Source organism: Sebastes umbrosus, chromosome 12 (assembly GCF_015220745.1).
Source record: "Sebastes umbrosus isolate fSebUmb1 chromosome 12, fSebUmb1.pri, whole genome shotgun sequence".
Lineage (NCBI taxonomy): Eukaryota > Metazoa > Chordata > Actinopteri > Perciformes > Sebastidae > Sebastes > Sebastes umbrosus.
Window position 1 is genome coordinate 30,155,722 of NC_051280.1, and position 101,523 is coordinate 30,257,244.

General features: G+C 40.8%; 6 protein-coding genes and 1 long non-coding RNA gene across 8 annotated transcripts in view; 1 reads left to right on the forward strand and 6 right to left on the reverse strand.

The window, feature by feature from the left end:
- Positions 1-431: 431 nt before the first annotated feature.
- LOC119498229 (myosin-7) lies at positions 432-13,201 on the reverse strand. Its single transcript, XM_037786875.1, has 37 exons — positions 13,001-13,201; positions 12,774-12,917; positions 12,519-12,675; positions 12,399-12,426; positions 12,204-12,312; positions 11,962-12,054; positions 11,808-11,871; positions 11,170-11,268; positions 10,966-11,069; positions 10,716-10,854; positions 9,271-9,389; positions 9,043-9,192; positions 8,765-8,935; positions 8,304-8,613; positions 8,070-8,140; positions 7,495-7,700; positions 7,252-7,375; positions 7,033-7,169; positions 6,219-6,474; positions 5,889-6,131; positions 5,622-5,798; positions 5,399-5,544; positions 5,223-5,313; positions 4,709-5,098; positions 4,471-4,597; positions 4,082-4,200; positions 3,808-4,004; positions 3,544-3,727; positions 3,291-3,456; positions 3,087-3,211; positions 2,679-2,987; positions 2,388-2,591; positions 2,011-2,307; positions 1,785-1,889; positions 1,600-1,695; positions 1,045-1,179; positions 432-542 (listed from the first exon to the last, which is right to left on the reverse strand). Exons 1-37 carry the CDS (start codon positions 13,199-13,201, stop codon positions 522-524), a joined length of 5,814 nt encoding a protein of 1,937 aa, XP_037642803.1. The 3' UTR covers positions 432-521.
- A 7,955-nt stretch (positions 13,202-21,156) lies between these two features.
- On the reverse strand, positions 21,157-33,035 carry LOC119498228 (myosin-7-like). The gene is made up of 37 exons (XM_037786874.1): positions 32,835-33,035; positions 32,599-32,742; positions 32,334-32,490; positions 32,212-32,239; positions 32,018-32,126; positions 31,832-31,924; positions 31,684-31,747; positions 31,497-31,595; positions 31,286-31,389; positions 31,035-31,173; positions 30,401-30,519; positions 30,160-30,309; positions 29,901-30,071; positions 29,492-29,801; positions 29,167-29,237; positions 28,044-28,249; positions 27,530-27,653; positions 27,126-27,262; positions 26,649-26,904; positions 26,313-26,555; positions 25,577-25,753; positions 25,316-25,461; positions 25,143-25,233; positions 24,648-25,037; positions 24,388-24,514; positions 24,198-24,316; positions 23,924-24,120; positions 23,660-23,843; positions 23,407-23,572; positions 23,203-23,327; positions 22,797-23,105; positions 22,505-22,708; positions 22,121-22,417; positions 21,926-22,030; positions 21,724-21,819; positions 21,483-21,617; positions 21,157-21,275 (listed from the first exon to the last, which is right to left on the reverse strand). The coding sequence occupies exons 1-37, from the start codon at positions 33,033-33,035 to the stop codon at positions 21,255-21,257; spliced, it is 5,814 nt and encodes a 1,937-aa protein (XP_037642802.1). The 3' UTR covers positions 21,157-21,254.
- A 7,173-nt stretch (positions 33,036-40,208) lies between these two features.
- On the reverse strand, positions 40,209-79,778 carry LOC119499245. Its single transcript, XM_037788512.1, has 74 exons — positions 79,578-79,778; positions 78,978-79,121; positions 77,460-77,616; positions 77,334-77,361; positions 77,095-77,230; positions 75,760-75,852; positions 75,576-75,639; positions 75,389-75,487; positions 75,122-75,225; positions 74,331-74,469; positions 74,114-74,232; positions 73,502-73,651; positions 73,244-73,414; positions 72,848-73,157; positions 72,687-72,763; positions 72,382-72,587; positions 71,364-71,487; positions 71,137-71,273; positions 70,775-71,030; positions 70,454-70,696; positions 70,196-70,372; positions 69,956-70,101; positions 69,780-69,870; positions 69,304-69,693; positions 68,479-68,605; positions 68,274-68,392; positions 67,988-68,185; positions 67,541-67,717; positions 67,239-67,404; positions 67,030-67,154; positions 66,618-66,926; positions 66,325-66,528; positions 65,929-66,225; positions 65,731-65,835; positions 64,930-65,025; positions 64,705-64,839; positions 56,423-56,461; positions 56,039-56,248; positions 55,688-55,831; positions 55,409-55,565; positions 55,283-55,310; positions 53,776-53,881; positions 53,592-53,684; positions 53,448-53,511; positions 53,262-53,360; positions 53,042-53,145; positions 52,600-52,738; positions 52,378-52,496; positions 52,136-52,285; positions 51,822-51,992; positions 51,410-51,719; positions 51,242-51,309; positions 50,901-51,106; positions 50,656-50,779; positions 49,146-49,282; positions 48,783-49,038; positions 48,158-48,400; positions 47,880-48,056; positions 47,621-47,766; positions 47,408-47,498; positions 46,934-47,323; positions 46,709-46,835; positions 46,443-46,561; positions 46,147-46,343; positions 45,732-45,915; positions 45,359-45,524; positions 45,151-45,275; positions 44,758-45,066; positions 44,461-44,664; positions 44,037-44,333; positions 43,071-43,175; positions 42,836-42,931; positions 42,464-42,598; positions 40,209-40,329 (listed from the first exon to the last, which is right to left on the reverse strand). Exons 1-74 carry the CDS (start codon positions 79,776-79,778, stop codon positions 40,309-40,311), a joined length of 11,676 nt encoding a protein of 3,891 aa, XP_037644440.1. The 3' UTR covers positions 40,209-40,308.
- On the reverse strand, positions 64,334-67,160 carry LOC119498230 (myosin-7-like). The gene is made up of 8 exons (XM_037786876.1): positions 67,030-67,160; positions 66,618-66,926; positions 66,325-66,528; positions 65,929-66,225; positions 65,731-65,835; positions 64,930-65,025; positions 64,705-64,839; positions 64,334-64,490 (listed from the first exon to the last, which is right to left on the reverse strand). Exons 2-8 carry the CDS (start codon positions 66,855-66,857, stop codon positions 64,467-64,469), a joined length of 1,101 nt encoding a protein of 366 aa, XP_037642804.1. The 5' UTR covers positions 66,858-66,926; positions 67,030-67,160; the 3' UTR covers positions 64,334-64,466.
- A 6,839-nt stretch (positions 79,779-86,617) lies between the features above and the next one.
- LOC119498235 lies at positions 86,618-91,168 on the reverse strand. Its single transcript, XR_005209094.1, has 3 exons — positions 90,104-91,168; positions 88,963-89,027; positions 86,618-86,929 (listed from the first exon to the last, which is right to left on the reverse strand). It is a non-coding gene; the product is annotated as an uncharacterized LOC119498235 (long non-coding RNA).
- Positions 91,169-91,256: 88 nt separating this feature from the next.
- fitm1l (fat storage inducing transmembrane protein 1, like) lies at positions 91,257-94,131 on the forward strand. Its single transcript, XM_037786881.1, has 2 exons — positions 91,257-92,545; positions 92,722-94,131. The coding sequence occupies exons 1-2, from the start codon at positions 92,367-92,369 to the stop codon at positions 93,398-93,400; spliced, it is 858 nt and encodes a 285-aa protein (XP_037642809.1). The 5' UTR covers positions 91,257-92,366; the 3' UTR covers positions 93,401-94,131.
- Positions 94,132-94,869: 738 nt separating this feature from the next.
- trnau1apb (tRNA selenocysteine 1 associated protein 1b) overlaps positions 94,870-101,523 on the reverse strand; it is a 7,425-nt gene continuing 771 nt past the window's right edge. The window contains exons 2-9 of one of the 2 annotated variants that reach the window (XM_037786879.1): positions 100,591-100,688; positions 99,782-99,881; positions 98,909-98,961; positions 98,323-98,451; positions 97,705-97,821; positions 97,110-97,410; positions 96,747-96,789; positions 94,870-96,001 (exon numbers count right to left, since the gene is read on the reverse strand). In XM_037786879.1, the coding sequence (XP_037642807.1) occupies positions 95,865-96,001; positions 96,747-96,789; positions 97,110-97,410; positions 97,705-97,821; positions 98,323-98,451; positions 98,909-98,961; positions 99,782-99,881; positions 100,591-100,688 (978 nt within the window). In that variant the 3' untranslated portion in view covers positions 94,870-95,864. Of the gene's footprint in view, positions 96,002-96,746; positions 96,793-97,109; positions 97,411-97,704; positions 97,822-98,322; positions 98,452-98,908; positions 98,962-99,781; positions 99,882-100,590; positions 100,689-101,523 lie in introns of both variants that reach the window. The other variant, XM_037786878.1, reaches the window with a different exon arrangement.

Genomic DNA, 101,523 nt, shown 5'->3' on the forward strand with positions numbered 1-101,523 from the left:
AGATCGCCCATCCTGCTTTTAACTGGTATGTGGAAGATACATACAACCAGGTCATAATGCAGTTTGTACTGTATACAAAAGTCTACTTGATCTGCCTGAACATCCATCAGTATGTCGTACATATAATAACTAAAATCCACATTTATTAGGCCAATACATTTTCACAGAGAAAATGCTTGTTGGAGTTGTTGTGCAATGATGTGTGTAGCTACAATTCTATATTTTACATACAGGTTATAATTGTGACATAGATACAGTTTAAATAGTGAAATGCATTTTAATTATGTAATTGTAATGGCCATAGCTAAATGTGTACCTGTTGCAAACATGCTATATTACCCCAGTTAACTTAAATGTCACCAGTATCCTAAGATTTTGCTCCAATGTACTGATATATGCTGACGTTATAAAACAAAAGCCGAGGCACAGTATGAGATGCAGATTCATTTTATTCTACTGAACAACAGACATGCTTAGGGAGACATCAGGTGCCTCAGAAACAAGAATTCATTCCATGAGCTTCACTCCTCGTCGTGTCCTTTCTGAAATAAGAGGGAAAAAAACAAGTAAACAGTTATTATTGTTTGTTATTGTTGGTTATTTTTTTAAATGCATTATAATTTGTGAAGCAGTGGCACAATCAAAACCTTTAAATGTGGTAGATTCACTATCCTATATATTAGGGTGCGAAAAAAAATCCCATATTTCCCTATGTAACTCAATTTTTTTTTTTTCTTTTTAATGGTTTTGAAATTGATTTTATAATGCCAGAAATTGCTTCATTTGAGACTATGCAAAGGTAAAAGGAAGTTTCTCATAAACAGTACCTCAGTGTTTTCTCTGTAATCCCATTCTTCTGATGGGATGAAATATAATATACTGTACTTTATATTATATAATTCTATATTTTAATCATAATACCTCATCCAGATTGCAGCAGCATTAATGCTGTAATTACTGTAATCGTAATTGGGCCCAAAAAGGGCACATGCAGTGTGCCCAACACAAAAAAAGGATGACGATAACTGACAATCAATAACTGACCTTTGACCCCACATCACGACTCTTTGCGCGAAGCTTGTTGACCTGAGACTCGGCGATGTCGGCTCTCTCTTCGGCTTCATCAAGGTCATGTTGAATCTTGCGAAACTTGCCAAGATTATTGTTGGCCTGTTCCTCCTGTAGAACACACAACACAATAACCTCATCAGTGCCTCACATACAGTATATTTCTGCACTAATAACGTGGCTTATGTAATGAAACATACTTCTAAAGGCATGAAACCAGCTGACACCACTGGCAATTGTTTTTACTTACATTTCATACAAAATAAAAATCAAATTTTTTGTGTAAAATTGTTTAATAATCTTCATTGACAGGATGTTTGTACTGGACTGTGCAAATTATTATGTTATGAAGTCATTTCATTGAAGCTTGAAGTTATTTTTGTCCATATTACCCAGCTCTACCACATATCTTTCACTGTATTGAGCTGTAAATGAACCATGGTATTGAATATGCACACACATACTGTGGCTTGGACCGTTTTCATGCTTTGTATCCTACATTAGTTTCTCTAAAATACTAAGAGTACTTACAGCTTCCTCTGTAGTTCTCTTGTAGGATTTGACCTTTAGCTGCAACTTGTCTACCAGATCTTGCAGACGGGCAAGATTCTTACGATCCTCTTCTGTCTGAAAACAGAAAAGAACAAAAAATTGTAATTCTGACTGGAAATTACAATCTCAGTGTTCCACAATTTCGCAAATGAATTGAAACTTGCCTGATAGGTCAACTCTTTGATTCGTCTCTCATATTTTCGTATTCCCTTGACACAATCACTGGACTTTCTTTGTTCAGCCTCTACTTCACTTTCCAGTTCTCTGATCTGTTGAGGGAATTTTTTATATTTAATATTTTTGTGTAGGTGTTTCAGATGTTTAATATTGTTAGATTTTGATGATGTAGGGATTTCATTAGATTGTTCATTTGAAATAATTGACACTTACCCTGGCCTCGAGCTTTTGCACCTGCTTCTTGCCTCCCTTCAAGGCGATCTGTTCAGCTTCATCCAGACGGTGCTGCAGGTCTTTGATGGTTTGCTCCATATTCTTCTTCATACGCTCAAGGTGAGCGCTGGTGTCCTGCTCTTTCTTCAGCTCCTCTGCCATCATGGCAGCATCAGTAATGGCCTTCTTGGCCTTCTCTTCAGCATTTCGACACTCCTGCACTGCATCTTCTACTTCTGTCTGAAGCTGGGATGCATCGACTTCCAGCTTCTTCTTTTGGTTTAGCAAACTGGTGTTCTGTTTGAATGCAAAATCTGATTATAGAATTCTTCATTAAATTGACAATAGAAAAGACTTGTGCAATGACTGTATCTCACCTGTGAGTGCAGTAGCTGCACCCTTTCACTAACGTCCATCAGTTCTTGCTCAGCAAGTTTGCGAGCTCTCTCAGTTTGCTCCAGAGCAGCTCTGAGCTCCTCCACTTCAGCCTGAAGCAGGTTGCTGCGTCTCTCAACCATGGCATTGTTTTCCTTCAGTTCATCATTGGCTCGAAGAGCGTCATCAAGCTGGAGCTGAGCATCCTGGAAGATGAAATCCCAAAGAATTTCAGTTTGAGTTATTTGCGTGACAGCAATTGGATCATGTTTTTTTCTTCAGTTCATTCATACCTTCAGATGTGCATGAACAGCCTTGAGTTGTTTCTGAGCCTCCGCTGCCTGCCTGTTGGCCTGGCTTAGCTGGATCTCCATCTCATTGAGGTCTCCCTCCATCTTCTTCTTCAAACGGAGAGCCTCATTCCTGCTGCGAGTCTCGGCCTCGAGAGAGCTCTGAAGAGTATCCACCATTCGCTGTTGGTTTCTCTTTGCTTGCTCCATCTCTTCATCTTTCTCAGCTATTTTACGCTCCATCTCTGCCTTAATCTGGTTGAACTCGAGCTGGGCTCTGAGAATCTTCCCTTCCTCATGCTCCAGTGAGGCCTATCACAAAATATATAGAATGAAAATTAAATATGTGACAAGTTGTTACCCATTACCAAAAAATGTTGATGAGGTCCACCGTTAAAACATTCAACATACCTCTGCTTCCTCCAGGGCTGTTTGTATCTCAGACTTCTCTTGTTCCACCTGTTTTCGAATCTTCTCAAGCTCATGAATACTCTTTCCATTCTCACCAATTTGCTCAGTGAGGTCAGCTATTTCCTCTGAGAAACAAAATGTAAAATGAAGTTTGGTCATTAGAACAAATTCTGCCATAGAGGCGTAAGCTGGTGTTGCCCTTACCATGCAGGTTCTTGTTCTCTCTCTTCATGGTCTCCAGGTGTTCAAGAGATTCTTCGTAGGAGTTCTTCAGTTTGAAGAGCTCAGTGCTCAGAGACCTGGCTTCCTTCTGAGAGCTCTCCAGCTCCATTTGAGACTCTTCGTACTTCTGTTTCCATTCTGCCAAGACCTGAAATATGTATGTAAAGGTCAATGATACTCTAATTCTTCATCTAAAAGAGCAAAAGTACCATACTGTTTGTATTTTAAATTCAACCTTGTCAAAGTTTCTTTGCTTCTTGTCCAGAGCAGCAGCAGCAGCATTAGACCTCTCCACATCCACCATGAGATCTTCAATCTCATTCTGCAGCCTGTGTTTGGTCTTCTCCAGAGACGAACATTTAGCATTCACTGCTTCAACGGTCTCCTCAGCGTCCTGCAGACGCTGGGCCAGCTTCTTTCTGCATTATGATAGAATTTATTCAAGGTTAATTGCTTTCAAACTTTGCTGAGTTGTTCGGTGAAAATACATTTTACTCACTTAGCCTCCTCCAGTTCCTCGGTTCTCTGGATGGCATCAGTTTCGTACTTAGTTCTCCACTGAGCCACCTCCGAGTTCGCCTTTGACATGCCGCGCTGCAATTCAGCCTTGGCCTCCTGCTCCTCCTCATACTGCTCCCTGAGCAGGTCACAGTCATGACGAGCAGCCTGCACTGCATGGGCAAAAGCGTTCTTGGCCTGAAATGAAAGCATATATTAGTGCATCTTCATGTTCCACCATTTGTACCAAGTTCCCACTGGTATTTGGTTGCTACCTTGACTTCTTCCTCTAGTTGTCTTTTAAGGTCTTCAATTTGTTGAGTGTAGGACATTTTTCCTCTGGTTAGTTGAGACACCAGGGATTCCTTTTCCTCAAGCCGCCTTGCAAGTTCACCTAATTTTGATAGAAGAATAAAATGAGTACTTTATAATATCCCATCCTTCGTTCCTACTCTCACCTATGGTCATGAGGGCTGGGTTATGATCGAAAGAACTAGATCGCGGGTACGAGCGGCCAAAATGGTAGGAGGCCACAGGGAGAGTCAGAGTTGGTTAATGTGGGGTTTGGGGTCCCCTGCTGGAGCTGTTGCCCGACCCCGGATAAGCGGTTGGAAATGAGATGAGATAATATCCCAAACAAAACCAATTTAAATCAAATGCATACCATTCTCAGTTTGAAGCTTTGCTTTCTGCAATGAGAAGTCATTGATTGTGCGCTGTCCCTCTTCTGCCTTTGTTTTGTATTCATTCATCTGGTCTTCCAATGTTCTGCACATTTTCTCCAAATTATTCTGGAAACAAAAACAATAACAATGGCACATAACCTACTTCAAACGGAACTAACAAATTATAATGTTAATAAACCAATGAGTAGAAAAACGGAATACATAAAAGTATTTTACCTTAGACTTCACAATATGTTCCATATTGGAGACCACATCATCCAGCTCCAGTCTGAGCTCACTCTTCTCCTTCTCCAGTTTCTGCTTGACCCTCTGCAGGTTGTCGATCTGCTCTCCCAGATCAGCCACACTGTCGGCTTGTTTCTTCCTGAGTGTGGCAGCAGTGGCTTCATGCTGCAGAGTGGCCTCTTCGAGGTCTCTGCGGAGTTTCTGGAACTCAGCCTCCCTCTTCTTGTTCATCTCAATCTGGACGGATGTTGCTCCACCAGCTTCCTCCAGCCTCTCACTGATCTCCTCCAGCTCTCTGGCCAAGTCCGCTCTCTGCTTCTCCACCTTGGCTCGGGCAGCTCGCTCTGCCTCCAGCTCTTCCTCCAGCTCCTCAATGCGCGCCTAGACCAAAATGAAAGCAAACTCTTCAATGGAATTGTTTTGCTCTTATGACTAATTGTGTTCTAAAAATGTCCTATTCATGCACCAGCTTACCCAACTTTCTTTATCCTATTTAAATTATTACCTGTAACTCCTTCAATTTTTTCTGGAGCTGGGCACTCATTGCCTGTTCGTCCTCAATTTTGCCAGTGAGTTGGCTGATTTCAAAATCTTTCCTGTGGATACAAATTTAATTAAATTTACCAGCTGACACATAGTTTAAAATCTATTTGTGTTTTACAAGTGCTCTTTTCATATTACTTTTTCAGCTTCTCTTCGATTTGCTGCTTGTCATTTTCCAGGTCCATGACACTCTCGAGAGCCAACTTTAGGTCTCCCTCAAGCTTCCGCCTTATTCTCTCAAGGTCCATACGCACTTTCTTCTCTTGCTCTAGAGACCCTTCAAGCTGTGGGCCGTAATACATAATTTCTTATTCATTATTTCATGTTACATACAAATCCACCTGATCTTGTCAATTCTTACATCGTCCACTTGCTGCTCCAGCTTAGCCTTGGCCTTGGTCAGAGTGTTGACTTTGTCTTCTTCACTCTGCAGATCATCCAGTGTTTGCTGGTGAGCTTCCTGTAAGGCTTTCTTTTCCTTGGTCAACTTGGCAATGATTTCATCCTGAGCAGCCATCTCTTCGACCAGGTTCTTCACCTACGGCCAGAGGACATTTTTATCAAGGACTTAAACACAAATGTTAATTGGAACACAGAATAGTTTCACAGTAATTAGTGTTAGTGGTACCTTGTTCTCAGTGGCGTGCTTCTCTTTCTCCACTTTAGCCAGAGTTAACTCTAAGTCATCAATGTCTTTCTTCAGCTCGGAGCACTCATCCTCCAGCTTCCTCTTCTTAGCAGTCAGTTCAGCATTCATCTCCTCCTCATCCTCCAGCCTCTCAGTCACTTCTTTGATTTTTGCCTCCAGCTGAATCTTGCTCTTGATCAGCCCCTCGCATCTTTCTTCAGCATCACCCAGATTATCCTGCTCCTGTTATTATTTAAAAAAGGCACAGCGTTAGACACCGTCAGACTTGATTTTAATATTATTTGTGATGCTGACAGGTTTTAAACGTACGGATTGAACTTGGAGCTGCAGGTCGTTCTTCTCTTGGAGAAGAGAGACCATTTTCTCTTCAAGTTCCTTCTTGCGGGCCTCAGATTTTGCGTAAGCCTCTTTTAGTTTGGCAAACTCTTCCTTCATGTTGGCCATCTCCTTCTCATTCTCTGCTGATTTCAACAGAGGTTTGATCTTGAAGTACATCTTCATCCAGGGCCAATTCTTGACCCCCATGAAGGCACGGATGTTCCACTGGATCACAAGTAGTGAATCCCTGTGGATAATAGATCATTGTCTTTATAGCTGTTTCTAGCAGGGAAAATCCAAGGTTGTTCTTTCTTTTTTTTTTAAATTCGGTATGATGGTTGACAGTGTGGTCTAGTTGTGCCTTTTGGGGGTTGGAAGTAGAGGGTACCCAAAATTTTGGCCAAAAACAGATTTTTTTTTCCGACTTCAATTTTGTCTCCGAAAAAAAACAAAAAAACCTTTGGCCCTACTTAGTAGGGGTCAAGCAGTGAGCGGGGGTATATGTGAGCCATGCTCACTTTTGCTTTGTTTCAATGGAAGTACTGTTTGGCTTGTGTATGTAAGGCAGAATATTTTTGAGGTACTGCTTTTTGTCAAAAGGATATTGTTCATGGCTTCAGTTTGAAAGGTTTTTCGTGGAATTTTTCCCTTATTGAATTAGGGGTCGAAGGATCGAGGGCGTTGTATTCTGTACAGATTGTAAAGCCCCTTGAGGCAAACTTTTGACGAGTGATATTGGGATATATATGAATATGAAACTGACCTGACTTGACTAACAGAGTTTGGCCATGCTGTGAACAGTTACCTGCGTTCAACAATCTTCTGGAATTCAATTCTTGCCAGAAGACCTCGTGCCCGGGATTGGATGCCAGTGATGATTATTGCTAGTCGGTCGTCTCGCATCTCCTCTAGCAGACCCAGCAGTCCAGCTTTGAAGAACACCTTTTTTTATAGGGCCAAATTAGATATAGCAAGTAGTAACATATCCGTTATGCAAAATGCATTTTCTAAATATACTACTGACCTTGGTGTGTCCCAGTCTGTACTGGCTGTGGTCAATATCCAGAGAACCCAACAGTTTCTCGGCAGCCTTCTTGTTGTCGATGAACTGTCCCTCAGGAATGGCATTAGGGTTCAAAATACGGTATCTTCAAATCCAACAAATACAAATTTTACATGTTGTGAAAATATATTAAAAACATCACAACAATTCCAACACGACAATCATTGGTAGTTTTAAATATGGGTTTGTCCATCTCATGCAAACCTCTGTTTGAAATCTCCATAGAGGATCCTGTTGGGGAAGCCCTTTCTGCAGATCCTGATGCCTTCCAGTACACCGTTACAGCGCAGCTGGTGCATCACCAGAGGGTTCTCCATGGCCCCGGGAGTCTTGGTCTCATTGGGGATGAGGCAGCGTACAAAGTGAGGGTGAGTAGACCTCAAGTTGGTCATCAGCTTGTTCAGGTTCTCCTGCAAGTGTTTTTTTAACATGTAACTTTTAATACATTTGTGTTTTCATTGTGTTTGACACAATTACTTTAAAACGATTGTATTGTAAATTGAAATATGTGCCCAAATTATTTAATTTGTTATGTTATCAGAGCTCAGAAAGTAATTGTGTCATAGTCTTGGGATGTGTACACAGTACTGCTTTACTACTACTGCTAAATTATTAGCCTGAAGAAGTTTTCTGTCTTGGTTAGTTTAGACCCTCTTTTCATCTTTGCTGATTTACAATAGTATTGCACCTACATATGTGCATAATTACACTTCTTCTAGCTTAGGCCTATAACCACTATTTGAAAAATGTGAATGAAAAAAAAAACATGAATCTCTTACCCTGTGCAAAGCTGATACAGTTTGGAAGGATGAACCTTTCTTCTTGCTACCTTTGCCCTTCCCACCAGAATCTGCAAATTAAAATAAAAGAATTAAAATCATTCTGTCAAAATTTACCGGATAGAAAACTGTACAAAAATTGTACAGTAATTGAATCTATACCAATATGTAAGAATAGATAAAATCTTAAGGGTTCTCGCTGTGACAAATGCAGTACATTCAATTGATTCCTACCTGTATCTGATCCCGCATAATTTGCAAAGAGGACGGATAACAGCTTGAGACTAGACTTCTGGTAGAGCCCAACCACGGTCTCATTCAGGGGATCCTTGTTCTTCACCAGCCAGTTGTTGATATTATAATCAACAGTTCCAGCATAGTGAACCAGGGAGAAATGGGCCTCTGGTCTTCCTTTGATAATTCTGGGCTTCTGGAAGTTGGCGGATTTCCCCAGATGGTTGTCATAGAGCTTAGCTTTAAAGGTGGCATCAGAGGCTTTGGGGAACATGCACTCCTCTTCAAGGATGGACATGATACCCATGGGCTGAGGAGAGTATAACGTAGAAAGTAAGATAGATTTTCTAATTTTTGGCAAGACAGGCAAAATAAGTACATTTTAGGCTTCAGGAAAGAACATACTGGAATAACTCTGGGGTCATGCAACTATTTTTGCTGTTTTGCCTAAATAAACTCACCTTTTCAATCAGGTCAATGCAGGCCTGCAAGTCCATTCCAAAATCTATGAAAGTCCATTCAATGCCCTCTTTCTTGTACTCTTCCTGCTCCAGCACAAACATGTGGTGGTTGAAGAACTGTTGCAGTTTTTCATTGGTGAAGTTGATGCACAGCTGCTCAAAGGTGTTGAACTGTAATAACATGGATAGTAAGCAGAAATGAACTCCAGCGTGAAAATGTTAATCAAACATTAAACGTTACTAATGTTTATTATCTTTGGATTCCATTCCCAACTCACATCGAAGATCTCAAACCCAGCAATGTCCAGTACGCCGATGAAGTACTGGCGGGGCTGCTTGGTGTCCAGGGATTGGTTGATTCTTATCACCATCCACAGAAACATCTTCTCATACACTGATTTAGACAGTGCACTAGTAGCATAGTACACCTTAAGGGAACAAATAATCAGTAATATGTTTAAAATTTAATTTATTATTAAATCAAAAGGTTCCCTTCAAGTCATTACCTGATTGACATTTTGTCCCTTGGTGACCCACTCGTTTCCTACTTTGACTCTTGGGTGACAGAGACCCTTGATGAGGTCGGCGGAGTTCAGGCCCATCAGATATGCAATTTTGTCAGCAACTGAGAAAGTAGGGAGATACATAAGTCTCTGCCTCTTTAACGTGACACTGGGCATGCTCTTTCAGCTCCTCTTTCTCTTTAAGGTTCTTTGACACACAAATGTGGTCAAACATGTCAAGGTTGATACTCTCCCTATTCCAAGGGATTCTTTTTTACATCACAAGCTAGCTTAGTGCAGCTTTAAAGTAACTTCAGATTGAGTTGGTGTAGTGGCTCAGCACGGTCTTCCAACTGTCCTCACAATGTTACTCTCATGCATTTGCATTTGTTTAAGTCTTTAGTCTCAATGCAACAAAAGCAAAATGACAGGAAAAAAACCCTCAATACTGAAAGCAAAAAAGGATTGCTTCTTGACTATTATTTTGTCTACCCAATTTTATCAATGAGGGTAGGCTAAGTAACAGAAACATCTTTCTGTACAATGTAATAAAGTTCAACAGTACCACCAACTACATTCTCCAGAATTACCATAAAGTTGAATCAACACCTCTCTTAAACCGTTTCAACAAAAACTTTCATTGTAATCTTCATAAAGGTAGGATTTATTGCAAGAGTGTTGTATTAGACTGCATTAGTTTGAGCTAAGTGTACCTAATAAACTCGAGTGTGTCTGTAAAAGCATAGACAACGGAAAAGTTTTATTTCATCAAATTATTGTGTCAAGAACTGTTAAGAATGCTGGATATATGCTGCCCCAAATCTATAATAATAATGAAAGTAGAGTGGTGCGGTATGAGTCCTAAAACCCGGAAATGAGTTAGCATTTTAGCACTTCCAGTTCTTTCGTCTGGAAGTTGATGGGTTTTTTGAATGGGTTTTTAGTTAGATACCTGAAATAAGGGCTGTGGTTAACACAAGCTGAAGAGATTTTTTTGCTCTACAATATAAATACGTCAGTAAATACCCCACTTTTGAATTTTGAAGCTTTTACATGTCTTAAAAAGGCGGTTGCTAACAAGTGGCTCAATGAGACTACAATACGTCCTCACGCCGACTCGTCCGCCTTTACAGGCTCGTTGTGTATACTCAGGCGACCGCCTGAGTTCGTTTATAGCCTAACGTTAGCTTTTTACTTCTGGCGATGCATTCACACTTCAAAAATCATAAAAGTGGTGTCAAGATTATCTTGCCGGACAAAACGTTTAAGTATCAAAAGTTTGTTTGCCACAGAGCTTATTTTCTGCAATAGTCCAAAACCCAATGGAAGAATCCCTTTGGGTTTTTGTCGAGGGAACCTGGGTGATTCTAACTTCCGGGTTGGCCTACAAAACTACGTGATCCCCGCACCACTCTATACTCATCTACATTATGACAAATCTCTCTCACCTTCAGTGCCATCAGCCTCCGCCTGCTCCTCTCGCTGCTTCTGCTTAAACTTAATGTTACCAAAGTGCATGATGGAACCAGTCAGCTTGTAAATACTGTTCTTCTCTTCTTGAGTAAAGCCCAGCACATCAAAGGCTTCCTGAATGAAATTAAAAAAAAATTATAATAATTCTGGTAATTTCTTATTTTGTTCAAAATTGATGTTTGATTAAGAAATGTTGCGCTGTTGTGAATCAAAAATTCAGCTCACATCAGTGGCCATCAGCTCGTCAGCATCATTGATAGAGGCTACTGTTGTCTCTCCTTGGGAGATGAAGGCGTAGTCATAGGGGTTGTTGGTGATGAGCATCATGTCTAAAGAAATATATTAAAAAAATAGAAAATAGTTATTTATGATACAATGCGTGATACATTATAGTACTAACCATACATCACATGTATATTGTACACTTACCCAGAAGTTCAGGCTTCTTCTGAGACAAGACCTGGTAGAAAATGTGGTAGTCCCTCTCAGCTTTGAGCTGATAGGTCACACGAGACTTTTCCAGAAGGTCTGTCAGAGGTATAATATATTACGTTATGTTATTGTGTTCCAGTATAAAATAATTTGCTGTTGGTGTAGGTTTAGCTTTAATTACTGGCATCATACCACTCCTTGATGCAATAATACAAATTCAACAGGTTAGTACACAAATAACACATTTTCTAAAACAAAATCCCACAATTTAATGTGGTCAAACATTATCTAATTACTTTTTATACATTTTTTTTGGTTCGGTGGTTACAGCAATAAGCTCCTTGGTTCAGATTTGCATCTGCATGTTCCCCCTTTATCATTGTGGCTTTCTTGGATCGTACTGATGTCCTATATGGAGATTAGGCAACTGGAGACTCCACATTGCCTATAGGTTTGAGTGCGAGTGTAAATTTGTGTGTTCCTACAGCATGTGTGTTAGCCCCTTTGATAGACTGGAATCCTGTCCATGGTGTACCCTGCCTCTCGCATGCAGGCATTGGCTCCAGCACCATGCATCCCTGCAAAGAATAGGTGCCCTAGAAAACCGATGTATGGATGGATTTAGTCTCACTTACAAGTCTCGATGTCGGCAGAGGCCAGCTTTCCCCGGTTGTCAAAATGAATTCTGATGAATTTGCCCTAAGAGGAAAAGAAGTATATGTCTAATATGAAACATTTGCCACGTCAGTGATAATCAAGTAGCCTCACTGCAGTCACACAGACACTTACAAATCTGGAGGAGTTGTCATTCCTGATGGTCTTGGCATTCCCAAAGGCCTCCAAAGCAGGGTTAGCCTGAATGATTTGATCCTCCAGGGTACCCTGATTTTGTCAAATAAAGATACAAACTTCAGGTGTACTGCCAAATTTGGAAAAGCTTTTTGACTTACTAACTTACTTAAACTTTCCGACTTACCATTGACTTACCATTTTAGTTGTATCATGTTAAGAAATAAGTATGTAATACAAACCTTCTTCTCAGCAGCTTGATCTTTCTTCAAACTCGGGGAAGCAGCGATGCTGGCAAAGTACTGAATGACACGCTTGGTGTTGACAGTCTTTCCAGCACCGGATTCTCCGCTGAGTGGAAGAGAGACAGAACGTTTTAGTCCGAGACCCTATGACCTTTAACTACTGAAGAGATTTTTTTTGGCTGTGTGACTTACGTGATAAGGATAGACTGGTTTTCTCTGTCTGTCAGCAAGACAGATTTTCAAATTATTAGTAATAAATGGACATCAGAGGTGAATATTTAAAGAAATTGAAGGTTAAAATAGATTATTTACCTGACAGCATGTACTGGTAGCCATTGTCAGAGATGGAGAAGATATGAGGAGGAGCTTCAGTCCTCTTCTTTCCTCTATAGGCACCAACCACCTCTTGGTTGTAGACTGGCAGTGCCTTGTAGGGGTTGACAGTCACACAGAAGAGCCCAGAGTAGGTCTGTCATAGTAAGAGAGGGAAGGACGATCAGATGCTGAGACGTTTTATTAACGGAAACGAACGGGAAAAGAAAGTTTCAGATTAGGCAATTTTCTTACGTAAATCATCCATGCTGCATAACGCTCTTTGAGGTTAAACAGCACAGCGGGCTCATGGAGGAAGGTGAACATCGCCATGTCTTCAATTTTATCAAACTTTGGCGGGTTCTGAGGGTGCACATCACACTCCTTCACCGTCACAGTCTGCAGAAAGCGATAACAGTGTTAACAAAGGTCAAGACTTGTAATAGTATACATTTGAACTGAATGTGATATGATGTACATACCTTTCCAAATTCAGTCTGAACAGTGACTGTGTCACCGTCACGACTAGTTACGGAAGCCTTGACATACTCGACCACAGGGTCAGGAACGAAGCACTCCTTCTTCATGTCAAATTGACGAGTTTGGGCTTCTAGACGCTCCTTATCTGACTTCCTAAGAAAAGAAGCAGCGGCCCCGAACTCTGCCATGAGGAGGTCGCCCATCTTTCAACCTTTTAAGAATAAAACATCTTTGTCATTTTCTTTGCACACACATGTATGACCCTTTGATCATTCACATAAGATCCAAGGAAGACGAGACAATCGACATAGTTAAAAAATGTATTCAACATGCCTGGAAAATGTACAAATGTACAACAGCAATATTTACAATCATTGGACCTCGTGCAAGGACACACTCGTACGAGCCCATAGTACAAAAAAAAGTAAGAGAAAGTTAAGACAAGAATATGAAAATGTTCCTGAGATTCAGCAAAAGCCCCTAACTTTAGATAACTGTATAAATGACCCGCGTTAACATGATAATTGCCACCTGTGCGTTGATGAGCATGCGTTCATGAGAATTTTAAATTAGCTTAATTAACAGCTCAATGATACCATATAAGGCTACCCGTCCTGCCCCATTCCAATCGGCTATATCAGCACAGCAACACGCTCTCAAGGGCCTGACGCACCAAGGCATCCAAAAGAAGTAGCAAAGTCAGCCATGACCGCCTGGTTACGTTTCCTGTTGACTTTATTATATATAGAGACAAATTAACCTTCAATTAGTGCATCATTTAAGTCGTTTTTGCAGTTTGAGATGTTCATATTAACATTGTTATACAATGGCATCAATGGCCAATTACAATGAATGATAATATTGTTAGGCTATATGAATACATTTAGATTTATAATGTAATTCAAATTGCAGAGTCAAACAGGATAATGTCAACATAATTATGAAGTGTAATTAATATATGATTTTCAAACTCAAAATTGCTTCAAAGTAATGAAATATCCGATACATTAGTGAAAAACATAGGTTTGGATAAAATCAGACTAATAGCACATGACTCTTACGACAGGTCTGGAACACACAAATTGTGTTTCGTGTCTATGAGGAAATTCAAAATACGAGAAAGTTGGTAAGTTTTCTTAAATCACTCATACAAGCCACTTAAGAACGAATGTGTTCGTACGAGTGGTTCTTTCACGAGGCCTATTGTCTTGGTAACATACCTGTATTATTTCAAACCTTTTATGGACTTGGACTTATATAGCGCTTTTCTAGTCTTCCGACCACTCAAAGCGCTTTACACTACATGTCAGCATTCACCCATTCACACACTGATATCAGAGGCTGCTAAGGTGCCAACTTTGCCCATCAGGATATAATCTAAATACTCATTCACACACCGATGGCTATGCCTTCGGGAGCAATTTGGGGTTAAGTGTCTTGCTCAAGGACACATCGACATGTGACCCGGAGCAGCCGGGGATCGAACCACCGACCTTCCGATTGGTGGACAACCTGCTCTACCCTCTGAGCCACAGCCGCCCTTTATCTTTTACATTTTTTCTTTTAATACATGGCTGCACCTCTAACATTAGAGTTATAGAGTCATACAGAGGTCTTTTACATGTGGGATAATTATATACAATAACCCCGAAATGGCAGAATCAGAAAAGGCATTAATTTGTTGCTGACATATGAAAGTAACAACAGATAATAAGAAAAATCAGGTTAACTGTTGTACTCCATAATAAAAAATATTGCACTTAAAATGTAGCTGTGAATTTTACCTGAGGTGTTTCACTCCGCAGGAAATTGGGATCTGTGGTATTTATATTTAGTAGACAGAAGAAAACCAAATGTCACATTACTTCATTATTTAATTTAATTAAGACAAATCAAGTGACAAGTTAAAAAAAAAAAAAAAAAAAGTCACAGTAACACATACTGTAAGTCTTCTCACCCAAAATGTACCACTAACCTCTCAGTGCAAAAACTGTCTATATATAGCTGGGAGTAGTTATTAACATCTTAAACAAACGACAGTAGCATCCACTCAAGTTTCTCACTTGAGTGGATGTTTTTCTTACCTTTGACCGTCACCCTTTGTCAAGTGAAACGATGGATCCAGTGGCTGACACCAGGCTGCCTCTCCCATTAATAAAGGTTGTTAGTTAACCAAATATGGGGGTGCATATCAGAGAAATGGAATCCAGGTTGCCTATTAAAAAAAACAATCTCCAAATTGGGGGTAGAGCCCAGGGCTGCTATTTGTTGCTCTCACCTTGTGGACAACAGACTAAATACGTTAGACATGACATGACAAAGGAAGGGGAAGGCAGGAGGTGGGGGAGCAGGGGACAAGCTGCAGTCTATCAAGTCATTCTCTTTTGTCTCGTTAATATGAAGCCGTTATGGTTATAATAATCAACGTCAGAGTAGCTTATAAAATAGATAATGATAAAATGAATAAAAATTAAGTTAATGCTGGACATTTCATTATTTAAAGTTTCAGTGCTTGTTGGTTATACTATATAAATCAATGCTTGAATTTTAAGGGCATGATTATTGTGAAGGGAGTAGAAAATCTCTCGGTGATCTCGTGGTGATAATCTAAAATTAATCCTGATTCAATGAATTATTCGTCTGGTTCAATACATCATAGGACCTACTATACTGTATGCCCCAAACCAGCACTAAGTATTGTCATTTGTTGCTTAGAAGATAGATCCACTGTCATTAAAGACACGTTTTATCATAGAGTGTACCTCTATACTCGAACCAAATAAAGCAGGCAAGCAGGATTTGTGGGACATCAAACATCTCGAGATCTAAAGTTCAACAATAATCTGTTAAGTGATAGGGTGTGAAATACATTTCAAGAGGGAGAATAAAGAACTGCAGCTGTTGTCGACAGATAGGCAAGACAAAGCCAAGGTCACAGCTGTGAGATCCCTGTTTCATCACTCATCACTGTTCACAGATGTACAGTATGCCTGTCTAACTTGGCATCGTTTCCTTTTTCTTTACCAGCGATAGAAATGTTCAGACGCTATGCAATCCAACTCATGTTCACATGAAATTTAAGTTACTGTAGATGACCTTTTGAGATACACTTTTCAATGACCTGGACCAGGGCTGGCAAGGACATGGGCTTATGGAGTCAAAAGCCCAAGTGCTTGTGAGACAATTGTAGTAGTTTTTAAAAGTAGTTAAAAACCATAAATCTATAGGAACTCTCACTCTGACAATGCCGATACAGATACCATCTGCAATACCCACAGTCCCTTCAGTTCACGCACTAATCAATGCAACTGGTTGTGGCAAGAGAATTGCAATTGTTCTCTTCTATCAATCTTTTGTAGGTAGTATCCAACATTATGGTTTATGTCTTTGCATTACATGTAATTAGCAAATAGTGCATAAAACTCCACCAAAAAAAAAAAAAAAAAGGTAGCAAGTAGGAAAGCAGGATAATTGTATTACCATTTGTAATTGTACAGTATGTGATGTGTAATTGATGGATATGTCAGAGGTTTGTTAACACAGAATTAACCGTGATCTCATGATATCGCAAGAATATTGCAAGGTTTACCTGACTTATATATATATATAGAGAGATATAGTGTGTTCTAATGTTATCATCACTCTACTGAACATTAGTAGAAAAAATGTTGAGGATACTACAGAAGTCAGAACAGGGAATGCGATCGATACAGTTTTTTACAATGTGAAAAAGATTGGTTGCATCATTGCATCATAAGAATCAGGCTAACGAGACATAAAGTTTATAAGTTTATTAGAAATTTAAGTAGCTTAAATAGTAATTTTACTTTAATTATTTTGGCATTGGAAAAAACATTATTTTATTGCTGTAAATTTAGTAATTGCCATATGTACTAGCATTAAACAACCATCAGGATAAAGGCCCTTTCACAATTAAATACGAAATGAAAAATGTTCACGTTCAAACCTTCCACAACATGGCCCACACGAATATTTGCATGGAATCCATTGATTCATACATTGCTTTGACTATACTGCTATACTATACTATACTATAATACTTTACTACTACACTATAATAAAGCCACATTCAACTTTACAAACTAGAGATGGGCATGTTATTCAAAGTGTGCAAGACTGTGTAGAAAAGTTGCAATGTGGTCACATTTCCTATGAAGCATATTATTGTAAAGAGTGTAAATGCTGAGCTGCATTGCACTGGTTTTCATCATTCATGACCGGACTGAATCATATGTAGCCTATGTGATTATTATTATGTGATACGTGGCCCTTTGATACAAGGCTTAATAGTCCGTTTATAATGTTCAGCTTATACAACACGTTCTCATCCCAACTCGTCACATATTGCTGCTTTGTCACGCCCTTTGCTTCATTTTAGGTTTTGTTATCAAAACCACTATAGTTGCCCTTGGAGTGACTTTAGGTTTAGGCAAAAAAACATGGTTGGAGTGAAAATGAAACTGAACGTCGTGAATACGGAACACAAATGAACAGCTGATTGAAAATATCTTAAGAGTGACAAAAAGTTAGATGTGCACATTCTAGGTTTTGCAGATGATGTTCTCTTTTATTTCTATGTGTAATATAAATGTATCATAAAAGTTTTGGGGGTTTTTTTCGTAATGAAGTCAGTGACTGTGCCTGGGAAGTCTTAGGGTATCTTTAGGGTGTATAATTATTCTCATGATATATATAAAAGGCTCACTTTTTTGTATTTTACCTGGATTTTGAGGAGCAGATCAGTTCAAGATCTTTTAAAAGATGTCAAAAAGTGTTTCTAATGGCACAAATTAGCTGTTGTGTTTTTAATTATAATTAAAGATTTAAAGAAATTAAAGACAGAACACAAAAAACAATAAATATTTCAACTGCAGGGTTTGCACTGGAAATTGTATTATTTTAAATCTCAGATTTGTCTTATTTTTCTCACCGTATACAGATACAGACAAATTCCAGTCATTTATTTTTTCGAAAATAATAAAAACCTACATTCGCAAACATATGTTTGTGCACTGAAACAAATTCATATTGTTGTGACCTATACTCCGGGCTTCTATCCAAAAGTTGCCCGCTGCGAGTGCCCTTGGCCTGCTTCTGTTGACACGGCATTGTTTTCTTCTCTCTATCCTTGAGCACAAAGATAACTTGTGAAATTCCTGCTGGCTGCCTTTGGGGGCTTGGTGTTTCAGAGGACAGTTTGGGGACAGCTTGTGACGCAGGTAGTCGAGACAGGTTTTTATTTTTTGATCAGCAGCAACAGGTGATGAGCCCACGAGAAACCAATTATGTACTGTATGTACTATATGTAATGTAATATTAGATACTACATTGTTTGTATACTAGAATATGCTAAATGAGTCTGTATTCAGACCAAATTTTAGAAATTATACGTAACAACTCAAGTGTGTACAATGAGGCACCTGAAACTACCATGAATAATGGCAGCCGGGAGCTTTCTGAAACATGTCATATGATTTTATTGGACTGACATGGAATTTAAAAGCAGGTACTGTATTGTGAAACTCTCCGGTACAGATGAAATCATACAAAGCACGCTGGCCGGTAATGCAACCGAAACCTCAGCTGTCTTCTTTCCTATCACGTCACATCTCACTAGGTCTTTGTCCCTGCTTGCCTTCAATCTAGAAATCTCATCTCCTTTACTTATCCCTCGATCTATTCCAGGCTTTAGCAGAACACTCTGCCGTCCATTAAAGGTCTCATTCCCAGCTGTCCGCAGTCCTTGTGTCTCTGACTTTTACATCACGTGAACGCATAAGGGGAAGGTGTGAGGCATCTTGCTTCACTTAAGTTTGAAACCAGAGCCGGCAAATGCTATTGTTAGTATTTGTTCTTTGTTGTTGTGAAAGGTCACCTTTAAGGGGGTGTTGAGCTCTGGTGGAGGCAAGGAGTTGATGGTTCTCTCGCCTTGTCTTCTTCCCACTTATTCAGACTGTGGACCTCTGTGTGGACTCAAATCCAGAGTACTGCTCGTATTCCGATGAGACAATGACCAGGACGTGGCAAAATAATGGAAAGGTACTGTTGACCATTTAAAGCTTGTACTGTCTACTTTTTAAGGATGCTAATCTGTTGGGAAATCTGCTAAATTGGAAAACTGATAAAGAGTTAATTTTGCCACAATATACTTTTACTATCAATGTTGTATTTTGACTGATGAAATGTTGTTGCTTGAATTCACTAGATCTCTCTTGGGGTACTCTACCCCCGAATACGACGAGTCAAGATTATCTGATGTCAGTCAAGATGTCCGTAAATGGCCGTCCCTGGTGTGGCTTTGAAAAGAAGATGTTTGTTTCCAGAGAAAGACTGACATCCACTACTGATATGAAGGTTAGAAGTTTTAACTTTCCTAGTTTAGATCTTTTGCCTGTAAAGATTACAGACTAAAATGAGACAAACATTATGAGTTACATTTATGTAAAAAGCAATGATGTCCAATTTTGTGGAAGAAGCAAATTTTAAATGGCTAGATGGTTATTTTTTGAGTTGCAATTACCTTGCAGAACAGTAATACAATGATAGAACATTTCATTTACCACTAGGTTGCACTACAGCAGCTTTTATAATACAATTGATGAGGTTCTTGTTTTATTATGTTATATATCCATTGTAGCGTAGGGGATTAGTCTTTTTTGCTGTGGCATTTATGTACGTACTAGCTACCCAGATCCTCCTCTAATGTTCCACGTTTGATAAAGTGCTACTCAAAATGCAATGTTTCCTGTGCAGTGGACAGTTCTCCCTAGAAAAGCGGTTGTGATCTGGTTATTTGCCAAGTAGTGAACCAATCAAGTAAATTCTGTCAAAATACTTTATTATTTGGTGGACCCATGTTTAATATTGAGAATGTGGAATTTCTTCTCAGTTGTGCCAGCAAAATCTTCTGTATAACTCTGCCTGTAGTCAGCTTTTTCAGTGAGGGATTGAGGCATTAACATCCTGCAGTCTTATCACCTTGACACTTCTTGGGAAATACTGTATTTGTGTTTATTTTGAATTAGCAATGTTGCAAGAAAAACTATGTTGTAATGCTTGAATTCCAAAGAAAAGGTAAAACCATAAACCCCTTAGTAATGATTTACCAGCTGTGTAGTATTATCAGCATTAAAATAGCACAATAAGTGTTATTACTACTCTGTAACGGGTCATTATTGTCCTTTAGCAAGACCCCTTTACCAAACTAAAAAAATATAACGTGTGAGCGCACTCTGCTGATCATGATGCTGAATGACTTTTGCAACGTCAGATGAATGAGGTTGGGAAAAGTCCAGTATATTTACTGGCTAATGATAGGAGATGGAGTAAGTGAAAATGGAATAGTTTATGTTCCCTCCTACAAGACAAATACTTGGAAACCACAAATCTTCTTTTTTGTTCTTTTATTTTTAAAGACCCACATAATGAAGCAAGCCTGAGTGAACCTCGTATTATATTGTCTTCACAAAGACAATTTAATTTAAAAGCAACAGAAGTTGTAGTCAGTAATGTATACGCCCTTTTTCAGTTTTCAGGATAATGTTTTCTTCAGCAGAATTGATTTTTCCTGAAGGGACAGTCTAATTATTTGAATAAAACCTTTACAGGTTTCACGTTTTTGGGGTTTTTGGTATTTTTTGGCCAACTACAATTTGTCAGTGTCCAATGAAATCACAACATACGAAATTTACTTTTTTGTCTGTTTTATACATAATATTTAACACACACATACACACTACGGTAGTTCGAATTATTGAATTGATGGGATATAACAATTCACTTAGGAGTCATAGGTCTGTCGATTTAGAATCCCAATCGACCTAGAGGAATATGAGTGGCATAAAAATATTTTGCATATTGGACAAAAAGATTGGACTACGTAGCTGAAGGAAAATACATTTCCTGAAATGCAATTCAGCAGTAAAAGTTACATTTTGAAATACAACACACATTTTTGACTTTCTTTGTCATAGCACGTTTCACTTATTTATTCTTTGTTTATTATACTGATGTGATTATTATATTTCTCAATTTATTTATAGTTTGTTTTTATTTATTTTATTAATTGTAGAAATACGTTTACTTCCCTATAATTATGAACCACTATAGCCTTTGTCAATGAAAAGTCAAGAAACTGTTTAAGATGCAAATTATATTTATTCTACTGAACAAAAGACATGCTTAGGGAGACACCAGGCAACAGGTGCCTCAGAAATTATCATTTTTGAGGAAACTTCACTCTTCATCAAGTCCTCTCTGAAACAAAAGAAAGAAAATACATGATACATTTTTTTTTTTATTAACTACTATTACTTCAACCCTTGTGTCATAATGGATTGAACCAGCATCCCCATGTTAGTCACCCTTAAGGCCCCTCAGAAGAGTAAAAGAATAATAACCAATGCCCAATGACTTTTCACTGCTAGACAAAAAAATGTTCTGTGAGAATATGTGTATACCGACCTTTGACCCCAAATCCCGACTCTTGGCACGTAGCTTGTTGACCTGAGACTCGGCAATGTCGGCTCGCTCTTCAGCTTCATCAAGCTCATGTTGAAGCTTACGAAACTTGGTAAGGTTATTGTTGGCCTGTTCCTCCTGTAGAACAGACACCACCACATAAGTTAATCTATTATATCTTCTGAGATATGTTTAGTTTCACTGCTAAGATACAAGTTTTGCATATAAATTTCATTGCACTTACAGAATCTTCAGAAACCTTCTTATAGCTTTTGACCTTAAGCTGCAGCTTGTCCACCAAATCTTGAAGACGTACGAGATTTTTACGGTCTTCTTCTGTCTAAATTGTGCAAAAACGGCATAAAATAAGATGTACAGTATGTATATTTTTATTCTGAATTTAATTTTCATACGATAAACGGACGTAGGTCCAGATTCATAGTTACCTGATAGGTAAGCTCCTTGAGACGTCTTTCATACTTTTTTGCTCCCTTTGCGGCCTCACTGGCCTTTTTTTGTTCACTATCCACCTCATTTTCAAGTTCCTTGACCTGCATGATGTAGTCGCAACAAAAGTAAGCCAACACATCTGCTATTTATTTTACATAATTAAATGATGCAAAGAGCCAACTTATACTCACCCTGGCCTCGAGCTTCTGCACCTGCTTCTTGCCCCCCTTCAAGGCGATCTGTTCAGCTTCATCCAGACGGTGCTGCAGGTCTTTGATGGTTTGCTCCATGTTTTTCTTCATACGCTCCAGGTGAGCGCTGGTGTCCTGCTCTTTCTTCAGCTCTTCCGCCATCATGGCGGCATCAGTAATGGCCTTCTTCGCCTTCTCTTCGGCATTTCTGCACTCCTGCACCGCATCTTCTACTTCTGTCTGAAGCTGGGATGCATCGACCTCCAGCTTCTTCTTATGATTTATCAGGCTAGTGTTCTAGTTTACATAAATAGTAGAATTTGCATCGGGACAGTGAATGTAAAACAAACATGCTAAGACGTATTGATAATCACTGTATCTCACCTGTGAGTGCAGTAGCTGCACCCTTTCAGTAACGTCAAGCAACTCTTGCTCAGCAAGTTTGCGAGCTCTCTCAGATTGCTCCAGAGCAGCCCTGAGCTCCTCTACTTCGGCCTGAAGCAGGTTGTTGCGTCTCTCAACCATGGCATTGTTTTCCCTCAGATCATCATTGGCTCGAAGAGATTCATCAAGCTGGAGCTGAGCATCCTGGAAGATGAAATCCCAAAGAATTTTGAGTTAGTTTAAGTTATTTGTGTTACAGCAATTGCATATTTCTTCTCCAGTTCATTCATACCTTCAGATGTGCATTAACAGCCCTAAGTTGTTTCTGAGCCTCCGCTGCCTGCCTGTTGGCCTGGCTTAGCTGGATCTCCATCTCATTGAGGTCTCCCTCCATCTTCTTCTTCAAACGGAGAGCCTCATTCCTGCTGCGAGTCTCGGCCTCGAGAGAGCTCTGAAGAGAATCCACAATTCGCAGTTGGTTTCTCTTTGCTTGCTCCATCTCTTCATCTTTCTCGGCCAGCTTGCGCTCCATCTCTGCCTTAATCTGGTTGAACTCGAGCTGGGCTCTGAGAATCTTCCCTTCCTCATGCTCCAGTGTGGCCTATCACGAAATATAGAATGCAAATTATAGATATGACTAGTTATTACCCATTACCAAAATATGTTGATGAGGTCCACCGTTAAAACATTCAACATACCTCTGCTTCCTCCAGGGCTGTTTGTATCTCAGACTTCTCTTGTTCCACCTGTTTTCGAATCTTCTCAAGCTCATGAATACTCTTTGCATTCTCACTAATTTGCTCAGTGAGGTCAGATATTTCCTCTGGGGAAAAAAAATTATAATTAAGTTTGGTCATTAGAACAAAATCTGCAATAGAGGTGTAAGCTGGTGTTAACTTTACCCTGCAGGTTCTTGTTCTCTCTCTTCATGGTCTCCAGATGTTCAAGAGATTCTTCGTAGGAGTTCTTCAGTTTGAAGAGCTCAGTGCTCAGAGACCTGGCTTCCTTCTGAGAGCTCTCCAGCTCTGTTTGGGACTCTTCATACTTCTGTTTCCATTCTGCCAAGACCTGAAATATGTATGTAAAGGTCAATGATACTCTAATTCTTCATCTAAAAGAGCAAAAGTACCATACTGTTTGTATTTTAAATCCAACCTTGTCAAAGTTTCTTTGCTTCTTGTCCAGAGCAGCAGCAGCAGCATTAGACCTCTCCACATCCACCATGAGATCTTCAATCTCATTCTGCAGCCTGTGTTTGGTCTTCTCCAGAGACGAACATTTAGCATTCACTGCTTCAACGGTCTCCTCAGCGTCCTGCAGACGCTGGGCCAGCTTCTTTCTGCATTATGATAGAATTTATTCAGGGTTAATTGCTTTCAAACTTTGCTGAGTTGTTCGGTGAAAATACATTTTACTCACTTAGCCTCCTCCAGTTCCTCGGTTCTCTGGATGGCATCAGTTTCGTACTTAGTTCTCCACTGAGCCACCTCCGAGTTCGCCTTTGACATGCCGCGCTGCAATTCAGCCTTGGCCTCCTGCTCCTCCTCATACTGCTCCCTGAGCAGGTCACAGTCATGACGAGCAGCCTGCACTGCATGGGCAAAAGCGTTCTTGGCCTGAAATGAAAGCATATATTAGTGCATCTTCATGTTCCACCATTTGTACCAAGTTCCCACTGGTATTTGGTTTCTACCTTGCTTTCCTCCTCTAGTTGTCTTTTAAGGTCTTCAATTTGTTGAGTGTAGGACATTTTTCCTCTGGTTAGTTGAGACACCAGGGATTCCTTTTCCTCAAGCCGCCTTGCAAGTTCACCTAATTTTGATAGAAGAATAAAATTAGTACTTAATAATATCCCAAACACACTGTTCAAATCAAATGCATACCATTCTCAGTTTGAAGCTTTGCTTTCTGCAATGAGAAGTCATTGATGGTGCGCTGTCCCTCGTCTGCTTTTGTTTTGTATTCATTCATCTGGTCTTCCAGAGTTCTGCACATTTTCTCCAAATTATTCTGGAAACAAAAACATTAACCATAGCACATAACTTCATAACTTCAAAAGGAATGAAAGGTGTCTTGGACTAACAAAATAAAAATGTAATCAACCTATGAGTAGAGAAGCATATCATACATAAAAGTATTTTACCTTAGACTTCACAATATGTTCCATATTGGAGACCACATCATCCAGCTCCAGTCTGAGCTCACTCTTCTCCTTTTCCAGTTTCTGCTTGACTCTCTGCAGGTTGTCGATCTGCTCTCCCAGATCAGCCACACTGTCAGCTTGTTTCTTCCTGAGTGTGGCAGCAGTGGCTTCATGCTGCAGAGTGGCCTCTTCGAGGTCTCTGCGGAGTTTCTGGAACTCAGCCTCCCTCTTCTTGTTCATCTCAATCTGGACGGATGTTGCTCCACCAGCTTCCTCCAGCCTCTCACTGATCTCCTCCAGCTCTCTGGCCAAGTCTGCTCTCTGCTTCTCGACCTTGGATCGGGCAGCTCGCTCTGCCTCCAGCTCTTCCTCCAGCTCCTCAATGCGGGCCTAGACCAAAATGAAAGTTAGTTTTTGCTTTGAATGGCTATGAATTGTGGCAATATCACATCCTTGCGCCAGTAAATTAACGATCTTCTCCTTATGTAACATTACCTGCAACTCCTTCAATTTTTTCAGAAGCTGGGCACTCATTGCTTGCTCGTCTTCTATTTTGCCAGTCAGTTGGCTGATTTCAAAATCTTTCCTGTGGATAAAAAATGATGTAAAATGTACCAGCTGACACAAAGTTTTAAATCTATTCATGTTTTGACACATATTCATATTACTTTTTCAGCCTCTCTTCAAGTTGCTGCTTGTCATTTTCCAGGTCCATGACACTCTCTAGATTTAACTTCAGGTCTCCCTCAAGCTTCCGCTTTGCTCTCTCCAGATCCATGCGTATTTTCTTTTCTTGCTCAAGGGATCCTTCGAGCTGTGGTGGGTGATAATTACAGCCTTTCAGTTTAATTTTTTCATAATATTCTTTTTTTTAATTTATTTATTTATTTTTAAAACATTCCACCACACTCTTATTACTATGTTCTTACATCATCCACTTGCTGCTCCAGCTTAGCCTTGGCCTTGGTCAGAACGTTGACTTTGTCTTCTTCACTCTGCAGATCATCCAGTGTTTGCTGTTGAGCTTCCTGTAAGGCTTTCTTTTCCTTGGTCAACTTGGCAATGATTTCATCCTGAGCAGACATCTCTTCGACCAGGTTCTTCACCTGTTGCAAGTCAAGTTTAGATTTTTAGTCAAAATTCCTAGACCCACGGCATCAGCGTTCTGTGTGCCAAGTTTTATCAACCGAAGTAATAATTTGGATGGAACATTTGCCATTTTAGATCAAGGACAATCAGAGCAGCTCTATACCCTTTCCACACAAAATTAGCGAGTATTTACAGTTTTTTTAAACACAGGAAAACCCACTAAAACTAGGCGATAGACCCCTTATCTTATCTTATTCAGTCTCTCAAGCCAGAGTTGGTGATTGTGGGAACAGTGGAAAGACTAATAAGATGGTTTTGATAAATTTAATTTTGTTTGTTGAATGAAGTGTGCTTTATGACGATCAGAGAGGTAAAATTACTGTTTTCTGACTGGAGTCTGGTGGCTTTGAAGAGAGCATATCAATTGCATGTTTTAATGGATGCAGATTGTAACTTTTCCCACTGAAGACAAAAGCAGATGTTATTGGGTGCTAGTGTTTTCTTTTTGTTTTTTTGTCCAGTAGGAAAGGGGCTCTAGAGACATTGTCTGTAGAATATTTTTATGTTGTGTATTACCTTGTTCTCAGTGGCGTGCTTCTCTTTCTCCACTTTAGCCAGAGTTAACTCTAAGTCATCGATGTCTTTCTTTAACTCAGAGCACTCATCCTCCAGCTTCCTCTTCTTAGCAGTCAGTTCAGCATTCATCTCCTCCTCATCCTCCAGCCTCTCAGTCAGCTCTTTGATTTTTGCCTCCAGCTGAATCTTGCTCTTGATCAGCCCCTCGCATCTTTCTTCAGCATCACCCAGATTATCCTGCTCCTGTTATTATTTAAAAAAGGCACAGCGTTAGACACCAACAGACTTGATTTTGATTTTAATATTATTTGTAATGCTGACAGATTTTAAACGTACGGATTGAACTTGGAGCTGCAGGTCGTTCTTCTCTTGGAGAAGAGAGACCATTTTCTCTTCAAGTTCCTTCTTGCGGGCCTCAGATTTTGCGTAAGCCTCTTTTAGTTTGGCAAACTCTTCCTTCATGTTGGCCATCTCCTTCTCACTCTCTGCTGATCTCAACAGAGGTTTAATCTTGAAGTACATCTTCATCCAGGGCCAATTCTTGACCACCATGAAGGCACGGATGTTCCATTGGATCACAAGTAGTGAATCCCTGTGGACATTGATTCATAAAGATATTGTAATGTTGTGGAGCAACACAAGTAATTATTTCCAGGACACAAAGTCTGTATCTTGTCTGTGCTCCCAAGATACAATAGTTTGTCAGAATATAGTGAGATTGTGAGAAAAAGGTATATCTTAATTGTCACCTTGAATCTTTTTTTTCATTTTATTTGGATATTCAGCATATTTCAATTAATTTCATGCACGTACCTGCGTTCTACAATCTTCTGGAATTCAATTCTTGCCAGAACACCTCGTGCCCTTGCCTGGAGCCTGGTGATGATTAGAGTTAAGCGGTCATCTCGCATCTCCTCCAGCAGACCAAGCAGGCCAGCTTTGAAGAACACCTGATTTTTGCAAACAGATTAGATCAGCTGCGTCAAGTACAAGAGACGCCCACGTTTAGGGCATATGTGTGTGTTGAAGGACGATAGCTCATGCCCCGCTCAATATGTTATTACATAGATAGTAATAATGTGAATGATAGCAGGTGTAGCTAAACAAAGTGATCTTCCACGTTTGTCTGCAGTTAAAGAATTGTGGTCAATAGAAAACCACAAAAAATATATATATACTACTGTATATACGCAAAAATGTATGTAAAAAATACTTACCTTGGTGTGCCCTAGTTTGTACTGGTTATGGTCTATATCCAAGGAGCCCAAAAGCTTCTCTGCAGCTTTTTTGTTATCGATGAACTGTCCCTCAGGGATAGCATTTGGGTTCAAAATGCGGTATCTGGGTAATGAAGATAAAAGATCATTTCAGTTTTATTTCATTTTATGTAAAATAATAAATAGTACTACTAAAATATGCCCAACTAAATAACTATCACTGGTAGATAGTAGAATATGTCACCGAGTGACAAATTAAAAGAAAAAAAAGTTAAGTAGAGAGGCATAACGACCAAATTGAACACCCATTGGAGATATTTGGAGCACGGTGTTAAACAGTGCTCATCATCAAAACACTAAATGAGGGAATATCTTATGATAGAATGGTGTCCATGCCTCCCATCAGAGTGGCAGGCACTTCGAGAATCTCAAGGCACCTTGAAACTGCCGTGAAGACTTGATGTTGTTTTTTTTTCTTTAGTTTGTCACCCATTTGTATATATCTGACAGATACCTCTGTTTGAAATCTCCATAGAGGATCCTGTTGGGGAAGCCCTTTCTGCAGATCCTGATGCCTTCCAGCACACCGTTACAGCGCAGCTGGTGCATCACCAGAGGGTTCTCCATGGCCCCAGGAGTCTTGGTCTCATTGGGGATGATGCAGCGTACAAAGTGAGGGTGAGTAGACCTCAAGTTGGTCATCAGCTTGTTCAGGTTCTCCTAGGGAGGTAATGAGTGTTTAACACCCAGTTTAGGTGATTATTGTGACACATATCTCTCAGTTCTCTATCGTGTCGAGACCATCTCTCCACCCTACATATTCCATTGCCTCATTAACGTTATGGTTTGCTTATAGCATTGGGTTTAAATCCAAAATATTGCCAAATAGGTGCTTTTTGCTTTTCGCTTTGACACCAAATCCTCCGCCATCGTCTTGTCTATCTACAAACCTAACTACCTTGGGCAACCAGTCTCTAAGACTACGCTCTGGCAGGGGTGCGTGTACATTCCAGACAGGACCTCGCTACCTCATGGGCATACTGGCAGGGTGCCCCACTATCTGAGATTTGTACGGAGGCCTCTTGGTCGACTCCGTAATGACCTTTATCAGGTTCTACTGCATGAACATGGCAGCCGGCACCCCATTAACTGAGCGTGTGCTGGGCTCAATGCAGTAGGACGTGGCCCGACATGCCTATGGGACCAGGGCTCTTACGAGAAAGGACCTTTGCTCAGAGTGATGTCTCTATCTTTTTTTTATCAAAGCTAGCCTTGCTCCTGGGTCTGCATATCTACATATGGAATACGTAGGGTGGATAGATAGTCTTGACACGATAGAGAACGGAAGGTTCTTCGAGTGGAAAGGCTATCTCTCCAGCTAAAAGCTGCTCCAAAATGCGTTCCAATCAAGGTTAACCGGAGAGGCCATTCATGCGTGGTGCTTATATAATCATGTGTTGCTAACTAGTGCATGGCCACCGCCAGGTGATCTGTCTTAAAGAGTATCCACGTCCGCTGCCCCTGTGGGTGTCAGTTCCCGTACATGTGGAATATGTAAAGACATAGTCTCTCCACTTGGAGAACCTGGGTCATTGCTTCATTACACATGAAGTAGCCATTCAGACATATTTACTAACCCTGTGCAAAGCTGATACAGTTTGGAAGGATGAACCTTTCTTCTTGCTACCTTTGCCCTTCCCACCAGAATCTGCAAATTAAAATAAAATAATTAAAATCATTCTGTCAAAATTTAGTGTACAGAAAACTGTACGAAAATTGTACAGTAATTGAATCTATACCAATATGTTAATAATTGTTAACCTTTACTGTAAAGTTTTAATTCATTTACATTAATCTCATTTCCACATACCTGCATCAGCTCCTGCATAACCAGCAAAAAGAATAGATAAAAGCTTAATGGTTCTCGCTGTGACAAATGCAGTACATTCAATTGATTCCTACCTGTATCTGATCCCGCATAATTTGCAAAGAGGACAGATAACAGCTTGAGACTAGACTTCTGGTAGAGCCCAACCACGGTCTCATTCAGGGGATCCTTGTCCTTCACCAGCCAGTTGTTGATATTATAATCAACAGTTCCAGCATAGTGAACCAGGGAGAAATGGGCCTCTGGTCTTCCTTTGATAATTCTGGGCTTCTGGAAGTTGGCGGATTTCCCCAGATGATTGTCATAGAGCTTTGCTTTAAAGGTGGCATCAGATGCTTTGGGAAACATGCATTCCTCTTCAAGGATGGACATGATGCCCATGGGCTGAGGAAACAAAAATGATTGATTTGAAGAAAAAAAAAATGACAATATTTACAATCAATCTTTATGTATGTCTGAACATGTAATAATCCAGTCTCTCACCTTTTCAATCAGGTCAATACAGGCCTGCAAGTCCATTCCAAAATCTATGAAAGTCCATTCAATGCCCTCTTTTTTGTACTCTTCCTGCTCCAGCACAAACATGTGGTGGTTGAAAAACTGTTGCAGTTTTTCATTGGTGAAGTTGATGCACAGCTGCTCAAAGGTGTTGAACTGTAATGAAACGGTCCACAGTATGACTAGGCTGAATACGTTCTCCTTTAACCAAAGAATACTTCATATGTATTCTTGTCAAACTCACATCAAAGATTTCAAACCCAGCAATGTCTAGCACTCCAATGAAGTACTGGCGAGGCTGCTTGGTGTCCAGGGATTGGTTGATTCTTATCACCATCCACAGAAACATCCTCTCATACACTGATTTAGACAGTGCACCAACGGAATAGTACACCTAACAAGGAAATACATAAAAACACTGTAGTAAAATTTCCGAGACTTTATTTTGGAATCAAACAAAAAAAAAAAAATATATATTCTTTCACCTGGGCGACATTTTGTCCCTTGGTGACCCACTCGTTTCCTACTTTGACTCTCGGGTGACAGAGACCTTTGATGAGGTCGGCGGAGTTCAGGCCCATCAGATACGCAACTTTGTCAGCAACTGTTGAGAAATTGGGACATTAATTCATCAAGGTTATCGCTACCTTTCAAGGTCTTGGATGCATTAAGAGAACTGGATACAGTGTTGGAGGCGAGGCCCCGTTAATTCTTATGAAAGTTGCACAGTGTCGCATGATGCCAAAATGGCTTGACTTCCGTCCGGAAAAGTACCCGGATCTTTTTTGGGCCGTCGGACATACGCGGTAGCGTTAAAATAAGGGTAGAAGGGTAAGGGTAATAGTGTTCGTACTGGGGAGTGATTTGCCTCAAAAAAAATTAGCGGCTGAGTTACAGACATCTCTTTCCCAATGTAATTCTACGGGAAAAAGTATTTTTCGGCCCAATGGCATCACGTGACGGACACGGAAGTTGTAGTGCCGCCGTTTGGCCACTACGAAAGTTGGGATCAACGACCGGCGCTCTTCCTGGGGGCTTGTTCAAGGTCCTCATCATTCTGTTATCCCTAATTTCTTTAACACGAAAGGTTGTAGTTTGTTTAAAAAAAAAATCTTTCACCTTCAGTGCCATCAGCCTCCGCTTGCTCTTCACGCTGCCTCAACTTGAACTTCATGTTGCCATGATGCATGATGGCCCCAATCATCTTGTAAATTCCGTTCTTCTCTTCTTGAATGAAGCCCAGCACATCAAAGGCATCCTGAAAAAAATATATTATTGGATCAAAAATGCATCTCTGGCAAAGTAAAGGTTGATTTTTAAATTCATTTTTGGCTGGGTTTTGAAGATTTTTAGCTATTTTTGTTACTCACATCAGTGGCCATCAGCTCTTCAGAATCATTGATAGAGGCTACTGTCGTCTCTCCTTGGGAGATGAAGGGGTAGTCATAGGGGTTGTTGGTGATGAGCAACATTTCTAAGGAGTGAATGAAAACAAATTATTAAATATCTGTGTTCAAATACAGTAATAACTCTCACTTTTGATGTCTCTTGAGATTTACTGTATTTTTGTCCCATACATACCAAGAAGTTCAGGTTTCTTCTGAGACAAGATCTGGTAGAAAATGTGGTAGTCCCTCTCCGCTTTGAGCTGGAAGGTTACACGAGACTTTTCCAGAAGGTCTGTTAGAGAACGCAATTGTTATTGTGGTACACTGATAAGTTGATAGGTAATACCTTAAAATTTTGTTACATAAATCATGTCACTTACAGGTTTCAATATCAGCAGAGGCCAGCTTTCCTCGGTTATCAAAATGAATGCGGATAAATTTACCCTAAGAGGAAGAGAGCCACACATTTTAGTCCAGTTGATTCATTTCAATTTAGAAATTACCATTTGCAGGCACACAGACACTCACAAATCTAGAGGAGTTGTCATTCCTGATGGTCTTGGCATTCCCAAAGGCCTCCAAAGCAGGGTTAGCCTGAATGATTTGATCCTCCAGGGTACCCTGATTTTGTCAAAGACGTTTGTCAAGAAGTTAAATTGTGCTTTACAACTGATACTTGGGAAATATTAAAGAATATATTTTGTAGTACAGTACCTTCTTCTCAGCAGCTAGGTCTTTCTTCAAACCCGGGGAAGCAGCGATGCTGGCAAAGTACTGAATGACACGCTTGGTGTTGACAGTCTTTCCAGCACCGGATTCTCCGCTGAGTGGAAGAGAGACAGAACGTTTTAGTCCAAGACCTATGACCTTTAACTACTGAAGAGATTTGTTTTGGCTGTGTGACTTACGTGATAAGGATAGACTGGTTTTCTCTGTCTGTCAGCAAGACACATTTTCAAATTATCATTAAAAAATGGACATCAGAGTTAAATATATTTAAAGAAAATGAAGGCTAAAATAGATGATTTACCTGACAGCAAGTACTGGTAGGCATTGTCAGAAATGGAGAAGATATGAGGAGGAGCTTCACTCCTCTTCTTTCCTCTATAGGCACCAACCACCTCTTGGCTGTAGACTGGCAGTGCCTTGTAGGGGTTGACAGTCACACAGAAGAGCCCAGAGTAGGTCTGTCATAGTAAGAGAATAGAACATAATGTGTTACTTACTCATAAGGATGTTGCTTATTAACGCATGCTTTATCATCGAAGAATCATGTTACTGTTTTATTGTCTTACGTAAATCATCCATGCTGCATAACGCTCTTTGAGGTTAAACAGCACAGCGGGCTCATGGAGGAAGGTGAACATCGCCATGTCTTCAATTTTATCAAACTTTGGCGGGTTCTGAGGGTGCACATCACACTCCTTCACCGTCACGGTCTGCAGAAAGAAAATCATTTTAGAAATCACACTGACCAAAACCTAACCAAACGCCTCTCTAGAAATATGTATGTCAGCTGAGATTGGTCTACCTTTCCAAATTCAGTGTTGGCGGTCACTTTGTCACCATCGCGACTGGTGATGGTAGCTTTGACGTACTCAACTGCAGGGTCAGGAACAAAGCACTCCTTCTTCATGTCAAATATACGGGTCTGGGCCTCCAGACGCTCTTTGTCAGACTTTCTCAGAAAAGAAGCAGCGACCCCAAACTCCCTCATGGCAGCGTCACCCATCTCTCAACCTGTTACAGATTTACACATGTTGAGCCATTACTTCTGATAGTATTACCATGATCATAAAGCAGCATCATGTATTGTGAATTATTATAGAATGTGTAAATCAGGACTTGTGTCACAACTTTCCATACAATACAGTGGCCATCAGCATAGCACATGTATAATAATGACAAGCTAGATAGTACCAGGCCCGCTGTGCATATTAATTTTTTATTCAGAGAAAATTACTTTCTTTTCCCGTCATGATATCAATGTGCACGCAGCACAGGTATCCAGCCGGTGAGCGGATGGTCCACGAGACAAATGATCAGGGAGTAAAGTAAAAAACTAAACAGAAATTCAACTAATATTAGTCAACATAGTTTTAAAATATAATTTTAAATTGAAATGACTTTGAGCTCTTAATCTAGGGTTGGGCCGATGAACGATGTCGTCGTCCATCACCGATGACTGACAGTCATCGACCACTGAGCCCAACATTGTGTAACATTCAAATTGTAACATTGTAAAACCCAACCAGCACCGGTTTGTGGTGGCGCCAATGGCATTCATTGCATGTAACAATTGTGATTTGGTAAATGGTAAATGGACTTGCATTTATACCGCGCTTTTCTAGTCTTCCGACTCCTCAAATCACTTTACACTACATGTCAGCATTCACCCATTCACACACACATTCATACACTGATGGCAGAGGCTGCCATACAAAGAGCCAGCTTTGCCCATCAGGATCTAATCTAAATACTCATTCACACACCGATGGCTATGCCTTCGGGAGCAATTTGGAGTTAAGTGTCTTGCTCAAGGACACATGGACATGTGACTCGGAGCAGTTCGGGGATCGAACCACTGATCTTGCGATTGGAGGACAAGCTGCTACCCTCTACCCTCTGAGCCACAGCCGCCCGCAGATTGATTTTGCGAGTGCAGCTGAAGGTGACAGATACTAAAGCCATCATAAATATCCCAAAACAGTTGTCACTGGTTTGGATAGTTGTGATTGCGTATTGTCTCTGAACATCTTTCCCCCGAGAGAAAGAAAGACAGAGAGAGGGAGTGTGTGTGTGTGAGAGAGAGAGAGAGCGCACTTATTTTTAGACTATGGAACACACTCATCGGCTAAAGAACGTCACGATCGATAAGATGACAGACATCCTATATATAGCTCCTGTATTGGGTTTTGTGCCCATATGATTTGATCAATTTGGATGACTCGCACAGCCCCAGTCCTCAGCACTCGGTCAAAAGAAGGGCCTATACAGACAGACATGAGAATATTAATTTGAATTTGGGCACATCATCACAGTTCAATCTGTAAAAATTCTAGTACATTTCTTGGAGTAGCGCCTAAGATGTTCCACTGTGGACATCATCTTTTGCCAATTCAGCAGACATCGCCCAACCCTATCTTAATTATGTGTCAATTACATTTCAATAACTGTACGTAAACAAACGAAATGTACTGTAAGTCCTGACTGAAGTTGAGTCATAATTAAATTATCTTAACATAGAATCAAAAGTTGCTTTTACCAAGGGTTGGTTGGTGTTCGAAAGAGAGCCGGGTCAGTCAGGGAGTTGCTATTCAAACCAGATAACAAAGTAAAACATGATTCCATTACAGCTACCACACCATCACCATGTGTTACCACCGGCAAAGAACATGATATGAAGTATTGCTAAAGCTTTACACAAGTATATTTCCTATCCAATACCACTGATATATAAATGTTTTTCCTTACCTTTTGACTCTCACCCTTTAATCAAGTGAAGTGATGAGCCCCCGTAGCTGACAGCTGCCCTCCCTCCTTTAATAAAGGTTGTTTATCCACCAAATATGGGATGAATTTTCGGAGAAAGGCTGCATATAAAAAAACGAGTTCTCCCAATTGGGCGGGATATACTGCTGCTATTTGTTGCTTTCACCTTTTGACCAACAAGGCGAGGACAATACATGGTACAAAGAAAGGGGAGGGGAAGAGGTGGGGATCAGGGACAGGCTTGATATCAAGTGACTCTTATTTTATCCGGATTAAATCATAACAGGTTGATTTATCACGAGCTACTGCCTTGATTCAATTAGATCTGTTGAGTGGGATTTCATAGTTCCTATATTTAGCTTTCTTCTACTTTTATTTGGTATTCATAACACTCATAACATTACCCTGTTATGGTCATACAGTATATTTTGATTTGGGTAAGATGATCCTGTGTGTATAATCTGTTTTTGTTACCTAGCAGCTGAAACTTTTTGATAACTAGAACTGAAAAACTAGAAAAAACTTGATTGTGGTTTCAAACAATCCATTTAAATTCACATTTACATGTGAAGACAAAAAATAAAACAACAGGATACACTTTCTTTTCCAGTGATTCTTTTCCAGTGATTATTTTCCAGTGTCACAGCTGTTGTTGTAGACTGAGAGCTACTGTATAAGGTCGGGGGGACATTAAATCATCACTCATCACAGGTTCTGCTCGGCTAGGTCGACACCCTTTGTCCCGCGGTGTCGTCATGGCATTGTTCCCTTTCCTTGAGGCCTTGAGGACAAAGATAACCCTGTGAAATTCTTGTCTGGATTTTTTCTCTCTGATTGAGCGCGGCGATATAGCTGAAGTGCTGTCTCTAATATCATGATGGATGAGGGGTAACAGGTGCATGGCACTGACAATACACCTAGAAACCAGCCCCCTTATTCTACACCACAAGTTTCATACGGGGTTCATTTTTATTCCATTATGGAACGTAATTATTTGATGTTTGAATCCATGCGGTATGTACGAATTGATTTCCTTCTGACTTCCTACTCAGTCTACTTTTGTGGAACATCAACCAAAAACACATTTAAAGCCCCCCTTCCAGACAGTTTTTCCAGCACCGACACCACACCGGGCTGCACTGTTTATTTCTCTAACGGGACTTTTCTGTCAGTGTGTTATTTTGTGTAATCCACTACGTTGATTGCACCCGTTCTCGGCCCACAAATGCCATTGTGAAAATAAACACACTAAACTAAGTGGAGGAAACTAAAAAATAAAATGAAACCCCTCAGGTAGCTAATGCTACATGTTGGGCTAGCTAACTACGCCTAACTAGCTAACTAACTAGAAGACAAACTGACAGATAAACTGATTTATCGGTTTGCTGCTCACTATAGTCATACATCATATTCCCATTTTACCAACAACCTTCTTTTTTCACTTTGATCACAAAAAAAAGTTATTTGTCAGATTTTTGTGGCAGAAAATGACTCAAATAAATATGAAATATCATAGAAATGTCAAAATACACTGGAGGGGGGCTTTAAGTGAACGCTGCTTCAAAGAGAAAAATATCGATGTTGTTGATTTTCATCTTCATGGACTGCAGCCATCTGTCCACTCTCACCTCTTAGGATGAATGAAAGACTTTATTTCAAACATGAAAATAAATAAAAACAGATACAAAATAATAACAAACAAAACAAGAGTAATAGACTCCGAAAAGGAGTAGGTAGAAGTAAAACTTATATTTCCCTACCCCTTTCTCCCTTCTCCTCTATTAACTCATATATCATAGAATGATATATAGAAGGATGCTAGGAGCAAATGTCCAATGGACCCCTGCGAGAGTTGATCCGAATTTGCTTTCACATTGTTGGACTCATTCTCATTCTCAGCTGTCCAAATCCCTCCGGAAATCTTCGTCTGTCTTGCGTCCCCCTCCCTGGCTTTCATCCCCCCTTCTCGTTGTTTGGGCACAGCTTGTTGCAACCAGAATCCTCTAAGGTAATGCCAACTGTTGGCAGGAAAAATGGAAAGAACAAATGGTGTCACCTTGATATGTTATCGCTGCTGTTGTCTGCTAATTAATCCTAAAGTATTTCTAAACACCACAGTTCTACATGTTAAGCAGTTGACACAGCGGAGCCAGAACTGTGGCTCAAAGGTAATGACGTTAAAAGGTTAAGTCTCAGAGGGTCGGAAGGAAAATAAATGAAGCCGTGGCTTACGAAGTTGTTGTTAGTATTAGCATGTGGATGACAAAGAATAACACAACGCAATTTATTCCTTATCTTTTAATCTCTCCACAGATATCTAAAACCTCAAGGACAGGGCCATGCAAGATCGAGGTCAGCATGCTGTGTTGGACAAAAAAGCTGATCTCCACCCTTCACTTGGAACACGCTGCCGGTGTAATAACTTCATACCCTCCTTCGTGCTGCTGCAGGAGAATGTTGTACAGTAAGCCCGTCATAGATTCAGTTGAAAGGTAGATTCAGTGTAAACAATGCTGATTAAATTCAGTTTATTGTAATTAGATACTGCATTTTAATTTCAGCTTTTTATTCATTCATAATGTATTTTATTAAGTTATATAATTATATTAATTTACAAATTCTGTTTCACTTTATAAAACAGTTTTGGTTATGATGATTGCATGATAACACTTCATTTTACAGGTCCGCAAATTTCATAGTAATTAGGTGATAATTAGCAAGTAATTTCTTTGGAATTACTGCCAAATTACCCCAATATTTACCTGAAAAATTATCAAAAATCACTTTATTATAAACATTATTTAATAATACATTCCGCTATTTCCCAATAACTGGTAATTTCTTTAATACATTTCCAGGAAAAGAATACAACATTAATTGATATGCTTTTTTTCCATGTCTGCTGATAAACAGATAATAATTTGCAGATAACTTATTTGATATTTCTTTTAATAAACTCCCTGAATCATGACATTAGCTACCAGGTTACATTTGTGTAGACAATAAGTCACACAATGGTCAGATTTTTCTCAAGACTAAGGGCCCTATTTTAACCATTATATGCTATTTTAGTATATAATTATTAAATCATGTTCATAATAAAGTCATTTTTGATAAATTTTGAGGTAATTTGGCAGCAATTCCAAAGACATTTCAAACAGGTTACTTGCTAATTATCACCTAATTACCATGAAATTTTCAGACATGTAAAATGAATTGTTACCTTACATTGTTTTATTGCATGTTGTTTGCAATTATTATAGCATTAATAAAATGGATTTTTTTTTTTCAATATTGATCTATATATCAATATGATGTGGCAAATGTTCATTGGATTAATGTTCAAATCAATGAATTTCAGTACGTTCCACTGTTAGACTTTACACGAGACCAAACTCTTGATATGTGTAAAACCAGAACATTAATTTGAGAAGATTACAGTATATCACGTAAATGAAAGTCTGCTGAAATTTGATAATAGTAAATAATCACCCATTGGAATTGACTAGAACAACGTCAGTGAATTATCTTCTATATTTGGTGTTATGCCAAAACCTCTCCTCACAGTTATCACTGTTAAAGTATTGTCTAATCTAATACAAGCAAGCAGAGATATAATACAGGTATACAGTATATACAGGTAACAGACCTGTAGTTATAGGTGCTTAAAATGAATGACATTGAACATCTAAAATGCCAGAGGAAGTCTATTTTATCTACAGATAAACAGCATCTTTAGACATTTTTCTGTGATGTCATTTCCACATCTCTCTATAGAGATTCCAAAACTGTTGTCTTCTGGTTTGAAAGGCTATTTGTGCTCCACTCATAAATATTACATTCATGAAAAACAATACTACATCTAAAGGTGTAAAGCTGTCTCGTGCTGCTGGTATTAAATGCTCGCCTTAGTTGCAGCTTTCACTACACAGCAGGAGTTGGTTGGGCTTGACGTGCCGAGACAGCTTGTACACGACCCAAAGCCTGTCTGGCCTCACGTGGTATGAGACTGTAATCCATTACCTGGAAGACAATAAGTTAGGGGAGAGGACTAACAAACCAACTCCAAAACACATCAGAAGCCAGAAAGGGTGGAAGGTTAGGCTTGGGGCTAGCAACCCCAACTTGTAAAAAACTAAACTGCTACAGAGACGTTGACAACAGAGTTAACTTTATCACTCAGATATTTAACCAATGCACAAATGCTCTTTGTGTTTATAATATCACTTTCAATACTTAGAATTTGGACAAGAAAGAATCGGGTGAGATGGTTCAATTTGTTCGCAGTGCAGTTAGTAGAGGAAAAAAATCCCCAAAAAAGGGTTTAGTTTTTGAGATACTCAAAGTAGAACACGGCACAACCATGTTTTTTCATAACTTTAATATGTGTAGTTTTTGAAGTGGATGGTTGTATAAACAATTTTACTGCAAAAAGAGTTCATTTGGTTGATGCTTGGATCCTCTCCAAAACTGAAAATAATGAAGAAGGGACAGCGTCTGCCTTTTCACTCTGGAAATAATGATCAGAATGTCACCAAATGTTGGACTTGAAGTTCACAGACAGTTATTTCATACTCTGTTTGGAAGTCTCAGGGAAGTGAGATACAAAACAACACCTGCAATTACCGCTTGTCGCCGTAGGTGGCGCCAAAGAGAACAGAACTTTAAAATGAATATTTAATTAGCCATAGAATTACAATTACAATCTGTGTTTCTCCTAGGTTTATTATGGACAAAGACAATGACATTGGGACCATCATGAGCTATGCACCACTGATTTCCTTGAGGGCTAGCAGCTCTTTTCTTTTTCCAGTCTATTTACAGATTTATATATTTACCTTTTTATTGCTGTGGTCAGGAAAAGACTTTTAATAACTTACATACAATATTTTAATATTGTTACTATATATTGTCAACCTGATATCGTCATAAATTCCTACCTAGACATAATTTATCTAGGTAGGGACAACACTGGAAAAATTACAAAATACTTCAAAAATACTACAAGTGTATGAAACTATTTTGGCATCAGTGAAAACAGTGAAAACAAATCCGTTTGTCAGATTGTTAAAAACATCTGCAACAATAGAAAATCAGTAGAGGACAGTTCAGAGTGGCAGCACAAGGTGGCAGGAGTGGACCAACCTAACATTAGCAACCCTTCTCTATTTGTGACCCTCCATAGAAAGTGAAGTGAACAAATTAGTTTTGTGTAATGTATCGATTGGTTGCACAGTTCTCAGTTTCTTCTGCTGTCTTCATCTACTGAAACTCATTTGGTTGTCATTGGCGATAAAGTGAAAGCTGGTGAATTTAACATGCATATTATATGACAGGTCTCTGCCCTACTGTCCCCCCAGCCTCTTCAGGTTAATGTGGAGAATTGAAATGAATGAGGACTATACACGTTAACTTGAATGCACATTTCTTTATTCTACAGAGTTACGTTGCAGACAAAGGGGGACTACACATCACAGGAGATCCCAAAGGTCTTAGGTGGCCGTCTGTGAGTTTCACTCCTCATCTAGCCCTTTCTGTGATGAAGAATGATAAGAGAGTAGACAAAGAGACGGATTAGTGACGACGACAACAACGAGACTCAACAAGTGTTACCAAAGGCAACTTGGCTAAAGATTTTACAAGTTAGTGATTCTGACAGTAATTCTACATGAACATGGTTTAGTTTCAGTGGTGGAAGAAGTACTCAGATCTTTTACTTAAGTAAAAGTACTAATAGGTTACCACAGTGTTAAAATACTCCACTACAAATCCTGCATTTAAAACCATAAAAGTATTATCAGCAAAATGTATTTAAAATACTCATTGTGCAGTAAAATGTCAGTGTTTTACTAATATATAATTTTTCTGGATTCATATTACTACTGCATTAAAGGAACAGTGTGTAACATTTCGTGGGAATCTATGAGCAGAAATGGATTTTGATATTCATAACTATGTTTTCATTAGTGTATAATCACTTGAAAATAAGAATCGTTGTGTTTTCGTTAGCTCAGAATGAGCCCTTCATATCTACGTAGGGAGCGGGTCCTTTTTCACTTAGTCCGCCATGTTGCTCCGAGGGGTTTCTACAGTAGCCCAGAACGGACAAACCAGACACTGGCTCTAGAGAGGGCCTGTCATGTTTTGCGTTACCTGAAGGCCACCGTCGTTCTACGACGCGCTTGTGAAACTGCGGTAACCGCCGTCTGACTTCCGTTGTTCCTAAAGTAGTGTTATTACGGTAAAGATGGCCTCTGATCGAGGCAAACGGCGGTACCACGGTTTTGCACTCACGTTACCGCAGTCTTGGAAAGGGAGGAGTGAGCGAAGGGGTACTCAGTTGGTTGCAATCTGCAACCACAGCACTAGATGTTGCCAAATCCTACACACTGTACCTTTAAAGTGAATGTTGCATTTTACTGATGTAGATGTTTACGGTTGTGCTAGTTTGAACTCCTTTATATACTGTTGGGTAGTTTCATTTACAGCAATGCATCATATTCTATAAAATCATCATATATTTGTAGCGTCGCTGTCCTGTGAGAACCACACAGAGGCTTTCTAAAGAGTTTATTTAGCTTAAGAAGAAGGAGAATTTTCACATAAAGGAACACTTCATTCTCGTAGTGGAGTAGAAGTTTAAAGTTGGTTACAATTTAAATACTCAAATAAAGTACAAGTACTTAGTAATTAGTAGTTAAGTACAGAACTTAAGTTTAATTCCACCTCTGTTTATTTTACCGTCAGCATTCCTTTACTGTAGTATGTTATATTGGCTTGGACACAATTCATTTCAAATGCTTGAAAATTAATGTTGAATTCGTAGGATTAGATGAATCTAAATTTAAATCTATTCAGAGGAAAAATAGGATGTTTTATTTTGTGATTGTTCTTTTTTTAACGCGGAAAACTGTGATTCCAAGTCTGTGGGAATCATGTAGTCTTTTTTTTAAGACATTTAAAATCTTTTTAAAATAGAAGGTTAAAAGAAATGTGGGTAAGTATACCAACAGAGCCACAACATTAACATGTTCCACTCACTGGGCTAATAATACAGTAGGAACTGTCCGCAGGTGGGAACATAAATTGTTTGGTGTCCTTACTTATTACTTTATAACTATATATATTATTTAGTTTACATCCATTTGATTGGTTGAATGTTTATTGATGTCTCTGCATTCACAAAAAAAAATCAGTCTGATGGATTTATTAATGGAAAGAATATTAATTTAGTGGTGAACTAGAAGTTAAGGAGCTAACCGTAGACCTTTGTTGATATGTTGTTCCCCATCTCTCTTTCTACCCTCCATTTTCTGTCATATCTTTACTGTCAACTCACTAATAACAACATAAAATGACCAGGAAAATATTTGAGAAAATACTAACAATTGTAATCTTTTTCTATTTATTGTCATCATTTAAATTGTCATGGTGCCTTCCGTGTGACAAAAATGACCACTAACCTATTAAATTTCACTAATACAATTTACCAGATCTATTAAACAAATGAAAATAAAATCTATCAATACAAAGACTGGTCTGATTTGTTTTAATTCTAGTAAAAATTATGAATATTTCTATAATTTTGCATTACAAATAAAACCGCATAAATGGATTACATTAGTGTGCAATATAGGGAAGTACATGAAGTGTAGAGAAGCTCCTTACCTTTGAGCCCACATCACGGCTCTTGGCACGCAGCTTGTTGACCTGAGACTCGGCGATGTCGGCTCGTTCTTCGGCCTCGTCCAGCTCGTGCTGCAGTTTACGGAACTTGCCCAGATGTGTGTTGGCCTGCTCTTCCTACAGGATTCACCAAAACAACACAGGCCACAATATTTTATATTACTAAAAGAGGCAATGAACCTGGGGGGGGCAATGATGCCAAAAATATTCTGCCTACTGCTGCTTTAAAAAGTATTTTTTAAGATTCAATTTACATTTTGCAAAAGGACTTAAATTTTAATCAAAAAAGAAACAACATATAGATTGTGAGCACAAAGCACAAATGAGAAACAACTTTTCACAGCCCACACTTACAGACTCCTCAGAAGATCTCTTATAGGCTTTGACTTTCAGCTGCAGTTTGTCGACCAGGTCCTGCAGACGCACCATATTCTTGCGGTCTTCCTCAGTCTGTATAAATCAAGGGAATAGGAAAAAGACTGAAGTTTGATACTGTAGGGAGTATTCTCTTCAATTAGCATCTTAATTTTGACTACAAAAATATATAGTATACATGGTTATGGTAATAGGCAATACAACAACAAATCACCTGGTATGTGAGCTCTTTGATACGTCTCTCATATTTACGGATTCCCTTCACTGCTTCGCTGCTCTTCTTCTGCTCCAACTCCACCTCATTCTCCAGCTCCCTCACCTGAAAACAACAGAAAATGGTTTGTTGGAAATCCGCTAGTCCACAAGGAGCTAAGCTCAAAGCTGCATTAATCAATATATTTTAACATTTATCTCCAAGAGAATTATCAGCCAAACTCTGGCTCTCTGAGCTTTTTTTATGGCATGGTACAGTCTCAAAGCTCTGATAAACCCACTGTACACTACCTGCCCATAATCAAACGGCAGAAAGACAAACTTAGCGACTTCCTGCTGAAGGAAGCAAACTTAAAGACATGTACATTTTCCTCAGGATTTGAAAGATTGATGGGATAATCATGTTGTCCGCTTGCTTTGGAGTTCAAAATGTGAAACTACAGCTTTATAAATATGAAATTAATGTCGGTCAATAGACTGTATATAAGAAGTGGACGTAGTCATCGTGACGTCACCCATTGGTTTGGGGACTGCAGTTTTGAAGCCTTGAGTTTGGCATTTTGGCCGTCGCCATCTTGGTTTCTGGCAGTGGCCATCTTGTTTTTTTTTGCAACCAGATGCGACACGAGAGGGTGGAGCTAAGTACAACCAAACACTGAATATGGTCTATGAAAAATGGTCTACTTGACTCTAAATGGGACCATAATTTACTGAACCTCATGCTGTATTGAAGAAAACTTGAAACTAGCGATTGAGACCATAAACTCATGTTTACAATGTTTACTGAGGTAATAAATCAATCCTTTTTTTGCAACCAGAGGAGTCGCCCCCTGCTGGCCATTAGAAAGAATGCAAGTTTAAGACACTTCAGCATTGGTTTCACTTTTCAGACCCAGAGGCTGCTGCCTGTGTTGGCCCCACAATTGTACTTGTTTGTGATGTTTGTATATTGGCAAATTTCTCTTACCCTGGCCTCGAGCTTCTGCACCTGCTTCTTGCCCCCCTTCAAGGCGATCTGTTCAGCTTCATCCAGACGGTGCTGCAGGTCTTTGATGGTTTGCTCCATGTTCTTCTTCATACGCTCCAGGTGAGCGCTGGTGTCCTGCTCTTTCTTCAGCTCCTCTGCCATCATGGCGGCATCAGTAATGGCCTTCTTGGCCTTCTCTTCAGCATTTCTGCACTCCTGCACTGCTTCCTCCACTTCGGTTTGAAGCTGGGAAGCGTCAATCTCAAGTTTCTTCTTCTGGTTTATCAGGCCAGTGTTCTATATATTTTTGAGAGTTGAGAAAATGTTACTGCACTTAGAAATAGCAATGCTTTCGATTTCTTTATAATGTCCAAGAAAATCAGTCAGTCATCCGTGGTTGTTGCAATAAATGATTAGGTCTCACCTGTGAGTGCAGTAGCTGCACCCTTTCACTAACGTCCAGCAGCTCTTGCTCAGCAAGTCTGCGACTTCTCTCAGTTTGCTCCAGAGCAGCCCTGAGTTCTTCCAGTTCGGCCTGAAGCAGGTTGTTGCGTCTCTCAACGATGGCCATGTTCTCTTTAAGATCATCATTGGCCCGAACAGACTCATCCAGCTGAATTTGGCAATCCTTAATGGGATAATATCAAACCTCATTAAAGTTTAGAATGAGTTTGAATTTGAAAGATCATAAGAAAGTAAGCCTTTTCTTTTTCTAGTTTACCTTCAGATGTGCATGAACAGCCTTGAGTTGTTTCTGAGCCTCCGCTGCCTGCCTGTTGGCCTGGCTTAGCTGGATCTCCATCTCATTGAGGTCTCCCTCCATCTTCTTCTTCAAACGGAGAGCCTCATTCCTGCTGCGACACTCGGCCTCAAGAGAGCTCTGCAGGGTGTCAATCGTCCTCTGCAGGTTCCTCTTGGACTGCTCCATCTCCTCATCTTTCTCAGCTAGCTTGCGTTCAATATCGGCTTTAATTTGATTGAACTCCAGCTGGGCTCTTAGAATCTTACCCTCTTCATGCTCCAGGGAGGCCTGGTGGACAGAGGGGTAGAGAGTTATACATAACAGACAGCAGACAGTTTTACTCTAAAATGCTTCATTCACAGGGGCCTGTACCTCAGCTTCCTCAAGAGCAGACTGGATCTCACTTTTCTCCTGTTCCAGTTGTTTCCGTAATTTCTCCAGTTCATGGATGCTCTTTCCGCTCTCACCAAGTTGCTCAGTGAGGTCAGAAATCTCCTCTGTGGATTGTCAAGCAGTGTGATTAAGATGGCTTTAGTATGTCTGCAGAAACTTGGACACAAACCCTGGCGGTAGATCTTACCCTGTAAGTTCTTGTTCTCTCTCTTCATGGTCTCCAGATGATCCAGAGACTCCTCATAAGAGTTCTTCAGTTTGAAGAGCTCAGTGCTCAGAGCCCTGGCCTCCTTTTGGGAGCTCTCCAGCTCACACTGAGACTCTTCGTACTTCTGCTTCCACTCAGACAGGACCTACAGTGGATAGAAAAGACCAGCAATAAGTGTATATGTGCCAGATGAATGGAGAAAAGACTACAGGCTTGGGGAGTTCGCCTTGTATGAAACAATTTCTCCCATTATTGAAAACAGCACTCGATTTTTGTTGCTGGTACAACGGTTCAGAGGCTGCATCGCCAATTAATGTTTTTTGTTGCTCACAAATACTTAGTAACATTTCACCTTGTCAAAGTTTCTTTGCTTCTTGTCCAGAGCGGCAGCAGCAGCATTAGACCTCTCCACATCCACCATGAGATCTTCAATCTCATTCTGCAGCCTGTGTTTGGTCTTCTCCAGAGATGAACATTTAGCATTCACTGCTTCAACGGTCTCCTCAGCGTCCTGCAGACGCTGGGCCAGCTTTTTCCTTTAGAAATCAATCATTCGAATCATTGAATTGTGTGCTTGTTGGATAAATTCCAATAAAGTCAACTAATATGACTGGCTGCTGGGTCATCTAACAGACAAACTTTTTGTTCGTCTTACATTTTAGCAGGAACATAACACAAACAAAAAGCTGATCTGCTAGACAAAGTAAAAATGTCTCTTTTAGGAATTGTATATCAAATCATGAATTTTGGATCTCAAACTGTCTTACTTTGCCTCCTCCAGTTCCTCGGTTCTCTGGATGGCATCCGTTTCGTACTTCGTTCTCCACTGAGCCACCTCGGTGTTGGCCTTGGACATGCCGCGCTGCAATTCAGCCTTGGCCTCCTGCTCCTCCTCATACTGCTCCCTGAGCAGGTCACAGTCATGGCGAGCAGACTGCACTGCATGAGCCAGAGCACTCTTTGCCTGTCGAAACGAAAATCATATGAATGAGTAACACTGTAATGCACTCGAGTTAGAAATTACTGTCCAGTGATGTCACTGTGCGCTGAAACTTCATTCCACCTTGGTCTCCTCTTCCAGTTGTCGCTTTAGGTCTTCAACCTGTTGCGTGTAGGACATTTTTCCTCTCGTCAATTGAGACACCAGAGACTCCTTCTCCTCCAGCTGCCTTGTGAGCTCACCTTGTATTGGCAAATGCAGAATTGTATTGTCAGTGTCCCAATAAAGCTTGTATCACCAAGAAGTTAACATTTTAAAGATATTTTGCCTGGTTAGCAATCAAATACATCAAGTAGATATCAGTTTGTAATAAAGCAAAAAATATATACCATTTTCTGTTTGAAGTCTTGCTTTTTGCATATTGAAGTCGTTGATGCAGCGTTGAGCCTCTTCAGATTTGGTCTTGTATTCATTCATCTGATCTTCCAGAGTCCTGCACGTCTTCTCTAGATTTGTCTAGATTTAAAATAAACATTTTGAATATTCCCATTATACCACAAATATCTATGCAATGTCAACATTAGCAAGCATATAGTATCATCAGTATAGCCAACCTTCGTCTTCACAATATGTTCCATATTGGAGACCACATCGTCCAGCTCCAGTCTGAGCTCACTCTTCTCCTTCTCCAGTTTAGCCTTGACTCTCTGCAGGTTGTCGATCTGCTCTCCCAGATCAGCTACACTGTCGGCTTGTTTCTTCCTGAGTGTGGCAGCGGTGGCTTCATGCTGCAGAGTGGCCTCTTCGAGGTCTCTGCGGAGTTTCTGGAACTCGGCCTCCCTCTTCTTGTTCATCTCAATCTGGGCGGATGTTGCTCCACCAGCCTCCTCCAGCCTCTCGCTGATCTCCTCCAGCTCTCTGGCCAAGTCTGCTCTCTGCTTCTCCACCTTGGCTCGGGCAGCTCGCTCGGCCTCCAGCTCTTCCTCCAGCTCTTCAATGCGGGCCTGTAAAAGGCAGAATTATTTAGTCGCTACTTACTATAGAGTGTTTTCTGAATTTTTAACCATTACGCATTAGCCGTCCGTTACCTGGAGCTCCTTCAGTTTCTTTTGAAGCTGAATTGTTATGGCCTGCTCATCTTCTATTTTACTGTTGAGCTGACTGACTTCAAAATCTTTCCTGTGGGGAAATACAGTAGTTAGAATTAGAACCACTGGACATCTCTTCTGCCTGTATCTGTACATCTTTTGGGTGTTGTATGAGATACAGACAGACTGTACACAGAAGAATATTCATATTACTTTTTCAGATGCTCTTCAAGTTGCTGCTTGTCGTTCTCCAGGTCCATTAGGCTCTCCTGGGTTAATTTCAAGTCTCCCTCTAGTTTCCTCTTAGCTCTCTCAAGATCCATCCGAATCTTCTTCTCTTGTTCCAGAGAACCTTCAAGCTGGACAATATCATTACAGAAGGTCAAACTATTTTCCCCCAATATGCAAGGAGCATACCTTACCATACACTTTAGGCTAAGGTTGCGACAATAATACTTAGTAGAATTCTTACATCATCCACTTGCTGCTCCAGCTTAGCCTTGGCCTTGGTCAGAGAGTTGACTTTGTCTTCTTCACTCTGCAGATCATCCAGTGTTTGCTGGTGAGCTTCCTGTAAGGCTTTCTTTTCCTTGGTCAACTTGGCAATGATATCGTCCAAAGCAGCCATCTCTTCAACCAGGTTCTTCACCTGGGAAATTAGTGATACGTAAAGGGTACAGGTTAGAAATATGCTACTTTTTCATGCACTTAATATTAAGAGAAATAAAAATATCTGAGTCATAGTCATACCTTGTTCTCAGTGGCATGCTTCTCTTTCTCCACTTTAGCCAGAGTTAACTCTAAGTCATCGATGTCTTTCTTCAGCTCAGAGCACTCATCCTCCAACTTCCTCTTCTTAGCAGTCAGTTCAGCATTCATCTCCTCCTCATCCTCCAGTCTCTCAGTCAGCTCTTTGGCTTTCGCTTCCATCTGAATTTTGTTTTTGATCAGCCCCTCACATCTTTCCTCAGCATCTAGAAGATTATCTTGCTCCTAAATTCAAACGGTCATTAATTTGATAATTTTAACATACGGTAAGTTGTAATATACATAATTAGTTAAAACCCATTCTAACTTCCAACTCGTCAAATGAAACTTAAAGTCAACTTATTTTAACTTATTTGGGTAAGTACCAACTTAACCAAATAGTAACAAAACATACTTAACTTACGTTTGTAACTTAATGTTAACCACTTGTTGAATCGGACTACCTTTCATGTTGAAAAATGCATTGCAGTGCATTAAAAAGTAAGGCCAAGGGGTCCTGACCAAGTGTCCGTATTGACTAGTTGGGAATGAGAACGTGTTGCATATACTGTATGGTTATGTTACCATTTTGACATCAAAATATTAAGAATGCTGTCATTAGACTCACAGCCTGGACATGGAGCTGCAGGTCGTTCTTCTCTTGAAGAAGAGTAACCATTTTCTCCTCTAGTTCCTTTCTACGAGCTTCAGATTTTGCGTAAGCCTCCTTCAGCTTCAGGAATTCTTCCTTCATGTTGGCCATCTCCTTTTCTGCCTCAGCAGATCTCAACAGAGGTTTGATCTTGAAGAACAGCTTCATCCAGGGCCAATTCTTGACCCCCATGAAGGCACGGATGTTCCACTGGATCACCAATAGTGCATCTCTGTCAAAGATCGACCAAAGTTATTACTACCACTTACACAAAACAAAATCCTCATGAATAGTCATAGACTTGGTTTTAGTTCATTGTAATTTTCTGATTTCTCTGACCTCCTGTCAACAATCTTGCTGAATTCCAATCTTGCCAGTAGTCCTCTTGCTCTTGACTGGATTCCAGTGATGATGAGGGATAAACGGTCATCCCTCATCTCCTCCAGTGTCCCAAGAAGACCAGCCTTGAAGAACACCTTTAAGAGCATGTAAATATCACCAGATGTTACAAGGGCTCGCGCCTTAGGACATTGTAGCTTTAAAGCAAGACTGCATAACTTTGCTCCTCTTAGAAATAAAAAGTTGAACTTAAATGAACCCTTCTTGAATCCACACTTGTGGATTTTGTAGCTACAGGCCTATTTGGTCTGGTGTTACCAGTAGCATATGGTGGCAAATATTAATTTGCTGTAACAGAGTATACGGACACTGGCTGTGTCCATATTCTAGGCACAAAGTCAAATACGTTTCCAGTGGGTGTTGGCCTCCGTCAGGGTTGTCCCTTGTCATCAATCATGTTTGTGATGTTCATGGGCAGGATCTTAAGGTTTAGCCGGGGAGAGGGGAGTGTCCGGTTTTAGGATCTCAGAATCACGTCTCTGCTCTTTGCAGATGATGCGGTTCTTTTGGCTCCATCCGACCGTGACCTTCACTACGCACTTAGGCGGTTTGCAGCCGTGTGTGAAGCGGCTGGGATGAGAGTCAGTACCTCCAAGTCTGAGGCCAAGGTTCTCTGCCGGAAAACGGTGGATTGCGCCCTCTGGGTTGGGAGTGAGTCACTGCCCCAAGTGAGGGAGTTTAAGTATCTCGGGATCTTGTTCATGAGTGAGGGTATAATGAAGCGGGAGATGGACAGGCGGTTCAGTGCGGCGTCAGCAGTTATGCAGGTGCTGTAATGAACCATTGTCGTGAAGAAGGAGCTGAGCCGGAAAGGCCAAGCTCTTGTTTTACCGGTTCATCGACATTCCAACCCTCACCTATGGTCATGAGCTTTGGGAAGTGACCGTAAGAATGAGATCGCGGATACAAGCAGCCTTCGTGGGTTGGCTGGGCTCAGCCTCAGAGAGAGGGTGAGGAGCTCAGACATCTGGAAGGAGCTCGAACTAGAGCCGCTGTTCCTTCGCGTCCAAAGGGGCCAGCTGAGGTGGTATGGGCATCTGAACAGGATGCCTCCTGGACGCCTCCCTTTGGAGGTTTTCCGGGCACATCCAACTGGTAAGAGACCCCGGGAGGACCCAGAACCCGCTGAAGAGATTATATATCTCGTCTGGCCTAGGAACGCCTCGGGGTCCCCCAGGAAGAGCTGGAAAACATAGCTGGGGAGAGGGACATCTGGAATACTGTACTGAGCCTGCTGCCCCCACGACCCAGCCCCGGATAAGCGGAAGTAAATGGATGGAAGATATAACTGGCATTATTCAGTTGGTTTACTGACTTGAGGATCCTCATTTCTATTCTTCTACTTGTACCACTGTTCTGCCACTTTTTGCATTTACCATAATTCTGTAGTTGTTTCTAGATTAAACATTTGTAACAGATGTGCTTTTGACTTTTCTCTTTTATTAATTACCTTAGTGTGTCCAAACCGGTATTGGTTGTGATCAATATCCAGACCCCCAAGAAGTTTCTCAGCTCCCTTCCTGCTGTCAATGAACTGACCTTCAGGGATGGCAGCGGGATTCAGGATGCGATATCTGGAAAAAATATATATATTTTGGAGGATATTTACATTTCCTTTTGGAAGTATGTGACTAAAAAATTTTTTTTTTAAATAATCTGAATAGGGTTTATTTTTAAAAAATGCAGAGATAATACCTCTGTTTGAAATCTCCATAGAGGATTCTGTTGGGGAAGCCCTTTCTGCAGATCCTGATGCCTTCCAGCACACCGTTGCAGCGCAGCTGGTGCATCACCAGAGGGTTCTCCATGGCCCCGGGAGTCTTGGTCTCATTGGGGATGATGCAGCGTACAAAGTGAGGGTGAGTAGACCTCAAGTTGGTCATCAGCTTGTGCAGGTTCTCCTGTGGAGGTAATTAAACCCTGTGTTTAACACCCCGTTTAGGTGATTATTGTTACACACATCAATGTGAAATTAAGTCTCAGTCATTGGTTTGCATATGAAGTAGCCATTCCCACATATTTGTGTTTTTACTAACCCTGTGCAAGGCAGACACAGTTTGGAAGGATGAACCCTTCTTCTTGGTTCCTTTGCCCTTTCCACTATCTGCCAATAAACCAGTGTACAAGTCATTAGATTGCATCAACAGACACAGACTTAAATTATTCTAACTGTGACAAATGCAGTACATTCAGTTAATTCCTACCTGCATCTGATCCCGCGTAATTTACAAAGAGGAAAGATAACAGCTTGAGACTAGACTTCTGGTAGAGTCCCACAACGGTCTCATTCAGGGGATCTTTGTTCTTCACCAGCCAGTTGTTGATATTATAATCAACAGTTCCAGCATAATGCATCAGGGCAAAATGAGCCTCTGGTCTTCCTTTGACAATTCTGGGCTTCTGGAAGTTACCAGATTTCCCCAGATGGTTGTCATAGAGCTTTGCTTTAAAGGTGGCATCAGATGCTTTGGGGAACATGCACTCCTCTTCAAGGATGGACATGATACCCATGGGCTGAACAGACAAAAATATGAGTGGTTTAACAAAAAAAAAAATCAACAATATTTTCAATCAATCTTTATGTATGTCTGAACATGTAATAATCCAGTCTCTCACCTTTTCAATCAGGTCAATACAGGCCTGCAAGTCCATTCCAAAATCTATGAAAGTCCATTCAATGCCCTCTTTCTTGTACTCTTCCTGCTCCAGCACAAACATGTGGTGGTTGAAAAACTGTTGCAGCTTTTCATTGGTGAAGTTGATGCACAGCTGCTCAAAGGTGTTGAACTGTAATGAAACACGACAAAAGTATAGTCATTTTCATACTCGTATCTTTGTTATCAGCATTTTAAATTGAACAATATGGTGTTGAATAAATTATTTTGCCTGAATAATACATATTACATAAACATAAAATAGAAGAAGCTCACATCAAAGATCTCAAACCCGGCAATGTCCAGTACGCCAATGAAGTACTGGCGAGGCTGCTTGGTGTCCAGGGATTGGTTGATTCTTATCACCATCCACAGAAACATCTTCTCATACACTGATTTAGACAGCGCACCAACAGAATAGTACACCTAAAGAAAATCCAACCTTTAGTTGTGTGTTGCTTCTTTCATCTATTGTACTTTAAGGGACACCTTACAATAAATTCAAGTTTCATTCTTACCTGCTGGACATTTTGTCCCTTGGTGACCCACTCGTTTCCTACTTTGACTCTTGGGTGACAGAGACCTTTGATGAGGTCGGCGGAGTTCAGTCCCATCAGATATGAAACTTTGTCAGCAACTGAGAAAATACATGTAAAATGTAAAATCAATTTACCCATTAAATCGTGACGTGATTTATGTCCCGATTATCTTGTTTCAGGGCTCCAGAGAGCTTCTCTTACCCTCAGTGCCATCAGCCTCTGCCTGCTCTTCACGCTGCTTCAACTTGAACTTCATGTTGCCGTGATGCATGATGGCACCAGTCAGCTTGTAAATGCCGTTCTTTTCTTCTTGAGTGAAGCCCAGCACGTCGAAGGCACTCTGTGGAGGAAGGAGCACATGATCACTTCTCAACATTTGTGCAGGTAATATATAGTTTCGGCACCCTGAATGAGAAGAGGGATATTATATTTGATATGTCATTATCTTTTTTGCATTGTATCAGGGTATATAGCAGAGGGACAGGAGAGATCCGGGGGGATAACATATAGTATGTCCTCTCTGAGCCACCAGGATCCCACATTAAACCATGGTCCAAATCTGATCCAGTCTATTCACATCATTTCCGCTAGGGACACAGGGGTTATAAGGTACGTCAAGTTTCAACAAGTTTTTATTACTCACATCAGTGGCCATCAGCTCCTCAGAATCGTTGATGGAGGCTACAGTCGTCTCTCCTTGGGAGATGAAGGCGTAGTCATAGGGGTTGTTGGTGATGAGCAACATCTCTGAAAAGCAAAACGGAAATGTTAGATTGTGTATGCTACTGTAGTAGGGATATACTGTAGCAACATTAACTTTAACTAGTTGTTACTGGCCCAAAGATCCGTTTGTTTTCATTTACCGAGCAGCTCGGGTTTCTTCTGAGACAGAATCTGATAGAAGATGTGGTAATCTCTCTCAGCCTTGAGCTGAAAGGTGACACGGGACTTCTCCAGCAGATCTGTAAAGACATTTGCATTATGTAGGTGGGAAAGGAGATCATTGTGAACATATGAACGGATAAAAGTATCGAGGAAAGACAGCTTACATGTCTCAATATCAGCTGAGGCCAGCTTTCCACTGGCTGCAAAGTGAATTCGGATGAATTTGCCCTAAAATTTTATGACAATGGAAAAAAAATGTTAAAATAGAATTGGCACAAAGGGGGATTTCATTCCAGGCAGGAACTTACAAATCTGGAGGAGTTGTCATTCCTGATGGTCTTGGCGTTACCGAAGGCCTCCAAAGCAGGGTTAGCCTGGATGATTTGATCCTCCAGAGTACCCTAAAATAATACAGAGAGTACAAAATGTGTTCAAAGCAGGTCAACGCTAAAGAAAATTATGCCGTTAAAGGTTAATTTCAGCATTTATAACCTTTTTCTCAGAGCCCACATCCTTCTTCCCGCCTGCAGCTGCAATACTGGCAAAGTACTGGATGACTCTCTTGGTGTTGACAGTTTTCCCGGCACCAGATTCTCCACTGAAGACACAAATTGAATTGTTTTAATGAATTGACAAATGGGCAACACACAGTACATCATCTCCAACTAGTCAGGTTTTTCAGTACTCAACATCAGTAAATACTGAAACACCTTTTTCGGTAGATTACATAGAATTGTCCAAAAGTGTCTTTTCTGTAGCCGCCACTATGACTGTTACTATCCATAATCAATATAGTCTATCACCATCCTTTTAAAAGTCATTGTTTTGTATTTTGTCTAGCTAATATAACAGTAGTGACTGCGTCGATATCTTGCTTGTTCACACATTAAAACTGTCCTGAAGAATTCAGTGTTGTTTAGCTATTTAGTATCTTACCATTCAATCTATAATTTAGCATTAGTGTTCATATTCAAGTCTCCTAGTCGAGTGGTTCCCAAAGTGGGGATTTCAAATGGGACCCTGGGCAGGGGTGAAAGTAAGACGGTACGGTCAGGTACCTCTAAAAGATTCAGTGCTAGAACGCAGTACAGAGAAGAGGGGACAGCAGCTTCCTGCCAAAACCCACATACAACCCATCACTCACGATCGCATTTCCAACAAGAAACTAAGCGGTCTGACTGCGCTCCTCTTGCGAACAAGTGCTCCACGAGTAAACGCCAGGCGCCATGCGCGGCAACCACGGAAACGGCATCTGTGCACTACTGCAGGCTACGTATCCCAGCCGGTACAACTGCGTGGTTTATCAAATATCTCTAATCACAGCTCGGTTTGTTGACACATGTGGCAATGCTGTTTCATCTTCCTTAACTTTGCGAGATCGGGCATTTATACTGCATTCATATGACGCCGGAATAATCGGAAATTAACGAGTTCCTAACTGGTAAAATTCACCTGAATTAAGTCAGAACAAAAAACTCCAACTTGAAAAGTTGTATCAACATTTACAAATTATTCTGCAGCACTTTCACCATTTAAATAAATCCTTTTATAGACATGATGTCAAGTGTTTCTAATTTCTTTCTACACCATACAGGCGTTGAATGGTGTGTTCAGGAATGCATGAAGCTGGTCGTGGGAGGAGAACAATATCAAGCGATGAAGGTTGGGGTAGCCTAGTAGTACCGGCATGAATGAACTTCAGTCTACTTTCACCCCTGACCCTGGGACAGAATCTTATCAAATGTGGGTCTAATTTGAGTCAGTTTAGGGGTTCCTTGACGTGAAAAAGTTTGGGAACCACTGTCCAACTGTTCACTGATAACATACCACCTGAACTAGTAACATATATTACTAGGATTAACTGGAGCATATCAGCAAAAGTTCATAAAACCAGCAAATAATATTCCTTGGAAGGCTGCTGGATACCACTTCCTTAAATTCCCACAGCATTATAGCGTTCTCAGTAGCTGTATAACAAAGTCATGGAAACATAACTTACGTGATGAGAATTGACTGATTTTCTCTGTCTGGAAAAGAAAAGAAAGGATCACTTTAGGATTCTAGGATTCCTTAGCATCTTTTACACTTTCTATGAACATTACGATTACAACTGAAGGTGAATTACCAGTTAGCATGTACTGGTAGGCATTGTCAGAGATGGAGAAGATGTGAGGAGGAGCTTCAGTCCTCTTCTTTCCTCTATAGGCAACAACCACATCTTGGTTGTAGACTGGCAGCGCCTTGTAGGGGTTGATCGTCACACAGAAGAGCCCAGAGTAGGTCTGTGAGGATAGAAAGAGAGGAAGCAAACTTGTTTTTAAGATACAATTATATCAGCTATTGATATGTGAATATACAGTAGTATGTATTATAGGTGAGGGGTACAATATTTGCCTCAACTCACATAGATCATCCATGCTGCATAACGCTCTTTGAGGTTAAACAGCACAGCGGGCTCATGGAGGAAGGTGAACATCGCCATGTCTTCAATTTTATCAAACTTTGGCGGGTTCTGAGGGTGTACATCACACTCCTTCACCGTCACGGTCTGAAAACGGAGATAGTCAACGTTAATAAACTGTTATTACAAGTGTGAATACACACTAGGAGGGAGCATCAGAGTCTCAGGCTTCTATTGTTTCTCTGCTATGTGTGACTAAAGGACAAATGGATCTGGATCATCTCATGTGTCTTTAGTTAGGAAACCAGTTGCATCCAGGGCAGCTGTGCTGTGCCAGCCTGCCAGCTCACTGACCTTCCCCTTTGCTGTCTCAGCAGTGACTTTGTCCCCCTCACGGCTGGTGACGGAAGCCTTCACGTACTCCTCATCAGTGTCGGGAACGAAGCACTCCTTCTTCATGTCGAAGGGTCGGGTCTGGGCCTCCAGACGCTCCCTGTCTGACTTCCTCAGGTACGGGGCTGCTGCCCCAAACTCTCTCATGGCAGCGTCGCCCATTTTTTCACCTTAACTACAGAAAAAAAAACATTTAAATTCAAACTGTTGTGCATTTATCTAAAGGCAACTGCAGGATAAAATGAATGCAATATAGTTTGTTTTTTATTTGTTATATTTAATTTCTTCCGACACGTCATAAAAAAATTTAAAATAAAAAAAAAAAAAATGTTCAGATGCTCTTACCTTACCAATCCCTACCGAGGAGTCTGAGGTGTAATGGTCCTGAGGAAACAAACAATGGAAACTGATGAGGCCAGTCTGCAGTCCACCACCAACACAGGTAATGCTTTAGTGTCAAAGTGGAGTCTGTGATTGGTAAAGCCATTGTCCCCCCGCACCTTACCTTGAGATAGAATGGTGACCTATTGGGGGTTTCACCAAGAGTTCTCCTTATAAACAAAGCCTCTCTGCCAAATATGGAGGAGCGTTCAGTTCAGGGTCCAGGAATGTTATTGTGTCTGCGTCAGGGTTGGGGGGGGGCACTTGAAGGGAGGAGGAGGTTAATGAGTGGCGCAGAGCAATATAGAAATCAGCGGGTCAGAGTCTTATCAGTGATGGGGTCTCCTGACGAGGCCATATTAGGAGCTCCACGCGGTGCAGTGATTAATCATAGGTATCCTCAAGCAGCCGACGGAGCACAACTCAATCTTTAAATAGACACGGGGAGGAATTCCTTCCTCATCATCATCCCCATCAAGTGTGCTTCTGTTATAGGAACAATGCATGCTGTTCTGAGCAAAAGCATCCTCACTTATACTGATCAGAAATGTATTTAAATGGTGTATGATTTAAATAGATGTGGTGATATTTATTTATTTATTTATTTATTTATTTATTTATTTATTTATTTATTTATTATATATATATATTTATATAGAATTTTATTTTTACTTTCACTCTTTTTTTTATCAGGCAGGTCAATCAAATATGATCAATATATAATATATATAATATGATGATGATGTAACTGAAAATGACAATGTGGACAAACAGTTGCATACTATCAGAGGGAAAATGCCAATATTACCAGTATAAATAAATAAAAATTAAAGAAAACATCTTTAAAATATGTTTATATATAATTACATAATGTTTCCTTAATGGTCTGCACTTTACTGTTCCACAAAGTTTAAAAAGATTAAAACAATTTATCATCAATTTCCACATCATCAATCAATATCAACAATTTATCTGCTTATTTTGTGTAGTTTCACAATTTGTATTTATTCTTATTGTTTTTTTATATTTCCTTGTATTTTATTTATCTTTTATTATCTTAAATACTTTATTATCTTAAAATCTTTTATTGCTTTCTTATTCAATTAACTTTTATATTGGTTGTTTTGGTGTGCATTAGTCTCTAAATCCATTCCTGAACAGCACTTTGAATTGCATTTGACTTGTTTGAAAGGTGCTATATAAATAAAGTTTGATTGATGATTGATTGATTGATTGATTGATTAAAAACTGAAAATGTATATTGCTAAATCCAGAGTGAAAATAGCTTAAGTTGCATATTATATATTTGTTTTGCATAAATGAAAAATAATTGTAAAAAATCATTACATTACATTCTAATTCAATGTATTTCTGAATTTACAAAAGATGAACCGTTAAATAATAATTATAAATAATAATAATAAATGAGTTGGAGATTGAGAAAGAAATAAGTATCAATGCATCTTTGAACAGCAGCAAAAAAAAACAAAAAGGGTAATTTACATTCTTTGCACGATGTGCAATAATACCGAGTATTCCATTAATGTAAACTACTAGTATTGTTGTCTCAACACAAAGGAAAACGCAAAAAACTATCTGGGGGAGATATTTGAGAGAAGTATGTCATGAATGGGTCTCAATTACCCAGAAGGCTTAAGTGGAGTCGCAGCGAGGCATTGGTAACACATTGTCTTTAGTTATCATAGAATGGACTTACTGCGGTAATATAAACAGCCTCCAGATACCGCATGGGCCGGTCTAAATAAAGAACACCAGTCTGTGAGATTAACCAGGCGACAATTGCGAGGCGACACACACTGAGGTCTGCCACAGGTGACATGCTTGAGATTCACGGAAAGGCAGTAATGATGACACACAATGGAGGGCTATGTCAGCATGATACGGTCCAATGTGATGCCAAGGTCACCGTGGAAGCCTTTTTCCCATTATCAGGCAGTGGCTAACAGAAAGCCGGGCCCCTGCAGTTACAGCGCCGTTGACACGGCATCGCGTCTTTGAGGACAAAGATAACTGTGTGAAATTCCTGTTTAGCACAGAGCTCTGATTGAGGAGAACAGCCTCGGAGGCTTTCTGCCTTTGCCTGCGTCTAAGGATCAGTCGTAGCAGATGATGGCCTTGCATAAATATACTGTGAGTGACGGGTATATCCCTCAGGCCGTAGACATTTAATGTTCCATTTTAAATGCCGCTCCTATGTGGAGGCTGACTCTAAGCTGAGCTGCTTCTGTTTTATAGCAGGATTCTTCAAAAGTAGATGTACACCTACCAACTGCTCACCCTTGGGTGCTGCTCATCCAGCTTACTGATTTATACTAACCCACTATTTAAAGGTGCAGTGTGTAGGATTTGGCGACATTTAGTGTTGAGGTTGCAGATTGCAACCAACTCAAACTTCTCCCAGGTGCCAAGCTTGTAGGAGAACCACGATGGCCGACGCGAAAACATTAATGTCGCTGGCTGTATTCGAAACCTCATACTATACTAGTAGTACTACCTCATACTATACTAGTAGTACAACCTGATACTATACTAGTAGTACCACCTCATACTATACTAGTAGTACCACCTCATACTGTACTAGTAGTACAACCTCATACTATACTAGTAGTACCACCTCATACTATACTAGTAGTACTACCTTATACTATACTAGTAGTACAACCTGATACTATACTAGTAGTACCACCTCATACTATACTAGTAGTACCACCTCATACTATACTAGTAGTACCACCTCATACTATACTAGTAGTACAACCTCATACTATACTAGTAGAACAACCTCATACTATACTTGTAGTACAACCTCATACTATACTAGTAGTATGTACTGATTTGGCTAAAATGTAGCATACAGTATGCGAACAAAAACAAAATCTCCAGTATGCCAAAAGTACCCGGATGTCGTACTGATTTGGAAAAAATCTCCAGTATGCATCGGACCAGTCTACCACGCGTACTGTATCCCACAATGCAAAGCTGGACCGCTACAGGCTACGGTTACAACAAACTTATAGGCCTTTTCATTGCCATTCTGTTGCTAAGGCAACAGCTTTGGTCCAAGTTTACTTCCTGTCAGCTACTGCATTAACAACCAGTGGAACAGGGAATAAAAGGGGCCCATTTAGCATGTTTATGTTGTCCAAGTTTGAAAAGGTCTATACAACATACCGTACATAGTTATTATGTATAGCAGCTATAATGCCCAGCCTGTCACCAGCACCAGTAATCACAGCCCCTTCAGAGGTTAAGAGATAAAAGGAGGTTCAACAGCCGGTGACAAGTGCTGAGATTATTTCCATTCTATAGCTCGTGTCGCCGGCCCCGTCACTGACAGCTGGCGTCAGGGTGCCAAATGGAAGTGAGAGATGCCAGAACCCTGTTAAAGACCAAGTGAAGACAACGCTGACCTCACAGGTCAAACTTCGACTCGTTAAAGGAAACACGATGCAAAAGCTTTGTTTAGGTCACAACAAATACACATTGTCACCACGTATATTTAATTACATACAAACTGGGGATGGATATTTAGATGGTGCATTTAGCTACATGTCCCTGGGCTTTGGACACCTTGACAATAGACACTTCCCATTATATCAGCAACTTAGAACTAGTCTCTAAGGTACTTTCTTTCTTTTTCTTTTAAACTCAATGTTACCAGCTTTCTTTGAATTTTATTTTTGACTTCATAACTATTTTATTGTTTTGTTCTTTCCTCTGCTTTTTACTGTAAAGTGCTTATACAAGTGCTATATTTATAGACCCTATTGAAACTGAAGGAATTATGATTATTAAAATGAATCGCATTATTGAGGGCCTTACGGTGCTCGAAAAGTTGTTAAACTTTGCACACTTATCAGACGTGATGTAAAATTTGATATTTTAAGGGTCTCGGGTTTGGGTGTTGCAAAATGGTTCGCTAGTGCCCTCTACAAAGTTGGAGAAATTGAGCCCCTCCCTCAGGTTTCACCTACATGTATGAAATTTGGTAGGTAGATGTAACATGTGGAGACGCACAAAAGAAAGCCTCTTGGAGGTATACCCAAAACCGGACAGGAAGTCTGCCGTTTTGAATTCAGTGTGCAATTTTCGTCCATTTTTAGCGATTTACAGGCGTCGTACTTGAACAAAATCCTCCTAGAGAATTCATCCGATCGACTTGAAATTTGGTCAGGACCATCTAAAGAACTTTGCGATGAAACTTTATCAAACGTTTGCGTTTTCATTTAACATTGGTGACGTGAGGTGGCGGTGAAAAAGTGCCTTCCGCCATAAAACAGGAAGTTGTTGTAACTTCTGCGTACTTTGTCAAATCTGCTCCAAATTTCTCAGCCATGATGAGGGTCCAGGCCTGAGGACATTTACATGCCAATACCAACTCATTGCCCCACCCCTAAACTTTAATCCCTCCCTCTTTCATAACCCATGAACCGTTTGTCATAGACAGTAGAGGGAGGCATCATTGCACTCAGCAGAGTTTCTGTGTAATTGTGCCTTGCTGCGACGACCAGCGTCCCGCCAGTATACTTGACGTGCTCGAATATGTGAGTGCCCGTTCATAGCTGCTTGTAGCTTTAATTATTATTATTTTAGACACTTAGTTGTTGATATAGTATGTTAGTTTTATATTATGTATATCAAATCTCACTGACATTGAGTACAGCAGTACAACTGAAGATTTAAAGTTATTTTAAAGGTGTTTAAAGTCATTTAGGCAATTAAAGGTACAGTGTGCAGGATCTGGCGGCATCTAGTGGCGTGGTTGCAGATTGTCCATAGTTCCCAATGTCTGGCCTGCCCATGGTAAGCAACCAGTTTTACTTTTCCCAAACAGCCACTGCTGCTGCTGCTGGAGAGGAAAATTACTCTCCGTGTGTGCAGAGGAATTCCCCCCGGAGAGACCCGGGTCAGACCTGTGTGTGTAAAATCTTTTATAAATTGGCTATAAACTAAATCACTATTGTGTTAGAGCAGTCAGTGGCAAACTGTTTTTTTTGTGACGGTGTCAAAGGTGATTGCCTTTAACTCCTGAGATAAGACTATAAGCATCATGTTAAAGATTCTAGGTCTAAATATAGAAGCGGTGAAGTGCTCCGTCTTTGGTCCGTCCTCTTTATTCATTCTTGCACGGGCTCAGATGTCCTGTTAATCACGCTGATAATCCTCAACACATACTGTGAATGGTCTTTCATTAGCTAATAGATACCTGCTCGTCCGCTCGGGGAGTTAAGAACATGACATGTAATAAGAGAAGAGACGGGACTCCCTGAATTTCACACAGTGGGAGTCTGGGGCCTCCCTCTACCTCCCTCCTCCTGCCACAAATCATTATGTAGTCTCCAGCAGCAGCAACAATGACTGAGACCTGGCAGACAGGTAAGGATGGCACTCTTAGCTCAGGGTATAAAACAACATTATTTTCTCTTGATTTTTTTTCAGTATATGAACTAGATATTTGATTATTGATTCTTTGAAATCCTCCCTAGTCCTTTGGAGGAGCGGGCAGGCTTGGACAGGTATTTACTGAGCAGCTGCATGTGATTATGCATGGTATTATGGTAGGCGTAGAGTATGAGCATCGGTTTATTGTTGACCTTGAGGCCCAGGCTCTTGGGCGTTCTTTAACTCTATTTTAGGAAAAAGGGGATTTGTTTTATCTCTCTCTCTCTCTTTTAGCAATCGCCTCACTTTAGCTTCCCACTTTTTAGGCCCCTCTGGCACCACACTGGTCCTGCTTAAGGCCTAACGCTGCTCCTCCTGGTTTCTGACGCCTGGTTTACATCATAAATTACCTCTAAACATTTTAATCACTTATTCTAATGGAAAAGGAAGATATGACCGTCCCGTTTAGTTCACAAAAATTGATGGTGACAATTTTATTAGTTGTTATATTATACTTATGCACTAGATTTTATGTATTTCACTCCGTATTGTAATATTTATAATTCAAAAATATAACGTCTTTGTTGTTACTGACCAGTCAATATAATGTACTTAAAGCTGCAGTTGGTAACTTTAATAAAAGTAACTTTTTGAATCTCTGGCGTAAACTAATATTCATCTGTTTTTATTTATTTATGCTCCTGCTTGAGTATTTCTTTCTCTTAGTTCTCTCCATTTCTCTCTCCGTCTCTCACTTACTGAAGGTCCTTTCAGACACAACGTGACAACGCCACAACTGAGCTCTGAAACACATTATTTCCAATGGCACGGCGGCTTTTCACTGCATCGAGCAAAGCCCGACTATGGGCGCTGCACACTGTGGCGAGCGCAGCTTTAACGTGAGCTCAAACTGCGCTGTGTCGCGAGCACCAACTGCTCTCTTCCGCCGGGAAACAACAGTTGGTGTAGCTCTATTGTCATCCGGGTGGAAACATTAGGGATTGTACACACTGTTCAGTTCCAGAAACAGGCTAAGATAACGAAAAGGGAAAAAAGTGTGACAATTTGGATCACATGACTGACATGGAAGTTACAGTAACGCCATTTGGCCACTACGAAAGTTGGGATCGACAACCGGCGCACTTCCTGGGGGCTTGGTCTCATATTCTATCATCAGGATATAGGGACAGTTTGAGCCAATATGATAAAAAGTTATTTATATTAAAGTTAACAACTGCAGCTTTAAGTTATTATTGAATACAGTATTTCCTGTACAATGTTCCATGAACCCACTCAGAACACAATGTTGTACAACAGCTTTGTGAGATTTTATTAAGCACTACAGGTCGTGAATAGTGATATTTGAGGGGATATATATGAGTCTTAGGGCCACTGTTGGGGGGAAAAACAAAGATCTGAGATTTCAAGAATTCAGTCATAATATTACAAGAAAAAAGTCGAAATATTTTGAGAATGAAGTCGTAACAGAATAGGTTGCTTCGAGTCATATATTATTCTTATAGTTGATTGGATTAATGTGCATGTTTTAGCATTTCCTGACCTGATTTCCATATAGTCTACTACACTACCTACACTTATTTTGACTTGTAAAACACTTGTGTTTGGACTTAATTGTCATGTCTCCTCTACGTAACGGATAACGTTCAGCGAGCCGGTCATTGTTGTGAAAGAAACCCCGACTGTCTCTCATCGCCCTGAAGGGGATTCTTTCACAACAGTGACCCGCTAGCTGTACATTATCCCGCTTATTACACGGCTACTTACTTAAGAAATCAATAATTTGACACATAATAGGTCCTCCAGAGTCCGACATCAGAGCTGCGCCCATAGCAACGGACTGTTATACATAGCAACGGTCTGCTATAAAGAAATAACAGACTTCAGGATGCTTCCCATTGAAAAGCTAAAGGAAGCTTGCTGCACGCTGCACTTCATTGGAGGTGGTGAAGTTAACATTTGTGTGGACAATAAGTCTCAGTTTTGGTTTTCCACCTCCAGTGAAAAGCAGCGCACAACCGCTTCCCCTAAACATTGTGTCATCCAGAGAGAGTCCCAGGGTTAGGGATACTACTACTACTACTAATACACTGGGATACTACCATATCAGCAGAGACAGGACGGGTAGATTCTGGCTGCCTTTCACATCATTTCATAAAGCCCGCTGAGCTGTAATCACATTCTGATGCCACGACTGAGCTCTGGTCTCAGCTGTCTGGAGAAAAGTCCAGCTGCTGCTTCACAAACACATCTGGTTATTGACTCATAACATCTTGTAACTGCTTTCATTTTCTCTGAATGCTTATTGGTGAAACATCACTCACTTGACACATAAGAGACAGACTGCTCTCATCTGTTTGCTACGACTCGTTTCATGTAAAATTACGACTTCATTCTTGTAATATTACAACGTTTTCTCTTGACTTTATTCTAATTAAATTATGACTTTATTCTTGTAATATTATGTCTCAAAATATTACGACTTTATTCTCGAAATCTCAGAGTTTTTCTCCCTCGATGTGTTGCCTAATACTCGGTTGTAGATCTACTGCAGCAGGAAAAAAGGATTTGTGCAGGCTCCAAAGCTTCACTCCTCATCAAACCCTTTTTGCTACAGCCGGGGGAAGTTGGAAAGACAGAAAAAGAGAAACAGCTGTTACTATAGGTCTTCAGATTAGTATTGCTTAAATGCTACAAAGCAATGTAATCATTAACAGACTAAATTTCTGCAAGTAGCAGAGCAACATGTTAAAAAGCAGCTATCAGAGGGCAGCATGTGTCAGGGTCAGATGCTGTGCACCTGCTACAGAGTGCATGCTTCAAACCTTGGGGCCAACATCACGGCTCTTGGCGCGCAGCTTGTTGACCTGAGACTCTGCGATGTCAGCTCTCTCTTCAGCCTCGTCCAGCTCGTGCTGCATCTTGCGGGACTTGCCAAGATGAACATTGGCCTGTTCCTCCTGTTTTAAGATATATAAAAGAAATAGAGTTACACATTGATAGGAGAAGAAGCCAAATGAAGACCTCACTTCACACACTTCCACACTCACAGACTCCTCGGCAGATCTCTTGTAGGCTTTAACTTTCAGCTGCAGCTTATCTACCAGATCCTGGAGTCGGGCAATATTCTTGCGGTCCTCCTCAGTCTATGGAAATATAACGCACAAGTTTACAAAGTTAATTTTCTTTAAAAGAACCACACATGCAGTAGGCTTGTCGCGGTAGTCAGTGCTACCGGTGTCACACGGTGGTTGGGCACACACCGATTTAAGTCGTAGTGTGCCGACTACATTAATCGGCACACTACGATTACATTACGATTCCATTACGTACGTTTTTGTAATTTTTTTAAAATATAAAAATAATTAAATTAAATTAAATAAAAAAATAAAAAATAAAATAGTTGTTTTTCTTTTTTAACAGAAATAAAAACCCATTTAGTTAATTTATAATTAGTTAATCTCAGCTCAGAGTAGCAGGTGTCATATTTCACACACAGGACGAGAGAGAGAGTTGGCAGACTGAGAGATGGCGGAGGATTCGGTGTCGAAGCGAAAAGCAAATGCGCCTAGCAATATTTCAGATTTAAACCCAATGCCACAAGGGAACCGTAATGTTAATGAGGTAAACGCTGTGAGCAGGACATCATGGCCACAGCTGGTGTGCGTGGCACCAGGTAGACCCCTGCGGCCTCTCAGTAAAAGCTCCACCGGAGAGGCCAGACACACAGCCACCCGATGTTAAAGATCAAAGTAAGCGCTACACATATTGACCGTCATATTTTCTTGTAAATGTCCTCACCGTCACATCCCTAACATGCAGATGAATGAAGCTGGCTACATGCTACAAACCTGATAGGTAAGTTCCTTGATACGGCGCTCGTATTTACGGATTCCCTTAACAGTTTCGCCGCTTTTCTTCTGCTCCATTTCCACCTCACTTTCCAGCTCCCTCACCTGGTCAGAGAAAACACTTTTTAGATGACTCTCCTAATAACTTCACTGCTGACCGAAAACAACACAAATCAGAAATGTGAAAGAAATACTCACCCTGGCCTCGAGCTTCTGCACCTGCTTCTTGCCCCCCTTCAAGGCGATCTGTTCAGCTTCATCCAGACGGTGCTGCAGGTCTTTGATGGTTTGCTCCATGTTCTTCTTCATACGCTCCAGGTGAGCGCTGGTGTCCTGCTCTTTCTTCAGCTCCTCTGCCATCATGGCGGCATCAGTAATGGCCTTCTTGGCCTTCTCTTCAGTGTTTCTGCACTCCTGCACCGCATCCTCTACTTCTGTCTGAAGCTGGGACATATCGGCTTCCAGCTTCTTCTTTTGGTTCAGCAGACTGGTGTTCTTTCATTATACAATTAAGGCAATTTCGTTATACAATGTACTATAGAGCAATATTTAAAAAAAAAATAAAACAAATTCTAAGTCTAGCATCCGCCATACCTGTGAGTGCAGTAGCTGCACCCTTTCAGTAACGTCCAGCAGCTCTTGCTCAGCAAGTTTGCGACCTCTCTCAGTTTGCTCCAGAGCAGCCCTGAGCTCCTCCAGTTCAGCCTGAAGCAGGTTGTTGCGTCTCTCAACGATGGCATTGTTTTCCTTCAGATCCTCGTTGGATCGAAGCGAGTCATCAAGCTGCAGCTGAGCATCCTGGAAGATGTTCAAAGCCTCCAGTTACAAAGATACCATAGCAATGATGCTGACAAAAATGAAAGGTATATATGTCCCCTTTTTTTTACCTTCAGATGTGCATGAACAGCCTTGAGTTGTTTCTGAGCCTCCGCTGCCTGCCTGTTGGCCTGGCTTAGCTGGATCTCCATCTCATTGAGGTCTCCCTCCATCTTCTTCTTCAAACGGAGAGCCTCATTCCTGCTGCGAGTCTCGGCCTCGAGAGAACTCTGCAGGGTGTCAATCATCCTCTGCAGGTTCCTCTTGTTCTGCTCCATCTCCTCATCTTTCTCAGCCATTTTACGGTCCATGTCTGCTTTAATCTGGTTGAACTCAAGCTGAGCTCTGAGAATTTTGCCCTCCTCATGCTCAAGAGAACCCTAAGATAGACATTAGGAGTTTGTCAGACCATATATATTTCCAACTATTCTCCAAATTAGAGCTTTATTTTTAAATTATACATTTATATGAGAAACTTCATACCTCTGCTTCCTCAAGGGCAGACTGAATCTCGCTCTTTTCCTGCTCCAGCTGCTTACGGAGTTTCTCCAACTCATGAACGGTTTTTCCTCCCTCACCGAGTTGCTCAGTGAGGTCAGAAATCTCCTCTGTGTGTGAAAGTAGTTGTATTTAGTTTAGCACCTGCAAATGTGTACGTATTGCCGGTTTAGACACATTCAGTGACATATTACCCTGAAGATTCTTGTTCTCTCTCTTCATGGTCTCCAGTTGGTCGAGAGATTCTTCATAGGAGTTCTTCAGTTTGAAGAGCTCAGTGCTCAGAGACCTGGCTTCCTTCTGAGAGCCCTCCAACTCACACTGACACTCCTCATATTTCTGTTTCCACTCGGACAGGACCTAGACATTGAGATATGAGTTGTACAATGTCAAGTTTAAATCACCACATCAAGCTCTCTACAGTTTGGCAGACGTGCATTATCTGTTTAACACTTTGAAATCTTAGTTTTTTGTTGATTAGAAAATACAGATATACTTTGTCAAAGTTTCTTTGCTTCTTGTCCAGAGCAGCAGCAGCAGCATTAGACCTCTCCACATCCACCATGAGATCTTCAATCTCATTCTGCAGCCTGTGTTTGGTCTTCTCCAGAGACGAACATTTAGCATTCACTGCTTCAACAGCCTCTTCAGCGTCCTGCAGACGCTGAGCCAGCTTCTTTCTGAAATACAAAAAACAAGTCTTATCCAATATTCTTTTTTATTTTGGGAGAATTTCATGCCGTTATTTGAGAGTATAGTAAGTTAAGGCAGTAGAGATGTGTAACGGCATGCAACGAAGCTTGCCCCGATATAGATTGTTTTGCATTGTCAATGGCCATTTTTAAGGTTGAAATATACTGACATTTTTCTCTCAGTGTTCTTCTCTTGAAGTCTTTATCTGACATCACATTTTAGATTAATGTTCATGTATGTACTGGACTCACTTTGCCTCCTCCAGTTCCTCGGTTCTCTGGATGGCATCAGTTTCGTACTTAGTTCTCCACTGAGCCACCTCGGTGTTGGCCTTGGACATGCCGCGCTGCAATTCAGCCTTGGCCTCCTGCTCCTCCTCATATTGCTCCCTGAGCAGGTCACAGTCATGACGAGCAGACTGCACTGCATGGGCTAAAGCGTTCTTGGCCTGGATAGATATCGATAATGTGGGTATTTCTCTTGGACATGCAACTATTTTTGTAAAGATAAATTAATCCATTTTGTCATTTTCATACCTTTACTTCCTCTTCTAGTTGTCTTTTTAGATCTTCAAGTTGTTGATTGTATGAATTCTTTCCTCTGGTAAGCTGAGAAATGAGAGATTCTTTCTCCTCCAGCTGTCTTGCAAACTCATCTAGAGAGGCAAAAAGTTAGGTTTTAGAATTGCATTGTTCGACATTAAACAAGTTTATTGTTTCAAGTGAAAAGAGTAACACCGACTATTCTCAGATTGAAGCTTGGCCTTCTGGGTGGTGAAGTCATTAAGGGACCTCTGAGATTCATCACACCTGTTCCTGAATTCATTCATTTGGTCCTCCAAAGTTCTGCAGGTCTTCTCATAGTTAGTCTTCAAAAGAAATATACCATAGTTCACTGGCATTGTTTACTACTTCTCCAACCCATCTTCCTCCCAACTCGTCAAGTACCGCCGCCTGGGAAGTGCCCCTCGGCATCAGATAACGATGCATGGTGGCACCCTTTAGCGACTGAATGTTTAAACCCACCCGTGCCGTTATTCTACGGTCAGAGCAAGTGACGTAATACAAACGCAAGACTTTCAACCAGGAGACCGGTGTTTGTGTCCCGTGTGAAACTAAAAGTAACGTTGATTTATTTTGTCACGAGTATGCATCGTCAGTCCTGTGAGTCGCTAGTCACGTGTGTCGTTAGTCAGTGAAGTTAACGTCAACCACGACTGTTTCCTAAACCTAACTTAGTGGTTGTGTTGCCTAAACCCAACTTCCTGTGAAGTTTATTTTGAAAGGACACTATGCATGTAACGAGTGTATATTGACACGCCGTCCCTGTCACTTCCAAAAGTAATGCAAGGGGCGCACCCTGTGCGTCGGTCTCCGATGCCGAGGGGCACTGACCAAGCGGCAGTAATTGACGAGTTGAGGGCGAGAATGTGTTGACTTTTCAACGTCGGACATCTCCAGACATTTTTTCACTACTTTGCATTCCCAATTGCAGCTTCAAGGGACAGAAGATGTTATGTTAAATTTAGCTTGTGCTTTTACTTTGAGCATCTTCATGCACACATACCTTAGACTTGACTAATTGTTCCATACTGGAGACCACATCATCCAGTTCCAGTCTGAGCTCACTCTTCTCCTTCTCCAGTTTCTGCTTGACCCTCTGCAGGTTGTCGATCTGATCTCCCAGATCAGCCACACTGTCGGCTTGTTTCTTCCTGAGTGTGGCAGCGGTGGCTTCATGCTGCAGAGTGGCCTCTTCGAGGTCTCTGCGGAGTTTCTGGAACTCAGCCTCCCTCTTCTTGTTCATCTCAATCTGGGCGGATGTTGATCCACCAGCCTCCTCCAGCCTCTCACTGATCTCCTCCAACTCTCGTGACAAGTCTGCTCTCTGCTTCTCCACCTTGGCTCGGGCAGCTCGCTCTGCCTCCAGCTCTTCCTCCAGCTCCTCTACACGGGCCTGTTGCCAGAACAACATGTTTAATGAAGCAATAGTTTGGGGAAAATGTTAACATTCAATTAAGACCCACTAGTGTACATCTGTACCTGCAGCTCTTTCAGCTTCTTCAGGAGTTGAAGGATCATGGCCTGATCATCTTCAATTTTGCTATTCAGCTGGATGATCTCAAAGTCTTTCCTGCAGCATTTTGTATAATCAGTGTTAGTGAATTAAAACTGCAATATGACCATACTGAATGAAGAATGTCATGATGAATGTGTACTTTTTCAGGCGCTCCTCCAGTTGTTGTTTGTCATTTTCTAAATCCATTACAGTCTCTTGGGTCAACTTTAAGTCTCCCTCCAGCTTTCTCTTTGCTCTCTCAAGGTCCATTCGAACCTTCTTCTCTTGTTCAAGAGATCCTTCAAGCTTAATGCAAATACATTTGATTACAACATTTGTGAAATGTTCAATCAAATTAGTACGTACAATATTATCTAAGTAGTAAAATTTTGATTCTTACATCGTCCACTTGCTGCTCCAGCTTAGCCTTGGCCTTGGTCAGAGAGTTGACTTTGTCTTCTTCACTCTGCAGATCATCCAGTGTTTGCTGGTGAGCTTCCTGTAAGGCTTTCTTTTCCTTGGTCAACTTGGCAATGATTTCGTCCTGACCTGCCATCTCTTCAATCAGGTTCTTCACCTGTGAACCAAGGAAAGATGAGTTACTGGATGCCGTATTAAGTTGCTGATCCGAAACAAATGGCTAAGTTCGATGCCATACCCTGTTCTCGATGGCGTGCTTCTCTTTCTCCACTTTAGCCAGAGTTAACTCTAAGTCATCAATGTCTTTCTTCAGCTCTGAGCACTCATCCTCCAGCTTCCTCTTCTTAGCAGTCAGTTCAGCGTTCATCTCCTCCTCATCCTCCAGTCTCTCAGTCAGCTCTTTGGCTTTTCCCTCCAGTTGAATTTTATTTTTGATCAGCCCCTCGCATCTTTCTTCTGCATCACAGAGATTATCTTGCTCCTGCCAAATATTTGATCACATTAGCACATACCTCAACGACATGTTCAAAGGTAAATGTCAGTACAGTGGCATTCTCACCGATTGAACTTGGAGATGCAGGTCGTTCTTCTCTTGGAGAAGAGTGACCATTTTCTCCTCTAGTTCCTTTCTACGAGCTTCCGATTTTGCGTAAGCCTCCTTCAGCTTCAGGAATTCTTCCTTCATGTTGGCCATTTCCTTTTCTGTCTCAGCAGATCTCAACAGAGGTTTGATCTTGAAGAACAGCTTCATCCAGGGCCAATTCTTGACCCCCATGAATGAACGGACATTCCATTGGATCACTAATAGTGCTTCTCTAAAATATTTTTGAATAAAAATGGAATGCTTTAGTTAAATGTACAAATTACAAACCAATAATCTTTGAAGCTTTAACAACGACATCAGCTGGACACAAAAGATACCTGCGCTCTACCATCCTCTGATACTCAATGCGAGACAAAAGACCACGGGATCTGGCTTGAATACCAGTGATGATTTTGGAGAGACGCTCGTCTCTCAGCTCTTCAAGCAGACCCAGCAAACCAGCCTTGAAGAACACCTAACAACACCAATTGGTATTTTACTGTCATCTTCATCTCCTACTGACATGTTTCACTTTTCCCAATAAAAAAACAACTTCAGATGATACCTTGGTGTGTCCAAACCGGTATTGGTTGTGATCAATATCCAGACCCCCAAGAAGTTTCTCAGCTCCCTTCCTGCTGTCAATGAACTGGCCGTCAGGGATGGCAGCGGGATTCAGGATGCGATATCTGGAGAAGAAGAAAGAAAAAATGTCTTACTTACTTACTTAGGCCTTTTGTCCCTCTTGGGGAATAGGCCGTCAACAAGGCTTCTCCACCCATCTCTATCCTGGGCCTTTTTCTCCAGCTGGTTCCAAGGGTAGCCCGTTGTTTTGGTGTCTGTCTCGAGGTCTCGGCGCCAGGTGTTCTTAGGACTTCCTCTTTTCCTTTTTCCTTGCGGGTTCCAGGATAGAGCTTGCCTGGTGTTGTTTGTTGTAGGCTTACGGAGTGTGTGACCTATCCATTTCCAGTGTCTTTTGGGGATTTTGGGTGTTGGTGGCTATGCCACAGTGTGTGTGATGCGTGAATGTCCAGCATATAGCCTCTCCACCACCAAGACTCTTTACAGTGCCTCCCTGTGGCAACACCTGGTAACTGGGCATCTTGCAACCCCAGGCTAAACTGTAAAGGGATCTCGGAGCAGCAAGGTCGCCAGAGGTACAGTGTGCAGGCCCACCGGCGTGTGGACACTCCCTGGCACTCACCAACCTTGCCCCAGCTATGGGTAACTAGCCAGGAAGATGGAGCTCGTAGCCTAGTAAGGCAGTCCATCTTGGAGAAGGAATAACTCTGATTTCAAACCTGGGTAGACAAGACTCGTAAGCCTGGAAAGGCAGCTGTATAGGAGAAGGATAACTCTGATCTCAAAACCCGGGCAGGCAGGGCTCATTAACTGTGATAGGCCACCTGGCTAGGGGAAGGGCAACCCTAAACGAATGTCCCTGGCCCTCCAGGTTGGGGGTTGTACGTTGGGCCAGCAACCCGGCTACATAAAAAAGAAAAAGTCTACAGAAACGTCAAAAACTGTCTGGGAGAATAATATTTAACGTCTGTTTGGAATCATACAGTAAAATTTAATAATACCTCTGTTTGAAATCTCCATAGAGGATTCTGTTGGGGAAGCCCTTTCTGCAGATCCTGATGCCTTCCAGCACACCGTTACAGCGCAGCTGGTGCATCACCAGAGGGTTCTCCATGGCCCCGGGAGTCTTGGTCTCATTGGGGATGATGCAGCGTACAAAGTGAGGGTGAGTAGACCTCAAGTTGGTCATCAGCTTGTTCAGGTTCTCCTTTTAATGTGATGAAGCATATATTTATAAATATGGGCTGTTAAAGTATTCATCATCATACAAAATACCATATGGTATAAAAAAAGTCTTGCACAATACCCTGTGAAGAGCGGACACAGTCTGAAACGATGATCCCTTCTTCTTCTTCTCTTTTTTGGCTTCACCCTCACCCGTAGCTGTTAAGAAAAATACATTTTAACCATACAGCCAGACAAAAAAAAACATTGTAATTTCCAAACAAGATATTCACGCCATGGTACCTGAATCAGCTCCTGCATAATTTGCAAAGAGGGTAGATAACACCTTGAGATTCGACTTCTGGTAGAGTGCTACGACGGTCTCATTCAGGGGATCCTTGTTCTTCACCAGCCAGTTGACGATATTATAATCAACAGTTCCAGCATAATGCATCAGGGCAAAATGGGCCTCTGGTTTTCCTTTGACAATTCTGGGCTTCTGGAAGTTGGCAGATTTCCCCAGATGGTTGTCATAGAGCTTTGTTTTGAAGGTGGAATCAGAAGCTTTGGGGAACATGCACTCCTCTTCGAGGATGGACATGATACCCATGGGCTGAGGAAACAAAAATATAAGTCGTTTTTAAAATACCATGTATTTTTTTTTGTAATTCTTATTCATGTAATAATCCAGTTTCTCACCTTTTCAATCAGGTCAATGCAGGCCTGCAAGTCCATACCAAAGTCTATGAAAGTCCATTCAATGCCCTCTTTCTTGTACTCTTCCTGCTCCAGCACAAACATGTGGTGGTTGAAAAACTGTTGCAGTTTTTCATTGGTGAAGTTGATGCACAGCTGCTCAAAGGTGTTGAACTGCAAAGAGAAAAAAATATATATAGGGTTTTCCATCCATTTTGTTGAAAGAGGGACAGTTTATTGCACGCTAATAAATTAACTTACATCAAAGATCTCAAATCCAGCGATGTCCAGTACACCAATGAAGTACTGGCGAGGCTGTCTGGTCTCCAGTGACTGGTTGATTCTTATCACCATCCACAGGAACATCTTTTCATAAACAGCCTTGGATAGAGCTCCGACCGCATAGGTCACCTGGGGAACAGGAAGCACATTTAATACAAAGCAGACAAATTTGGGAGTGCAGAAAAAACAATTTTTGGGTGGATTTTTTCCATGCAACCTTTCAGCCTCTGCAGAAGTAGTCATATAGAAAACATATTGTTCCTGTACTGGGTATTATGGCAGCGTATTATGGCCATTGTAGGTACAAAATAAATAAATTACACAGCTGGGGGAGGGTGGTAATATTCCGAGGAAAAACTCTGAATTTCCTTGATCAAAGTCATAAATTTCAGATATTCTCTGAGAATAAAATGACAAAAATTCCACTATTTTCTCATTTTTTTTCTCATAAATTTGCCACTTTAATCTGAGTTTTTTTCTCGGAATATTACCCCCTCCTTTAAATATTTTTTTTTTACTTGCAAGGGCCCTAATACGCCGTACTAGGGTATAGAGCCTTTGTAACAAAGTTGACATTTTTTTGCTTCTTACTTGAGCGACATTTTGTCCCTTGGTGACCCACTCGTTTCCTACTCTGACTCTCGGGTGAAGGAGACCTTTGATGAGGTCGGCAGAGTTCAGGCCCATCAGATATGCGACTTTGTCAGCATCTGAAGAAGGAAAGTGAATGCTATGAAACTGCCTACTTAGGCTACTTAGGTCTCTCTAGGTTGGTTCTGAGCCAACCTGACAAACTAAGCTCTCTTACCCTCAGTGCCATCAGCCTCCGCCTGCTCTTCACGCTGCCTCAACTTGAACTTCATGTTGCCGTGATGCATGATGGCACCAGTCAGCTTGTAAATAGAGTTCTTTTCCTCTTGAGTGAAGCCCAGCACGTCGAAGGCACTCTGTGGAGGAGCACATGATAACTTCTCAACATTTGTGCTAAAGCTTTAATATCATATTACACAAAGAATCCTGTCTCTGAGTTTTATAATCTAGGGCAGTCAAAGTTAAAGTGATAATAACGCGTTAACACAAATTAGTTTTAACACCACTAAGTTCTTTAACTAATTAACCCAAAATACGATTTTTAGGTTGTAGCGGGCTCAGTTTTAAAGCTAAGGTGAAGATACTGGAATCATATGAAACTAAAAACCCAAAGAATCCATTGGTACCAACATCATACTAGCGTGTTGCCAAGGAGGCTAAATAACGCTACAAACGTATGCTTAATTTTGGTGAGGAAAAACTGGCATGGCCATTTTCAAAGGGGTCCTTTGACCTCTGACCTCAAGATATGTGAATGAAAATGTGTTCTATGGGTACCCACAAGTCTCCCCTTTACAGACATGCCCACTTTATGATAATCAAAGGGTTGTTTTTGGCGTGAATCCTGTGTAACTCATTTAGTCAGTATGATTAGAGCAATCTCAGAACCCATCAGCTTCCGACCTGACAGATACGTCTACAGGTCTACACGTTAATGCAACATCTGTTAATAGACATTATGAGTTTAATATAAAGTTGTAAAAAAAGAGGAATGAGTGAGAGCCTGACATCTGTTGCCATCAGTTCGTCTGAATCATCGATGGAGGCCACTGTGGTTTCCCCCTGAGAGATGAAGGCGTAGTCATAGGGATTGTTTGTGATCAGCAGCATCTCTGGAGGACACAGAGAGACGAGGTCAGACAGATGGACACACAATTGCAACAACAAACCAATGACCGCCATGGTTTTTCTTTTTGTTTTCAGTTTTGTTTTGGCTGTTTTGTTGTGGTGGCTGACCGCCACCGAGACACAAAGGAACCGCAGCCTCGTACTAACCCAGGAGTTCAGGCTTCTTGTTGGACAGAATCTGGTAGAAAATGTGGTAATCTCTCTCAGCCTTGAGCTGAAAAGTCACACGAGACTTCTCCAGAAGGTCTGTGAAAAAATAGAGTAAAACTGCCATGTTTAAAATCAACTATATTTACAGTATTAGTGTATGTAGGATAAGGGCGTTTGTTCTTACATGTTTCAATATCAGCCGAGGCTAACTTTCCCCTGGTGTCAAAATGAATCCGGATGAATTTACCCTGAAAGAATAAAGTTTGTAAGCTATTTAACTTGATATCTGCTACTACCACTGATTGTGTTTCCATAGAAACTGAAGACATATTATTCACAATGTAGTCACACCAAGATTAGACACTCACAAATCTGGAGGAGTTGTCATTCCTGATGGTCTTGGCGTTGCCAAAGGCCTCCAAAGCAGGGTTAGCCTGGATGATTTGATCCTCCAGGGTACCCTGTCAAAGAGGAACAGTATCTATAGTTAATGTTTAAAGCTACACAAAGAGACTTTAGCAGCCTTTGGTGGCAGTTTTTGAAAGTTTGAAGAACTATTCAATCTACAAATGATGTAACCCAGTAGCTGTTGAAAGTTCTGAAGGGAGTTTAAGTCACTGTTGGTGAATTTGTCATTTTGAAGTTTGATTTGTCACCAGTGCACAGAGATGATTTCAAATATATTCCATTTCATCTAAAGAGGGTAAGAGTTGGTGGCAGTTACGCTTTTTTTTTTAATAGTATACCCATGTTATCTATAGTTTTAACCCAGGGGTCAGCAACCTTTACTATCAAAAGAGACATTTTCTGCCAAATAAAATAAAAAAAAATCTGTCTGGAGCCACAAAACAGTTGAGCATTGTAAGTCTAATGCAGTGAGAGCCCAAGTGCAAATGAGAGGCAGGACATTGAAGAAACATCTCAGGACATTTGTCTGGAAGCTGCTGCTGCTAGCTTTTCAGCAAATCCAGTGTGTTTGTTCTGGAAATGTCTTTCAATTACTTTTTATGTTGTCGAATCTGTCCGCGCCCTGTTAGATTCTCTATTTTCCTCCGAGACTTTTCTTTTTTCGGGAGGGATTTAGAATCCATAGCTAGCCTATTGAGCTACTGAGGTTGGGTAAAATTAGAGGATAAGGCACCAGGCCGTAGATGATGCACATGAAATGATTTAAAAAAAAATTATTCGGTGTATAGGCTACAGATTTGTGCAACTGGAGAATGTCGGAATCACCGTAGACCTACAAGAATGATAAATACAAATGTTAAAAATCCACAGGGAGCCACTGGAGAGGGGCTAAAGAGCAAAAGAAAAGAAGAAAAATGTTGCAGACCCCTATTTTAGCCAGTTTAAGACTCACCAGAGCCCCTCCGACAACTTGCACTTTTGGCAGAGCTGATTATTTACAACACAGTCTCATGGTAGTTCGTGAAATAGTCACGAAATTTAATTGATTTGTGAACATAGACACAAATTTCCTTTGCATTTTCCTACGAATGTCCAGCAAAACATGATGCACGTGTCAACTTTTCAAAATAAAACTACTTAGTTAGGTTTAAGAATAGATCAACTTGGTTAGGCTTGGGCAACAAAACTACTGAGTATTAGTAGTAGAAATTTCATGTTGACCATCGCTAGAAAAAAAAAGTGAAATTTGTGTCTATGGACACAAATCAGTACATTCAATTTCGTGACTATTTCACGAACTGGTGCGCGACCGGGCTGTTATTTACCTTGTCTTTGGCATTGGGGTCTTTCTTTATTCCTCCAGCTGCAATACTTGCAAAATACTGGATGACTCGCTTTGTGTTGACAGTCTTTCCTGCACCAGATTCTCCGCTGTAATTACAAAGTCAATGATCAAAACCTACTGTGGCATAATGTAGAAAACATCAGAGCATATAGTGTCATTTATGCTTTTCAAGTATAAGACATTACATACGTGATCAAAATAGACTGGTTTTCACGGTCTACAAAAACAAGTTTGCAGAGAGTTAGTGTTAGTTTCAGCATAATTAACATGTGACCAAAGTTACCGAAAACATTATTTTGTGTTATTAGTTTTTACCTGTCAGCATGTACTGGTAGGCATTATCAGAGATGGAGAAGATATGAGGAGGAGCTTCGGCCCTCTTCTTTCCTCTATAGGCAACAACCACCTCTTGGTTGTAGACTGGCAGCGCCTTGTAGGGGTTGACAGTCACACAGAAGAGCCCAGAGTAGGTCTGTGAAACACAGTAAAACAAAAACTGTCTTAACATTCACCATTTGCCAGGAAAGAGAGATAACTGGTTGCTCCGTGTATTCAGCCGTAAGGCAGAAAGTGTCGGGTCTTCATGGAAAACGGGGGAAAAAACAGGGATAGATAGGAAGGCAATCCAGGCACTCCAAAATACTAAAACAAGTGGCAACGAGGAAGGAAATATATTAAAAAGCCTTTATTGTAGTGGCTAAATCGTTAAAAAAGCCAACATGTTTCGACCACTGTAGGTCTTCGTCAGGGCTTAAAACAAACAGACAAAGCGGATGTGGCCTCACCTATCAACAACCAATGGGAGACAATCACATGATCATCATAGTATTACAAAATATCAAAAAATATCACAAAGAAATAACACCGAAACAAGTAATTTATGTCCATCATCCACCATTTGCTAATTGTAAATTTAAACTTTATGTTTTGTTATATTGATGATTGTAGACACTATTCTCTCATTCCTGATTTATGTACTTTCAGTCCATTATTTTGTTTTCGTTCACATGAGAAAACTAATGCCAACGGAACAATATCTATTTAACCCTCTGAGACCCACAATAGACCCATTTTTGTCTTTTTTAAGGAGGTACAGGGGGTTTTTAGGGGGAGATAGCAGGTCAACAGTAGATGTCACATAGAAGTGGTGTACATCATCTGAAAGCTGGAAACCTGAAGATTAATTTAAGATGCAGCTCAGCACTGTGTGTCAAGTTGTTCTAGTCATAAATCAGAAATAAACATGAATTCATTAGTTAATTATTTAAAATTAATTTTAAAAGTGTATAAGGGTTCAGAACATTATGATCAAATTATATGATGGTCATTCCCATGATCTATTATGTCAGCAATTGTTTCCAACCAATTTTTTCCGCTCTAGAAGTGATCAAAATGATTAATAATCCCCCCAAAATAGCACAATAAGACACCAAGCCATTTGGTATCAAACACTTTTGACATCTTGAGATTTCTGCAAGAATTGCACTTTTTGGCGATTGGATGGCGAACACTTCTGTTCTGTTTTGTTGTGGGTACCCATAATACCCATTTGCAATCACATATCTTGAGGTCAGAGGTCAAGGGACCCCTTTGAAGCCCTAAAGCTGAACCTAGTAGAGCCTCTTAAAGACAGTAAAGTCAGTCCCGTGGGTCTCAGGGGGTTAAGAATAGGTGCAAAATGAACCATGGACACATCTTCTATGAGTATAAACATAAACTGGTTTATCACATTTAGCAAAAAGGCTTATTCAACACAGTCCAAACTGTTTGCTTTGAGTTGTGCACAGTACAGGTTATTGTCAGATCTTGTTTATTGGATTGAAGGCTACTCACGTAGATCATCCACGCTGCGTAACGCTCTTTGAGGTTAAACAGCACGGCTGGTTCATGGAGGAAGGTCAACATGGCCATGTCCTCGAGCTTGTCAAACTTTGGAGGATTCTGTTGCAGAATCTGGGACTCTTTGACCACCACAGTCTAAAGGACAATGAATACACCGTTAATATTTCACCTGGAAATGTTATTTTTATGAGCAAGTAAGACGAACATTCAGACTGTTTCAGTTTCTGTGAAATATTACTGTACAAAGCATGCCACACATTGTTGATGTCAGGTGGCAGCAATGCCTCTTTTCATCACACTCTCCTTACTGGAGACACAAAACATTTATTTGTTGTCAAGTCACTTTGCCTTTTCATTGTGAATTAATTAATTCACACCGATATTTGGGCGTCAGACATAACTTTTATCTCCACCAATTAACAAACTCTGTCAACAGCCTGCCTTCTACCTCTGGTTACACCTAGATTATTACAACTGTTTATGTTTATACATGTTGAAATGTTAAGGTTAGGTTTTAAGTTGATAGTCATTTTATCATTGCAACTAAAATAAGAAAATCATTTGTGTTGTTTATAAAATGTAACCACTGACCTTCCCACGCTGCGTCTCTACAGTGACCTTATCTCCATCTCGGCTGCTTACGGTCGCCTTCACGAACTCTTCCACCGCATCCGGGACGAAGCATTCCTTCTTTATGTCAAAGGTACGCGTGGAGGCCTCCATACGCTCCTTGTCCGACTTCCTCAGGTACGAGGCGGCCAGGCCAAACACAGACATCTCTGCGTCCCCCATGGCTGCACTAAAGTACGCACGGTAAGTAGAAGATGATAAACTGTTAACTTTGTCTGTATCTGATACTTCACTTTAATATATTCTACTTTAGTAAAATTACATTTTTCATCTTTATTTTCTACATATATAAAAGCATAATTTACCGGTGGATTCAGCTCAGCTGAGAGGTGAGCTCAGACTTCGGAGTATCTCAGTGAACTGACGTGGACCGAGAGAAAACAATAAGTTTAAGGATATTGTAAACAGTCTGAATTACAGTAGCTTACTAACATCAGTATTTGTAGAAATAACAGGTCTCTTGTTTTTCTTACCAGTAATTTTGGATCATTATTATAAAAAAGATAGTTGAAATGTTTAAAAGTATATACATACTTCTGGTAAAGCATGCATTCTTGTGTTTAAAAGAAAAAAGTACCTTCCCATCACCTCTATTTTATTAAATGAGATCATATTAAAATCAATTCACCTTTAGTTTAGACAACAGACAAACAAAATAGAGCATAAATAGAAAATACAAGCAGTGGTGCAGACTTACGGAGGCCAGGTGAAGAGGAAACAGCTGCTAGACTTGTAGAGAAGGCAGGAATCAAATATATAACCCCAGATAACCCTGCCTTACAAGGCCAAGGGTACCTCCCTGACCTGACGAGCTAACACACACACACACACACACACACACACACATCTCAACAGGTACACTACTTGCACATACCCCCTTTTACCCTCACACACACACACACACACACACACACACACACACACATATTGTGGTAATCGCCATCACTTTCATCACTCAGGGCCCTCATGATGTCTGGCTGCCCTCTACGCTCGTGTCCAAATAATGTGATTTTTCGGGAGCAGTGCCAGGAACTTTCTCCGGCATAACTCGTCCGTGACTCACCCAAACATAGCCTCTCTATCTCTGATTCTGCCACACTTGTTTTTCTGTCATCTCTTCTGCTAAATTGATTTTCCAAGTGAGGACCGGTCGTGGACAGAAACCAGATTCTATTTATTGCCCGTGAGGGGGAGCAAAATATATATATAAAATTACCAATAAATTCACGTCGTTTTCAATTTATTCATTTATCTGCTGCTGAACACTAATATTTGTAATTTTTTGCTGTGAAAAAACATCTCATGCACAGTCTGATAAATAGGAACAGAAGGAGAAACTAGACAAAAACAAGATGGGTCATCTTCATAATAGATTCAAACTATTTTGAATATGTTGACAAAATAAAATAAGGTAACGCTTCATTTTACAGGTCTGCAAATGTCATGGTAATTTGGTGATAATTAGCAAGTTACCTATTTGAAATTACTGCCAAATTACTCCAATATTTACCTCAACATTTATCGAAAATGACTTTATAATAAACATTATTTAATAATTATATGCTAAAATATCATATAATGGTTAAAATAGGACCCTTAGGCTTGAGAAGCGGCTGTGCGCTGCTCTTCATCGGAGGTGGAACACTAATAGAAGACACTTCTGATCAGACACAAATCTCACCGTTGTGTGACTTATTGTCTACGTAAGGGATAATGTACAGCAAGCGGGTCATTGCTGTGAAAGAATCCCTGCAGAGGGTTTTCTCATTACCCTGAAGGGGTTTCTTTCACAACAATGACCCGCTAGCTGTACATTATCCCGCTTATTACACGGCTACTTACTGAAGAAATCAATATTTTTACACAAAAACGGTCCGCCAGAGTCCGACATCAGAGCTGCGCCCATAGCAACGGTCGGTTTTACATAGCAACGGTCTGTTATACATAGTAACGGTCTGCTATACAGAAATTACCAACCGCAGAATGCCGTGATTAACCAATCAGAATCGAGTATTCAACACATCCGTGTAATAAATAAATGTAACCTGGTAGCTAATGTCATGATTCAGGGAGTTTTTAAATACATTTCAAATATGTTATTTGCTAATTATCATCTGTTTACCAGCAGACATGGAAATAAAGCACATCAATTAACTTTGTATTCTTTTCCTGGAAATGTATTAAATACATTACCAGCTATTGGGGAAATAGTGGAATATAATTATTAAGTAATGTTTATAATAGACAACTCAGAATTGCCAATTATCCTAACCTGCATGTCTTTGGACTGTGGGAGGAAACCAGAGTACTTGAAGGAAACCCACATGACACATGGAGAGCATGCAAACTTGGTGCCCTAGGCAGGATTTTAGCTGGTGCCCCTTCTGCATCACAGCCAATTCCACCACCAATCATTGTGTTCATACACTCAAACAGAAACTGCATAGCTTTATGTCTTTGAGATTAAGCTATGCCTATTTAGTTGGCTACGTACTGTATTTATGTTGTTCTTGGCTTTTGTGTAATATTTAAAAATAATAGTATTTAATTCCCTCATTTGGGGCGCCCATGGATGGATTGCACCCCTAGCAGTCGCTTGTACTGCCTATACCTAGGGCCGGCTCTGGCCCCACGGCCAGCCAGCAGGTTCGAACCCAAATTAATCCAGAAATCTTGCTGTGAGGCTACAGATGTGCTAAATGTGCTAACTTACACTGCTATCACTGTACTGCCCGACCTCGTCTCCAGCTTCAACTTCTCCATGCTGTGGACAACACTGACCCAAAAGAACGAGATTGCCAATTGAGCGTCGCTTCTGTCAGTATAGAGAGGTCTTGTGTCGTGGCTTACTGAAACTGCACTGTACATGTAATTCATGTGACGTGTATTCCATGCTGTTATGCTCCACTACAGCCACATGGTGTGTTACCCAAGAGCAGAGCCGTCCTGTCAAGTCAAACTGTGTAGTCTATATTTCGTCTTGACGTCAGGCAGGACACTGTAAAGCTGAGCATACACTGTACGATTTTAGCCCGTTTCTGGCCCGGATTTTGAGCCGCACGACTCATTTTAGAGTCGGACCAAATTTCAGCTTCATCGGGCGTCGTTTGCCGAGCAGCGTACAGCGGGGACTGAGGACTGAACAACTCTTCCCTGACCGGCCTTCAGACAGTTGGACGAAATTTTGGTCGACCGACCACAGGCACTCGCGCAGTTGAAGCAGAGCCACGAGCCGATTCCCCAACGTCAGCGCCTTATTTCTCCTCTTTTTACAGTAATCAGAGCCTAGCTATCAAGATAATAGTGTACAATAAATATAGCTGGTAAAAAACTTCTCTCTGCAACATGTACAAGCCATGCTGTCCTGCTTAAGTTGCTATGCTTGGTAGCAAACATCTGATTTGTTGATCTATTTAAAGGTCATCATGGTTGTATTCACTTTGCGAATACTGTTACTGCGAATGCCTCCCCATTCAGTCCTTCAACTGGTTTAGTCACGTTCTGTTTGTAAGCACCTGGATGATCTTTATTTTTCAGTTGATTCCCAGTGGGGGGTTATTTGCAATATGTTATGTATTAGTTGCTTGAGCAGAAGTGGTTTAAATTTCACAAACTAGGTGTTGCATACCGTCACCAGGTGCTAATTGGCTGTCAGATCACTCTTCCCTTAACGATAGAAGTGTTAAATTGTTGGGTGATACCTGTAAATTAACACTTGGCTCATTGCGACATGCTCAGCACAGCCAGGCTTTAGGTCTATTCTATAAAGGAGGCTGGTCAAACAAGCTACATGTGGATGGCATCCTGTCAGCAGCCACTTAAGGCACTTAAGTCACTGTCTCGACATCCTGCATGCTATGAGCCGATGAAAACAGCTGACACAGATGGACCGACTTCAAAGAAATGAAATACTGAGTGATGAAAATTACAATTTGTCTGCAGCCGGATTCTATCACATACACATCAGCTGTTCAAGAGCAGTTGTCTCAAACATTAACACTCAAACAAATGTGTACTCCAATCCATCAATTGTAAAGTAGCATGCATGTGTGTGATCAAATTTGCCAAATTATGTTGGATATTGCCGTTGTAAATCACCAGAGGTCCCCAAAGTCACCATGCTATTGCAAGTCACAAGTCTCAAGTCTTAGGGTAACACTTCATTTTTTAAAGGTCCGTGAATTTCATGGTAATTAGGTGATAATTAGCAAGTAACCTATTTGAAATTTCTTTGGAATTACTGCCAGATTATCCCAATATTTACCTCAAAATTTATCAAAAATTACTTTATTATAAACATTATTAAAAAGGGTTAGGGTTAGGGGTTAGCCATGGCCAGGTGCAGCCATGTCGAGATCAAGTTGAGGGAATACCAAGCACCGCCTACCAACCAGAGCACAGCCAATAGGAACGCTCTCTCTCTCTGAAATGACCTGTGATTGGTCAAAGTCTCCCGTCACAGGCTTTTTAGATTTTCTAAAGCCTGAAAACGGAGCCATGAGGAGGTGCAGAAGTCTAGTTATCTCTCAGAATGCTTGAATTACAATATGCTGAAAGGTTATTATGGATTGTTTTGCCCATTGATGCCAAAGATATACTGCCTACCACTGCTTTAAGTGCATGTTTTATACATTAAAGCACCTTTTTCAGTTCAAATTATAGTAAAGTCCACTCCTAGACAGTGAGTTCTCTATCCATAGAAAGCTGCACCATTGTTCTCTCATCATTTTGGTATTAAGAACGTGTGCAGTTTATTAATACTCCGGGTGTGATGGATATTAATAAACCTTTTATTTGATACATCGCCTGACCTCCACTCCCTTTCCGTTGCATGACAGGCCACACAAACTGTGTTTACCGGCCACACCATCGGTGGCGTTATCAGCCTGATAGCAGCAGGGAAGATAAGAGCTCACTTTTACAAGAACTGAATTTAACCATGCACAGAAGACGAGTCATGGAGGAAAAAATAGCCACCAGGACTAGACAAACAACTTGAAGTGTTATTCCTGTTTATTCTCTCAGTCATGATTTGGCTGGTATATTCTTAAACAGGTTTTATAATAAGGTATTTATAAGGTTTTATAATGTCAGGACACTGTATGAATATTGTTAAACATCTCCATGAACAACTGTTTTTAATCATCCTTGGAGTTAATTGCTTTTATATTGCAAGAGGTATAGCTTTGATGCATGTGAGTGTCCCTATACTACCCAGCATTGATTTTGTAAGTGCAGTATAAAGCTGGGCATACTCGGTACGATTATAGCCTGTTTCTGGCCTGGATTTTGAGACACATGCGTTTTTTTCAGCGTACCATACTGTGACTTTTTTAGTTAAAAAAATGTTCGACATACTATATGACTTTTTCCTTTTTTCAACATACTATACTATAACTTTTTAATATTTTCGACATATTTTACTATGACTTAATTTTTCCGACATACTATACTATGACTTTTTTTCGACATATTTTACTATGACTTTTTATTTTTTTCGACATACTATGCTATGACTTTTTTTTATTTTTTCCGACATGCTATACAATTACTTTTTTTTTTACAAACCAATCTTTATTGACAACTGTGAACAGCCAGAACGGCCCGCAGGAGCAGATGTGCCGTGTTTTGTTTTCTATTTTACATGTAGTGTGAGCACATAAATCGTGAGCTTTGGCTTTCCACCGCAAACGATCTACTCATAGAGTAGGAGTAGGAAGTACACAACAATATTTCTAAATCGTACAGTGTTTGCCCATCTCAATAATTGCTCACTGTATTCTGTCATTAAAAACTAATTCATATGAATTCTATAACAAACATTCAGGCATATTTTTGTCTTTTTGTAGGAATGAACAGAAGGCCTCCGGCATGTCCATCCACGTCCTTCCTCGTTGGCTCTCTGCTTTGGAACATTTTCAGCAGCAGGACTGGGCAGAGCAGATCAGGCAGGCAGCTGTTTGTGTTTTCAGTCAGTGGAGGATTAGAGGTGTGATCCTACAGCTGACAGTCTCTCTGGATTCCTGGATGCCACACAGACACCAGGCCCTTTAATGGATCTGCACTGGGAGGAGCAGCACAGGGAGGGGTGAGTGTGTGGTACTACATCCTCCTTCATTTAACTGATATCAAAAATGCAATTCAGAGTGCCAAAGCAGAAACAATAGTTGAAGGACACTGAAGATCAAATTGACATATTATTAGCACTTTTAAAGCTAGGGTCGGTAATACTGAGAGACTAGTAAGAGTACACTTGATTTAAAAAAATAATAAAAATAAAGCAATAAAGATTTTTTATACCTCGACTTTTTAGGACTTTCTTCGACATACTATACTATGACTGTTTAGTTATTTATAGTATGCCAAAAAAATTCATGGAAAAAAGTCATAGTACAGTATGTCGAAAAATTTGATGAAACAAAGCCAGTATAGTATGTCAAAAACTTTAATGAAAAAATTCACAGTATAGTATGTCGAAAAATTTCATGGAAAAAAGTCATAATATAGTATTTCGAAATTTTTTATGAAAAAAGTCATAGATTATGTCGAAAACTTTTATGTGAAAAAGTCATAGTAAAGTATGTCGAAAAGATTTATGAAAAGAAATCATAGTATAGTATGTCGAAAGATTTCATGAAAAAAGTCAGTATAGTATGTGAAAAAATGCTATGAAAAAAAAGTCATAGTATGTCAAAAACTTTTATGAAAAAATTCGTAATACAGTATTTCGAAAAAATTGATGAAAAAAAGTCATAGTACAGTACATCGAAATATTTCATGAAAAAAAGTCATATTATAGTATGTCGAAAAACTTTTATGAAAAGATTCATAGGATAGTATGTCAAAAGATTTCATGGAAAAAAGTCATAATATAGTATGTCGGAAAATTTTATGAAAAAAAGTCATAGTAAAGTATTTCAAAAACTTTTATGAAAAAAGTCATAGTATAGTATGTCGAAAAAATTGATGGAAAAAAGTAATAATATTTATTTAAAGAGCGTTTTTCATAAAAATTAGTAAATATTGTCAGAAATAAAAACAACAATTACATAAAACACATGACATGAATTATACATCAAAAGCAGTTATAAAAAGGTGAGGTTTGATTTGTAATTCTAATGTGGACAGCTGGTGCAGTCTCGGATGATTTTGGGGAGTGAGTTCCAGAGGGACGGTATAGTTATGGAGAATGCTCTGTCGCTCCAGGTCCGGTGCTTGGTCCTGAGTGGTGGACACGGGATGTTGACATCCGAGGACCAGAGGCTGTGGGAAGGAATGTGTTGGTGGAGCAGGTCGGAGAGGTAGGAGGGGGCCTGGTTATGGAGGGATTTGTATTTCAGTCATAGTATAATATGTCGAACAATTTCATGAAAAAAAGTCATAGTATAGTATGTCAAAACATTTTACGAAAAAAAGTCATAGTATGTCGAACATTTTTATCAAAAAACACGAAAATACACACTTGAAGGACATCATACTGCTGTGACATATATCTATATATCTATATATATAACAGTCAGTGAGTTACACTGCAGACAGACAATTTTCAGAATTACCACTCATGACCAGAGGAAGGATTGTGGTAACTGGAGTGGGATAAGCTTGTGAGTTCTTGGGTTCACATGTAATGAGTGAGTACAATGCAGTCCAATACATACAGTCACTTTTACATGTCATTAGTAACAATATATTACTTTATCACCTACTTTAAAGGTTACGTCAGTTTGGCTGCGTGTTGTTTTTTCACTGTACTTCCTAGAGATGACTATTACTGTCCACGCTTACCAAAGTTGCAGACATTAAAGACAGCAAATTTTATTACAAAAAAATTAATTCCTAAAACAATGCGGAGCGAAGAGAAAGCCAAACATTTCTGGTTCCTAAAAGTATGCCCAGTTGGCAATTGGTTGCATTTGACAAGGATTAAAGCAGCACACACTTTCATGACATGATAATGTGGCATGCACCATGTGGTCTGGTTAGCAAAGCTGTTTGGACAACAACACTGATGCTAAACATAGATATTTAAATGTGTGTGTGAGAGAGAGTTTAATGCCCCACCTTGGCCACTGTAATCTTTCATGGATTTGTTGTGATGAATCACTATTGTGTTCTATAAAGCAGATAGAGCTACCGATTATCGCACTGTTAACTTGTATTAATGCTTCAAAGCAGAGTTTATCATCTGAGCTGCAGGATTTCTACAGGTGGGAATGAATCATCTAACTGTTCATGACTCTGCGAGCCATCGCCCCCTCTGTGTTGGGAGTAAACTGTGATGTCACAGTTGAGCCACACAGTGGCAGTGTTGTTTAAACTGAGGGGGGGCTGGGAATAATACACTAGAGCAGGGGTCTTCAACATTTTTCAAGCCAAGGACCCCCAAACTGATGGAGAGATGGAGCAGGGACCCCCTACTATATATATTGTTTAAAATTATGTTTTATATTAAACTGGGCCTAGTGCCATGTATAAATGTACCTTGTTATTGTGCATTCAATACTAAGCTATTCAAATAATACACAGGTTCATATATTCATGTTTTTATTTTAAACATGTGCAAGGTACAGTGAGTAGGGTGGCCATGCCACTGCCATTTATAAACATACCGTGTTAACTGATACCAATGCCAATATCAACAATGTCTGTCAATTGCATGATAATCATGCATACCAGCTATTCAAATTGACATTTTTATTTTAAACAAATGTGGAAACAAAAATGAGTGATGGCCTATTAGTGCCACTGCCATGCATAAACATACCTGTTATCTTGCATACAATACTGAGCTATTAAAATAATTGACAGATTCATGTTATATTAAACATACATGTAGTAGGGACAGTGAAATAAAAAAAATAAAAAAATACGAAAATTTTGCGACCCCCCCCTTGCAGTACCTCTGCGTCCCCCTAGGGGTCGTGGACCCCCTGTTGAAGACCTCTGCACTAGAGATCACATTGTGTCTGCTGTGATCTAAAGTTGGATTTATAGATGTTGTGTCACTTCTACTGCATCTGAGCACATAATGAGTGGTGCTACCTGGGGTTTAGATGTTTTAAGTATTTCTCCATCATCACTTAATAAAAGTAGTGGTGGTCTAAAAATAACTACCTTGGTTGTATAGAGTACGTTGTGTATTGTTAGTTTTTGGGTGGTAATCTAGCACTTGGTGAGTATTGAAGCATTTGTACTTTGTTTGGGACTGGGCAGGGATTAGTTTTAATTTAAGGACACATATTGCTGTGCACTTTCAGTTATTAATTGTTGTATTGGAATGCATTGTGGTGTTCCCATTTACATACAGTATATGAAAAGAAAAAAATATTAGAAAACCCTTTCATACTTTTCCATAGTGCAGTCCTTCAGCCAACAAAATGATGATACATTTGAATGAACATTTCCCTGACACTGTAAAAACAGAAAGTGAACATGATCAGCTTCACATACTGTAAGTAGGATCTATTGCAGGGCTGATGTATTAGGTTACATTGCCTTGCAGAGGTGTTTCCATTTGCCTGGTCACTGTGTGATGAACATTGTTATTTATAGCTTTTATATGTGAAGTCTGGCTGCAGACTGAGTGAGTCAGTGGAGACAAATTCAATTATTTTTATATAGCGTCAAATCATAACGGCAGTTACCTCAAGACGCTTCTCATATAGAGTAGGGGCCTGTACTACGAAGCAGGATTTGGGGTTAACAAGGTAACTTCAGGGTTAACCCTTCAGGGTTTTCCGTCCCACGACGGTGGTTCACTTCTTACCGGGGTAGATCGCCATGGTAACTGATGCTGAACACCTAACCTGCTCCGGAGCAGGTTATGTTCCAGATAAGAGATCAACTCGTATAAAAGCACCTCCTATTGACCAATCAGAGCTCGATGTGCGGACCGTATGGTAATATTACACAAATACGAAGAAGATAAAGTGATAATCCAGGGTAAAAACAACACAGTTTAAACTGGCAAATGCAGAAAGGACAACAGGCTGTATGCTGTGGGTGCTTACTGCCTTGAATTATGTCTTTATATATATTTTTTTACTTGCTCTCAAGTCCGTTTCTCACCGCCAGAGTCGGGGACGCAACTGAAAGAACTCATACACGCTTCTCCTTACTAAAGGGCATAATGAAGTGTGATCTATTCATCCATTATATTCTGAAAGTTTTCTATAATATCACTGCCCCATCTAGACGATTATATCCGACTTTTGAGTGTTCTGTTAAATTAATAAGTCTGTTAATTTACGCAGTCACATATCGGGAGTTTCTTCTTTTGCCAGCTGTCCTTCCTGCATTTGTCAGCTTCAACTGTGTTACTTTTAGTCTGGATTGTGTGTTTAACTAATATTATAGTTTGCTCTTCATTTGTAAAATGTGCCGCTGTGCTGACTTGTCCATGTTTGTGATTGGTCAGATGCTGCAAACACCGCCTCTTTCATGTGAACGTGCTCATAACACGATAGAGAAACCCTGGATTGACTTACCGAGTTGATAACCAGCTTCGTAGGACCGCCTGGCGGGATCTCGGTTGTTCAGGTTAGTTAAGACAGATAACGAGAAGGAACCCCGGGTATGTTGAACTCTCTTCGTAGTGCAGGCCTCTGGTCCAGGTGTAACCTTGATCCATGGAAACCTGCGAGACGAGAAAGCACAAAGACTCCAGGGAAGAAATTAAGTTAGTTACATACATGAATTGGACAAGAATGCATCCAGATGGAGAGGAGAGGAGCTCAGTGTATCACAGGAAGTCCCCCAGCAGTCTAGGCCTATAGCAGCGTAACTAAGGGCTGGTCCAAGGCAGCCTGAGCCAGCCCTAACTATAAGCGTTATCAAAGAGGAAAGTCTTAAATGTGGAGAGGGCGTCTGCCTCCCAGATGAAATGGATAGACCTTTTAAACACCTGAGGATCACTTATAGCAGTACAAGATCATTAGAAGTCCAGTGCAAGCAAGTAGTGCGGTTTCCTGTAATCTCTAGATCACCATTCCCAAAAAAGTAATCTAGTTTGTGATTGTTAATTAGAGATTTGGGCCAAAAAATAAATCTAAAACAGAGGGTAATAGTGTCCTCCTGGCATTTATATTACTTAGAGGTGATGTAACAAATGTAGTGGTTCGTGGATCGCATGCTGTCTGTAACTTGACTAGACTGTTCTGTACGCAGTTGGAAATAGAGTTGGGAGACATTTAACACGTCAAAAAACAGGTCAACCGTTATTTCTGGACAGACTACGGGCAGGTACAAAACAGAAACGGTCAGATGAGGACAGGAGAGTTCGGACAAAGTAGAAGAAGACAAAGTCCAGCAAGGGACAGAGGAAGAGTATAGTCAGAAATAAAGAGATGTGTGCACCAAATGAGAAGGAACCAGCGTAATGTTGAATTGTTGAAGAAACGTAATGACAGTAGGTGATATTTGAGAGAGAGAGGGCAGAGAAAGGGCAGTAAATGTGGACTGTGACTGACAGAGACAGACTGCTGCAACAGCTGAGTCTCAGCCCAGATACAGGGCAAACGTTATTGCTATTAATACATGTGAAAACACACCCACACACACCCACCCACACCCACCCACACACACACACACACACGCCAACAAACACACACACACACCAACAAACACACACACACACAATTGGACGTATTGCATCTAATTTCACATCATAACGTAATGTTGACACGTATTGCAAGACTTTCTGTAACACTGTTTCTGTTGGCGCTGCTCAGCTTATACTCTCCAGCCTCTGACTCTGCTGGTGATCAAGATGAATTAGTCAGTAAACCGATATCCATATTAACGCCAAGGAACCCATGTCTTTGGTTCAACCTCTCCGTACCCTTCTCAGTAGGAGCAATGTGACACCTTCAAGGCCCAGGAGGCGTATGACAGGGTGAGAACATACAGTTGGGAGAGACGGGTGGGCGTGAGCGACACACAAGAGAAGAGAAGTCACATTTACTGCGGAGATCGTTCGAACAGGGGAGGTTATTTCTCAAGCTACAACCATCGGACGTTCCTCGGCGTGGCAAAGCGGTGGCCATCGCTGAGTGAATTGCATTTCTGCAGAAAGGATCCAGAAGTGGCAATCAGTGACAATCTCTGCATGACAAGAAGAAACCGGGAAGGAGACGCATCGCAAACCTGCTAACAAGGTCAGAGAAGACCGGAGCTCAACTCGCCTTTCTGCAGCCGCAAGAAAAAAACATAGATGTAGCTTAAAACTATTGTGCATTGAAGCTACTAGCAGATACATTATACTGTACTGAGTCAGGAGGAGGAGTGCCGATTGGATTGAAGAATTTCATGGTTGGGTTTCACAGTGTGGACTCTGTGGAATGCTAGAGGGGCCAGCTGTCGTTTCATTCATATACTTTACGCATGGATGCCGAGCACTAGCAGCTAACAACAGTGGACTGTTTTTACAACATAGCCAGCAATCTTTGGATTTCCAGATCTGAGTGAATCTTCCATAAATGCACCAATGGATCCGCTCTTGAAAAATATAATTCAGTTCGTATAGACTGATTGATTCCAACCAGGACTACTTAAGATGCTGAATTGTTCCGTTAAGCACCAACTAGTGTGTTTAAATGCATTCTAGACAGGATTACAGCGGATGCTATTAAGTCTGAGTTGGATTATCGACACACAAACACTCGGCTGCATTTAGAGCCAGCAGCAGCAGCAGTCCAGTTCCATACGGAAATATTAAGTTAAGTTGTCAGAGGTTTTGGTTCTGGGTCCAAGATGTTCCTCAACACGGTGCTGGTGGTCCTGACGGACCTGGCGGCCCGGTTCATGGGTAACACAGTTTTCCGGAAGCACTTCCACCTGTTGCTGTCGGTGGTGGTGATGTTCGGCCCGGCGCTGAGCCTCTGGGTCTCGCAGCACAGCGTCTTCGCCAAGAGAAGCCACTTCCTCTACAGGTGAGGCTGCTTCCTGTTTACTTCCTGATTGCTTGTCTTCTTTGAACCAAACTGCAGTTTTCTGGACAATATTCGTCATCGTTTTGTGTTGTTAATTGATTTCCAATAATAAATATATACATACATTTGCATAATTAACTTCTAAAACCGTTCCCATGTCTCCTCTCCTTCCTCAGGATGTTCTTGCGCTCTGGTTGGGGCTGGACCTGCGTCTTTGTCGGCTCCTTCGTCTTCCTCCTCTCCTTCTCCATCCGTCGCTCCCTCTCCCTCTCCATCCGTCACCTCTCCCGGCTCGGGGTGGCCGGCGGCTTGTGGCTCGGTTTCTGTAAACTCCTGGACATTCTGGAGAACGCCACCGGAAGCTGCTACGAACCTTTACTCAGCGGCCCGGAGGTCACCAACGGGCAGCCTCTGTTGGTGTTGCGAGAAGGGGAGACCAAGTACGGGTGCCTCAGGAACGGGATGCTGTGGAGGGGGTATGAAGTTTCAGAAGACGTCTTCCTCCTCTGTCTGTGCTGCCTGCTGCTGGCCGAGGAAACGGCGGTGTTCGGCCCTTATCTGAGCCTGGGGGGGATCTCGGACGCCCCTCTGAGGATCCTCTTCCTGTTCTGTGTCCTCCTGCTCTGGCTCTGGATCTTTCTGCTGCTCTGTCTCTTAGCTTACTTCCCTGCGTTCCCCACTCAGCTGCTAGGGGGCGCTCTGGGGTGTCTGAGCTGGAGGGGACTGTACCAGGGATGGTATCGCCTCGGGCCCAGCTGGTACTGCCCCGGGAGGCCTGGACTGGGACTGCTCAACACCAAGAACAACGGTATTGAAGCAGAGGACGCACAACTGAGCCATGATCACTGCAATTAACTGGAAAAAAAGATTTTAACACTGAAACAAAGATGAATTGAATCATGAGCTCTAGGTGGTTGCTTGGAAATGACTGAGACGACCTGTCCATTTGTGTTTGTTGTCCTCTTTTAACAGTAAGACAAAAAACTCCTGTTGAAACTGGAACAAATGAATGGATGAAGTGGGCTTCAACAAATGTATCTGTATATCTCTATATGCATCATCATTCATACCAATGCATCAAATACATGCTGTAATTACCAAAACGCTTGTGACATCCTAACAAGTCTCACAGTAGATGACGGGAGAGTCTCCACAAGACAGGAATTCAGGACGAGACAATTGCCATTTAGATACAAGATGGAAATGTTTTGAGAAACCCAGACTTTACTGAACCACAGCTTGTTTGCAATGCAGAGAAAAAAATACATTATGAAATGTTTTTGATGGATATGTGACATGCTAATCAACAACTAAATCAATTCAATACTGTATTGACACGTTGCCCGTTGACACGATGGACTAGTAGTATGGTTGACAGATGCTATCAAACATCCATGTGTTTCTCTATCAGTGTCTTATTTTGCAGGAGTAACATGTTTGATTAAAAAAAAAAGCATCTGAAGAGAGAAGTAAAGACATCGGTTGAGTTCGGTTACACTTTTTCTCTCCGTTGTTCAGATGCATTGCTGTCACTTGTGTTCGAAGACCGAAAATGCATTTGCAAGATTAAAGGAATATTTCACCCACAAAATGACCATTTGTATATCATCATAATACTCACCGCGTGTTGGCCTTGAATTCTTGAAGAAAACTTCCCGCATGCCTCCACGGTGAACGGAGAATCCAAAAGGTGTCCAGCAGGTTAACAACAGCAAAACCATATCAAAAATCTGTTTATTAACTCTCACATTACTCGTGCAGTATAATCCAAGTCTCGTTTATCCAGTAGTATGCTCACTACTTCCCAAACACATGCATTTTATGCCAAAATCCATGGATGTATTATAAGAACTGGATACCAAGCTCCCCCAGGAAGAGAGCCGGGCTTTACATAGTGGCTAAACGGCGGTACTACAAGCTCCGGGTGCTTCACGTGACGCCATTGGGCCCACATAAGACTTCTTACATTACCCAATTTTTTTTTTGCGGTATATCAACTTCCCAGTACGAACTCTAAAATGCACTAATAGCCAAATCCAGAGTTATTTCCCTTCCTCTGTTCATGTGAATGGAACCCAGACCGAGGCTGGAGCGAGGGCTGGGAGGCGGAGTTAAAGGAAAGGCTACTGCTCCTGCTACATGGGCCCAATGGATGCGTTAGATCGCCGGATGATCCGGGTACTTTTATACTCGGAAGTCGAACCATTTTGTCGAGCTTCATGCGCCACTGAGCAACTTTCATAGGAATGAACGGGGCCCCGCCTCCAACGCTGTATCCAGTTCTCTTTATACATCCATGTCGGGAAAAAAAAGAGAGAAGACAATTCTCCTCCTAAATTTGTTTTATTGATAAAACGTCTCCACAAAGAAAATATATACAAAACAATCAGCCATCAGACAGCAGAAAATAAACGCTGCCTTGACATCTGATACAGCAAATCAGCCGTCAACCTCACAAAACCATTAGGGCGGTTTCACAGCGCTCAAAAGCACTGGGAGGTTGTACCATTCATCTATCATACAGAAAGACTTTGAGCTCCTTGTGTTGGAAAAACAGCGATAAATTACTGATTGATTACTGTCGGGTTACCTCGATGTCACCGTCTTTCCTTTCGTTCTTTTACTTCATCAGAAAAATTTAAACAAACGGAGGAAAATTCCTTCAATAAAAAAAATGAACAAAAAAGAGCGATGTCCTGTAGAAACAAGATTCATCATCGACTAAGAGGAAGTGTATGGCAAGTGACAATTAAGGCGTAGCTTGAACATCTGTCTTCAGGAGGCAAATTTTTAAAAGTCGAGGTCATATCCAATGAGCCAAGTTAGCTTTTGCTGGTGTCACCATTTCAACACGGATCAACAGAAGGGAAGGGACAGTGGAGTTTGTTCCTCCGTGAGATCTTTAAATGGTGAAATATTGACACGTGACATTCAGTTTCCGATGCTACAGCTACTGCGTTGCCAGTCAACAGCAGAGAAGACTACTTCATCCCACAGCTTAGAGCTCTGGTTTATAGAGGAATTCATACAAAATACACAGGTGCAACGTCACTGATTATTGAACGACCTTTTCTGAATATTACCAACATGGTAAACATTAAAATCAAGTGAATATTTGTGTGTACTTATTTGAGTGTTTTGAAGAGGAACAAGTACCTGTATCGGTGTGTACTCTGGAGCCTTTAGACAGGCTTAGGGAAGTACTGAGACCGAGCTGAAGCTGGCCCTTTTTTAAGGTGTCAACGTGGTGGATTATGGGGAGTACAAACTCATAAAAAAAATGAAATATTTACGGTTTAGGGAGGGATCAGGATATTTATCAGGAGAGGGAGGGGATGGGGGAGTTAACAGAGTCCATGGGTTCCCAGTGACAGCTCATCATGGCGTCGTAGAGTTCTTCGCTGCGCTGCATAAAATCTTTGTTCCACTGCTCCACGTCACATTCAGGGATGGGCTCTGGAAAACACCACCAAGCAATGATCAGTACACGTCCACCCATATGTGCTTATTTATATGAGCATGCAAACAAAAGTCAAAACAATATAGCACCGCAAATACTGTATAATACTTTACTAGCTGACAAGATAGTAATGGGCAGAGTCCCTTTAGGGAGAACGATGTAATTGGCAGCAGCAAAACGAGCTGCAATGGCAGTGAGCAGCGTCAATGTAACGATTGTTATTATAAGTGTCTGACAACATTATGGAAAGGCCCCTACAGAGAAATAAAACCTTTCTCTTCATTCGGTCTGTTTGTTTTTGTGTCCAAGTCCCGCTCAAGGAGAAGTCTCGTTGTGAAATCTGAATATGAGCGACCACTGAATTCAAAGACCTCTGCCACCGTTGTCTTCAGGCAACACGTCACCTCGCCAGATTTCAGAAGGAGACTTCTCCTTGAGTGAAACTCGTTCCATAATGTCAGACACTTATAGTAACAATCAGAGCCTGTCATGGCGAAAACAAGCACTTTTAGAGGAGGTAAATGGCGGTGCCAGCTTGCCCCGATAGCGCAATATAGCAGCCTGTGAGCAGCTGCCGTCTACAGCGCTCTCCCTCAATACTGGACCAATTCCATTTCACAGGTCTAGGTTGGTAACACAAGAATGTGTCTAGTAATATAACAGGCTGACAGCAGATCCTGTATGATAATAGGGGAACACAAAAACAAAAGAAGAGCATTTTCATGATAAAAAGGGTCTTACCTTCTACATTATCTTCATCTACATCAGCACCCTCCTCATGGCCCTGCTGGGGAAGACGTTACACACTGAGAATTATGTGTGAAACACTGAATGTGTACATGTACATGAATGAAAAATCATGTTACAAGACCAAAAAGATATACATCCAAGTCTGGAAATACACAAAAGTTGTAATAAACACCTCGATATTTGTTGTACAAACTGTTGTGTTAAAGGATGATTTTAAAAATGTGCACAGTTCACAGCAACAACAGACAGTGAAAATGATCTTTTGACAGTATATTGACATCAAGGGGTCAGGGTCAGATAACCCTGGTCCAACCCTGGTCATTAGTGTGAAAGGGGTAGAAGTATTTCCCTCACCTCTGCAGCTCCCGTCATGTCAGTGGGTGGCATCCCCATGGGAGGTGGTGGCATCGCGTGGCCCGGTGGGGGGTATCCGTAGGGCGCATAGTTATAGTTGTAGCCACTGTTATAGCCACTGTTGTAGCCGCCGGTGTAGCCGCCGCTGTTGTAGCCGCTGTACTGGTCGTAGCCCCCCCACTGAGAGTAGTAACCCCCCTGACCTCCGCTGCCCTGGTTGCCGTAGTAACTGGACTGGGACGGGCTGTAGTTGCTATGGTAATTCTGGCCCTGGCCCCCGTGGTAGTTGCTCATCTTCTGGCTGCAACACAAGAAATACAACAAAGCATTCGTTAACGTTTGAAGGGAACTCGGTGAAGCTCAGTTATTTGATTCAAGATATATAATTCACAACACATTTTAAACTTGTATGTGTCTCGGTGCAGAACACCAAGCTACTTGAACAACAATCACAGAATCACAGCGCTGCAACAGATACTATAATAATCTCTTTGTCACTAGGTGTATTTACTTGTTGTGATGGAGATGAATTCAATCATGGGAGAACACGTGCAGTTTTAATATGTTCCATCATATTTCCTTGTCAGCGTCTTACCTCTTTGCCACAGCAATACTGAGTCTGAGCGGCTTTCCCCCCAGCATCGTACCCTGGCACTCCTCGATCGCCTTCTTCTGCTCGCCCTCCTCCCCAAACTTGACGAAGCCGTAGCCTCTGCAGGTCAAACGAGAGTCACACCTCCTCTCCACAACAACACACACTCCATTACTTGGCGTTTAATAGCCACTTATAATAATGAGAAAACAGAATATAATGGGTATTATTATGGTAGAACTGAAACTTGTTGTTTTACTTTTAACATGAGGTAGCATCACTTGAATTGTGAGTTGCTCTTGCTTAGCCTATATGGGGAAAACAATAGTTTTAGCATAAGAAGGCAAGTCAACATTTCTTCAGCCCTTTTTTTTCGAAAATAGATGAAGATGCACTGGTGGTCAACGTCCATAGCACTGCTTTTTAAATCTTTACAACACAGAAACCAGGAAACAGTTTTATATTATTGTATATTTCTTACAATAATAATCAGACTATTATATACAACACATCAAGGAAATAATATGTAGTTCAAGAAAATCATCTGATGCCAAACTGAATACTTTTTTAACATTTCTGAAGCCGTGTCGCTGTCCGGTCCACCTCTGTGAGCTCACATACCTGGAGTACCCATACTGGTCAGTGACTACTTTGGCTCCCTTGCAGGAAAGGTACTTCTTGAAAACTTGGTGCAGTTGGAAGTCGTCCACCTCGGAGGCCAAATCGCCCACAAACACTGAGAACTCCGGCCTGAGAGAAGGAAAAACATTGATCAAATATTTTGTACGCTTTACACAACAACTGTCAAGCATTAAAAGGGCAGCTGGGTTTGTGGGAAAGTTTACTATCATTCCTGTTTACTTAAATCGCATTTTTTGGTGATTGGATGGCGAGCACTTCTGTTGCGTAAACTGCTCAGAAACCCCCCTATTGTCAATCTAGCTAGGAAAGCCATTCATCCTCTGAATGCTCTAGGTCTCTAGTTTGTGACTGTAAAGTTTCATGAGGCTGTGATTATCCTAGAGGTCACCACAGGTCATTTTATACAGTGAGGTCAAATTTCAAAAAATGGTCTCACTACAATGAAATGTCTCCTATGGGGACTAACATCATCACACATGAATACAGTTGGACTCATTAGAGCTTTACTACTTAAATGTCGTCTGAAACAGTAACATGCAAAAGCTGAGTGTGAATGGTGTCTTACCCTGCCTCTGGCCGTTTACCGTAGGTCGCATAGTTTAGCTTAAACTTCCGGGGCTGCACGGGGAGAGAAAAAAACACACACACTGAGCCAACGTCAAACACCAGAGACGTGTAGTATAGCACTGATATTGCTGAAAAATAGAGAGTGGAGTTATTATGGTTGTTATTTGGGTTTACATACCTCCACCACCCAGACCAGCCTTTAGCCCATTCCTCAGTTAGTTCCTACCAGAGACTCTATTCACCAGCTTCAAACAAAGTACATTCATGTACAAGCAGCCTCTCAGCCACCTTCAGCAGCGGATACAGGCCGGCGGACAGGGGAGCCCAGTAGCTTGGCCGGCTCACAGGGGCCAGCAGCGTTTCTAATTCAGTAGCAAGCAGCTAAAGCTCACAACTCTACATACCACTTGAGACTTAGAACATTTTCAAGCTGGCATGACTTTTTGGTATTTAGCAATGCTTCTATGTAAACGTTTTGTTTAAATTCACTGGGGAAACACAATATAGTGGTAGTGAAATTAACACAAACAGAAAATCGAGCAGATCTGTTGTATTAACAACGATCTGGTGTGTTTACGGAGCAAAATTACAACCTTGTATTATAATCGACTCATCAAAATTCAATACTATTTAGTTACTGGTATAAAAGGAGGACCAAGACTAGTGGAGCTCCGCCATCCACAGTCACATCAACAATTAAATACTGCTTGATAACATAAGTCTAATACTGGGAAAAAAAGGAAGGCAGTATTAAATTGTCAATAGTATAGTATGTATATTTGTGGAGAAACAATAATTATATATATTGCAGTAAGGATTGCATGAAAGATAATATGAGTAAGTATTTTTGAAATTACACCGTAGAACTGACCGGGTTTGATCCGGGAACCAGTTTTCCGTTCAGTCGTTGGACGCAGCGGTCGACACTCGCTTCATCTGCCAGCTCCACAAAGCAGTATCCTGCTGAACCACTGCACAGGAAAACAGGAGTGTTAGGGACAGAGAGAGAAAACAGTTTCTATAAAAGCAATATAACAGCATTACAACAACAGTATAAACGGCACACAGATTATTTAGCCATCAACCCCACTGTCACATTTTGGTTAAGGGTGGGCGATAGGCTAACAGCACTCGGTGGAAACACTTGGAGGGCTTCCTGGCTTAAGCCAAAGCTGTCCACCTCAAGAGTCTCCGCTTTACAGTGATACCCAATTTATGTAATTCTAAAACTGTTTAGGGACCCCAGTATGCAGAAAAATTAAAATACACCATTTTAGAATATCAGAAAATAACACATTTATACTGCATTCAAACAACTGCATGTTTTTTGTCTAAAACTGCATGTGATTAGCATAAAGTGGGCATGTCTGTAAAGGGGAGACTCGTGGGTACCCATACAACCCGTTTTCATTCACATATATTGAGGTCAGAGGTCAAGGGACACCTGTGAAAATGGCCATGCCAGTTTTTCCTCACCAAACTTTAGCGTAATTTGGAGCGTTACTGAGCCTCCTTCCCGATAAGCTAGTATGACATATAGTATAATTGGTTGTTACCAATGGATTCCCTAGGTTTTCTAGTTTCATATGATATCATCTAACTTCACTCTAGCTCTAAAACTGAACCTGCTAAAGCCTCTGAAAGACAGTAAAGTTGTATAAGGTGCTCTGTATATCCTACCCTGTTATCCTGTGAGTGATGATCTTGACTCCAAAGGGCGATTCTCCCATAGCGCTAAATGCCTGCTTGATGAAGTTCTCATCCATGTATGGGTCCAACTAAAAAAGAAGAAATTTAACATGCATCACATTCACTTTTAGCGAACAACAAAAGTTCATAATAGTACAGAAGTATGCATACATCTTTGTAAACTGTATAAAACAAGTATGACATTATTACAACGCCAGCATGGTCTTTTCTAATGCTGGTAGATGCTACACAATCAGCTATGAAGTGCTTTAGCAAAAATGCTTGGGACAAATTACAGCTCATCTCTTTTAGAATATCTTTTCCATTGTAGACATTTTATATTGTAATTAATAACATTAATGATGGCTCTGTTCCATTTAGATGTCCCAAAGGCCATACGAGAGAGCGGGTGTTATGTTGAAGTCTGTTCCCCTGTCAAATAATGTTTCCCTCCTTATGGTCAGGGATCAGAGCTGCCAAGTCCACCTATTATAAGTGACTTTGGGTTTGTTTTCCTGAAAAGTCGCTTACAAACATTGGTAGTTGCAGGTCGCGTTTTTTGGGCTTGTTTCCAAATGTAGTTGCTTATTTGAGCTCCTGTCTCTCTCTCCTTTATACCAGACTGGTTTTTCCTGTTGCAGGATCCGTACACATTCTCGATCTAATCTTCAATCTACAAACTAAAAATGGATGCAAAAAGGACATGAAACGTTCAACTAAAAATTTATAACAAAAAAATGTAAAGTTACAAGCAAAAAATATTAAGTTATAAGCAAAAAATGTAAAGTTGAAAGCTAAAAATGGATGCAAAAATGACATGAAACGTTCAACTTTATGATTATAACAAGAAATAAAGTTATAAGCTAAAAATGTAAAGTTATAAGATAAAAATGTAAAGTTGCAAGCTAAAAATGGATGCAAAAA

Bases quoted from the DNA above. Each gene is read 5' to 3' on its own strand.
- LOC119498229 (XM_037786875.1), bottom strand. From the start codon at position 13,201: ATGGGCGACCTCCTCATGGCAGAGTTCGGGGCCGCTGCTTCTTTTCTT. The intron at 6,132-6,218 runs GTACGTTTAAAA...AAATAATAACAG, and splicing joins TGCAGCTCCAAGTTCAATCC to GAGCAGGATAATCTGGGTGA. The intron at 3,728-3,807 runs GTGAGTAAAATG...ATCATAATGCAG, and splicing joins GAGGAACTGGAGGAGGCTAA to AAAGAAGCTGGCCCAGCGTC.
- LOC119498228 (XM_037786874.1), bottom strand. From the start codon at position 33,035: ATGGGTGACGCTGCCATGAGGGAGTTTGGGGTCGCTGCTTCTTTTCTG. The intron at 32,491-32,598 runs GTAAGACAATAA...TTACTATGACAG, and splicing joins ATGCAGCATGGATGATTTAC to ACCTACTCTGGGCTCTTCTG. The intron at 26,556-26,648 runs GTACGTTTAAAA...AAATAATAACAG, and splicing joins TGCAGCTCCAAGTTCAATCC to GAGCAGGATAATCTGGGTGA.
- LOC119498230 (XM_037786876.1), bottom strand. From the start codon at position 66,857: ATGGACCGTAAAATGGCTGAGAAAGATGAGGAGATGGAGCAGAACAAG. The intron at 66,529-66,617 runs GTAAAAAAAAGG...AACATCTTCCAG, and splicing joins CTGTTCATGCACATCTGAAG to GATGCTCAGCTGCAGCTTGA. The intron at 64,491-64,704 runs GTTTGAAGCATG...CCCCGGCTGTAG, and splicing joins GCCGTGATGTTGGCCCCAAG to CAAAAAGGGTTTGATGAGGA.
- LOC119499245 (XM_037788512.1), bottom strand. From the start codon at position 79,778: ATGGGGGACGCAGAGATGTCTGTGTTTGGCCTGGCCGCCTCGTACCTG. The intron at 79,122-79,577 runs GTCAGTGGTTAC...ATTGTCCTTTAG, and splicing joins TAGAGACGCAGCGTGGGAAG to ACTGTGGTGGTCAAAGAGTC. The intron at 45,276-45,358 runs GTAAGATCTACC...GACAATCCACAG, and splicing joins AGAGAACAAGAACTTACAGG to AGGAGATTTCTGACCTCACT.
- fitm1l (XM_037786881.1), top strand. From the start codon at position 92,367: ATGTTCCTCAACACGGTGCTGGTGGTCCTGACGGACCTGGCGGCCCGG. The intron at 92,546-92,721 runs GTGAGGCTGCTT...CTCCTTCCTCAG, and splicing joins AGAAGCCACTTCCTCTACAG to GATGTTCTTGCGCTCTGGTT.